Source organism: Parasteatoda tepidariorum, chromosome 8 (assembly GCF_043381705.1).
Source record: "Parasteatoda tepidariorum isolate YZ-2023 chromosome 8, CAS_Ptep_4.0, whole genome shotgun sequence".
Lineage (NCBI taxonomy): Eukaryota > Metazoa > Arthropoda > Arachnida > Araneae > Theridiidae > Parasteatoda > Parasteatoda tepidariorum.
The window spans coordinates 75,786,697-75,930,216 of NC_092211.1; the positions used below are offsets into that span (position 1 = coordinate 75,786,697).

At 27.2% G+C, this 143,520-nt stretch overlaps 6 protein-coding genes across 12 annotated transcripts in view; 3 read left to right on the forward strand and 3 right to left on the reverse strand.

Annotated features, from left to right (window-relative positions):
* Positions 1–2,355: 2,355 nt before the first annotated feature.
* Positions 2,356–16,105, reverse strand: LOC107449894 (protein PFC0760c). 2 transcript variants are annotated; one of them, XM_016065561.3, is made up of 4 exons: positions 16,005–16,105; positions 5,372–8,040; positions 4,110–4,311; positions 2,356–2,488 (listed from the first exon to the last, which is right to left on the reverse strand). In XM_016065561.3, the coding sequence occupies exons 2-4, from the start codon at positions 8,022–8,024 to the stop codon at positions 2,446–2,448; spliced, it is 2,898 nt and encodes a 965-aa protein (XP_015921047.1). In that variant the 5' UTR covers positions 8,025–8,040; positions 16,005–16,105; the 3' UTR covers positions 2,356–2,445. The 2 variants fall into 2 exon arrangements, with proteins under 2 accessions (XP_015921047.1, XP_071040345.1); XM_071184244.1 differs by lacking the exon at positions 16,005–16,105 and having other exon boundaries at positions 5,372–9,683.
* Positions 16,106–16,654: 549 nt separating this feature from the next.
* LOC107449898 (cell division cycle 73 hyrax) lies at positions 16,655–37,897 on the forward strand. The gene is made up of 15 exons (XM_016065568.3): positions 16,655–17,034; positions 19,372–19,477; positions 19,598–19,636; positions 19,825–19,906; positions 21,361–21,419; positions 23,496–23,581; positions 24,862–25,078; positions 26,965–27,060; positions 27,148–27,223; positions 28,316–28,474; positions 29,534–29,621; positions 32,130–32,267; positions 34,617–34,708; positions 35,985–36,126; positions 37,717–37,897. Exons 1-15 carry the CDS (start codon positions 16,904–16,906, stop codon positions 37,751–37,753), a joined length of 1,548 nt encoding a protein of 515 aa, XP_015921054.1. The 5' UTR covers positions 16,655–16,903; the 3' UTR covers positions 37,754–37,897.
* A 2,096-nt stretch (positions 37,898–39,993) lies between these two features.
* On the reverse strand, positions 39,994–89,049 carry LOC107449885 (dynamin). Of its 5 annotated transcripts, XM_071184245.1 has the most exons (20): positions 88,712–89,047; positions 85,051–85,124; positions 82,670–82,819; positions 80,221–80,424; positions 78,658–78,756; positions 78,465–78,573; positions 76,087–76,281; positions 74,488–74,626; positions 70,238–70,305; positions 68,891–69,029; positions 67,868–68,025; positions 62,507–62,558; positions 62,320–62,433; positions 59,484–59,593; positions 57,320–57,599; positions 56,420–56,476; positions 54,734–54,909; positions 53,560–53,724; positions 40,264–40,322; positions 40,148–40,226 (listed from the first exon to the last, which is right to left on the reverse strand). In XM_071184245.1, exons 1-19 carry the CDS (start codon positions 88,873–88,875, stop codon positions 40,265–40,267), a joined length of 2,511 nt encoding a protein of 836 aa, XP_071040346.1. In that variant the 5' UTR covers positions 88,876–89,047; the 3' UTR covers positions 40,148–40,226; position 40,264. The 5 variants fall into 5 exon arrangements, with proteins under 5 accessions (XP_042899603.1, XP_042899601.1, XP_071040346.1 ...); XM_043043669.2 differs by having other exon boundaries at positions 39,994–40,322; positions 57,320–57,596; XM_043043667.2 differs by having other exon boundaries at positions 39,994–40,322.
* Positions 89,050–89,101: 52 nt separating this feature from the next.
* LOC107449886 (exonuclease mut-7 homolog) lies at positions 89,102–99,097 on the forward strand. Its single transcript, XM_043043664.1, has 8 exons — positions 89,102–89,249; positions 89,341–89,827; positions 91,863–91,916; positions 93,073–93,274; positions 94,949–95,019; positions 96,748–96,786; positions 98,591–98,745; positions 98,842–99,097. Exons 1-8 carry the CDS (start codon positions 89,230–89,232, stop codon positions 99,095–99,097), a joined length of 1,284 nt encoding a protein of 427 aa, XP_042899598.1. The 5' UTR covers positions 89,102–89,229.
* A 2,790-nt stretch (positions 99,098–101,887) lies between these two features.
* LOC107449890 (exonuclease mut-7 homolog) lies at positions 101,888–118,045 on the forward strand. Of its 2 annotated transcripts, none has more exons than XM_016065558.4 (8): positions 101,888–102,051; positions 102,579–102,688; positions 104,456–104,621; positions 111,869–112,011; positions 114,468–114,629; positions 115,180–115,233; positions 115,715–115,846; positions 117,785–118,045. In XM_016065558.4, exons 1-8 carry the CDS (start codon positions 101,964–101,966, stop codon positions 118,007–118,009), a joined length of 1,080 nt encoding a protein of 359 aa, XP_015921044.1. In that variant the 5' UTR covers positions 101,888–101,963; the 3' UTR covers positions 118,010–118,045. The 2 variants fall into 2 exon arrangements, with proteins under 2 accessions (XP_015921044.1, XP_042899600.1); XM_043043666.2 differs by lacking the exon at positions 104,456–104,621 and adding an exon at positions 108,176–108,341 and having other exon boundaries at positions 101,891–102,051.
* Positions 118,046–125,600: 7,555 nt separating this feature from the next.
* Positions 125,601–143,520, reverse strand: part of LOC107449901 (uncharacterized) — a 44,972-nt gene continuing 27,052 nt past the window's right edge. The window contains exons 7-11 of the mRNA XM_043043665.2: positions 142,953–143,120; positions 141,653–141,778; positions 131,691–131,813; positions 129,098–129,268; positions 125,601–125,969 (exon numbers count right to left, since the gene is read on the reverse strand). Of these exons, the coding sequence (XP_042899599.2) occupies positions 125,833–125,969; positions 129,098–129,268; positions 131,691–131,813; positions 141,653–141,778; positions 142,953–143,120 (725 nt within the window). The 3' untranslated portion in view covers positions 125,601–125,832. The remainder of the gene's footprint in view (positions 125,970–129,097; positions 129,269–131,690; positions 131,814–141,652; positions 141,779–142,952; positions 143,121–143,520) is intronic.

Below are 143,520 nucleotides of genomic sequence, written 5' to 3' on the forward strand. Positions count from 1 at the left end.
TCTGTGAAAATAGGCTATCTTAGTTCTTAGAACAAACTATATTCTGAGCATGTCTGTCCTTGTGGTACTGTACATCACTAATTTCTGCTGTTTACCTAAGGTTGAATCACTTTTAAATTTTTATAAAATTTTGAATTAACTTTAATCATTTCCGAACCAGTTTAATTTCAATTTTTGTTATGGCTTTGAATTCAATGTCCTGGTAATATTTCTTTTTCCATTGTCCTGGTAATATATATTTTTAATTATATGCATTGCAGATAACAGCGATGAAGGTTTCATAAATTTTTTTTCCTGATATACTTCTATCAAACAAAGTAAAATTATATAAAATTGAATCTTTTCTTTGATTCATTTACAATTTTTTTAATGCATTTTCTTTAGCTTTCTTAAACCATCACAAATTAATTTAATTTTTCTGTAACCAATACTGTTACATAAAAAAATGCTTATCAAAAGTTTATTAAGTTATTATTTTTTTCATGTTATATAGATACAAAATTAAAAGCCATAAAATAAAACTTTTTCTGATTAAATAAATGTTATTTTATTATGTTTTTAAATAATGTTAGGATTTGAAATGCAATTTTTTTTAGTTCATTGTAAGAAATAATAGTTTTTATTTTTTTTCTGGTGACTTTTTTTAAACTGTGATTTTTTATTTAGTTCAATCTTTCACCATGTTGTTTATTTTCATTGTACGTAATATTTTTTTTTCACTTTTGATATTGTTTCATTAATTTAATTACACTCCTTAAAGTATTAAATTTATTTTTACTTAAAAATTAACAGCCTATCAAGGAAATCTGTGCAAAGTAACATAATTCAAAATGTTGAAACCTTCTTGTGAACTCTTCATGAGTTATTAGTTTCAGTTAGTGATATCAATATGATTTATTTTTAGATCATTATAGATCTAGAAGTTAATGTGACATATAAACTGAAAAATAAGCAATGAAATTTTTTTTAACCTACTTGATTTTATATGTATTACTTTAATTATAATTTGATTTTACTAATTTTATCCTTTCAATTCCTTCCTCATTAATTTATTTTAATGCTAATTAAACTTTTCACTCATGAATATATTACTAACAATAACCATACTTTATCTGCTCTGTATTCTATGTTTATAACCATGTACGAAAACTCAAGTGATGCAGCAGTAAATGATCTTTATTTATTTAGGAACAAAAGAGCATATGTTGTGGGATTTATTTTCTGCTTAAAAATAATTATACATACATTTTTGTACTTTTTACATTAAGGAAATTAAAATTCCATTTACATGATAAGTGTGAATTCAAAAGTATTCCATTTATACATTTAATGTACGCTAAATCTACCATTTTACAATAAAAAATAAAGAAATTGTCTTATATGAGAAATTGATTTAAAAAGTTAAAAATGGTAAAATTTGAATTTTTTTTTAAAACTTTACTACCGTTATTAAAATATACTATTTATTTTTCTACTATTATGTATTTTTTCTGGTGACAAAATAAATACTTTTTTGTTAAAAAATTTAAAAAGATATTTTTTTTATTACAGAAAAGTGAATTAAAGTAAATTATGACACAAACTCTTTTTTAGTAATGAATATAAACTTCTGTCAGAGAATAATTTTAAGCTCAAACTTGTTTTTTCCTTGATTAAAAATTTAGTTTATAAGAATTTCATTGTAACTATTTTAATTATGCAAAGTAGGGTAAAACAACGTTAAGGAGCACAAAAAATATATGAAAATGCAGACAGCTGTTTCGGATGCTCAAAGGGCAACCTTCATCAGTGCAACAGTGTGTATTTATTTTAATTATAGTTCTAAAAAATTCATTGTTGATTAAATTTTCATGATTATTGATTGTGATAAGAGAATTTTGTGTAGCAGTTAATGCATGATTATTAAAGATTCTTATTACTCTCATTTAAATAATGTTATGGTATAAGCTATTTCAATTAATTTTTATTTATTTGTTTATTCATTTGGATTAATGCAGAGATGAACAATTAGTACAAAAATAATTTTATAATTTGTGCTAAAGCAAAATAATAATGTCCAACCTATGTTGTATTATATTGAAAAAAGTGTTTTCAAACTAATTCATAATCAATTTGATAGAAGATAAATTAATTGACATAAACAATTAAAATAAAACTATGAGAATTTTCGAATATTATCATTCTCTCCATTTCCCTCCTATTAACTCAAATAGAATGTTCTTCATAAAATGATTGCTGAATTAACTATAGTTTCAGTAGCTATCATGTAACTATAAAAAAAAAAATTTATTATTGTAACATAAAATGTAAATTTTAATTATTACTCAAACTATACTTCTTACACACAAATATTACATCACAGTTTTATTAAATTTTAATTATTAACACATAATAGTTATATAAGCTAATCATAATACAAAAAAGAAATTGAAGAATATTTATCTTCTAAGATGTATTGATTTTCTCTTTTATGAAATCAACTGCTTCTCTAAAAAGTAAATAAATGAATGAATGAAATAATGTTCAGGATAATAAGCTATATGTGTAATATTGTTTATTATTTTTTACTTCTTAAATTAAGACATTTTCTATTTTATGTCAGCATGGAAAAACAAGATAAACTAAAAAGTAATTTGAATAGCCTTATATAATTTTATGAAAAAAGCATATTCTCATTTCTCATCCAATTATCAAATATTTTGTTCTGGTCGAAAGATTGGAATTGAAATTATTTGTAAGTACTAGTAGTTTATAAAATTTGTAAAAGCCATAGGTTGAATGAGTTTAAAATTGAACAGTAATTCTAAAATCGCTATTGTAAACCAAGAAAAGTTTGTTTCCCTTTTTTATTTATGATACATAAAGAAAATTATGCTGTTGCTCACAATATTATGAAGCCTTAACCTTCATGAATTCCTGGCTACTTTTTTATGATATTTTTAAAAATTAGGATTTTTTTTGATTGACAAACATTAAACAGACATAAAATAATAAGACAATGTTATTAATTTAAATTTTTTAACTAGCAGGGTTAAGAAAACACCTTTTCAAATGAAATAATTATATAAAATATGTTTCCTTTGTATTATCTTTGTTTATTACTATTTTGCATACAAGAAACTTATTTATATTTTCAAAAAATATTGAAAAATTATTTTTGTTTAAAGTAATAGGCATAGTAAATAGCTATTCAGTTTTTTTTAAAAAAATTATGAATCTTGTAGTAATGATATTCTTTATTTGAAGTATTAAACCAAGGAAATAAAAAGTTAAAAATGAAACAAGGATTTAAAAAAAGCTCTTTTTTTTTCTTTTTCTTTTTAAAAAATAACATTTCCTTAAATTCAAAACACAAAAATCAAAATTTCTGTGCAAAAAGAATCATATAGAGGTTGTTTGCATTTTTTTAATTTGATTTGCAGGAGGGTTTTAAAGAAAAAGGACATAAAAATGCAGAGATCCCTTTTAGACTTTTAATTGGAAAGCTTCAATTTTGTCTATTTCAGATAATCATGAATAATTTTAATACTCATTCTAACCCAAAACCTGAAGGCGATAATTCCCTTTATAAAGCTTTTGCATATTTATTTCACAGCAATACAGTGGATACAGCAATACATGGCTAATTTGCTCTGGCTTAGTGTAGGATTTTTTAAAATTTTTTTTGAACTAATGCCTTGCTCATTTTTAGAATTTAATCTGTGGGTGTTATTAAAAAAGAACTCGCTGTTTTAAACAATTATTTTTTTTTTAATTCTGAGTTTTAAACATGCTTAAGACAAATCTTGGACAGAATGTTTTAAAGGTAATTATTAAAATAAGTTTGAAATCTGGGATATAAAGTTTTTATATTGTATTATGTTTATCATAACATTTCTTGTATTTATATTTTAATATTATTAGTTCTTAACAAAACTATATGAAACAGCTTCATATGATTTTCTTGGGAATTCTAATATTGAATGACACAAATTCGTCGTAGTGACTCAAAATCGTTCATGATTCTAATATTTAATCGTTTTAAATTATTGAAACTTTTCACTTCAGTTTCTAAGCATAAAATAATACATTTAAATATTAATTTTCTTACGTTAAAATAACAAAAATACCTTAAGTAATGAAGCTGATTAATAACTTCCTTCAGAAGTTTATTGTTTTCGATGTATGATGTACTAGTTACATCTGTTTGTATCCCAATACTTAGTGTAGCATTGAATGAGCAGGTTCTTGATCTTTCATCTGCCTCTAACATGCTTAACTGAGATGCTGTCAAAGAAAAATCATCATCCAAATTCATGCACTCATCAAAATCTGGAAAAAAAAGGAATTATTTTATTTTTTGTCTTATTCTATTTACAGGGTATCCGTTCACCCGGAAAGTCATGAATTTTGGTATTGAACAAAATTTGTCATGAAATGTCATGATTTTAACTATTTTTTTGAAAAAAAAAAATCACGGAAAGTCATGGATTTAGGCCACCAAAGAATTTTATTTTTAAAATGGAATCCTCCCCCCCTCCCCAATTTCACAGTGTTCCCAATATCTGAATTTGTAACAAAATCCCCACTCAGAGTCATACTTTATTACAATATAAAATGTTTTTATCTTGTCCTTCAAAAATTATGATGTTCTTTCAAAAAATGAAAGAAAAAACATCATTTCTAGAGGGAAGTATTTTTTAAACTTCTGTGATTTCAGAATTATTATTATTTATTTTTTATTTTATCAAATTAAAATTCTAGCTGAAGCAAGCAGAAAAATCAGGAGTATTCCTTTTCTTTCTGCTGAACAAGAAAAGTATCTTTAGAATATAATTCTGCAGAAAAAAATTTTTTTTTTGCTCAGCTATTTTATTGCTTCAACGCTTTCTTTACTCTGTTTTTTAAATTTAAAATCAATAAATATAAAGATGCAGAGTATAACAGTTTTGGTTACACCTATCATTCAAATTAGTGTCATTATAATGCTTTTTAAAATGTATTGTCGGAGAAAATAGTAACTTCGTTAAGTCATGAAAAATTTTTGGAATTAGTCATGGGAAAATCTAAAATGTAACAGATTCCCTGTATTTAATTTTTATTTTAGTATTTGTTTCTTTTAAAATTAAAAGTTTTTTCAAAATTATGGTAGGCTGCAAGTATTTAACATTCAATTATTTTTCCAGTCAGATCTTTAAATAAAGCAGATTTCAACTACTGTAATGAAAAAAAAAAATTCTTTAATTATTACCTGATATTTCTATACATTTTAAAGAGAATTTTCTGAAAATAATAAACAACTTCACTTTTGTCTACTGTCAAATTTTGGAATAAAGTCTAAATTAAATTATTAATAAAGATTTAAATTCAATTCAAATAAGTTATTACTTACCTGTTGAACTACCTGTTACTTTAGCATCAGTTCTATCTGTTTCATATAAAAATTCTTCCCTTTTTGCTCCTGCAGATTCTCCAAAATGTTCATTATCAATGTGGTTATCTTTTTCATTTACCTCAATTTTTTCTTGACTTATATCTGTTTTTTCCTGATTTGCATTACTACTTTCAAAACTATTACCATTAGGATTCTCGTTGAAGGAATGCATTTGTGTTTCTCTAAATTCTTTTGCTTCTCTCTGTGAATTAGCAAACAATGAATCGCTGCAAATGTTATTATCAGCTATTATCCTAGTTTTTTTATTTTGATCTAAATCAGAAAACTTTTTGCAAATTTCTTTTTTCTCATATAATTCTTCATCACTGTTTTTATTAAAATAATCGATGGCTGTTACTAAAGTGAAAGAGTTAACATATTTTAAATTTTCTGTAATTTCATTCATCATATTTTCTTCTTTGGAATTTAATTTGGTTATATTCTTTTGCTTATTCAAGTCAATATTCATTTTATTGCATTCAGTGGAAAATTCAGTGGTTTTATTGGGTTTTATTTGTGGCAAAGTATTCAGCGTTTCAATTACCTCTTTGCTTTCAGAATCTCTGATAACGATTATTTCTTGATTATTTTGATAATTTGCAGTACCTTTTTCTCCACCTTCATTAAGATTTTTGTTGTCAGGAATATCTTTATTGATATTTTTTTCATGGTGGTGCTGGCATTTATTGGAAACTTTTATGCTATCTTCATTTATATTATTGTCTACAGAAATGTCTGTGTTAAGGATTTTTTTCTGATCCTTGTGAGAATTGTCTGCAATTTGCTCTCCATCTTCATTAAGATAATTGTCTTCAGAATCATCTTTGTTAATTTTTTTCTTTTGATCATTGTGATATATTGCTGTAACTGTTGCATGTTTTTGAGTTTGGCAATCATACTGTACATCTTTTTCGTTCAAATTCAGGTGATTTATGTACAAGTTCTCTTCGCTGTCAAAACTTTGTTGCTGATTATGAACACATTCTGCAATTTGGTTCTCTGTTGCTCCCAGATCTACGCAACTGGATTCCAGTTCAGGCGTGTTAGATTGACTATTTCCATTAACTTCAATTTTCTTGATAAGTGCATCATCACCAAAATATGCAGCTTTTATATTCGTTTTATTTTCATCAATAATATCTTCAGGAATTATATTTATCTCAGCACCGCAGTTTGAGGACTCAACTTCCTCTACTTTACAAGAGATCTTCCAATCTTCTAAGTCCAACTCAGAAGGACTGGTAGTTGTGAAATTATGTGTGCTTATATGATTTTTATTTGTGTTACTAGTAGAAGTTGCTTCCTTATTTCCACTGATTTCTAGATAATCAAGAGCACTCATATGCAGAATTCTTAAATCTTTTTTCAATGAATTGGTATTGCCTGTAACTGTTTCAGATTTTAAAGGAACTGTCCATCTGTTACTTATATTCTTTTTCTTTTTAAAATTTGGTTTTGCGAGTTGGTTCACGTCTGCTGATATTGATGTATCTAGATTGCTGAAGCTGAAATTTGGAAAATCATTCTCAACAAGACCCAAAATAGAAGCTAGTAATTTATTATTACAGTTTGCTGCTGCATCTGAGACTGAGAGTTTAGTATTTATTTGTGAAGTTTCATTCTGCGGTAAAATATTAGAATCGTTTTGTAAAATTTCGTCATCAGGAACTTCATTTAATACATCGGCATCATTCACAATTTGTTTATTTCCCTCAGAAGCAATATTGTTTTCAATAAGCGAAAAAAATTTCTCTTTAACCTGCATTTTATACTTAGAATTGTTTACAATCCCATTTATTTGTTGGCGAGAGTGCACCTCATCTTTGCAGCTGTTTTGTTCTATGTTTGAATTACATTTATTTAAATTATTTTGATGATTTAAATGTGTGTCTGGTTCAGTAATTGTTTCAATAACTTTTAGTTCTGTTATTTTTGTTAATGATAAATCAGGTGTATCTTTTTTAATCATTTTGCATGTTTCCTTCTCTCTTTCATCAATGTTTTCTTTTTCGTTAACGAGAATGATTTCTGTGATGGATTCTGTATTATGTTCTGCAAGTTTTTCCTTTACATTTCTTGTAATTTGGTCTTTTTCCCCTTTTAAACTTACCAAGTTATTATTTCTAACATTTATTTCATTTAAATTACAGTTATCATCGTATATGGTACAAATTTTATTTAAGACAACTTCCTGTACTTCTTTTACATCATGTATAACTGGTGCCTCAAAAAACGATTTTGTCATTTCAGCCTTATGTTGGACTGACATATCGTTCTCTTCACAAATTTTACGAATTTCTGCATTTTCTGAATGTGGTGAAATAGATTTTTTGTTGTTTTCAAATTCATTAGTTAACTTATCACGGGAAGAAAATTCTATTTTATCTTGTTTCTTGCTATTACTAGTTTTCTTTTTTAGTGATGAGTTTTGTTGTAAGCGGGAAGAACGTCTTTTTTTATTTGACGAATTAGTATTAATTTCTGAATCAGAGAATTCATTTCCAATTTTTCTTTTCGTTGGAGAACTCTTCAATATTTTATGATTATCTTCAAATGTAGAGCATATACTTTTACTTGTTCTGAGCCTAGTTTCTGTATTAATGTCTCCCATGGCCTAGGCTTTGCGTCTAAGAATGGAAAAAATGTAATTAAATACTTTAACATTTATATTTAGTATGTCAGTTCTATAAAGAGAAATAAGGATTTGAATCTCCTCATTCTGACTTGTTTAATGAAACTTCGTAATCAATGCATTTTGAAGTTTAATTTAAAACTTCAATTTTCTGAAAGAATAACAAAATGAGTTTATTGGACTCTTTTGTAACTCTTTTGAAATTACTTATTAATTAAAAAAAATATGTTTGTAAAAAATATATGTTTGAAAAAAATATTTGTTCTGGGACTTAAGATAATTTGTAAAAAAGGAACCCTAGTGTGAAATTTTTTAAAAAAGAAAGTTTTCACCTAACTATCTATTGCAAATTTGATCGCATTGTATTAGTGAAAAAGTGAGAATTAAAACTCGTATGTTAAAAGTAGTTAATTAAAAAAAACTCTTTTTGTATGGTTACGTATGAGAGTGATTGTTTTGTGTAAACCCCAAATGTTGGTTACTCCGAACGGTAATAAGTTTGTGTAATGCCTATGATGGTTACTCCAAAACCTTTTTCTTCTTTTGGTTTTATAAGATCGGATCGAAGGTCCCCCTCCCCCCCACACACACGGAAAGCAAAGAGCACGTATAATATAAATGGACATAACCAAAATTTTTATTATAAGAAAAATATTTGAGTGTTAATTTTTCCAAAGCCTGAATCCAATTTTATTCTATTATTAAAACAGCTCTTCTGTGATAAAGCAATAAATTATATAATTATTCTAGGGCCGGGATAGCCTGGTCGGTAGGGCGCTGGGCCCATGTCCGAGAGTTCGTGGGTTCGAACCCCGGCGGCCGCACGTCACCATTTTACTACACGGGGAGTCTTCGGTCGGTGTGGTTCGAACAAACTTGGTGACTTATGCACGTTAAATCTGTCGAGTCGCAAAGTCCTCCATGTTCCCATAACAAATCAATGCCTCTGGGGGTACTGAATTGGAGATTGATCGTTCTCTGATTCAGGTCAAAATTACGATGAATGAATGGATGTATGAACGGGTTACACCCTATAAACGAGTGTTACGTATGGGTGTGGCAGAATTCGAATTCTTGGCCATAGATGGCGCCACTGGAAAACAAGAACAATCGCACCCCTCTGCCTTAACAGGCATACGCCAACAACAACATAAAACTATTCTATTTAGTACTTCCTAAGTTAACGTTCCATTGTGTAATTTTAAAACTTGAGCTTGCTTTGAACGGAGCTTAAATAAAGCTGTCCGTAACTTAATTTATTTTTTACTGTTTCAGAGACTTGGGCTTTTTATTACAATATATAATTTAGTCGCTATTTGATTAAAACTTCATCCGCTTCAAAAATATACAAATTTGAAATAACAGTCGACGTGTTTCAAGCACTCAAAAACAAACGCCCATTTACAAGACTTTCCAAACGTGAATGAATGAGAAGAAACATTTGAAATGTAAGGAAAGATGGAAAAGTAATGGAAAGAAAAAGAAGAAAAGAAATAGTAGCTGATAGGGGAATAAAAATGAAAAACAGAACAAGCAAAACCACAGTGTCCGTTTCAAATCAATTTTGTTTCCTCTCATTCACATCTGGCAACAGAAAGAAATGGAACAACAAAGAAATGGGCACCTGTTTTTGAACTCTTCAAACATGTCGACTGTTATTTCCAGTCTGTATATTATTGAAGCGAATGAAATTTTAACCAATATCTTATCGATTTAGTTTCTAGGGATTATTTATTTAACATATATTTAGTTACTTATTTTTCTATTCAAGAAACTTTTAACGCGCAATTTAAAGGTTATCGTATAAATTCTTGTTAAGACATATTATTCTATTCGGCAAATTTATTTCAAATTCTGTCTTTTGTCATTCAAAATGACAGCTTAAAATGGGTGAAAAATGACGTAAAAGAATTTTGTTGTCTAAAGCAAAAGTGTTTTTTTCAACCACGCAATTTTAAATATTTACAAGAAATTCAAGAAGTAAAAATATTAGAAAGCTGAACTTTCGAACAGTCTACTCTGCGAAATCTTAAATTTGAAATTACGTTTTCCATATTCTGTCAAATTCTGCATTTCCCATATTTCAGCAGTTCCATAATATCGTTATGAAAACACGGATCCCATCCTTAGATATCCTAATTATTTTTTTATATTTCGTCAGGCTTAGTTTGTAATACTGATTACGCTACCTATAGTACGTTATCTTTTAATAGTTATAATGCCGTCAAATTGGGCATAGAATAGTCTATTCCGACTATTGTGCCGTTACATTTAATCAGTCTGTGCAACAAATATAACTGCGAGTAATAACTAAGTTCAACAAAGGAAAGGTTAATACTTTTGTGCTTTGTAGACTAAAGCAAAAAACAATGTGAATAAAGCATAAATTGATATACTATAGTTTAGTTTTATACTATAGTTTCAGTTTTATAAACAAAAACCATCTTCAGTGTCTAAACATCAAATGAGTGTAGAGAGGTAAAGAGACAAACACATGTAAAGTGGTTTAACCAATAGGATAAAAAAAAAAAAAAAAGTTCGAACAAGGAAATAACAACCCTCTATATTCTTTGGATAAGAAACAAGCGTTGGGATTTTTGGCGTGAACCCCAGAGTGTAACAGATTAAATTAAAATAGACTTCAGACATTGGGAAACTGTGAGATATTTCGAAGATCATTAACCAATTTATTAAAATTTTTAAAATATATGATGACTCCCAAAAATCAAGTTCGTCCGAACTTAATTTTTGGGAATTTCTCGCTACGTTAAGTGCTTACGTAAGACTTTGAATTCCCTTTTATATTAATGAACTTATTATCTAGGAAACACACAATAAAGATGAAAAATTAATTGAAATAGTGCCCTGTAAAAGAGAAGTAAAAATCATTTTAACAATCAATATTGCAAAAATAACTAAATTCGAAGAAATAATCGTAATTTGTTTCTGGTTTTGCGTGTCATTGTGAATCGCCTTTAGGAAAACTGGTTTTAAAATCGTGTCAAAAAATGATTTGACTTTCGCAAATAATTTTGAATAGATCTGGTTAGAAATACAAAAAAAGTGTGATTTCATAACTAAAAATGAATTACGCTCCGTAGCAAAGCATCATTCTGTTATTCTCTTAACACTTTGACACGGTTTAAAATTTTTAAAATCTAACCCTTTGATCATAAGGGATTAAAAAATGTATCTTTTTTTTAAATTATTTTTTCCTTTTTTAACATTAATTGCTATTAATTACGAAAATGTTTTGTAAATACTTTCTCTATTTTTCATCGAATTCTACGAAAGTAGAGAACGTTATTATATTTTCAACACTCTTACTCATTCACAAGAAATCTAAAAACCGTTATATGCAGACATAAAATTGAAAACAATTAAAAGGATATGATTTTTACTCAATATATACTTATAATGGCGATAATTTTTATAGTTAATAGTATGTTATAGTTAAGTGTGGTTTCATAACTAAATAATAAATTACGCTTCGTAGCAACACAGTGTTCTGTTATTTTTTTTTTAAATACTTTAATACGGTTTAAAATTTTTGAATCCCGACATTTTGATCATGAGGGGTTAGAGATTTTTATAAGTTTTTTTTTTTTTTTTTTTTAGATAAAAATCACTTTCTTTTTAACATAAATTGCAATTAGTTACGAAAACGTTTTGTTAATTATTTCTTTCTCTTTCATCGAATTTTGTATAAATGTTACGTAAATAGAGAATATTATTATATTTTCTACACTCTTACTCGAATTTCAACTAAGACTGAAATTCACAAGAATTTAATGATCATTATATGTAGAAATAAAATCGAAAACAATTTAAAGGATAATGCTTTTTACACAATATGTACTTATAATCGCGATAATTTAAAAATTTATTTGTTTTGGTCTCCCTTAAATATAAAATATTTTTCCCTTTAATAAAACTGAAAAGATAATAAAATTCTGTAGAACTTAACCTGTAAATTAGTATAGCCAAAGTAACTTGTTTAGTAAGGTATTTTTATAAGTTGTAAGTCAGTCGGATCAATAAAGGCGCCGATGAATGAAATGTTTTAAAAAAATGAATTCCATGTGAACATAAAAAAAATTATGGAAACAAAACCATTTATATAATTATCGTTGGAAACTATGGTATAATTATATACTAAGAATTTATTCACATAATTTTTCCGATTTTTTAGAAACTGTACCAAATAATGTTAAAAAAAGTCACTTAGAATTGTTTTAATTTATTTTGAATGCATATTTAAACAAATAAATTTGTTAAAAATACTTACTACTTGTAGTCTAACATTCTAAACATACATATTCGCCAATATTGCATAAGTTACATAATATCGTTTTCGTTACTAAGTTTTGTTTTTATCGCTTGCTAGACGTATAAACCATAAGTTTTATATCTTTCTTTTCATGAAACTTTTAATCAAACTATTAAAATGCAATGAAATATTTAATTTTTAATTTTTCCCTTTTTAAAATTAGCTATAAAACTTTCATCCATTTTTAAACTAATGACGTAAAATTATTTTTATCACAGAAAAAAAGTGCAGTTTTTTAAGCAAACGATCTAATAAGTTTTCGAAATCGTTTTCTCATTATTAACATTTTATAAACTTGAGACTAGGGAAATGGATATGACCTGAAATCTCTTGTTGGAGGTTTTCTTTATGTCTTATATAAAGTTTTTTGAGAACTATTTTTATGGAAAAGTTTACATTTTCAATTTAAAAAAAATCTTTATTTAAAAACTAGAAAACGTAAAATGAAGAATGCTTTTAATTTAAAATAAAAATTGACCCTAAGAATCCTCATATTAAAATGACAAGTTTTCATATTAAATTTTTTTTTTTTCCTTTTAATCTTAAAGTTCTTAATCAAGACGTATAAAACCATTCTGCGTGAAACTATCCTCAAATTAGAAGAAAAACTGTTTACAAGTAAATTTTTTATTATGAAATCATAACACTTACCTGATTTATAAGTCCGGAGAATCCCAAAATAAAATGTTTTCCGATTTAAAAATTTTATTCTCCAATAATACATACATAGATCACTTCATAACTTAAATCATGACTTTTTTCATGCCATAACTTACTATAGAATTTTACAATTGTAAGGTCTCGATATGAACTTATGGATGATCAATTTCTAGTTGAAATTGATCATTCAAAATTAAAAAATACTTACCAAGAAGACATAAAAAAATTTATTAATAATAATCAACACAAATGTACTGTTTTAAGTAAATCTGATGATCCTTTACTGTTGTTTTCCGAATTATATATATTCAGAAATATGTATAATTCGGATTGCTGGTCTCTTGTCGACCCAGCAGTCTAGGCCAATCGCTACCCAGGAGTTATGAACTCAGCATGATACCAGAGGCGTTAAGAAGCCCAGAGTAGTGCTACAAGCAGATTGTCATCAAGGAACCAACAATTATGAGCCAACAATCTGTATGCATCTAGCAGCATCCCTTCAGCTTATTGAAGCATTGCATGAAACGATTGCTTTTGGTGTTCTAAAAACTTTAATGTTGAGAGTAGATTATTTTGTGCTACTAAGTTCAAGTATTTTTCGATTTTAATGTGATAAATGAGTAATTTATTATTGTAATTTGTTTGAGAAGCATCATTTGAGATAATATGCCATTTCATTGAGGTAATTTCACAAAATTATATTTGTTAAGAGAAGAGTTATTATTATTAGACACTGAAATCAAAATCAGAGGTAATCTTAATGCTAATAAGTTGATGACGCGAGACTGAATTTGATGAATCAGAAACATATATTGATCATTGGCGTCTCTTAGAACAGAAACTTATAAAATGTGCAAGCTCTGAGCAAGAAGATTCTGTGTTTGGTGCTTTGTCAAGAAATAAGTCGTTACGTTATCTTAAGATTCAACTTCCAACTTTTAATGGAGATATCATAAACTGGTTAAGTTTTTGGGGATAATTTCAATAAAATAATAAAGACCCAAATTTGGATAATCATACTAAAGTTTCTTATCTATCATAAGCCATGGTAAAAGGAATCATTGATGAGGAGTTTATTTAAAGTTTTCCTCCAATTGGGGGGGGGGCGGGTGGACAGCTATGAAAGAGCTATAGCGCAACTTAAAATTAGAAGAGAAGAGCTATTGGTTAAAGTTTATTCGAGAGATCTATTTTCTCTTGTTTTTCAGAGATATTGCAATCGTGCGTTGGAGACCTTCGGCGTAACCAGAGATGAGATAAGTATGTATCCATGTTATTCTCCCTGATAATTGGAAGAAAAAAAATCTGCGAAAGTTCAAATCAATAATGAGTATTTTTTATAAAAATGGATACATCTTCGAAGCAGAGATATGTTCGGTAAAAAGAGGCGTCCGCTTACCACAAAAAAATTTCAGAATTCTAATGCTGAAAACTATTTTAACTAAATTAATATGTTAGTTTAAAAAAGTACAAAATTAAAAATAAAGAATTATATTAATATTTTTTTTTAAAACTGATAAAATAATAATGAATGAAATTCAAAGATACATGTAGAAAAATGAGGCATATGCTTACTACTCCTCATACTAAATTTGTTTTTAGCAAATGAGTAAAAGCAATATATTATGTTTTTATTATTCTGGTTTGCAGCCTTAACACCTTATACGAGTGTAATAGTTGTTAACAGTAACAGATTACTTTTTTAGAAATTACACTTATTATTTTTATGTTAGGACTAATTATTCTAATGTTGGGACAAATTTCTGATTAAATTAAAGCGTGAGTTTAAATCACGACAATACTTTTAATAAAAAATTGATAAATAAATTTTTCGAAAGCAGTTTCATTTTAAAAAGAAAAATTAATTATTTTTATTTTCACTTAATTCAGCAAAAAACTTACTTGGAACGATTATAATTTTAGTATATAATTTCTTTTATGCTTAATATTGAAAGGAAGCAGTATGAATAAAATAGACTATTGATAACTTTAAAATAAATTAGTTGCTAGAAAGCATGTTTCTCGTTATGGGCCCAATAAATTCCAACCACTCCGGTAAAAGTTCTCTTACCGTCGGGTCAACCATGGGAGGGTTTCGAATTTTTTTCTCAGTGTAAGTTTCATTCATAAGGTTTTTTAGAAAGGTTTTTATTGATAAGGTTTTTCACGATTTAAAATTTCCAGGGTACGGAGACTGAATGATAACATGAAGGACTGCAAAACTACTATATTAATAATCTGTTGAACGCTCATAATATTATAAAATTTCGCACCGAATATCGGAAAGCTTAATAGATTATACTAAGGTAGATCATAATACATAAATTACGTTTATAGCTATTGGGTGATTAAAAATAAAACTTTGAGAATTAAAACATTTTTCATATATACCGTCATTGTTGAATTAATTTTAAAATATTCTTCGTTTCACTGAAGCTACACTAATAAAGCTGTTGAAAATTTAAGTAAACTTTAAGTCTAATATCTCTACCTTATTTTTTAAAAGTTTGATGTTAATCATTCTATTTACGAACAGTCAATCCAAATTTCTGTCAGAAATTTTTATTATATTTGATTTAACAAAATCTAAAAACAAGAACACATGTTTTATTTATTTTTTTAATTTCTATAGGTGAACAATAAATTTTCTTAAACCATATCTTGTGAAATATTTGAACAATTTATATAATTTTTATATTGTTATGCATAAATGTTATTATTCATGGTCGGGTAAAAAATTAAATTTTCACCCGATATGCGGATCCGGCAAAATTTTACGTCCTGCTGGTATTTTTGAAAAAAGGGTAAAAAATAGAAGTATATCAAATTCCAAACTTATGCTAATCCGAATCCCAAAAAAATTCTCGAATCTTATTATAAAGAAATATAAATTATATATCAAATATTAAAGAGTTTTTGAATAATATATTTAAGCATTTATGGTAGTATGGCAAGGAATTTTTTATTACCTGATTGAAAATTTCATTCACTGAGAAATAAACAAATAAGAAGTAACAGTTTACTCGCTTCAAGTGCATGAAAAAGGGCGCCCATTTTCAGGACTTGTCAGACGTGAATGCAGAGAAACAGAACCTGTTTTTTGTTTCTTTACATCCACGTTTGGCAAGTCTTCAAAAGGATGCTTAGGGCCGGGATAGCCTGGTTGGTAGGGAGCTGGGCCCATGTCCAAGAGTTCATGGGTTCGATACCAGGCCTGCCGAAGACTCCCATTGTAGCAGATGGTGACTGATGCACGTTAGATCTGTCAAGTTGCAAAGTCCTCCATGTTCCCATAATAAATCATTAACTCTGGGGGTACTCACCCAGGAGTTTCCTTGTCTGCTGGATTGGTTCAAAATTACAAGACTACGGAGTTGAACATTAGTAGTCGTAAATCCAAATTTAGGACGGTTGTTCAACGAGAGATATAAAATAATGCTTATTTTTCATGACCTGACATATTATAAAATAACGAGTCATTTTAGGGGGAAAAGCACAGAAGCCGGTCAAAAAGCCATCTTTTTATGAATTGATCAGCGATTGTGCAGATACTAAAATTTAGAGGACAACGCGAAGATGCAATCAGGGTTATGACGGGATTCGAACTCGTTATCACCACGATACAGATCTTTTGGCGGGTTATACCGCTCGGCCATGTTGGCCTCACATTTATAAAGACTTGTTTTTTTCGCATTTTGGCATTATCCGTGTACTTGTATGTTGTTCATGAACTGAAATGAAGAACTGTTTATTCAGCGTCAATCTGCGAATGCGAAGAAGTTTGTTTATTATTATTCGTATTTTTATTAGGAACGAAGCATAAGGTATAAAATATTGATAGTTTTCTACTTTAAATCTCAGCTTCATTATGGCTGATCCATTGAGTTTTCTTCGGAAGTACAATGTAAATAAAAAGCCAATTAATGAAAGAAATAACCAAATTATTTTTGGGGAATATTCATGGCCTAAAACAGTGAAAACTAACTATCTTGTATGGGGGTAAGTTATCTTTCTTTATAAATTAATTTCATATGGTTTTATATTAAATTCATTTAATTAAAGTACTGTAGAACACGATTATAGTGTTTAACTTTCGATTTCTCTTCTACTGTAAACAGCAACCTTGACACTTCAGTTGTAAAAATTAAAGAATTTAAGTTATAACTATGTAGTTTTTGCTCTTAAATCCGCCTTAAAATTTAATTCTTAAGACTTGGATTGTTAGATTGTTTTTTAATTTTTTATATACTTAGTTGATAAATGTTTATTATTATTTTTAACAAGTAATACGATTTCCTCTAATTGAAGACAATTTAATTACCTATATGTTTGAAGATCCGTTTGATTAGACTCTAAACTTAGTTTCAATTGTGTATAAATTTTTCCCTAATTGATTATTTTGACAATATGGTATAATTACTTAATCTGAGCCATTGGGTGTTTTGAGGTGCTTAAAATATGTTTCATTTAGCATAAGGAATATAAGGATGCAATTAGTGTAACTAATTTATTTAATTTTTGCTTTAATTAGAGTCGAACCTCAATCCATCGTTCCATCATCTTTTGTTTTTCTGTAGGTTTTTTCTTGCTTTAATGGCCTGTCACAGTTACTATCCTTATAATTTTACTCAAACCCGTTTAGATCGTTTTTGAAATTGGCAGATTTCTGCCTCCAGAAACTCTATCGACATTTTCCGAAATATTGAAGTGAATTTGTTTTGTGAAGAAAAACAGTAACTCCTGATGGTTATGAGGATAAAGAAAATGAGGATTTCTTTTGGTACAAGGAAAACACCTCAAACAGCACATTTGACATTCATTTATTAGCTCTAAAAATATTGACAGTTAAGGGTTGTTGGTTTAGAAAACGGTTGCAGAAGATGAAGATAGGCACGGAGGATACCGGTGGAGGCAATGGACTTGGCCTACATCAGGTCTCGACTTGTTTGAAACTACAAGAAACTTTATGTATTCATCGGAACTTACAGGAAATGAACAGCAAATGTTGAAAATTTATTGTTTACGGTTAATAGAAAAGATTGTTTTTAAACCAGAATATCCAAATATATTAATTAAGTAAATATGTTCTATTTGTCCTACTTTTGCATCCTCAAAATTTTTGCATTAAGTTCGTAATTTATTCAATATTATTCAATGTGATTTTTTTAGTTTAATAATTAAATTATTTGTTTTCAAATTCATTACTTCTTTATTATTTTTCACGAATCTTTAAGTCATAGTTTGATATTTTCAATTGTCCCGAATTCGTCGTTTTCCTGCATCTATCGTTAGTAATGTATGGTTCTTTTAGAAACGATTGATCGAGGTTCTACTGTATTTATAATAAAAATTATGAGCAAAAATATAACTATATGTTTGTTAACTGTAGAAAAAAGTTTTTTATTTTTAATAAAAACTAAAAAGCTTACGCACGTTTTCTTTTTCAATATATTTAGATTTCTAACATTTCTCTATAGAAAAATACTGTTTTACACTATAAATTACACATTATTCATTCTTGAAATTACATTTCTTTAATATTTTTTTAAAATAAAATTTGAATAAAAAAGCCTTTAATAGAATATTTTGTTTTAATTCTCAGAATTGTATTGGTATCAATTTTATTTCATGTTAAAAGTGTTTTCACAGAATTTATTGATTTAAATTTTCTATTGCAAAATATGTAGTTTCCAGATTGATTTTGATTAGTGGTCACAAACGGATCATACGAGGGCTACTGTGATTAAATTGTTTTTATTTCTCTTAATTTTTTATTGTTTTTATTTCTTTATTTTTTGTTACATTAAAATTAAATTTTTTTGTTATGGAATTTCTGCATTGTAATTTGTGCCAAAATTATCACCAAGCTTAGGCGACATCCAGGCAATGACCCACAAGAATCTAAAAAAATTATTATAGAATCGAAACTCAAAGGGTATGACTCGTAGCCACTTCAGGCAAACATCTACATATTTTATTTTTGGCACTCTAGTGCCAAATGAAGACATGACTGATCATGATTATGGATTGTAGTTGGCATGACAGATCACAATGTGGAAATATCCCCAATATTTCGAGTCAAGTTATCTTTTTTGATATCAAAGTATAAATAAATTTGAACAGCAACTGTAATTTAGGTTAGGCAGTTATAAATGAGGTAGTAATTTTTCTATATTTTTATCAATATTTAGAAATTTTAAATGAGTAATTCTTATAGTAAAACTGGAAACACCCAAAAATAGGTTCTTTATTTAATTACTTTTATTCATAAATATTTTCAGGTTTTTGCTGTTTATTTTTCCATTGTACCAATTATAGTTATATTTGTATTTTTAGCTCTGGGAAAGAAGGGACTCCAAAGGAATATTACACACTAGAGTGCCTGCTTTTTCTATTAAAGAATGTGACATTGTCTCACCCTGTCTATGTCAGACAAGCTGCTGTAAGTATATAATTTGTACATTAAATAAATGTACTAATTATTTAAATTGATATATTACTTAAAACAACATTATTATGAATATATATATATATATATATAAAATCATTTACTATAATTTAGGCTGAAAACATTCCTGTAGTACGTCGTCCGGATCGTAAAGTAAGTTTTAAATTATTTTACTGATTGTCTTTTTATGCATTGTACAATCTGGATTATTATTTTTAAGTATTTTATAAGGTTTTCATTAACTTAATTTAAATTGTTGTGATTTCCTTGAGTATTTAATAATTTTGATTAGTGTGAAGAAATAAGTTATTACAGTCAGCTAATGGGTAATTTTTCTTCAGGAATTATTGGCATACTTAAATGGAGATACTAGTACTGTTGCTAGCATTGATAAAAGTGCACCCATTGAAATCCCCACAACAGGTAAAGTAATAGCTAAAAATTTGTTTGAAAAATTGAGTAACATAATCTTTATTCTCTTATTCACCTTCAAATTATTATAAATTTTAGTGCGTTTATTTACTTTATTTTCTAGGTTTCACATGTTTAAAGACTTTACAAGACATTTAAAGATTTCACATATTTAAAGACTTAAATTTGTTTTAGAAATTTGTTGCACTAATTTTATTGTTCTGTACGTAGGTTAGATTGTAATTTTAAAATTTTTTAAATTAAAAAAACTGAAATTGTCTGGTACAAAAAGTTTTAAAAATTAAATATTGAAATTTCCAATTTACTTGTTGTGCTTTTTTTGGTGTTTTAGAATTGATTTTATTTATAATTTTATAATTTATCGATAATTAAATTTTAATATAATATTTTGTTAGTTCTTACTTTCTCTATTTTCCTGATTTATTTCATCATCTCAGCATTTAAATCTGTTTGTTGAACTTATTTGCTAATGTAATTTTTTGCTTTTTTTTTTTTAATTTTATTAACTACTAATCTTCAATCATTATGGGGTTGAGGACCTTATTAGTTTTAAGTTCTAATAAATAGCCATAAATAATTTTGATGCATACCATATCATGAATTATGTAATTGTAAAATTCGATTCTTTTCCTTCTTAAGTTTGTCTACCACATTAAAATTTTGGTTCACTAAATGAATACCTAAGTGGTCCTGTTGGACCACTAAGTTTTCATTGCTGGTGTGAACCCTAAATATTAATATAATTTGTAATTTGCATATTTACTTCATTTTTTATGTTTCACCCATGTGTATATTTTCAAATTTAATATATATATTTTTCTAATGTTTTAAAATAGTTTTTCTCTGCAAAATTTCTAACAATATTAATATTTATAGACAGTTTAGGCGATGATTTTCTAGAGTCTCTAATAAATCCTTGAAAGCTGTATTAAGTTTAATAGATAACTATTTGACACTGTTTAGGACACTCTGGCTTAATCACATTTACATAATATGTTAAAATGCTAATATGTGATTTTTTAAATTTTTTTAATTAAGCTTATTTTATTGCTAAATTATTTATGTTGCTTTCCTGAGAACTTGATTTGAAAGTACGATTTTGGCAGTATGCAATAAAATTATTACACAAAGCATCCTTAAAAACATAAAACTTGAGCATCTAACTAGCATAAGTATAAAAGTTACTTTATTCAAGTATATGAAAATATCAACATTCAATATTATTAACAATACAGATAAAATGTGGTTTCATTATAGCTTTGTATCATTTATCGAAAATATATTTTCAGGATTTTTTATTTTATTAAATTTGGCCCAAATGTTACTGAAATATTTGTATAGCTCTGAAAATGCTTTATTTAAAGAATAAAATTGTATCAAAGTTAAAAAACAAGTGAACTTATATTGCATAGTTGAATGTTATTTATATATATTTTTTTTTCTAGTTAAACATGTTTATGAGGAACAGAATCAGCAAGAAGTTGTCAAAAAGCCTAGACTTGAGGTAATGTTAACGAAATTTCACAGAAATGTGTTTTTTCATTTTTAAGTTGATGTTACTCATAATTATTTTCAATAATCAGTTCTTTGACGATTTGTTATTAAAAGAAAATGGTTTGATCATTAAGCAGAGCTACTGAAATTTATTGCTTGTTAATCCTTTATTCAGTTGTATAGATTATCATGATTTATTTTTTGAACATTCACAAATGTCATTTATAGTAGCTAAACCTAGTTAATCCAGAATATTTTTTACAAAGTTTAAAAAATTAAGGGACTTCTAATAATGGTGTGGGTGAAGGTTTCAAATGGCCTAATTTGCTTATTATTTTCCAAATGTGGTTCATATGTTATAACATGGATTTCAAATAACCTCTAATAACAATGGTAATAGGAAGTAAATTATGTGCAGAAATATATCTCATAAAATACTCAACAATCACTTCAGGTTTTAGATAAAGTAGTTGAAATCCATATTTCTTGTGTATAAAGTAAAATGTGTTTTTATAATTAAGATGTTTTAAGCCTATGTATTCTTGAATAGAAGTTTCACTCTTGAAATTAGAGTATTTAATATAATAACAAACTGATTAGTTTTTTGTGTATGAAACATATATATATATATATATATATTGTTTTGGAAGGCCTTTCTATTTTTCATTTCACATTAGATTTTTTTTAAAATTAATATTAATTTGTTATACTTTGGAAACCTGATTTTTATGTTTTCCCTCAGACTGGCATTTAACAACGCATGAAAACGTAAATATTGTGCTAAAAAAATATAATAATTTTTTTAAAAATTGACACGAGTTAAAATTTGTTTTTAGATGCAATTTGAGCAACATCCCTCTTAATATTTACTATTGTGTAAATTTACTTTTCAGTTTGTACTAGAGAAACGTTTTGTCTCAGAGTTTTTATGCTTTGAAACTTTTAATTAGTTGTGGGTATATCCTGTGGGTATAATGTGGGCATTAAAACAGATATTGAATTAATTGAACAGTAATGGGATGTGTGTTGCAGTCGATATACATGTCATCAACTTCGGAAGATCTTCATTCATGCAATATTATTCCAAAGGGTCAATGTTCCCAGTGAATACAGAGGAGCCTGCTTTATTAAACCCATTTCTAAACCCATTCAGGGTTCCCAGAACTTTTCTTTTTGCTTTAGAAGCATCTTTCAGGCTACTGTAATCAAGAAAAAGAAATGATTATCTAGCCAGTTGTTTTGTGTAGCAATTTTTAATTGATTAGAGGATTCCAAGGTTGCAGTTTGCTGGAAAAAATTCCACTCACAACTTTTACTAATCTCCCATACTTCCTTTAACTACCTTTCCCGTACTTTGCCCACCACTCTTTTGATTTTGACTCAGGGGGAAATCCCCTACCTCAGACAGAAGGACAATCAGGTAGAATGCAAAGAGTGTCTGAACAGTTTCAAACGGCTATTAAACAAGTCTCTCTCTCTTTTTTTTTTTTAAAAGGGGAAAGAAAGAACTCGGAAAAAACTTACATCAGATTTGTTGAGGAAAAATGAAATTGATCTGTTAGAAAAACGAGTAATGCAGGATTTTTTTAAAAAGGGTAGTGTAAATTCTGGGATATTTTAATTATCGATGTAGGCAATTTTCACAGATCAGCAAAACATGTCGTAAGAAACGGGATAACGTTCAAAGTGGACAACATATAAGTTTATATCATTCCACTGTATATTGTTTTATGAAAATTATTTAGAACTTCTTCCTACAAAAAAGAAAATATTCTCGATTTTTTTTATTAAAAATACATATTTGTTGTTAAGAATTTAAGTTTTCTTACTTTTTCTAGCTATAAATTTTACATCAATTTTATTTGCCTGATAAGTTTATTTTAAAAGCCCTTTATTAAAGGCGGTTTACAACAATGATTGCTGTATTAAGATTCATAAAATAAAAATGTCTTGTTTTTTAGTGTGAATATTGGAACTCACGCAAGAGGCTCATTACATTTTAAATATCATTCAATATATGTGTGTTAGAGTGTGTATATGCATTTCTATGACGTTTCTAGAAGGTAATGTTTATCAATTTGTGTAGGAAGGTGAAGTACAAAGAGCTAAAGATCAGCTGGCTGCAAGGCTTGCTTCACCCAAAGAAGCATCTGTAACTACCGAACACATACGGTGGGTTATTACAAATGAAATATTTTACCTGTACTTTCAATGGTTATTTTTTCATCTGTACTATTTCTTATTTTAATAGTGTCACTCTACTTATTCCATATTTAAGTGCTACTAGCCTTTGTTTTTATTATTCTACAGCTTTATTCCAAGTTTCTTGCGATATTTTATTCATGTAACAACATTTTTATTTGATTATTTCTTTCACAAGATTTATCTTGTGAATAAAAGAAGCAAAATTTGATATATAGTTAATTTAAAATTAATATTTGGTTTAGTTAGTTTGAACCAAAATTGTTTTTGAAATCATTTTATTATTTAATATATGATTTTAAAATGATTGTATTGATGAGATGAAGTATTTAAAGTAATTAAAATTTAGTATCACACAATTGTTAAGTAAGTAGAAAACTTATGTATATGTATAATGGATCCTTCTTTTCCTTAGTAGGTAACCAATCCTGTTTAGGAAAAAATAAATTCCCAGAAGTAAAGAAAGTTTTTTGGTTTTATTCAGTACAAAGTTTCAAATTAACGATATGAATATTTAAACCAAGTTCAGAACAAAATTTTTTATGCTATCGTGTTCCGGTTGCTTAGGTTATATGTGCTTAGGTCATATTAATAAGTTTTCGGGCAAATCAGTGGTTTCAATTATTTAATATTTAAAATTATTGTTAAATTTAAAAGCTCTCCAGTAATTTTTTAAGCAACATTGCTAGCATTTATGTTTAGTTTTCTGTTAAATTTGAATTGATTGACCCTTTAAAATTTAAAATACTCTGTTATTATTTGCTAAAAATTTACTTTGTTTATTGTTTTAATTTTGTAAAAGTTATTTCTGCAAAGTTACTGAATAATATGCCTGTTAATCTGGTTTTATTTTTAAATTGTTAGATGCTATAGAAAATTGTTGTGGTTATAAAAACTAAGCATTGAAAGTTAATTTGAAATTAGAAAATTTTTCTCTGTTAGTTGCAAACAATTGGTTAATTTTAGTGAAAGTTTATTTTATAGTTGACTTCTTTTGAATTGATCTTATTATTTAAATATTTTATTTTTATAATGTCAGATGTAATTTTTGTTGGATTGGTTGCTGTTATAAAGGCTAGATGTCTTTCGTATGGATACTAAGAGTTAGAATTATGGTTTATAATTTATTTGGAATTATGAAACATTCCTCTTGATTGCAAAGTAATACATCTATTTTTTTTTCATATGTTTCTTCCATAATTGGCAGGTCAAGAGCTGATATTAAAATTTTTTTTAAATTCTTTCTGTAGGTCTTTATCAGATGCTATGTCTGTGGAAATGATTGCTGCTATTAAAGCTAAGCGTCTTGCTAAAAAGCGTTCTACTATTAATATTGATGATGAAGTGCCTGCCAATTATACTGACATTCAAAGAATTTTGGATTATGATGTAGATGTAACTAGAGATATTATTAGTCGAGAAAGACAATGGAGAACAAGAACTACTATTCTTCAAAGCACTGGGAAAGTGAGTAATAATATTTTAATACCAAATTAATTTTTGCTGAATAAGTCTAGTGAATTGTTTAAACTGTTTTTCTTTTTCTATATTATTGTGATGAATTGTTGAAAACTTAAATTTTTCTTACTTCATTTTATGAGTAAAATTGAAAAGATTTTCTTAGTTTTTATTACTTTTTTATGTTTTTAATTTTTATTATTTTTCATTTAAAGAAATATTATTTCTTTTTTGCTGTACTGTGATTTTATACCATTTTGAGTCATTATCATATGGAAATTGCCCTTGAACCATTTTTAAACCTGGGCAATTTTAACCTGGGCAAATTTCTTTGTTTATTAAATTTGAAACAAACTGGAAAATAAATTTATTAGTTACCTGATGTTCAATTATAAATTCCAAAATTATATTTCATTAATTGTTACAAATATTTATGACCAATTTAATAGTGAATGATTTAACATTAAAAATGACATTCAATACTCACCTAAAATAATATTAAGTATGTTTCTATAGAGAATCTCAATTCCCATCTGATATGCATTTCCTCTATTAAGATCCTAAATAAAGGTATCTTTTATAAGGCAAATCCAAACACTATAAAAGAGCTTTAGCACTTTATAGCACTTTATACTTAACTGAAGTCTAATGTTAGTACATAAACTTTTTAATTCTATGTTGTTACTTACATGAATAAATTCTCACAATTGTTTAAAACTTATGTTTGCAAGAAAGGACAGATAAAAATAATTTATTAAAATTTGAAATTTTCATTTTGTAGGGGTTAAAATATTTCTTTAAAATTACTAGCATAGCTGCCAAAAAATGGATTTTTCAGTAAACTTCTAAATATTGCTAATAATTTTTTGTATATATTACAAAAGTCCCAAAAATTACGAAAATTTCAGAAAAAAGCAACCCTTTTTTGTTAAAATCAGTATCACTGCTAAATAAGAGAGTGGTTCTCAATTTATATAATGAAATAGAGCCTGCAGTAATTTATTTAAAACTTTTCCATTTTAGATGTTCTAAGATTTTATGAATTTTAAATTTTTTTTAAAAAATCCGGAAGGTTTTATATTTAAATCAATTAAAAGATTATGTTTAGAACTATCTTTTAACAGGCAGCTGATGAAGTTTTTAAATTACTTTTATTGTTACATATGAATAGGATGCTGAATAGATCTGTTAATTTTCTTGTTTTTTTTTGTATAATCAAGATGCAAAAAGTAAGTTTTAATAGCACCAAAGCACCTGGAATTTTTTTTTGAAGAAAATATATAAGAAAAATGTAGGATTGACTTGAGGTAGAGCAATTTTTTATCAATATAAATAAACCTGTTTTTATTATTTCATATAGTCATTCACATTTTTAAAAAAAAACTATTTTTCTTCTGAAATAATTTTTATAATTTTTCTTTTGTTTTATTGTGTTTAAATAGAAAGAATTCATATTTTCATTGAATGTTCTGAAAGAAACAGTTTTATCAATTTAATTTAATTGTTGTTTGTAAACAGTGTTTCTGAGAAAAAAGTTATATTAAGATATATGGATAAGATATATATTTATTTACCATTACGCTTTTAAAGAACAAAGCAAGAATGAACTTTTTACTCTATTTCATATTAATAATCATCAAGTTTACTGGCTCTTATAACTTTAACTTAATTAATGTTATCAAATTGAATCTTTTAGAAGGTTTATTTTATGAAGTTGATTAACATGAGTTTTTTTAAAGCTTTCAGATGAGTTAAACTTTTTAATTAATCTGTTATGTACCTAAAAGATGGTTTAAGCAACATCTTAAATCAATTTCAGTTTTTTTTTATTGATTGAATTACAGACTATTGTATTTTGTGAATAATTTCTCAAGTTGCACTTTCTTTATTTTTAGAATTTCCAGAAAAGCCTTTTCCCTGTTCTTCAGAGCATTAAAGCTCGAGAAGAAGGTGGTCATAAATTAAAGGTTGAAACTGTCCAAACACCAAGGGTATGGTTATTATGATTGTTTAAAATTAAAAAGTTAATTTATCGATTAATATGTATTAATCTCTAGCTGTTTTTTTTCTTTCTTCAGGCTACTCCTGTTCGACCAACCACACAGCCAGTTGTGTATAACAGATACGATCAGGAAAGATTTAGAAGCAAAGAAGGTAAGACTTTTCACTTTAATCTTTATTTTTAAAGGATAAAATGCTAGTTTTTTTAAAGATGTATTTGTACTACATATAAATATTAATGTACTTTGTGTAATTTCATTACACACCCGAGTAAGAAAAAAAAAAAAAAACTTAGACACATCCCTTTGGCAGACAGAATCTTTTGGTGTGCAGAACTATTCTTTTAATCTAAGCATCATGTTTGTTCATGTGGAAGATTTAACATTTGAGTAACATTGTGAAATTTTGGCTTGTGCCTTTACTTTTTCACTCTTTCTGCGGCATTGTCAAAGGCTAAAGCTCCCTATAAGTCATTAATTTAATTTTAAAATTCTATATAAGTATCTAATTATAGGTTGAATGACTTATGTATGACTCGCAAGTGTATATTGTAATATGTACTCAATGCATTCATATGTATAACTCATATGTATGCATTCTTTGAATCATAGCATGTATGTAGGAATCTTATGCTATGATTCAACGAATGCATTTAGTAATGAAGCAGTGAAGTGTTATGAATAATGAAACTAGTGAGCAATATGCATATTCTTGGATAAAGTTTATGTGTAGAATCATTGATCAAAAAGTTGATTTTATCTTTTTTGTTTGAAAAAATATACTTCATATTCTAATATTTTCTCTAGCTTTTCTGACTGTGAATTATTAAGACTTATGTTGAAACTATATTTACTGAAAGAGCATATTTATATTTCTTTTAAGCAATATTTTATTTTTATTTAAAAGATACCAAAAACATTGTAATTGCTGAGAAACAAAGTTAAGAACTTCCTAGTTGAGTACATTGTTGCCAAACTTCACTATGTGTTTTGCTCTTAGATAAAGTATAAGTGTAAAATCATTATCATGACTTTTTTGTCACGCCTTCTATTTTGTGCCTTATGTAATTCTTACTGAAATTATTTATTCTTAAGATTATTTTTAATTCAAAAAATCATAATATGTTAAACAAATAAGGTTAAAATAATGTGATTTAGAAAAAAACCCCCAAATTTAATGCTATTAAGTTTATCATTTATATTGATGGCGTTTTTATGATAATCTAATTTATAATTTATTTTTAAGAAACTGAGGGTTTCAAGATTGATACTATGGGGACTTATCATGGTATGACACTTAAATCTGTAACGGAGGGAAGTCAACCTAAACGCCCTGTTACTCCAGTGCAACCAGTAGAAAAGCCTCTTCCAGTCACAAGCTCTTCTCGTCAACCAACCAAAAGAGGTAGGTAACTCTTTTCATGTCCATTTGATATATCCCTGTAAAACATATAATCTAATTCAGCATTTATATAACATTCTGTAGAAGAGCCGAAAATAAAGTAAATTTTAAAATATGAGATGAATGCATGAACCTTGTCTAGAATGATTTTGGATTTTACTAAATCTTCAGACTATTATTGTTTGTTTCAATATTTTTGTTTCACCTGGAGGAAAAATGCTTTTTTTCCCCATCCCATTTTAAAATATCACCATGAAAGAAAGTAATGTGACATTATTTTAAAAACTAAGCAATCTTTTTCAAAATTATACTTTCATGCTGCTTTTCATTGCATTATGCCTAAAGTTAAAAAAGATCAGACATTGTCAGGGGTCTGTTTAGAAGAAATTTGGGTCCGTTAATGAACCCTTCACAAAATATCTTTTCATAAAAACGGACACTTCGCAAAATATTTTAACTTAAAAACAGATCCTTCACAAAATAATTCATCTTTATAATCGAACCCTTCACAAATTTGTTTATCTTCATTATTGTTTTGTTAATCGAATTAACCTTTCCCAGAAAGGGGGGGGGAGACAGATGTAAACGAATTAAGTTTTGTCTTTGGCAGACGCTTCTTCCTTTATTCGTCTGAAATGAATATTCTGCTGCAGCAGTATTGGCTAAATACCAAATATTTGTTTGTTGCATTGCTAATTTAGTAGCAGCAATTGCTGCTTATTTTTTAAAATTTAATTTTTTTAAACTATAATTTTACAGTGTTGAGCACAATCTTGTATGTCTTTACAATTTAAAAACTCCTTGAAAAAGTTTTTTGCAATAACAGGACCCTATTTGCACAAATTGACAAAAGCATGACCCTGGTTGAAAGAATTTGATTTAACGTTTATTTTATATTCACAAATTATGAGTACTTTTTTCACAATTTTACAAAACGAACCTTTCGCAAAATGTCTGGACGGACCCTTGATTGTGTAGAGTAATCATGCACAAAATAGCTTGCTGAATGATCATGCATAATCTAGCTCAATGTATGATGAATGAAAATATTTTGTATTTTAGTTTCCAAAACTCCTATTATTATAATTCCTGCTGCCACTACTTCCCTCATCACGATGTACAATGCTAAAGATCTGTTGCAAGATTTAAAGTAAGTTGTTTTATTGTTATAATACTTAAATAATTGTTTTTTAATAATATATTCTACTTTCAGCAACTCATTCTTATACAATGTTGCTTTAGATTATTTGACCGTGACAGGAGTTGCATACACACGCTTATTGATGAGGCCAGTGGGTTTTTTTGCTGTTAAGTCTAAATCAATGAAATCACTGAAATATGAATGCATTCTATAATGTACTCCAAAGTAGATAAACAGTATATATTTTTTATTTAAATACAATATTTACTTAGGTCTTATTTTTGTTTAACCCCTTCCTTCTCGCTCCCGTGAGAATGACAGGGTGAGGTTTCGCCCTCTTCCGGGCGGGAGTGTTCAGTAGTAACGCAGTTATGACCGTTTTCTTAAAAATTAACCGATCCTTAAGGGTTTAAATATACTTTTACAAAATTTCTGCTATTTTGAGTCCAGTTAAACCTTTTCAATGGTAAAACAGATAAAATTGGCACCTACAAGATCTGACTATCATTTGAGAACTAGTCAAGAAATTCAAATATGCAACACTCTAGCAAAAATATCTTACTATAAATTGTCCACTTACTATAAATAAAAACCCCATGCTTGTTTTAAAGCATACAATTTGGTAACATTCCTCTTATGTTTATATGATCAAAATCCACGTGAGTCATCTGTCTCTCATTTCTAGTAGAAGATCAAATCTGCATGTGTCTCAAAGCCTATGGACATACAATGTCATCTTGTGCCAAATATTATTGTTTTTAAAATGTCCCAGAGCACTGTCATTAATGTGTGATGGCCAGAAGAGAACAAGAAATCGATATGACAAGCATATATGTTAACAGGTGGCTAAGAGCGTTTCATGCCAGCATGTATACATGACATTCAGCATTAAAGGTTAAGGGTAATAACAAAGCATAATGTGAGTGCTTTTAACTCAAGGCAATGCTTTTAACTCAAGGCAATGCTTTTATTTAAAACTATATGTATTTCCTTGCTGTAACTTTTCATGTATTAAAAATTAGATTAGAAAAAAAAATGATAATCACTAAATAATGGTTGTATTGATATTGATATTTTGTGACATTGTCATAATCAGGAATTGAAAATTTTACTCTTCAGTTATGAATAGCTGTTAGGTATTAACAACAGTCATGAAATAGCGTATTATTCACTAAAAGTGCTTTTTCTATGAGGACTAAGTCTTCAAAGAAAAGCTTTAATAGCTTGACAAAACCTATCATTTACAATTCATAAAATGCATTTGTGTAATGTGTTTAGATAACTCTCAAATAAAATTATGAAGAATTTTCTTGTGCAGGACAGAACACAGGCTAATTCAAAATTTTCAACTTAATCCTAATTTTTGTAAAAAGTTCTAGTAAAATTTTATTCCTGTAAAAAGATTTTAGCGAAATTTTATTTTGTGAATAATTTTTCTTATTTAACATAGCACTTACTATTTACAATTAAGACAATTACATATTTAAAATTAACTCAAATTTACATTGCTTTACAATACTTATAATTTGATTATTTTTTTTTGCAATTAAGCAAATAAATTTTTTGACAGCATACGATCATAAATGCTGTGTAGGTGGGGAAGGGTTTAAAAAATTTCTAAATGTTTTTCTTGCGATTTGCAAAATTTTTAAATCTTAGTTATTTGGATTTTGAATCTGTGACAGCTTTTCAGGGCCATTAAACGAAAATTTAAAGATTTTGGAGAAAGATTGCTCCTAAATTTAGATCATACCAAATTCATCCAGAGCATTTTTTTTACAGAAATTGTTGATGTGGGCATCATTACATTTAGGGTTAATAACAACAAAAATACGAAATGTGATGCATGATTTTTAAATCTCGCAAATGCGAATCCAGATGCTTGATTTTTGCAAATGCGAATCGAGATGCTTGATTTTTAAGTCAGGTGAATACGATTCGCAATGTGTGATTTTTGATTTTGAAAACCTGTAAATATTGTCAATAGGAAATGCAGTGCATGATTTTTAGAGAGCGTAAATGCACATTGCGATGTGTAGTTGATAAATTGCGAGAAGAACCATAACATGAATTTTAAATCTCGTGATTAGGACTCGCAACGAATGATTTTTAAATCTTGTAAATACGAATCGAGATGTGAAATTTTTAAATCACGTGAATACGAATAAGAACAGGTTGAGGTGCATGTCATTAAACTTGCACATGTTCATTGTACGATTCTGAAATATGCACACATATTGAATAATTTTTCTGCAAAAGGGCCATGTGCTTAATAAATATTTGCAAATGCTTTTATTCTTTTTGAGAATGTGTCAATTTTGTTAGGATTATTACAATTTTTGTGAAAGTACCAATAAATGGTAATAAATTTTTTCTTTATTAGGCTCTGTATTATAACTATTTAAAATGTTATATTATTTATTAGATATTTTAAAATTTAAATGAATTCAAAATGTCTTAGCTATATTTTTTTTAAAAGAAGAATTTATAATAAATTAAGTTTTTAAATTATTTTAGATACGTTGATACAAATGAGAAAAAGATGCAGGGCTGTAAGAGAGAAAATGAAGTTCTAATTCAAAGAAGGAAAGAAGGTGGCTTATCTGTCCCTTATCGAGTGATTGACAACCCATCTAAATTGGTAGATGATGAATGGTATGCTTGCATAAATATTCTATTAGAAGTTCTGCTAAATTGTTTTTAACTTGTGTTGCACTGTTGAGACTTACTATGAGCAACTTAACTTAAAAATGCAAGCAAAATGTCCTTAGTTTTTTATTTGAAAAAACATTTTTTTTCGCCACATGTTGCTCAATTAACACTGTTCAATCTTTGGGGGTAAAAAAAACTTCCAACCAAGGGCGCCGGCAGCGGTGTGCACTTCCCCCTCCCCCTCCTGTTTTTTTTTAAACAATTAAAGTGATACAGAAAAAAATTTTTGTTAGAAATTTTTTTTTTATCAAAAATATTTTTATTCAGAAACAAATAAGTAAGTAATTATTGATACATAACAATTAAAAAATTATTTAATCAAACAAGAATTGTAATCATTTTGTTAGCTGTCCAAATCTATTTATAACTTTTTCAATGAATTCTGAGTCATCTTTGATTCTTTTCTTATGCACAAACTACTCAATCTCTCGTGAGACATTGTAGACCGATTCCATGTTTTGATGAATCGCACATTGTACTAAAAGTGCGTTAAATTGTGCACGCAGTAGCTGGAAGAGTTAGGTCGATTTCGATTGCCTCCGCTGGAGCTGTATAAAACGGTATGGCCTGAATAACTAAATCGATGTATTCGAGGGATTCATAAGAATTTTCTCTATTGAAACAGACGAAAAAAATTAACAGATAAAAGTATATGTAATAACAAAACAAAATGTAATAACAGAATATTTTTTATTTTTTTTTGCGGGGGGAGGAGGGGTTAGTTTGTTAGAGGGTTGCACTCCCTGTTATATTATTCTGACGGTGCAATTGCCTCCAACACATGCTATATTCACTTCATGTTGCCTAATCTGATTTTCATGTTTTCTATCCCAACTGAACAACTTGAATAGTAAAAAAAATTTTTGTAGGAAAAAAATAAAAATTGTCCTTTAATCTTTATTTGAAAATAAAACATTGCATAGAGAAGCAGTTTAGAAAATGGTGTAATATACATTATTTGCTGAATTGATAGTATTTCCTATAAAAATATATTTAATTTAGTTTTAAATGAAATAACATTTGACATTGATTCAAGATGGCCTTGCGAAAGGAGTATGTCCAGTCTGATATTCTAGTTCAAAAGAGTCACAAAATTCTGGACGCTAAATATTTTTGCTACCTGTAAACTTGACTGAAGGTACTTCTCTGGAAAGGAGACACTTATTTCGTTTTTAAATGAAGACCAATCAACCAATGTGTTTAGTACAAAAGTATCTGTAATTCTTGTCGAATTACGAAAATGTTTTAATATCTGTTAATAATATGTTTTTATTTATGTTACTACTTATGGATGAAAAGAAAATACTTTTCTCTTAATATTTTCGTATGCAAGTTTCCTTAAAAATATAATGGGAAGATAATTTGAACGTTACTCATGGCTAGAAATTAGGAAAACTCTCTTGGTCGTCCAAAGGAGCTGTAACTAAAAGATATTGCTAGTCTGATATTCATTGATCCATTTTTATGTCTGTAGTAGATTTTTTTAATAAATAAGTTAAGTGGATTTTAATGAAAAATTACAATCCAACAAATACAAATGTGTTATGTTATAATCACGTTAAAATGTATTGTTTTGTGACAAAAACATTTTACCGTAATTAAAAACAGCATACTATATCTTTACAGTGATTGCTGGTTTGGACAGGGTGTGTAGAGTTTTTAAAAAGTGCTCTTTTTCATAGGGTGTTTTTAAAAAGTGCTTAATTTTCCCTTTTTCAAAATTAGATTTTTTCTTTACAATGTTGATTTTCGTTTCGAATTATGCAAAAAGACACAGTTCACATTGTTCTATTGAACGTTTTCATACTTAATTCAACCCCAATCTATTTCGGCGTATAGTCAGTCCGCAGCGAACGAAAATGCCATTAGTTTTACATGATTCAAAATTTCATGATTTTTGACAAATGTCAAAAACAATGCCAAAAGTTTTTATAACGGTTAAAACAAGATAAAACCGTCAATAGTCAAAAGCTTTCCAACCCTGCCTAATTATATTTTTTTAAAGTGCTTAAAAATATATTTTGAGTGCTTATTTTTTCTTGAATAATATGGCTACGCACCCTGTTTAGAGGACAACTGATAATTATCTATTTTATGAGTAAAATTTTAGTGGTTTCAGACCCATATTATTCCTCTTTACTCTAGGGTGTCTATGATAGCTTTCCATTTCGCTTCATTTGTGTGTTAATAGATCTCCCTTAATTTCAAGCCCTGTTATTTAATGTTGATATTCAAATTATAAATATAATTTATGCTATTTAAATTATAAATAAAATGAAAATATTCTTCTAGGGACCGAGTTGTTGCTGTGTTTGTGCAAGGTCCAGCATGGCAATTCAAAGGATGGCCATGGAATGGCAACCCAGTGGAAATATTTACGAAAAGTATAATTTTCTTAATTATATAGATATATATTTCGTATATTATATATATCCATGTGTATGTGTATATATATATAGGTGTCTTAAAATCTTAATACATTATATATATATGTATATTGAAAAAAACTATGTTACCTTTTGATAATTATTTCTCACTTTTCAGAAAGATTCTGTTATTTAATGTTAACCTACTCAACATATTAAATTTTTGGTACTGAATCATAAATAATGACCTAAAGATAAAATAATGAAATTTTTTTCTCTTTATATGTTTTCTTGAAAATAACAAAGGCTGTTGTCTGGTTAGAAATAATTTTGTTAACAAATATATATTTTTTATAGGAAAAAATAATTTTGTACATTATCACTTGGTTATCTTTCTCGGTAATAAGAGAGAATTCTTGCGTTAGTTTACAGTTTATTTTATGTCTTTTTCTTGCAAATGTTTTTTGTGGTTTCCATTTCATATCTCACTTTTCGTTATATTTTCGTATAAAGTTTTTTGTGTTTTCCATTTGATATCTATAGCTCTGTTAGATGCACAACATACTACTAACATAACATAACTACTAATAAACATAACTACTAACATACTACTGCATAAATTGATCTCAATTTTTGTATAAAGAATTACCATTTTAATCTAAGTGTAGAGTATTGAAAGTCTTGCTGCCTTGCGAAATTTTGTTTGTAATGTAAATTTTCTTGTTTTTGTTTTCTACTTACTTCTGTAAGCCTCATGCTATACTTTGTGGTGCATGAGGAGTTTTCAGTCATTTAAATAACAAATCTAAGTGAAGAAAATAGCACATACTTAGTTTAATTTTATCATAGTTGATATGTTTAATGTTGTAAATTGAGGACATGACCATTGTAAGTTTTTCAAATAAAGAAAAATATTTAATTGGATAATTAATTGTTCAACATATTTTTTTTTTACTATCTCCAAGTTTAAATTTTTTCTTCTTTTTTTGATTCTTCATTCATTTAATGCTAATTAATTTTGAACTTATTTATAAAAATTTGAACAAAAATATATTTTCTCAGAGACAGTTTTAAAATTATTTTTCAATTTTTTTTGCCATTAGAAAATTATGAAAATAAATTTATAACTCAAGTTTAGTACAACAGCTTCTTTTCAGTTATACTAGCTTCTATAAATTTTGTTTATTCTTTCAATGTCCCAACTAAATTAACATTTTAAATTTATTAATATTAACTTTTAATTTTAAATGTAAAGAAGGGTAACTAAAATATGTTAAAAACTGTTATCTTTCAGTTAAAGCATTTCACTTGAAATGGATTGAGATGAAATTGGATGCCAATGTTGGAAAGTGGGCTGTTCATGTGATTGAACTTAACAGAAATAAACGACATTTGGATAGAGCAAATCTATTGAAGTTCTGGGAAATTCTTGACAAGTAAGTACTATTTTGAAATATTGCTCTGTCATTTTACATAATTATAGTTATTGCATAATTATAATTATAGTTCACTACACTACTTATATGATAATAGTAATTATATTTAATTCAGTTCAGTGTACTACTGTTAATTATCACAAAAATTTTTTTTTTAGACTATGTTAAATTGTATAATTTAATACAAAACCTTATGAAATCTTAAATTAATTGATGCACGAACTTGAAAGAAAAAAATATGCTTAAGGATATAACATTTAAAAAATTCAACTTTAAAATATGACATCTATATTTCTATGTGACATCTACACAATCTAAGAACAGTATGACAATTTTAACATCATAGCCAATATTCAAAACTGAAAAAAAGAATTTTCCCTTGCAGCAGATTATTTAGTAAAATTGTCCTATATATTAGATTCTTTGATTGCATTTTTTTCAGAAATTATTTCCTCACAAGTCATTTGTATTTAGAAGTGAGTGATTAACAGAGTTATCCTAGTTAGTATTTAAATTTCGGTAAATAGTTTTTGACAGTCTGAAATTAAATAAAAGTAAACTCCGGTCACATTGGCTGCTAATGCTGCGAGGCATGGTAATTTCTTTTATGTGCATTCTAATTTTACATACAAAACTTTAAGATAGCGGTGCACAACGTTTTTGAGTGAAAGGCCACTTGCGCAGCAGGATGAATAACAGTGCCACACACATATTTAAATACATTAGTGGCAAATATGATAATTTTTATTATAAACATTAGTGTTCTAAACACTAATTTTTTTATCAGTAAAATTGAAAATATACTTATAGAAAAGTAAATTATTTTAATTATTAGAGTTTATTAAAAAATTTTATCAAATTGATATCTTAAATACATAAGTTGAAAGTACAAAGAAAACAAGAAAAAATAATAAATAAAATGCTTTTTAAAAATATATAAAAAATAAAAAGCTAGAAAAGTAAATAAGGAAAGGATATGTCATCAGCTTACACGACTATATCTGAAAAAAAAAAGAGAGTGTTTTCTAACATTGTATTAATATAGCCAAAGCAAAATCTATCAATACAATTGTGTAACTTTTTTTGTCTCTTTATTGAGTTATATATATTGGGGAAAAGAAAATTTGTTTTGTATTTTTTTATTTATTATATCACGTAATACAGAAGTTCATTTTAAAATAAATATATATTTATTAACATTATAGATTTACAGTAGAATCTGCAAATTAAGCATGTTGAAAAGTGATGTCACAACTATATGATTCAAAATGTTAGAAATTTTGTTCAGAAGTTTCCACAGATTGTGCACCCCTTCTTTAAGAGTGATATAAAGCCCACAAAAAAATGAAATAATTACATTAGTTTAAAATATACAAATATTTTATGTATGTCTACTGAATTAGTAAAAACAACTGCAAATATTCTGTTTTGACATAAATATTCAATTATAATATGTTGAGATTTGCCCTATGTTATAAACTAAATTCCTTGTTTTAAATGTATCTGCATCTGTTCTCACTGCTTACTTATTTGGATACTTTGTGATTGGTAAAAATGCTCTAGTATTAATAGGGATTTTTTCTTTTACAGCTACATGATAAAGCACAAGCCGAACCTTCGATTTTAAATTTGTAAATAGTTCTGCTGAATAGTCTACAAAATAGATTTTTAAAGAATTACCAGATACTTCTGCATACTTGCATATTGATGTATTATTATACTGTATATATTTGTTTTCTTGAATTTGAATAAATGTTTTATTGTTTAAAAAGTTTGTAGTATTTTTAAATTTGAAATATTTGGCTTATTTACATCCAAAGGCATTGATCCTCCAGTCTACTAACATAAGAGCCTCCATTTATTAGTTTGAATGTTTAAGTCACCATGTGATCCTGCCTCAATAAGGTCTTAAGGAGTAGACTAGTACTTCACTTAAACATTACTGTAAATCCATAATGATTATTCTGAGATATCTGCCATGATCATGCATCTTTGGCAGACATTAGAACTTTTTAGGAATGACTGGAAGTTAGTACAGACTTAGTGTGATTCTACAGCAGTGGTTCCCCAAACTTTTTTGACCCATGGAGCCCTTTTTATAGTCAAAACTTGCCCACGGACCCCCAAGTGAAAAACTGCTTATATGTACGGTATAAAAAAAAAAACATTTTGTTGAAATTATATCTTTTGTTCTTTGAGATTTTAAGAGTGTATTTATGTCCGGCTCAATGTTTGTGAGTACTAATTTCTAATCATTTATTTATTTTTTTGTGATGAGGTTCATTACGGCACTGAAACTGAGAAAACAATATCCTTTTCCCAAGTTTTGTTCATACAGAAAAAGTTTTGCGACAAACATAGTTTTACGATTTTAGTTTTGATTCAATTTAATTGCTCATCTTATAGTTTCAAATTACTTTCGTCAAGTTTGGCAAATGTACTGAAAATACCTTCGCTGCAGCTTGTTTTAAGTTAGCCAGAAAACCTCAGTATCTTCCTATCATTGCTGGAGCACCATCAGTAGCTACATTCAAAAATGATATTAGTCAAGGGTATAGCTTTTAATTCAGTCAATAGCGTTTCACCTTTCGTATCGCTTTCCAAACATTCAGTAAATAACAATTCTCGGTAAAATTTTTATTCTTTTACATATCTTACATAAGCTAAAAGTAAAAGCTTCATTTCCTGGATAAGTGGACTCGTCAAGCTGTATAGAAAATTCAGATATTTTTAAGTACTCACATAAAGAATTTTCTATGCACTGAGATATTTTGTCAATCCTTCTTTGTACATTAGTATTACTCCGCAGAATTCTTTTTACAATGTTAAAAGCTTGTTTGTGCTAAACGGTGAGTATTATCTCACTTACAGCTAGTAAAATAAGTTCTTCAATAGTGTGAGGCTTTCCGGACTTTGCAATCATGGAATATATAGAAACATACGAAACTATGAGAAACATGCAATCCATCGTCCCCTCATTTAGATGTTGTCCCTATAAGTTGTTGCAGTAACGGTGTTTTCAGATATTTTTCTTTGACTGTTTGAAAAATAGTTAAATCTTTATCTTTCTTGTCACTATGGATTTTTATCAATTGTTCGTTAAGCTCGGAATGTTTAATTTAATCACTTGTTATAGTTTTATTACATAGAAGACACATTGTTAAAGTACTATTTCCTGGTGAAGAAATAAAGACATACTTCAAATATTCAACACTGTATTTTTGGCGTTTTTTCTTCGACTCATTCATACTGTTATCTCTGAAAAGGGACCGAAAGATATAAGAAAATTTGTAAATCAACTGTTTAATTTGTAACAAACCACTGTTAATAATTATAAGCATCCACCTTTATTTATAGTTTACTTGGGACATAAAAATCGCTACTATTTTATTTATCTTAATTTCTGTAATAATAAAAACGAATCACAATTTTATTATTTTACATTAAACCACACGCGATCAGTTTTTATTTTTCACGGACCCCTGGGGGTCCATATGGACCACTTTGGGAAACACTGCTCTACAGTAAGTCACAGTCACTGATTTAACATAAAATGGTTTTTTACCAGTCATATATCTCAGTTACTTAGAAGAATTTACTTGTAAATTGTTAAGGGTATAAAACTCACTACAAAGCACTACTCAGGTTGTTTAATTTTGATAAGTTACTCATTTTTGGCTAAATTAGTGGTCTTCACTCCACATTTTGTGCACATAGGCAAGTCAAAAGTAAACATACTTCATGGTGATCAATTGAAAACTGCAGTTCAAAGGTACTTTTGGCTGACATTACTATGTTACTTAATAATTAAAACTTGAAACACAATTAAAGAAACTTAGAAGTTTTTAAAATAAGCAACATTTGATATACATAATACTATATACAAATTTATTAAAATACATTTAGATCACATCTTTGCTTATTTTTTTTGTACAAAAGTATGAAATAGTACTACCCAGCAGTACTTCCAGCAGTATTACTTATTCCATTTCTTTTCAATCTATAACATGTAAAAATAAATGCAACACATTCCATTCATTTGAAGAATAACACAACTTCATTTTGAAGAGTTAACTTTGTTTCTATGCTTTCTCGTAGTTCTCAGATCATGTTTCGCTGAATGGCGTTTTATTGAAGCTCATATCAAACTTTGTGGTCGATCTGGTATCCGAGGAGGTATCATCGGTTGTACTCGCCTGAAAGACAATCAATACTTTTGTAAAATTTTTTCAAACATTATGTAATGAAATGTAAAATAACAATGAAAACTAAATAGTTTTCTAAATGGGTTTCTTGGTGTATTCCACCTGTAATGTAAATATTTTCACTTTTGTTAAACTAATAAAGCAAATTAAAAAAAATAGTTATGAACGAAAAAAAAAATAAATTCTAAGCGAGTGTTTTCATTTGATTAAAATTGCAAGCTAGCAAAAATCATGGTAATCATTATTTCCTATCATGCAATCATAATTTTTAAACAATTAAAAACGAATAGTCTAAATTTGAATTCTTACTATGGTCTTTAGTATCATAACCTATTGAAAATATTTCTCCCTCATTTGCACTCAAACAGTCAGCTAAAAAGTCAGTTTTCTGTATTTCTCCACATCTTTAGAACTATTTAAGCAAATCAAAAATTTTTGCACATAATTTATAAAACTCGTTTTTCTATAAATAAAATACAATAAGATAACATGTTTGTTTGAAAATAATTAATACATTTTTTTAAAAGGATCTTTATTTATATAATAATATATACGAAGATCCTTTAAAAAAATTCTAAATAATATTTATAAATATTATAATGATTGAAAAATTATTAAATTGCATATCTGCCGATTCTAATTTTTTAAGAAGAAGAAGAAGATTTACTATAAAGTTGCAGAAGAAATGATTTTAAATGCAGAAGACTTCATACGTTTTTAATTTTTTATTCCGTACTCAAATCAACAGTACAGTTATTGTAATATAAGGTGCCTCAAATGGAACATAGTTTTTTAGCTCAAACAGATCCAAAATAAAAGATATATCCCTTTTTTCTACTATCAGATACTCAGCATCTTATAGTTTTCACTAGTTAATGATCTGCAATATCGATCTGGCAAAAACACAGTACAAATTCTATGTCATTTGTATGAGCAAAGTGCGAGTATGAGTATAGAGTTCTTGGAAGGTTCAAATTTTAATGTATATTTTTTAAACGAAGTTTTCAGGCTCAATGCAGAAAATGGGGTATAAATGCAGACTGGTAGACAGTTATGGACTTATAGAGTGCACATATTCTCTACCTATTTTTAAGTTACATAATTTTTGAATTATGTAAGAAACAGGTGGAATAGTTTTTGGGTAATTTCATTTCAAAAAGTAATTTTAAATTTTATTTCTCAATAAAGTGAGAAATGGAAGTAATAAAATTCTGAGTGATAAAATTTTAATAAAGGGACATTTTTAAATGTTCATTTCTCAAGAACTATTCAACCAATTCCATTTAAATTTTGTTACTTAAAATTACTAAATTCAAAATGAAGTCGAAATATTTTAACCATCATTAAATTAAATATAAAATAATTTCAAAAAATAATTTTTTAAAGAAATTATCTTTGGATAAATTTTTATAATTGCGTGCAAAATGTTCTATTCACTGATATAGTTATAGTTCTAAAAAAAACAAAACAAAGGAAAAAAAAAACATTAAGGACTGAAAATTTCTGACTGTTTTCCTGACTAAACTATTGGTACTCTCCCTCACATTTTTTGAGGGTTGTAACTGTGAAGGTTTTTAAGAAGAATGGTATGCTTTTGAGAAAGTAGAGTTTTGTGCTTAATTGATCAGTCATATTCAGCTCCTTTTGATGTCATAAAACAATCTGTCAAAATTTTTTTAAAAAAAAATATTCCGACTTTTTTTTATTTAAATATTTTTTCACCTAAATTAAAAAGAAAAAAAAAATTGACCTTAAGATTCCTGCAAGTGGTTGCTTTCTCAGGGTGGTCACTCAAATCAGATTTCAAATTTCCCTGATTTTTCCAGGTTTTCCAGATAAAAATCTTAAAATTTCCAGGTTTTTGTTTCTTTTTTCTTATAAAGTATAGGATGTGTACAAGAAAAGTGTCTATATTATAAAATATTTTATTCAAAATGTTATTTTTTTAACATATCATCTTGAAAAAAATAATTTATTTTGACAATTTGGCAAGATTTTTTATTTATTTTTTAATGTTTTGGTACAAAATTTTGAATCAAAAATCATATATTGACCAACAAAAGAGAAAAATTAAATATTAATATATAGTGAGTTCTTAAAAAAACCTTCTTCTAAAATTAAAATATGTTATAAAAGGTTAAAATGAAATAGAAAAAATTAGCATTAATGCAACAATTGTAACTATTTGTCGACAAACACTGCTGTTAGCGACTGTAAAATAAAATGCGTGATTGGTTTGCTGAGAAAAGATAATTTCACGAATTTCTTTTAATGGGAATACAAAAGCTTTCAGAAAAAAAGTGCAACATAAAATCTATTATTATTAAATTATAACCAACAAATTTTTGGAGAATTTTATAAAGTTAAAAATACGAAATTTTTTTGTCATAATGGAAAAAAATTACCACGAAAGCATCGGAACAAACTTGAGCCATAAATGGATTCAGCCCAAGGACAGGATTTAAAAACAGAAGCTAATATCCTAATCCCTTCTTCCACCTCCACCACGATCTTTCCTAAATTGCACAGTCCCATAGCGGTCAAAGGTTTCTCTACATTCGTTTAGCAACAGTGGGAGAATTTTACGTGGCATTCTAGTTTAACAGAGCTATAATGGAGCAAATTTTGATGCAAGCAAAGTATTGCTAAGTTGATGATATTTCAACTGCTTGGAGATACATTTCCGTCTAAAAAAAGGGGGTACGGGAATAATGGATGAAATAATTTAAATTAAGAAAATTAGTAAATTATTTAAATTAAAANAAAAAAAAAAAAAAAAAAAAAAAAAAAAAAAAAAAAAAAAAAAAAAAAAAAAATCAGCTTTTCTTTAAAATTCTCTGATTTTTCCAGGTTCATATCCAAATTTCCTTGATTTTTCCAGGTTTTTTTCAGTTTAAAAAAATTCCCTGATAATTCCAGGTTTTCAAGGTGGGTGGCCACCCTGTTTCTGCATGACACATTAGTTGTCTTCCCTGTTATCCATTCTAGTAAGTCTAATGATGTTAAAAGAAAAATTTACGTTCCCGGAGGCTTTATGTTTTCCTGCATAAGCTGAAGGTGCGCCCATAGCAAAACCCATTAGTTGCGCATTATTTAAATTTTTTATATTCACAATTCTACAAAGATAAAATGGTTATTACATTAAATTATTGTAATTATAAAGGTTTATATTGTAAAATCTTTCTTTTTGGGCAAATTCACTTGTTAAACATGCAAAAGATCAACTTTTAATAAATTTATAATCAAAATTAAGGTTGAACAAATACTTCATTACCCAATTTAAAAAAATTATTTGGATATGTATATAGAAACAACATACCAAAAATTCATGTTTTCTGCACATGAACTAAAATTGATTATGTGAAGATGTATCAATGTCATATTAAAACGTATGAAAACTTCATTTTATTTTGAAAATAATTTAGAACTAAAGTATAGCAAAAATCAAATTTCTGAAAAAAATTTAACCTGAAAAATCTCTTATTTTGCTTTCAATTATAATATACTCTAAATTTTGTGAAAAATCATAATTTAAGATAGAGTGCTTTTTTTTCACTGAGTAGGCTCAGATTTAAATTGTGGTTATGAATTAGTATGAGTAACTGATGAATTCATCTTGGTCATAATTACAAACAATTAATCATGACTATAATTACAAACAATTGCTGGAATTAAGTTATGTGATTTGAAATATGTATACAACAGCATAGCTGCCTAAGTAAAAAAGGAAAGAAAATCCAGTATATTTTAAAAAAGAATTTAAATTTCCTGCTAACTGCAAGTATAAATATTTTAAATATTTATTTTTTTTAGTCAGTAAAATTCAAAAATTATATTATACTAATAACTATAAATTTTGAAGCAATATTTTTTTATATTTATGACTGATATTACCAGTGATTCCGCTAGAACTTGGAAACTGCAGGTCCTTTTTTACTGAGAGTAGATCCGTATTTATAATTATGCAAATCTCCCATTTAAAGATATAGTACATAAATATTTCGTGATTACGAAAAAAAAATGTGATTGGTAATTGATTCAGTAAAAACATAACAAAGATTTAAAACCAGAATTTCTCTATCAATCGTCCTTTAGCGATCAAAATCAAGTGATTTTTTTTTCAAAAAATATTTAAACACACTATTTTCTTTTTGATATATAGTTGTTCATTATGCTGTATATATAATTTAGAATAGTACTTTGCTGAAGGTAAGATAAAACAAGCATCACTTTAAAGTAAACAATATGTATGCTTTTAAAATGAGAAAATAACATTATTAAAAGGTTCTAAATTTTTAAAAATTACAAAATTTTATGTTAAATAATTTGAATTTCAAATGATACTTCAAAATTTAAAAAAAAAGTTAAAGTAGAAAAAGGAGGGAGAATGAAAGTCTTCAAGATTAAATATATATATGAGTATAAGTATAAATGATCTGTGATATTAAGAAGACTATATATTTTCTACCCCTTAATCCATTATCATAAATGAGTCATATTTCGTTGAACTAATGATCAATTTTATAAAAATACTTTAAAATATTTTTTAAAGTTATTTTGCTTAAAGAAAAAAAAAGGAAGCTCTGGATGAAAGTGAAATTCTTTTCTATTCTTTGTAGAGAATTATATTTTCTAAGACCTAACTGATTTAGGTAAATTAATATTAAGTCTAGAGTAAGCTAACATTTTTAATAATATATTTTTCTCAAACTTGTTACTGTATTCTTAAAATGTAGTAATCTAATATGTGACTGTCAGTTTAATTTTCTTGTTGTTGTTGATTTTTCTTACATTAATTTATTTTGATTAAATTTCAAAACATACAATATTTAAAGTCTGTAATATTTTTATCTTTCATAAAATATAAATGAATAATCTTAAAATTAATGTTGGACAGTTTTTAGTAAAAATAAAAATGATTATCAAGAAAAAAAAATTGAACAATTGAAACTTACCAATTTTTAAAGATTTATTCAAATATTTTAAAACTACACAGTTAATTTATATGATAAATAGTATACAAGTATAATAAAAAACAGAGCAATTGTAAATTTTTTATGAATCAATTCACTTTTTCACTTATTTATATTAAGTAGAGCAAAATAGACATTATGAGAGAGTAATACAATTTATCGCAAATTATTAGGCACTTGCTTTGGATGGTATAAATTTTAAAGCATAAAATGGACAATGTTCAAGCATTAGATTAAATATTGGATTTATAATAGCCTAGCAAAGTCATAAATAATTTTTATTGTTAATTCAGTAATAAACTGAATTTAACAGCATGATCTTAGGTATAAAAAATGTAATTAAATTGAACGTCATGGTTTTTAAGAACATGATGTATATTGATTATTATACAGAAAATACTGAATTGTAATCATTGCAAAATACTGTTTAGGACCCTAAATACAGAACACGCAGAACAGGTGATATGACATTTTAGAACTTTTCAGGCTTTAGGCATGGAATTAAAATAACAATAACTTAACACAACACACAGAGAAAAAATACGTATTTAAAATATAAAGATGCCAATATATTCTTAATAATAGAATTATTTTTAACGTGACATTTGGTTTTAGTTGCATAAAATGTTCATGTTTTTCTTTGGTTAACAGTGTCTGTAGTTCATAGTTAACAGTTTCATATTCTGAATTAGATTTGGGGTCATATACTGTATTATTTATTGGTAGGTGTAATACAAAAATACCGTTTTATTACATTAATAAGAGATTTGTTATGAAAACATCACACAAAGTTATGATTTTAATAAGATTTTTTATAATAGAGAAGCTGATAATTTAATAGTTTTGAAAACAAGTAAGATACTCCAAGTGCCACTCTCCAATCAAGCTTATTTTTTATGTCTTTCTAAAAATTGGACTTGAGAGTAAAAATCTAATTCTGAACCTCTAAATCTAGTCTAATTTTTAAAAATCGAGTCTTTGTAAAAATCAAACAAGACTTTTAGTGTACAAAATAAAGAAAAGAGTTGAAAAAAATTGAAAACAATCCATGATTTTTCGTCAAAAGATGAATACAAATTCCAATGGTGGAACTATTGAGACCACTATAATTTGACTTGAAACACTGTAAAGTAAATTATCAGCAGTTTCCTGGAATAGCAATTGAATTGCTATGCTGTTCATTATACATTCTCTGTACACATTTTAATTCATTCCCTGTTTAATTATTACCTACTTTATTAACAATTTCTATAAAATCTATAAAATAGAGACACATAAATGAACGGACTGGTGAAAATATGCACTGGTAAAATTTTTTAAGTTACTGATCCCTTGGACCAGTGATTAAATTTTCCTCATTTTCACTCCTGCTAATAATGGGAGAAAGCGCTTCTGTTAGCTCAATTCATTTCTTATTGATCCTTGATTTCACAAAATACTTTTTTTTAAACTTCAAAAATTTCTTAAAGACTTTAGATTCTTAATTAATTCTATAGTTGCTATAATCAGTATTTAACAACGAAGTCAATGATTTACATAATAAGATGTGTGGGAAGTTAATGATGTGGTGGTACTAGATAACTCTATTTTCGCCTTTATAAACAAAATTGTTCTGGAAACTTATTGAATCCATATTGGAATAATATTTAAATATAATTTTAATTAAAGAATTAATATTTTATTTTTAAGAATTATATTATTCCTAGTATCAAAATCAATAAATTTACAGAATTTAGATAACTTTGCAAGTAACACTTGTGGTACCTTTGTTGTAAGTTAATAAGACACTTAAAACAATTTAAATGAGTTGAAATACATCTCACTTAAATCGTGATTCAGACATTCTTTTATAGACACAAATATTGTTAATACTGAAAGGGTAAACAATTTTAATTAAAAATTATTAATTTACGGCTCAAAATTTTTCTTAATTAAATATATATACATTATTTATTTCCATTAAGCTTTAAAAACTTTCTAAAGAAAAAGAAGATATTTTTAACTTTCTTGTATTAACTCTCATTTTTTGCTTAAGCAAAATAAATGACTAACTATTTTATTTGAATTGCAATAATTATCACAGCTTATCATAACTGTAAATGTCTGCATATCAAAAAGTTCAAGGACAGCTGAAATTTTGCAGCATATATATATAGATACCTGAAATTGAGTATTTTATATGCAAATAATTGCTTTACAATATAACAATTGAATTGTTATTTATTTTTTAAATTTTTATCCATTTTAAAATTTTTTCTTCTAATATTAATTCTTTGCTTACAACACCTTGTTAGGAAAAATCACAATCACATGACGCTAATAATGTTCAGAAAATGTTTTAACTTAATTGGGAAGAATTAATCAGTTAAATAATTAATTGAAAGTTAACATTTTTTAAACATACACGAATATGAAAAATAACCATTTCAAAAAGCAATTGTCTCCCATACATATTATTACTCTAATATTGTTATTAAGAGATTAATAATAGTTAAGAGATTAATAACAATATTAGAGTAGAAAGATTCTATAGAATCACTGAGAGTTTAAGACTACAAAAAAATGTAGTAAAAAATCAAAATCGATTAAAAAATAGATAAAAGCAACATTTTTCACAACAAGCTTCAATATGTAAATTATAATACTTGTTATTAAAGCCTCCAAAAAAAAATTAATTGTACACTACATAAAGCTTTACAAATAGTATTTAACAAGAACTAATGCTGTATACATAAAAATTTTGATTAAATTCAAATTAGAATAAAACAGTATGTACAATAATTAATTATTGCTTAGATGGACGTTTAAGTATCACTTTGAATTTTAAAAAAATTTTAAGCTTTTTTATTAATCAAGCTCAACAAACTTTGAGTCAGATAACAACTTTAAGTCTCAACAGTTTTGCAGTAAAAAATAGTTAATTTTTTCATACTAACATTAAGGAGTATTGCACAAAATTTAATTAATAGTTTGATTACACAAAAGAGAGATAGTCTATCATTTTTAAATTTCTTTTTAAGCAGTTAATTCAGCTTAAGAAAGATATAGTGTGAATGTAGCACACAAAAATAAGCATTTATAGACAGCGAGTAAAGGTATATACAAATATATCGACAGATATATTTAAAAACAATCTCTAGATGTGGTTCAGGGAAAACACTTTGTAAAATATGTAACTTGAAAATACAAACAAAATGAAAAAAGTATGAACATAGAACGAAAAATATGAGTAATAAAGAATCACATATTAAAGACATATGAGATTCTTAAATACATTTTTACAAGTTGGTAAAAAAAAAAAAACAATTACTGAAAAAAGATAATTACTACTATTACTAGAAGTAAAAGCTTGAACTACAATTTTTCAGACTAACTCATAATCTCAACTTGCTAATTTGTTATCTAACGACAATTTAATTTCGAATGTTTATAAATAACCACATTCATCATACAAGTATGCATTATCTCAAACCAAAGACATATCGATAAACCAGAGCAGTGCCTGCTCAGTTCATAAAATTACTAATAATAAAAAAAATAAATAATGATTCCTTCCTCTACTCACTGATTTAAGTTTCTGTTACATAAAAATCATATATTTATTAGAAAACATGTATATAGTGTAAATACTGGGGATAAAAAATTGCATTATCAATAAACTAAAAGATAACCAGAGATGGGATTCAAAAGTTATGGAAAACCATAACATTTGAATAATTTTTATAATTTTTTGGGAGATAAATTAATTTAAAAATAGAAGAATAACATCAATTAAAATTTTTTTATCAAGTATCAAGAATTAAGCATATTTAAATTATCTAGATTATATAATTTTGGAATAAATTTTTAAATATTTATACTTAAAGAAAAAGTCTGCAGTGCAAATTTAATCAGCATATATTAACACATTAGCTGCCATAAGACAAGTTAGTTGTGAATCAGTTTTCTGTGTGTTTGGGCCGCAAGACATGGTTGAGGTGTCTCAGACAACCCAGTATATCTGGATCTACCAAAAAGGGATCCGAAAAGATACAAGAGAAAATCCCTTACTGGATTCGGTGCTAAATTGTTCTGGCTTATTGCCCGATAAGAATTCATCCATCAATTTTTTGAGGTAACCTTGTTCTCTTTGTAGTCGGACATGCATAATTTTCACTTCAAACTGATCAAGTTTGCAATGATTGTTGTTAGAAAATTCCAGAACAGTCGCCAGTTGTCCCGGAACAGATACCATTGCAGGAGTGGTGAGGCGTGTTTCTTGATGAGACACGTAAGGCATGACTTATAAAAAAACAAGCCAAAATATAAAAAACACCATTTCCGAGTTATACCGGATTTTATTTCACAATTACAAGTAAAATTAGCAGAAAAAAGGACTCGGCTCAGGGGGACACTATTTTTCCAACATTGTGGCAGCTAACACGTTAAAACAAATTCAAATAAAAGGAAATGTTGTATGAAACATTAATAAATGTGAAATTCATCACAAAAAATATTTTAAATTTGAAAAATTATTAAAAGAAGCTATGTTTTCAAGCATTTCAAAAAAATTTAAGTGCACATGCATACTGGCTGAATCCCATCACTATTCATAGCTAAATAACCTAAAAACGAAAGCCTAAAAGATAAAACCTAAATATTTTAACATATAAATAGCTTTAGTTTCTACTACTTAAAAGGTTACGAAAATTGAGCCATACAAAAACACAAAGAAATCAAGACATTTCATTATAATTAAATCAAGAAAAAGTTTGCAAAAATAAAATAATAAATAGGATTATTCAATAGGAATGTTAATATAGCAGAAATATTCAAATATTTTTTATATAAAATAACACAAACATGGATAAACGCATTATTTTAGAAGATAAAGCAGCTAACAAGCACAACGTAAGATCATTAGACAGAGCAGTTATGAATAACTAACAGAAAACAAAGACAAGATGATATCATGCATGTTATATTCTACATAAAATACATTATTAATGCTGGGGTGGTTGCAAAATGTTTACCTTATTTATCCACAATTTCAATAAAAAACCAATCTATAATATGCATTACAAATATCCCTAAGACTATTTTTTAATCTAGTTCTATCATTTTATATTTGAACATACTAGTTCAAACATTTATTATTTCATTCATAGTTTAAATTTTTTTAAGTGAAACTTTGTATACAACCTTATTAAACTTTAGTAAACTTTGCATAAATGAATCAAATTTTGAATTGATCATATAATTTTGTATAATTTTATAAAATTTTAATATTATTTTATTTTTCAAATCTAGGAATATAACATTATAATCATTACAATTGTTTTAAATTGTTTTCTTATGATCATTAGGGGCATCCATAGGGCACTTCACGGATTTACAGATGTCAAATTTTTTTTTTTTTTTGCTACATATCTTAATTTCATTAAGTAAAATATTGCAAAAAATAGTAGGTAAAACACAAAAACTTTAATAATTTATCTAAAATAATCTTATCTCCATAGATCTTATAATACATAAATATAGAAACAATATATAAAGGCAAGTATGTTTTTCAAATTTTTATCGTTTAACAGCGATATAAATTTAAATCAAAATTATATCACTGTTTCAATAAATTCCCTCCTTCTTAAATAAAAAAAATATTGAAAAAAAAAAAAATTTTTTTTTTTGAAATTCTTTAAAGAAATTAGAAATGTTACTATCATTATTATTATTTTTCCTAAAAAAAGGATATGTTAAAAATTTGTTTAGAATTTTTTTTTTTTAGTACATCTATTTGCTTTAGTATGTATGTAGCTATTAACATGAAATAATGTAACTGTAATTAACTTAGTAAGCCTTACAAATTGCTATATGAAAGAAATATTTTTGAAGACAATTTGATTAAAATAATTTTGTTATTGTTTTTAAAATTCAAAACAATTTAAAATTACTTAATAAGTGTATGTACATAATAATTAAATTGTATGCAAAAACATTGAGGAAAAAAAAAAATCAGTCGTAGGAAGAATCAATTCCTTTCTTATTTCAGAACATATCTTTGAATAACATAATCACCGGTTCAGCATGAATAAAAAAGTAGTTTGCACACACCCCAGAAAATAAAACAAGAACATTGATTAGTTATAAATATTAGTCAGCTGTTTGAGTGAAGCACAAAGTACACATTGTTAGTGGAGCACAGATGGAAGACATCAAGGACGAGGGGGAATGGAGGGAGCATTTCCACCAGAGCCACGTCTAGTACATAAAAAAACAAACAAAAGCTCACTACGAGTTCAAATTACGAAAAAAAAATGCAATATGAATTTTAATAGACTGTATTAGAAAAAGATTGATTATATTAGAAATTTTGAGAAAGCCAAAAATATGTACAGAAATTTTTGTTTACAGTTTTATTTATAAAAATTAATTTTTTTTTAAAAGAAAATTTATTCAAGAGGCGGCAATTAACTGAAGTTTAAATAATTTCTTTTAAAGAAAATTAAAAAAAAAAAAACTTGACTTTTGCAGGTTGATTCCTAAAAACTATTGATATACTATTGTATTTTGTTTCCTGACAACTATTTTTTCTCTCTCATAAAATTGAAAATAAATTTAGTATGAAAATAGTTTTTTATTTAACAAAATTAAGTGACTAAAAAGCAAAAAAACTTATCACCAATTTCCTTGCAAAGAATTTTTCATACCATTGCTTTAATACAATTGATTTGAAAACTGCATTGCCATACAATATATGATAGTAAGATGGAAATATGTTGCGCATGAAGTCTTTAACCAAATTACAACAATTGAAATCGACTCAAAAGAATCCAATAATCACATTCAACATATAGATTAATGACTAAAAATTTTATAAAAAAAATGAATGAAAAAAAAATTGGAATAAGAAATATTTTTAAAAATAAAAATACATTATTTTATGATTATTATGGTTACTAAAAATTATAATACCACATAAATTACATATTAAATTTTAAAGCTTTATTATTAATTTTTATAAAACTATCACATATAAAAATCAACATATTAAAAAAAAAATAACAAAGTGCAATATAAAATAATTAAGAATGGATCTAGAGAGGAAAAACTTCTACATGGTGCGTAGTCAAATTATTCAACAAAAAATAAGCATCTTTTAAGCACTGAAATAATATTTTTTAGCACTTTTCAAGCACTCAAATAATATTTTTAAGCACTTTAAAAATATATCATAAATAGGTAGGGCTGGAAAGTTTTTGACAATTGACGGTTTTATCTGGTTTTAATCGTCATGTCAAAAAAAAACAAAACCTTTTGGCATTGTTTTTGACAATTGTCAAAATTTTTGAATCATGTAAATCGAATGGCGTTTTTATACGCTACGGATTGACGATATGCCGAAATAGATTGGGGTTGAATTAATTGTGAACATGTTGAATTGAACAATGTGAACAGTGTCTTTCCGCATAATTCGTAGCACAAATCAACGTGGTAAAGGAAAAATATAATTTTAGAAAAGGGAAAATTAAGCACTTTTTAAAAACACCAAAAGAATAAAGCACCTTCAAGGGCTTTTAAAAAACGAAAGTAAGCACCTTTAACAGGGTGCATAGCCAAATTATTCAACAAAAAGTAAGCACTTAAAAAATATTTTTAAGCACTTTAAAAAAATATCATAATTAGGCAGGGTTGGAAAGTTTTCGACAATTGACGGTTTTTATCTTGTTTTAACTGTTATGCCAAAAAAAATAAATAAATAAATTTTGTGATAGTTTTTTACAATTGTCAAAAATCATGAAATTTCGAATCATGGATAACAAATGGCGTTTTTATATGCTACAGACTGACAATACGCTGAAATAGATTGGGTTGAATTAATTGTGAAAACGTTGAATAGCACAATGTGAACTGTGTCTTTTTGTATAATTCGGAGCTATAATCAACATAGTAAAGGAAAAATCTCATTTTGAAAAAGGGAAAATTAAGCACTTTTTAAGAACACTCAATGAAAAAAGCACCTTTAAGGGCTTTTACAAAATGAAAATAAGCACCTTTAAGCATTCTTAAAAACGCTACGCACCCTGTTTAAGCACTTTTTAAAAACGCTACCACCCTGTTCTATGGTCTTTAGAGGTTGTCAAATAAACAAAATGCATAGAAGGTACACATCATTTGTTTCATGCAGTGTTCAGGAATGGGCACTGAACATGGTTTTGGATCCATGTACGAGGTAATCTAGATCCATTCCTGATAATGCAAAATAAAATAATACATACGTTGGTATAAGGGGTGGAGGTAGACCACCAGGTACAACTCTGGGGGGAGCAGCAGGTGGAGGTCGATTAGGACCAGCTGGTTCAGGTCTATTTGGCAGAAATGGAGCATTACGATTAACTGGTGGTGGAGGTGGTGCTCGAGACGTGGGATTTCTTCTTTGAGTACTGTTTAAAGAAAGATTTGATAAGTTATAAACAAATTTAATATTAGAATAAATAAAAACAAGTGTTGGTTTTGGCAAATTTTTATGCTGCTTAACGAAAACTGATAAAAAAAAATATGGATCCATGAAATAGAATAATAAAATAATAATTGAGGTTTTTGGTTATAGGTTACAAATTTTTTTATAAATATCTTTACTAACTGAATTGTCTCTCCACTGTTTTACTTTCCTTCTTTACCCATTTCATTTATTCATAAATAATAATTTTCAAGGGTTGTCATAGTAACGTTGAATTGCACAAATGAACTGGAAAATCTATGTGATGATCTAATGATGGAAAATCTATGTTAGATAAAGTCAATATATTCTCGACAGAAACTAAGCCAGATTCATAAACATTAAAAATAATTCTGCCAAGAAACAATAAAGTAACTAGTACCAACAAAATTACTTGTAATAATTCAGTTTTACAAATGATTCTTAAAATATTCTAACATTGCTAATTAATAAAATTAAAAACCATTACTAAACATATTACAGCAAAAATGAAAATTTTTTTTGGTCAAGCAGTTGATTTAGGGTTGCTAGGATTAAAGTTACCTGTTTAGATCAACATAGTCTGTTCAGTTCAAAATTTTCAAAGATTTTAAACTTTAATGAATAAGTGAATTTGCAGATAAAAGTATTTATGAATCAAAAATCAAATTAAGCAAAAAATTTTTATCTCTTCTTTCTTTTTTTCAATCCTCTTTTTATTTTATTTATTATAATTATTACCAACTTTATGAGAAATTTTTTTGGGATTTAATTGCGGTATTAAAAAAGTAAGGTAATAATAAATTTTCAAGTTTATTTATTCAAGTCTGTCAATCATTCAGATTACATAAGTTATGAGGGTACTAAATTTTCTAGAATGAAATAACTCTGGAAGATAAAATAGATATTGCTTAGGAATAGATACATGAAACCAACAGTTTTATTCTATCGTCAACTAAATGCTATGTTCTTACCCAGGTGACTCAGGTGGTGGTACCCAATCATCTTTAACAGGGGGTGGTAAAGGTTGGTAAGTTGTTTTCATTGAAACATCCCCAATAATATATAAAGCCTCTTTACACGCTTGGTAAAGTCTCATAATATCTTCCCTTTTGCGACATTCTTCTGCAGATTCTTCCATTAGCTGGGACTGTAGAATAATAAATAATAACATTTATATCTATAGCCAGCATACTATAATTTCTTTGATTGAAATATATATTTTCAAAATAAGAAAATAAAAATTATCATATTTTAAAAAATGTTAAGATTCCCAACTTTATGGTGTAAAAAAAAATGAGGTATGCTGAAGCAGTCATCTGTACTATTTGAATCTTCTTAATCATAACTTTTTACATTTGAGCAGTTTATTAATAAGCATTGAGTGCTTCTGCAGTATATATTTGTCTTAAAACGTATAACATGTATATATATATTTTTTTAATTACATGAGAGGAGTAGGACATGGAATAGCTTACTCTCTCTAAATATGTATTTAAAGCTATTGGAAATGTATAATTACTTTAAAAAAAATGAAAACTATAAAATATGTTTATGAGCCAGGGAACTAGTTTATTGAGCTCATGCGAGACTGACATAATAACTGAGGACTGTAATGTGGATTTCATTTTAATCCTGATAATACTGTTATTGATAGGGCCTAATTTTATAAAAGCTGTACTTTTAGAACATGTATTAATAATAAATCAGGAAGAAGAAAAACTACAGATTTAGTAAATTGTCTTTTCCAGTTTAGTAAATTATCTAGACAAACTTCAGAAAAAGTTACTGCATCTAATTTTGCAATCAGGCAAAGTGAGAAAATATTGTGAGGAACATAAATTTTTATTTGTAAATCATACACCCCTAAACCTAAGGGTATTTTTTGTAGAGAAGTAATTTATAATGTTGGTCAGAAGCCATTTACAATAATAGCATTTGCAATAATTAATTATCATAGTAAAGGTAGGCTTTTGAGCTATAAATATTACAATTTAATGTGTGAAAATGTGATAATTTGGTTAAAAGCTAATAATTCTTATTTTGTAGAATTTGCACCATTTTTTTATAACTGGTAAAAACCAAAATGCTTCTGAATTATAAAATTTTTGCTGTACTTATAGATAATGCAATCAGTTTTAATCGGGGGGGGGTTAATGTTCAATAGTGAAAATAAACTTAGCAATAAGCAAACGGACAAAAACAAGTTAAAATATATTTTAAACAGTATTAAAACATTATATAAGATTTAAAACATAGATTCAAATCATTTAGTTGCTGTCCATGCAGATTTGAAAAAAATAAAATATGAGGTTGAGACTTAGGACACTTGATTACCAGGAACTTTCGAAATGATATCATTTATAATTTTTCACTCAAACTATTTCTTTAGCTATGCATATTTCTCCAATTTTATTTTAAAAATTAATTAAACTCGAATGCTTTTAAAAAAGTATTAATATTACATTAAAAGAAATACATTTTATTAAGAAATAAACATCAGTAATTGAGTTTTTATTTTTAAGTATATATCAAAGTAAAAATAAGTTTATCAGAAAACTAAATTCTGTAAATTGTTTCCACATTTTCTCATAGTAAAAATATGATTTGAATTAGGAACAATAACACAAATAAAATTAATTTTAAACACACAAACTTACCTGATCACAAGATGCATATAAATTAGCTAACAGGTCTGTATATATAAAATTTTTGGTCTGTAAGAAAGTAAAAAAATTAATACATCAAAATAGATAAGATTTCTATACAGACATATAGTACTTATTTTAATGGACAGATGGAAAAATCATTGAATATGATCCTAGATATATTTAGCTTATGTTCTAATTATTACATTGACAACAAGTTTTTTTTTCTTCTTTTAAATTTAGTTGCTCAGGTGCCATTAGAAATTTTTTTTCACAAAGCCCTTCAATTAAGAAATAAGTTTTTGTGTAAGACTAAACAACAATTTGAATGTCGCAATTTTCACAATTATTTGATTAATATAGTGGATCCAATTAAGTTGCAAACATTTTCTTTTGATTTTTTTTGTTATTACTATATGTTAGACATGGAAACTCATGGTTTAAGATATCTCACCATTGTACATTTTTCTTGCATTTGAACACAATTAGATAACAAATCTTAGTTTTATACATTTAAAATATTTAATTACTATTATTCAATTGCTATATATTTATCTTTGAATAGACTATTACTAAAAAATTTCTTTATTAATTCAATTCTTCTTCTTCAAAAAAAAGAACTACTTTCATTAAATACTGAGTATTATTTATAGCTAAATGCATAATAAATTTGGACAAATGATTCCGAATTTCTTTTTTGTAATCACCCAACTAAATTTTATTTACTAACTCAACTCTTTATAAAAATAAAACATTCATTAAATATACCATACCACATTATTAAATATGATTTACACCATTTATATTAAAAAAAAAAATGTGGCTCAATATTTCTTTAATATGATCTTTATGTAAGACTGAACTAATAACTTTCCTTAACTCTTCAATAAACTTTCATTAAATAAGACTTACATCATTTATAGTTAAATGCATAATAAATTTGGGCACAAGATCTCTAAAAGTTTTTGTTATGATCCTCATGTATGACTCCACTAAGTTTCTAATAGTTTCAACTTGACGTTCCAGTTGAGGGTCCATTGATGACATGTTTTCAGTGTCTTCAACATCCCCATTTTGTTGAGATCGTTCAGGATAGACGCCTGCCCTTAAGAAAGAAGCTTTCCAGCTGTCAAGTTCTTCCTGGCTTTCACAAGATAGCCCTAACTGCTTGTTATCTTTGTAAACATTCCTGCTTAAAAGAAAATTTTTCAATAAATAACACAAAACAGAAAGTTAAGCATTAGCAGCTTGAACATCACATTTTTTTAAAAAACAAGACAATAAAAAATAAATTATAGTTGAATGAATCATAGTCAACACAGCAGTTTGAGCAACAGAGTTTTTTTAGAAATGTTTAACTTTTCTCGAACCTTATGTTCATTCATACCACAGGGATGAGATTTGAAAAAAACCCCAAAAAGCTGAAGATAGAAAAGTGAAAAGACACCTTTATGTTCAAAAACATTTTTAAAATAACTGAAAAAATATCTAAAATTTGAGCAAAAAAAAAAAAGTATGAAGGAAACAGTTATTAACGTCTTAGTAAAAATATTGAATGCGAGATTTTATTTACTTATTTAAATTGTGTGAATATGAATTCAGTGTGCAAAATTTAAATCAGGCGAATACTAATCTCGATATTTAATTTTAAAATCATGGGAATATGATTCAAGGATGACTGACTTTAAAATCACGTGACTATGAATATCAATGTTTGATTTTAAAATAGGGCAAATAAGAATTCCAATGTATAATTTCTAGGTCACTTAAAAATAAATAATAATAATGGCTTTTAAATCGGGTGAATACGAAGCGCAATATCTGATAAGAAAATTGTGAAAATACGAAACACGATCTTAATTCGTGTAAACAGGAACAAAGTTGTGTGATTTCAAATTGCGTTTGAATTAGTAGGAAAAAGCATGAAAATTAATCTTTTCCCCCCCTTGGGAATTCGAAAAAGAAAAACTTTTTTTGAAAAAGCAGATTTTCATCTTCGATTTTAGTAATAAAAGAATTAAACTTTCAGACATCTGATAGTATAATCTCTTCTCTATGTAGTGTAAATGTTAGTATGTCTGACTTTACAATTATAATACAACTAGCTTTCTCTGGTGAACAGAGATAGTCACCTTTTTAATAGGCAGAATTTTAAATATCAAGAATTTATGAAATAATTTATTAAAAATCAATACAATAAGAATATATTACACCAGTAATGGTAGATTATTTTCATCTCTTGTATGTTGCCACTTTTGGTAGATTTAACAAAAATTATAAGAGAGTAGAGAATAAAAGGGTATTGTTTCGTAGTTTGGCATATTCATTGGTGTCAACTTGTAGGCCCATGAAGTAAAACTTTTCTTAGTGGTAGCCACATTTATGTTTCAGCTTATAAATATTAATCTTATAAGTTAAACCTTAAGTTGTTTTACCAACCATAACAAAAAAGTTATTTAAATACGAGAACATAAGATAAATCAAAGGCACAATAATGCATTCAAGTTTGGGTGAACGAGATTAATTTTTAGAAAAGCAGTGCTCTATTAGCAGAGCACGAAATTCACACGGTAGTCTGTAAATCGTAAAATCTTTCCTAACAACTGAACATACTGACAGAGCAACATATTCTAGCATTTTATATACACATATATATATGAAATGCTCAAATACTATCTTTTGGAAAAAGACTTTTGCATGCTATACATTTCCTAGTCAGAATTTTAAAGTAAATTTTGTCCCAGACAAAAAGATACTTTACTACTATAAATGTAGTTTTATACCCTAAGAAATAATAGTCATAAGATTTTATTTTTTGTGTGAGTGCATTTGCTTGACAATTGAACTTATAATTTATGTAAGTTTGATGCATTATTTATAAATTCAATGCATTATCTTGCGTAGCATTACAGAGTTCATTTCAAAAATAGTTTCTTTGTCAAAATTAGTTTTTAAATATCTGATTAAAAAGGTTTCATAAAATAATTCAATAGCCACTACATCATACTAATAAATTTAATTAAAAATGTAAAATTCAGTAAAGAATAAACATGGTAAGCAAATAAAAGAATACTACCTCTGATCAGGACTGAAGAGAGCAAATGTATGGCGTCTTGACATAAATCCAGCTTCAACATCTTTGATTTTAAGACCATCTAATGGCAGCATATACTTCCGTTCTTTTTCCTACAAAAATCAAATATAATGCCATAAATTTATCATAAGAAATTATTGATATTAATGAAAGCATTAAATACCATAATTAAAAAAAGTAATAAAAATTAATTTTATAGTGATAATATACATACATTATTTCTTGCGTAAGAAATTTTAAATAGCAATTGCAAAATTATTTGAAATGATGTCCAACAACAATAACAAATATTAATAAATTTTTTTTAATGATCTTGCTCGTTAATAAAGTTGCTCATTTTTCTAAAACTATTTTATTTGTAGAAAATTAAAATAATAAATTTAAACTTTCTTGAAATTGCATATTGTACAAAGGATTTTTTAAAAACACTGCTTTTTAACAAATAAGCTTGAATTTAAGTATGGAAATATAAATATAAAATAATATAAAAATATAAGCATCCCTTCATTTGGGATAAGAATCATAAATATTTTAGATGATTTTAACATTTTCAATTTCACAGCTTTTACTAATATAGAGACTATCCCACCTTGGGTCGATGTCTCGATGTGTGTCTTAGATATTTATAATAATTTCAAGTAATCTGACACCAGCTCTAGTGCTTCTATCCAAAAATTTTATGAACATTGTAATAATTATAATGATTTTAAACCAATTTTTACTGATGGTTCAAAACATGATAGCTATGTTGGCTGTGGTGTGGTTATTGAATATTGTACTATATCTGAACAATTGCACCAAGACTCATCAATTTTTACTGCAGAATGCTACGCTATTTTTCTAGCTCTTAGTTTTATCTCTGATCAAACTCATCGCAAGTGGATAATTTATACTGACTCTCGCAGTTTCATATCAAGTATTCCTCACATAGGGCGAAACCCCATGATTTATAAAATTCAAAATTGCTTTACAGAATTGTGTGATGAAGGGTTCCACATCTACTTTTGTTGGATACCATCACATGTTGGCATACACGGAAACGGCCTTGCAGATATTAAGGCTAAAACCACTCAAAATGTAAGCAATAACCTTATAACATCTCTTAATTTTAAATGTATATGTAAATCCACAGTACAACAGGCTTGAAAAGAACATTGGAATAAACAAGCTAATAACAAACTGCACGAAATTTGTCCTAATCTCGACAACTTCAAAACAATACATATTGATCATAAAACTCACGTTATAATCAATAGACTGCGCATTGGTCATTCCCGTTTTACCCACATGCACTTACTAAAATCTGAACCCGTACCTAGCTGCTCTCTATGTCGTGTTCACATTACAATTAAACATATTTTAACAGACTGCGAACGATTCAAACATTTGAGGAACAAACTTTTTGGCAGCTTTTAAATCTTCAATCTTTACTTGGTGACCCGATACATCACAACCTTTTAAAGTTTATCAAAACTATAGGACTATATTCTCTGATTTAAAATAATACAGTAGTTTGACCTAGAGACCGACTTTTAACCCAGTGCCTGGTGCAGTATAACCATTTCTGGCTCTTGTGCCAATAAAATTCAACTAACCAACCAGCCATAAAAATATAAGTATAAAAATATGAAATAATATAAAAAAATAACTAATGGAAAGATCCCAGCTACAATGTTTCAGATGTGAAAAACATGCTTTTCTGCTGTTGAAGGAATAGTTAATTCTTCCATATGTATTGATATCAATAATGAAAACCTACTCATTATGAAAACATTTTACCATGAGAGTTTGTTACATCAAGACAATGCCAGTTCTCACACTTCAAGACAAACCTCGGTTGAATGAGAATGGAATTAACATTTTAAAGTGTCTTGCTTCATTCCCTGATACCCAATAAAGAATTTGCGGAGACAATAAAAAATAGAGTTGAAAAAGCAAAAAAGAAGACAGTTAAAAAATATAAGGAAGATTTGGAAAAAAATATGGCACGAAACAACTAGCAACATTCTAGTCTTTTTTAAAATCTGTACCAAGACAACTACAGATGGCTACTGATGCAGAAGGAAAAAGAATAAACTAATTTAAATGTAATATGTTACATAAAGATAAGATACCCTTAAACATATTTTAATATCTATTTTTATTTACTTAAATAAAGCATTTTCTAAAAGTTTTCAATTTTTTTGCTCTGTACTGTATAGTTTATGGTCTATGAAATAGAATTAAATAATTAAAGAAAAAAAGTAGTAACTTTTTTTTAATGTTTGGAAAAAAAATGAAACATTGCTTTTTCGAATTCTTGTTGATGAAATTTTTACTATAACATTTAATACATTGGCTTAAAATTCTCAAACAGAAAATAGTTTGGCGTTCCTTCTTAAAATGTCTAAGAGAGGTATATTAAGTGAAGGGCAATAAAATTAAATATTTCCTTCATAGTTTATCCAAAGCAAAAATTCAAAATTGCAATAATTTAATTATTTAATCTTTTTAGAAATGAAAGGATTGGGAGCAATATAAAAAGCCATTACATTATCATATTGTTCAGGTGAGCGTTTTAGCGAAAAAACCCCATATATTTCCGTGAAGGCAATAAGATGTTTCTGTGCATTATGCTTTCAATCTAGTGTGAACTCTCGAAACATGCAACATACCTAATTGAGAACAATAATACTTTTAGATATAAAAATGTCTAAAAATATTATAGACATTTTTGAAAGTATTGGTAAAATAATTTTTTTTTTTAAAAAATATTGATCAATGTACTGAAATATAGTGTATATAAGATACATAAAAGCTGTATATAATTTTCACTTACTTCTTCATCTTTATACCATGTAAGTAGTTCTGAGGTTAAGACAAACCAGTAATCTCTAGAGCCTCCTTTCATAATGCCTAAGCTATGAATACACATCCAACCTTTACGTATTACCTGAAAAAAGAATGAGTCATGAGATATATAAATTAAACAAGCAAAAGTTAGCCATACGTTATGAGCTACTGACCTGATTGCCTAATTTTCTGTTGCCTGTATTCGCTTCTGCATGTACTTGAGCACTACAAGGGAAAAAAACTAATAAATATGCAAAACGTAGAGGGATTATCCTTTTTATTGAGGAGCAAACTGTAGAACATTTGAATGCTTGGAGTGGCAATCCTACAAGTAAGAGTTAGAGTGGAAAGAATTTTCTGGTTCAATGTGCCACCAGAAATGAAATGAAGAATGCTAGAAAAGCCAGTTTTAAAATGCACGGAAGATGATAGCCCATATAAACCCTGCTTTTGTTATTACTATTGACTACTAAATAAGAATCAAGATTAACAATTTTTAGTAATATAAAAACTACAAACAAAATAAAGATTATTAGGTAATTAAACAGGAAACAAAAAGAAGTTAGGTATTTTACATCCTAATGTGTAATAGCCCCAAAGGAGTGAAATTAAATTTTTTATTTTAGTTTCTTTAAAATAAATTTCTCTTCTGAACTATCACAATTTTTCATTTATAGATCTTAACTGGCTTTAGAAAAGACTCAAAAATGCAAAATCCCTATCAAGAACATTTGAACTAATGAAAAAATTTTTCAGGCAAATTTCCCAATAATAAACGTAAGGATGTATGTAGTACTATTGTTCACATTTTAAATATAAATATTTAAATCTTACACAATTTCTGCATTTATGGAGAGTTGTTAAACATAGAGAAAAACTTTTTTGAAAAACAATTTTATTATAAACTGAGCATTGACTCAAACTGAGTTTAGTAGTTTAAATGAATAATCTTACAAACTATTCATTTATATAGAATTTAAAATTAAAGTGAATTTGAAAATAATTTTAATATTGAACTTCATTTATTTCTAATTTAGGAAAGGAATATTTTTCTTAAATAACAGTGTTAAATGGTGAGTTGTACTGCATTTAAAATTAAAACTTTCTTGAAATTAAAGGTAATTAAATAACTCTTTAGCAATTAAATGCATTTTCCCCTGCCGTTCAAGATATACACATACTTCAGTATGCCATTTTCTTCCAAAATTTTCATGACAGAGAGGGGAAAAAATCTTAGTTGATAGAACATAAAAAAATCTTATTTAATATAGGGTATGAAAAATAGTTCTGAATCTCTATAACAGCATACTGTAACTGTTTTTGGAGACTCCCAAATCAGAATATTTTATAATCCAAAGCAGAAAAAAAGACACTTATTTTTTATTACAATGTTGGAGTTTAGTTTTTTGTTCAATTTGTTATGATTTAGAGCATCCATGTAAATTGTTTTAATACAGAAAAGCAATATTGCAGAAGCAAATGTAAGTCCTTGCAATTATGAATTGATTTCACACTGGGGTTGAGTTATGAAGAAAAAATTTAAAGTGTGAAGTATGCAGTAATTTTCTGATTGTAGAAAATTCTTTCTTGAAAGTAGCAATAAGTTTTTCAACTCTGTTTAAGTTAAAAATAGTTTGAAAAGCATGAAAAATAAACCATACATCACATAATATATGTAAGTGCCAACAATATACACTTGCATCTTGGTAATGCATCATTAGTAAAATGTTTGTTAAAAATTGATTATTCTGTACCATAATATATAAAACGGAACATTATTTAACACATGTTACATAGTTAAAAATAGTTCGCATAGTTAAAAAGCATTGTAGAAATCTTAAAACATTATATTTCTTAGCAATTATTTTATTGTTAGATGACATTAAAATTAAAATAAAGTCATGTAAATTCATAAAGTATTTTTTCCATTTCATAACATGTTATCTCCTAAAAAATTGGTCTGGCTTCTAAAAGTTTTGAGCTTTTATAGACTTCTGGTTCTAACCATTTTGGTATAAAGTTGATAGTCCCGATAATGCATGTAAAATAGTTGTGCCAATTTCTTATTTTAAACTTTTTCCATTTTCATTTTTTAGAACAAGAATTAGTAGAAATTATAGCTAATCATTGACTATGAACTTTGAAATTTTCTTTAATTATAAAGCATTCAGTTTTGTATACTTCAAAACAAATAAAAAAATGCTTTGTTGGCTCTAGAAGATCTAACTCTTGGTATGCTGTATTATTGTCATTGGTGCATAGAAGTAAATACATTTTAATTGAATGATGATTTAGAAATGAGAGTTCTGTTGTTTATCATTTTGTTAGAAGTGGGTTTTATTTAATAACTAAGTAAGAAGAAATTTTTTTTATCACCAACATACATTTTAGCCTCTTAATAACGTGGAAATTAGCTTGTTTTTAGCACTGCGTACAATAACAAACACTTGAAATAAACCAAAATTTTCATTAATGTATAATAAAGTAATATTAGTAAAAATATTAAAAAAAAAAAAAAGAAATAGCAGAATTTCAAACTACAACAAGTTAGAAATAATGACAATTCCAAGTAAAAAGTTGAGCACATTAAAAATCAAATCAATGAGGTAATAAAATTGAGGCTTTATAGTTACAGTCGGACCACGATTTGAAGAATTTATAAAGACCAAAAATTTTGATTTGTTTAATCAACATAATTTTAAACATGAGGGATAAAAAAAAGAATTTTCATAGCTGCCAACTTGTTATAAATAAAAATAATAACACAGAGCATGATAAGCCAATCAGATCAGGGGTAATTGTGACACAAAGTGAAAAACCTTGAAAATTTTATAGGCAAAAATTCGATATCAACATACCAATTTATAAACATTTATATATTTTTTATACATGTTTCAAATTTAACATATTTTTTGAACTAACATTTTTAATTAAATTGCCTACAAATGAAGAATGTCACAACTTTATAGAATGTCACAAGAATCATGATAGTGGATTATAAGATCAATTGAATATAAATCACGATATTGGATTATAAAATCATGTGAATATGAATTGCAATATTGGATTTTAAAAACGCGAAAATACAAATTGCGACATTGAGTTTCTAAATCACAAAAATACGAATTCCAATATGTAGTTTTTAAATCCGTTAAATACGAAAATCGTTGTTGATATTACAACGGTGTGAATACAAATCGCGATATTCATTAATACAAATGACGATATTGGATTTTTAAATTGCGCAAATAGGAATCACGTACGATTTTTAAATTGTGTGAACAACAATCGGAATGTGTAACTTTTAAATCAGGTAAATATGAAAATAGATATTAAAGTTGCATGAAAAAGAATCACAATGTTAGCATATTCCACGGCAGTTCCAAATATTCAAAATGGGGAAAATTTGCCAAAGCAAAGGAATGAAATTGGCTGAAGAGTCATATGTATGAAAACACCTCGTTAATGGGATTTAGCAAAAGTTTCCAAAATTTCGTAGGATAATAAGTTTTTGATTTGTGGAAATCCGAGAACCAATGGTCTTAAAATAGATAGAATTCTGCAAAATTAGTGGAAAAATTACAGGCTCTGCTTTTAGTTTTTTATACCCACTTTGGGTTGAAAGAAAATCAGTATAAGTTGTGAAATGGTGCTAGAATATTGAAAATATTTTGATTTAAAATCATATATTCGGAACAAACAAGATTTAATAGGAACAGTTGGCAGCTATGAATTCCTGTACATCTTTAAGTGCAATTACAAGAAAATGTCAAGTACACTACAAAAGTACTTAGTGTAGAAATAGTGTTCTCTTTCTTATTCAGAAGTAGAAAAAGCAGTGAATAATAAATAATACACTAGTAATTCGAAATTTTAAAGTGAGTACTAATTAATGTTGACAAAAAAGTTCATTTGCCATTTTACGAAGGAGAGAAGAAAACACTGCATTATGTATTTTTTCATAGATTTCAAATAATAAAGGCCAGACTGTATATTAAAAGAAATATCATTTCTCCTTAAATTAATGTTATGAAAATGTGTGATGTAAAAAATTAAATCAAACATTTTAGTTTTGGAACTAGCATGTGAAAAACATGCAACATTCAACAATGTAACTGCTTTGATAAATGTGATGTTAAGGGGAAAAGTTAATAAAATGCTCAAAGAGGGAAAAATCTATGATTTAATATCAAAGGGAAGCATTCATTATAGGTGGCAGTAACTCACCCGCCCATAAAGTGCTCTAGACTGAAACAAATAAGAACAAAAGTGATAAAAGAATAGAACTAATAGCAAATTACTACAACAATTTGAAAAAAAAGGGGCAAAAATTGGAACCAAAAAATGTATTACATACATATTAAAAATAAATAGAGCTGCAAACTGTATGCTTTTAAAAATAAATAAATTAGAATACACTTTTAAGTTTTTAAAAGAACAAAATGCTAAAATTATTACAAATAACAAGATATTTCAAAGTTCAAATGTATCTCTTTGGAAACAGAATTTTCATATTGCTTTGTGCAAAAAATAATGTTTTTAACAGAATTTTTGCTTATTCTAGCATATTGATTCTTTTTCATTATTTAATTCTTTTTTTTCATAGCCATGGCGTGATTTGAAAATTAACTCATATTGTTACATTGGAAATTTACTTAAAATTTCATTCAATATTTTTTTTTAACATAACAAACATAAATATGAATTTGTTTAGACAAATATTAGTATTCACTAAACTAAGTCAGCAGATTTAAGTGCGGAAAATGCAATAACCAAAATAATGGTAATAATCTAAAGAGCAATAAGTTAAAAAAAAAATTGAGTCCTCCTAAACAACTAACAAAAGAATTTAGAAAGTGAAGGCCTAAAAAGTAGTGTTTCAATAATAGAAAAAATTGTAAAAACCAACAAAATGTAAAAAAAAATTTTACAAATGCATGCACCACAACATTACTTTGTATTTTAGCACAAAAACAAATTACTTACAAAATCAAATGATAATCAAATTAATTATGTGCTGGTCATTCAGTTAAAAGATATCCACAATAATGAAAAAAATTGCGATTTTAGAATTAGAAATGCTGAATATAAATACACTTGAGATATCCTGTGATGTAACAAATTAATGTCTTAAAATGCATAGTTTTCAGGCTGCAAATTATTTCTGTTTAAAAAATAGTCAAATTAATAAATGTCTATTTATTTAAATTCAAACAACAGGAAAAAGATTAACAATAAATTTAAAAACTCATTTTAAAAAAGTTAGAAAAAAATAACTAGGCCTAGTAAAATCATATTTATGAATTATTCATGAATAAAGCAATAAACATAATTCTTTATCAAACAGTTTTGCAACAATTAAAAAGTTTGTCCAAAACAGTTAGAAAACATTTCCCCCTCAAAACACTTGCCAAAAAAAAAAAAAAAAAAAANAAAAAAAAAAAAAAAAAAAAAAAAAAAAAAAAAAAAAAAAAAAAAAAAATCAATATATAAAACGTATAACAAAATGAAATAATAGTGTTAGAGTAACTTACTTTGTAAAGCCAATAAAGTCTTCATGGTTAGTATTCATGTATGCTAATTCAACATCAACTAAAAGAGACAACTGTTGTTTTGTTTTAAGCTCACATTGTCGTATATGGGTTGTTATAATTCTTTCTGTTTCATCTCGCAAATTTGGGTAACGGTTCATCTGAGAGGTAAAAGATCGAAAATTAATACAAAAACTTAACAAGATAAAATATTATTATTCAGCACATTAATTAATAACATACAATTGATAATTCACAAATTATTAGGCTAAAAAATTGGCTGACCAAGTTGTTATCCTGTACTAAAATATCAACTCAGATATGCCAAAAATATAAACCATGAAACATTATGTAGTTAAAATACAAAACGAAAAGAATTTTTTTTTCCATGCACCATTTTTGATTATTTTGATATTAATAAAACATATATTACATTTATGGCCAATTAATTGCATATTTCCATAATGCTTTAATAAAAGCATCTAAGAATAAAGGTAGGGAGATGTAACTTTTATTTATTGGTACCACTTAGAAAATTATAATAACAAAATTGGTATTTTCACAACAGTAACAAGCATTTATTTTCACTTTCCCAAAAATTTGAATTTTATGAGATTTTTTTCTGAAAGGAAAAAAAAAAACTAAATGAATTAATTAAAAAATTTCTCAAAAAAAAAATGCTTTTCTTGCATAAATATGTACCCCTCCTCATGTTATGGTTTTTGAAACTTAAAATCATCGCAATAAAAATATATTTTAGATGATATACTTCTTCTCAAAATTTTAAATTTCACTGAAATCCATAACTATTTTACAAAAATAGGAGTTAAGACAGAAATGCTGGATTGGACTCTTAAGCTCTAATAAGTATTTTACGATATTCATTAGTTAGAAATGATTTTGTTCTGTTTCTTTAAAAATTAGGCTTTGATTATTTCTAGTTGTTAATCACAAAATATTTTTATGACACCGTAAAATGGACTGTTCTTGCATTAAGTCTCAGAAATATAAAAATAAATATCTTACTTTAGCAGAGCAAGCTCTTACAACATTAGCTAGTTCACTAACAACTAAATCTACACATTTCAGTGAAGGTTCTTTAAGCTTGGAGATTTGCTTCTTAACAATAGCCTCAAAAGCCATGTCAGGAGTAAATAAGCCAACCCTAATAATAATAAAAAAAGCAATTTATTTAAAAGTTTTCAAACATATTAAAAGCAACTAATAAATAAAATGTTCCGATTCAAAATTTAGAGTATACAATTATATGTTTTGTTTTTATACTAATGTTTTTGTTAAAAAGATATATATATATATTTTTTTGCTGCAAAAGTTTATACATGGTTACAAGTTTTTATTGGCAAAGGCAAATTTAAAAGAGATGACCACTGACATCCTAGAGGTTGAGTACTCTTGTACTGAAAATGTAAACACTTGTAATGAAATGCAAATGTACTGTACAGGTACTTGAGTTTCAGTACAGAGTATTTAGGATATAGGACATGAAATCCATTTCCAAACAATGCAATATTAAGTTTCTTTGACTGAAACTAGAATTTTTGAATTATGAAAGAAAAATGGATGCTCAGTTAGGTTTTAAACTTTTTCATTTTTATATATTTCTTTGTGGCTTTTGATTGCTTTAGTGTAATATTCGTAGCATACATTAAATGTAAAATTTCGAGTATATTACACTGAAGTCTTCTTATGAATTTATAAAATAATTTTTGCATAAAGCTAATTTAAAAAAAAACAAACAAACAATAACTCATTATTATAGCTAAAAATATAAAGGGCTTTCTTTAGGAGAAAATCTTTTAGAAAGAGATTTTTCCATAGTAGACTTGCCTCCCAATGAGATGACCAGGTTTCAAATCTCCGCGATGGTTGGTAGATACAAATATCCTCAGTAGTAGACTACTAATCATGGGTTAGAGTCACTTTCCTGTCAGGCTAACAATGGGAGGTTTTCTTCTCCATGCAACGCAAATGCGGGTTAGTTCCATCAAAACGCCCTCTGTGAAGGCAAATTTCTCCCAATACTTGATCCAGGAGTTCCCGTGGTTTATGGATTGGGTTCAAATTTCGAGGTCCCAGAGTTGGACATTTGTAATCGTAAACTCAAAATTAGGCCAGCTTTCGAAGATGGTTATTAAATAGTAGTATGGTTAAACTAAATATTATTTTCCTTCAACAATAGCCTAGTAAATGATCTTATTAAGTGATACAATATAAATTTCTTAAAAATAATTTCATTAATTTAGAATTACTAATATCAAATTTTAAAACATGTACAAATGAAAAGCCATTTTAGATGCACATCAATAATTCAAAAATTAATAAAATATTACAGTTATTAAAACTGCATCATACCTGATTCCATGGATGTTTCGAATCGCATACGAAATTTCACGTCGTAATTCCTTTTCATCAAACTCCATCTATAAACAAAGAAAGGGAAAATAATGAATATGAATGTGTTTATGAATATTTTATGTTTTATAAAAATTGATATTGTTCATTAGAAAAGATTTAAATTTTAATACTGATTGAAAGAGATATTTGATATAATATTCTTTTTATTGTTCTGTTAAATAATTCTTAAATATTATATTGTTTTCCTCAAACTCCATCTATAAACAAAGAAAGGGAAAATAATGAATATGAATGTGTTTATGAATATTTTATGTTTTATAAAAATTGATATTGTTCATTAGAGAAGATTTAAATTTTAATACTGATTGTAAGAGGTATTTGATATTATACTCTTTTTATTGTTCTGTTAAAAAATTCTTAGATATTATATTGTCTTCAACAATAGTTAGTATTCATATTTCTACTTAAAACTTTATATATAATTTTTTATGAGACATTTTATCATAAAGAATTTTTAAACTGTTTTATAATTAATATAAAATGGTCAAATACAGGATTTTATTATTAAGTACAATAAATAAATCACTTACATTTAGCTTTTAATTAAGTTTTAAAAAAATTTGTTCATTAAACATTTGCAATTTAAAAAATATCGATTGCAGAATAAGTTTATGAAATTTGCAAAGCAATATAAGAGATCAACTTTTTATATTATATTTAAATAATTCATTTGGTGATAAGACAATAAACAAAACATTCATCTGAATTAGATATTACAGGAGTATATATAATACAAAATTTTATAAAATTCGCAAAGCAATATTAGTAATCAACTTCTGGCACAATATATAAATAATCTATTTGTGGATACAACATCAAATTTACATAGTAACAAAAAAACTATCTAAGATTTTGCAAACATGAATGAAGCCATGGAAACTTGGCTCTCATGGTAAGGTTACTTATTAAAAAAAAATTATTAACCTGAATTCATCCCAAAAAAGGTAGTACCCAAAGTCAAGAAATCCCCCCCCCCTTATCCGCAAATGAAGAGCTGAAATCAAACTGAGCCACAAGTTGGGAGAAATAAAAAATTAAAAGCAAACTGTTCCTATAAAGAAAGGCAACTAGAAATTAAGAAAATTTAATCATTTTCTCAAACGGCATATAAGTATATTATTTATCCAAGCACATTTTCCTGAACACGTTTAAAAGTTTTTTTAAAATTTTTTTTAAAAGTTAAAGCAAATTTAAACGAAAAACTGCAGTACAAAGAATGCGTAATGCCCATAATCATAAGGGAAAAGCTATTTCAGGAGAAAACTCCAACAAACAACACTTAACATTGATTGCTACTCAGGGGACCACTGATATTTTGTTTCATGTTATGGTCCAAGTTAAATTTATGTGATTCCCGATCGACAGACCATCATTAATTTTGCAAACTGTATATGATTTAATTATGCTCATTAATTTATGCAGGCTTCATAAAGTAAAGCTTATTACAGTTGTAATAATGTTTTAATTAATTTTTTTTTTGAAGAAAATTTATGCATTGAGATTGTTTCTTAGCATGACTTTAAATTTTTAAGCGGTAAAGTTCGCTCAAAACTCAAAGTGTCCCTTTCCGAGGGCAAGCACCCTACCCATTTTTATTCCTAGGGAGAACTCTGCTACTTCCATCTTTTACTTAAAAACTTTTTCTTCCTTCTGCTTTTAAGAGTTTATGTCAGAATAAAAGACTTGAAACTTAGTGACACCAAACAATGAAACTTAGAACCGTGATGTTTCATATTTTAAGAATTTTATTTTAAAAAAAATTGACAAAACTAAACTAATTTGTACAGCATTGGACTAAGATAATCCCTACAAAACTGGACTAAGATAGAGAATTCTGCACTGAACCTGCAAAGCGAGCAGCAATTATGAAGTAATCAAAAAAAAAAANAAAAAAAAAAAAAAATAGTTCTGGGAAATGGGTAGTGTAGCAAGCAGTGTGCTATAGTTTTTTTTTTTTTAAAAAATGGTAATCTAGCAAACTGATTTACATTAGCACTTTCTAACAACAGAATCGAACAGCAAATGTTTAGAAAAAAAGAGTGTGGTAGTATTTCCTTTAAAAATGAGAAACAGTTTTCTAAGTACAATTCAAATCAAAAGAATATGAAAGTGAAGTGTAGTATAGCTATATATGGTTTTGGCTCGAGTAATGAAACTAATAATTTAACACTAACAATGACAGCAGTTTATAGTATAGCTGCTGTTTTTGAAAATAAACGGTCATAACAATAACGAAAAATATTAAATGATTCTCTGCTTTATTTAAAATTTGAAACAGATAGGACACAAAGGGCTCAGCTACTTCAAGAAATAACAAAATTTAAATTTAATAGATAAAAATTAACAGTTGAAGAAAAAGATGTCGGAGCAAAATTTTCTAAACTGATATTGCAACTTAAAAATTTGCCACTTAGATAGTTTGGCGAATTTCTTAAAAACACGACGTATTTTCACAGTAGTAGTGAATGCAATAGAAAATATAATAGTTGATAGTAGCTACAAAATTCTGATATATATTTAAGATTAAAAGGGTGAAACAAATATCAGTTACATGCCATATCCAGACTGCGAGTTTCATCTATCATGCATGCTGCCCAGACCTAGAAGCAAGATAAAACGTTTCTTCTTAGAGATGCTTAACTGCAGACAAGCCATTATAGCCCCTACTAGAATTCTTCTTCTTGGATATTTTGTTATTGGTAAAAATAGATTTGTTTTTAGATGTTTAGCAAAGGAGAAAAATTAAAATTAATCACTGATATTCTAGTATGGGCTATAGCAAATATGTTTCACTTAAGATAAGCTGAGAATTAACTGCTTGACTTATGATGTGCGCATTCAATTAAAAAATCTTCTAATCTGTTCTCTCCCCACTACAAAGTAACATGGGATAAACTGGTTTGTTTTGCTGCATGAAAGGGCCCGATTTCAAGCATGTTTCAAAATTAAGAGTTATGTTCTTGAAAATTATTTTAAGTTTAAACTTTTCCTAATAAGTTAATTCAAAGAGTAAAATTAGTGTTAAACTGGCTCATGAATATAACGAATTGGTCTGTTTGCAGCATGTATGCAGCTGATCTTGTGTCAGTATATGATAATCACTATCATGTAGTAGCATCCCATTACGGCTTGAGAACGGCAGCGAATGCTTAAGTTAATTAAAGGTATTTTTAGGTTTATGGGGAAACACGAAATAAAATAATCTTTCTGCAATCCGAAATTTTTTCTTAATATTAAAACATATAAAATTCTTTTTTTGTAAATGAAAAATGATTTATTGGTATTTTAATATGCGTAAAAATTGCCTGTATTTAGGGAACAGAAAACAGATTTTTATATCAGTCATATTCTCTTGCCTGCTCTGAATTTTGCCTTCATTGCCTATTCTAATTCAATGAGATGCCAAGTTTAATGAAGAGATTTATAAAAAAATAGTTTAAAAAACATTTTACAAAATCTCATTATGAACAGAGATTATATAGCGAGTTTATTAGTTGGATTCGCTTCTTTTCCTTCTTTATTTTATTTCATGGAAATAGTACTTAATTTGAGAAAAAAATACACTTAAATTGGAAATTAAATATTATTTAAAAAAATAAAAATAAAGGAAAGATTACGAAGATAAAAAATATGTCAACACATGATGTCTATATATCAATAATTTAGAAATTATTGAATCACACTTTTAAAAGTATATACTGTGATTGATTAACTTATTAAATCAACAATTGCAATTCAAATGGATTACTAAACAAATCTTTTTAATAATTAGGAAGAAAGTACAGAGAGTTTACCATCTATCTTGCAAGATATAAAGTAAATAAAAAAGAAGGTATTGACAATGATAAATTTGATATCGTGAGTAATGTGTCTTGAACAACTTTTAAAGAGAACAAAATAAAACCTAAAAGGGAGTTTCAAATTACACTTTGATAAATTTATATTAAAAATTGAAAATAACCACATGGAATTGTGGGAATAATCAAATAAAACAATACAGGGATAACCACAATAGTAATATTTATTAAAAAAGCACCAGCTGAACGTAACGTGGAATAAATATTAATAAAGAAAACCTGGTACAAAAGCATGTGAAATGAAATATTTAAATAATTAATTGTAGTAGTTACATCTAAGAAATTTAAGCACAAAGTTGGTATACGATTTAAAAAGCCTTTGGCACCAACCTTTACAATCTCAAAGGGAAATCTTTCGTGAAAAAGGCGATTTATTTTGGCACCTCCTGTGAGTTGATGCGTATCAATAGAAGCCGAACCAGAACCCTCAATGTCACGATCAAAGTCAGTCTGCATTTGTTGAATCATCCTTTGGAAAAAAATTAAATATATCACCTAACACAACAAAAAACGACTTTTAAAAGCCACCACTACAGTAACATGACAGCAAATTGTTAAATAATGACAAGAGATTTAAAAAAAAGAGAGAGAGAGAGAGGAAGGGGGAGGACAAAATTGCAGAAAAAATGCCACAAAAATAAATTAACAAGACTATTTTATGTGCAGCTATTTTATTAACTAGCAATATCCTTATTTAAATGCAAATTCACAGATTAAAAAGAATCATATCGATTTAACATAATAATAATGATTTAGAACAAGTTTTTCAAACTTTTACAAAGATAAATTTACTTTATAACCAATAGATGAACAGAAATATAGCATTTAAAAATGTTGCAATTATCTCAGAATAATGGAATTATGACAAAATAACTATGAAACAAATGAGATTAAATAACAATTTAAAGATAAAACTTGTAAAGCAAGGATATGCATAAAAACATTCCAACATTTAGAGTTATTATTTCATTAAGTTATTATTTTATTTAGTCCTTTTATCAATAAATAAATGTAATTAGCATAATTTGTTATCTTTTTATAACACAACCTTGGAATGGGTGCAGAATAAAATCTATTTTTAGAGATTTCTTCAACATCTGCAAAACACATTAGCATAGAACTTGAAAACCGTTACAAGGTTCTAGATATTTCGATTTTATTAAAATTTGTTATTATTTCACACACTTTCTTTTTCGCCAACACATTTGAACATGTAAGGCTAAGAAAAGGAGTAAATTAAAGTAATTAATAGCCAATGCGATAAATTAAAGCAATTATTAGCCAATACAATGATTATATAACTTTCCTTGAAAAAAATTATTCTAACATATTTTTGATGAACAGAGATGTCCTGTGGGGCTGGCCCCTGCAGCCACACTATCTGAATCATTTTCAAAATGTATTATTTTAGTAATTATATGTACATTAAAAATAAAGGAAGAATCTTTTTTAGTTTGATGGAGTTCCATATTAACAAATATAAGAGGTATTTATTTTTTAGCACATTTGATTCTTTATTTAAACTGTTTATGATTTTCTTCTCCAAATTGCTTAACTTTATCAATCTGTACGATAGAATAATTGAACAAATGTAATATAATTTTCAACAAAGACTCATCAATATACCAGGATCCCCTTTTTCAGAGACACAGGTCTTCATGCAAGGCGGACACGTGGTTGGTGTCCTCCCATCAGTGTCCGACACAACAGAGTAGCAGAACACAGAGGAAAAGCCCTCACTAGTAAATTTGCGACCACGACAAGGGAGAAGAGGAAAATGAGGGGAGGACAAGATCACTGGGGGTATTACTTTCAGTGTGAGGGTGAACCCCCCCAGGGAATTTGAGATAAAATCTCATGCCTCAAGTTACACATAAATGGCAGCACTAAAATCTCTTAAGATTGTTTGAGTTGAAAATTCATACTTACATTAGCATTGCCTTTGTTTTAACTGAGGGATCATCAGCAGAAAAATGTTTATACTGCTCAACATCCTTTTCTAGTTGATTCTTTTGCTTCTCTAGTTTTTCTCTCAGAGTAGGTAGAGAATCACGGATGTGGTTCGTCAACTGTTGATTTAAAACTCTTTGAAGATAAGGCGTGCCCATTTTATCTGCCATATGCCTATACAAATATATATATTGTTATACATTTACATTGGGGATACATATATTTTTTTTGACCATAAAAGATGAAAGTCTATACAATATAGAAAAAATAAATAAAAAGCAGTTGGAAAATGCAGAAGAAAATTATACTTTAATGTATTGTATTAATGATAACCAAGTAAAAATGCGAACTTAAGAGAAAAATATGCATGTGGGTGAACACTCAGAATAATTTTATAAAATCAAAGAGGTAAAATTTTTAATAATTAATAATATTCATTGTTTGCAGGTAATAGGTTATTACTCTTTGGTTTATTGAAAAAAACACAAATCAGGACCATGATATAAAAATATACAGCAATGGCTGAACAAAATATATTTTCTTCTGCATGGCCTCAAATTGATTTAGTAGCAGTCACTCTCTGCCCGTTACATTTAAACTTAAGAAAGATAGCTTATTAATAAAAAAAATATCATTTACATTATCCTAAATATTAAATATACACAGTAAAATTAAATAATAAACGCATAAATAAGGTTACTATGTTTTTGAAGAAAATGGAGTCATATCTTTAAAATCCGTATACATGAAAGTGTATAAAGTCTAAGAAGCAAAATGAACTGAATAAGAAGAAATATTCACAGTATAAATAAATTTTCTCATGAATACTTTGTGAAAAATAATTGTATTAAAAACCTTTAGAACAATATTCAAGCCAGTAACTATTGGTTTCTGAACAACTCGCCTTGAAGAAAAAGCCCCAAGTAAATTTTAGCTTAATTACCGTGCATATTTTATTTTATCTAATGCTTTTTAAATTTATCACTATTAATGTTCAAATCTGCAGCCTTGTAATTCTGAACTCAATCTAGAAGAAAAGGAAACTCCTAATTTAAAAATTGGGGCAAAATAACTTTGGTTGAACAAACCACATTTGTGTTGAGAGGGAGAGGAAAATCACGTAAACCTCCCATGGTTAGCTAAATAGCAAATCGATTTAAACCTATGATATGCCAATCACCTGAGATGTTTTATATCAGTACTGTGATCTGTCCCAACTGTTCTCAAACCAATCAGTCATTCCAAGGATTAGAACCTAGCCATCTCTTGCAGTCAATTGGATTCAATGTAATAGCATAGTAACAGCTAGTAGTTAAATCACTCACATAAAGTTATAATTATTTTAGACAACAGATTTTTTGAAAAAGCTCTTTCTCCCCTTTTATTTAAATTTAAAATGTGAAAAATAGTGGATACTTACTACAATTAAAAAAACAAGCCTCTCAATTACATAATAAAACATGAAATATTATTTTTAAACATAGAAAATTTTTATAAAAATGGTTTAGATTAAAAGCAATTTGAACTAAAAAGCTCATTTTTATTAACATGATAATGAAAGCTATTTTAAAATAATAAAGAACATTTAATAAACCCAAAAAATATATACAAATTCAAATGTTTAGATGAGATGTTAGTTTCTTGTAAGATTTCTGAAAAAGTAATACTTTTCATGAATTACTAATAATATTCTTTTCAAAAACCTTTATTTTGAAAGATTAGTCATATGTGTATACAATAAATAAATGAAGAAAAAAACAAAGTTTATTTAAATGTAACTTTAAAAATAAATGATAATTAACAATGAAATGGGAAGAATCTCAAGTAAGCATGTCCCAATCCTCATTTTGCAACAAGATTTACTGAGTAGAATGTAAGAGATCTGCAGATACAACACACTAATTACCTGAGATGCAACCACTTTGATTATCAATACTTCTGAAATTATACAACATTTCATTATACTTTTTTTTGTTAAAAGAGCCTAAATGTATAATTCACCCTTGGTTGTAAATAGGTTTTTAAATTTAAAAAGTTTATTTGCTGACTTTATTGAAACTTATATATTTTTTTTCTCCGCTTTGTGTGACATTTTTTTCGGTCACTTTCATATGCTTTATGTTACTTTTAAAACTTTAGGCAGTAATCTAAAATTATTTCTTTTCCTTTCTACTATTGTTCATAATTTTTTTAAAAACACTTCACATAATGCAATGCATGAACATGATAAATGTAAATATTATGTAATATTATAAATATAAAAACATGGCATGAATAAATTTTTAAAGGTAATTTAATTTTTTAAAATATATTTCATATAAATTTTTAAAGAATTTTTATAGAATATTAAAAGTTACCTATATGAAGGATGGCTTAAAAAGAAGCGCCTCTCAGCTGCAAGGGCAGCTTTTATATCTTTTTTGCCTTCAATATCTTTTTGACTACGATTTACAACTCCAATATAACCTAGACAAAGGAATTAGATACAGAAATAAGGTAATTAGTATAGAATACTACACTGCTTTAATTGTATTCACCTAAATTACTAACCTCTTCGAAGGGGTAAGAGTTTATTTTCTAATATTTCACGAGCATCTGTACCTTCATCCATCAAATCTAATTTTGTAATTACACCTATAGTTCGAAGACCTAAAAAATATTTTCAGTAATATACCATTTGTAATAAATAATGTTGTTGATAGATCAGATTTAATACTCAGAAATGATTGAGGATGCACACATTATTTTGTAAATTATACATTTATAATGCAAGTGATTAAATTTGTTATTGACAATACTTTGAAAACATGAATTAAAAGAGAAAAAAAAATGATGACCATCAGAGATTTAGTTAGGTAGAACGAAATCTGCAAAATATTTGCTGGCCTTCAGAATAAGCTCATATGGATTAATAATGCAGTCATTGGTAAATATTTTTTCCAATAAAATATGACTACATTCAACAAAAGATATATATTATATATCATAATAAATATGACAGAACCTTAGAAGTGCAAGTGATTCTATTTCAGAGAGCATAACTAAATATCGTAACTGATAATGAAAAGCATTGCAAAAGATGGCCAAGGATATTGGTAAAACACCAAATCAAAGGGCTTTTATAAATTACAAACAAGGAAATATTATTTTACAGTTGAATCAAACTGTGATGAGACAAATTTTTTTTAAGCAATGTTGCATTATAAAAACTCTTTTCTTTATATTGCTAAACAAGACAAAAAGTAAAAAGAGAATATTTATCGAAAAGAAAACTATAAATAGACAAAATATGATTATGCAGTGCAATGTTACTGATTTTCTCCAGTTCTTAAGTTATTAGAATAATTTTTTTCTTCAAATATCATTAACAAATGGAAAAAAATAAATGAATGCAAAATGATTATCTAGTGAAATCTTACTGATTCTTGCAAGTTCTTAATTATTTCAAATATAATTAAAATACGAAAAAAAAACTATAAATAAATATAATATGATTATCCAGTGAAGTGTTACTGATTCTCTTCAATGATTAAGTTTTAATCTCTCTAAATTATAGCATAATGGAAAAAACAAACAAACCTGGTTTTATTGCAGAGTAGCAGCCAGTTGAGTTGGAAATTTTTTATGGTTAATATGGATGAGATTACAAAAGGAATTAAAAAGGGAACAATGAATTCATTTTTTGGTATCATCAAATAAAAAACATTTATATCTAGATTAACTATACAAAAATGACAATTGGTTATAATATAGAAAATTAGGGTGGTCAAATTTTAGTTGTTCACACATTCCAAGAATGTTACCCGGGGAACAAATTTAATTCGTTTAAGCACTCCATGCACATGCTTTCTGACCTGCTGGGTCAACCTCTTTGGCAAGTTTCAAAGCATCTGAAGTGGAAATATCCGCATTAGCAGGATGAACCGCCAAAATAAGGCAACTCATTGAGGTTATGTATTCAACTATTAAATCATGAACTTTTCTCTCAATATCCAGAGGCTGATCTCCCACAGGTACTCTAGTGAGACCAGGTAGATCAATCAAAGTCAAATTCAGAACTGAAAAGATAAGAAAGTAATAGAATTAGATTTTGACAATCATAAGCAACTTTACCTTCAGGATCAACTTCTTTTGAAAGTTTCAAAGCATCTGATGTTGCAATATCCTGATTTGCAGAAGTTACAGCTAAAATTAAGCAAGTATCTTTTTTTACATATGTAAGTAGCATATCTCTTATTTGATGTTCTATGTCTGGTGGTTGGTCACCGACAGCAACTCTAGTCATTCCGGGAAGGTCAATTAAAGTGAGGTTCAAAACTATTGAGGGAAAGATACATACAGTTTAGCTATTACAAAACAAATCAATAATTATTCAGAAATCACAAACACTAGAATAGAAAAAAAAATTATAAACTTTAAATGTTGCAAATTTTTTTATAAGATTTAAACAATGTTAATCACTGCCTAGTTTGCCATGAAATATCAATTAATAGAAATTGAACATTATAATAAAAGTACATAATTGCTTTAAAGTAAGAAAAAACTAATACTTTCTTAAGGCAAAGAGTATTGACCTCAATTATTTGCGTTAAAGATTGTGAAATTATTTATGTATTTAAGTAAGGGAAATCATAAAATACTTTTAACATGCTTTTTTTTAATTAATTAATTATTTTTTTTAAAGTCATCAAGTGGCAATATGACACAACTGCAGAATCATTTTACTAAAAGTGGGAAGTTATTTTTCCGAAAGATTTTTTTGTACAAAACTTTGAACAAAATATTTTAATGGTTTATACTGAGAAAATATTCTGTGAGTATTTAGCGTACAATAACACATACAGCAGCACATTATACTAGTCAAGGACATGCAAGATGAATGAATTGGTGGGTAAAAAACAATAAAATACTTCAATAATCAGTTTAATTTATAATAAGTATAATTCAATAATAATTTAAATATTAATAAGTTTTTACAAAAAACAATAAAATATTAAAAGCATTAAAATTTAAAGTTAATATGCATCAATATCATTACAAAATTACTACCATACCTAAAAATAGCTGGTTACATCCCACAATACAATAATATACCCACATATTGAAAAATCAATAGATTGAATTCTTTATTTTAAATACTTTCCAACATCTCAATGAATTTCACACAAGACAGTATTGTTAACCACAAAAAAAAGGTAGAGAAAAAAAAAAGAAAATTGGAAAGTATCTATCAAAACCAAGATTAAAGTAATATTTACGTATTAAAAAAATAATCAAACATAACATTAAATAAACTTTTAAAAATTCTTCTCAACATAAAATAGCTGCATCAATGGAAATTTTTTTTGCATACAAAAACTAGGAAATTTTGCAAGAAAGGATTGGAATAAGAAAATTGACTTACTTAAAAAAAAGCCTGAAATTTCAACTTTCAAAAGATTTTGATTTTTTCTGGGTATATCCTGAATTTTCAAGCTAAATTTAAATTGTCTGAGTTTTATAAGTTTTCCCTGAGGCATTTGAATCCTGATTTTCAATTGATTAATTAATATTTAATTCTATTTTACAATTAGATTAATGAGCTTAAATTTATTTAATTGCCTATACAAAAATTAACAATCAAAGCGTACAAAAATATCTCAATAATTGTATAGAACTGAGTACTTAACAAATAAATTTATTCATACATGAAAAAAAGAAAGGATTTGTCAGAAAGAATATTAAAAAATATGTGGTTGTTAACAGAATTAAAAAAAAACTAAAAAATAAAGAGGCCTTTACACAAAATCAAAAAAGTTGTCTATCCTATAATTTATAAAAAGCTTTTATATTTATGTAACCAGAACTACAATTTGAAGCTGTTAGCTTTTCTGTAATAACATTTTTTTAAAAAAACATTTTCCTTTTATTCTTACAAACATTTTTCAGAAATAAATTTTTTCTAATGAAATTCAAATAATTATCAAATTTCATATAAAACTCTGCTTCCTCTATTAATAAATAAGGTATAGGGGCAGGAGACCACCTCAAGTATGTACTAACTCAGACTACTTATTTCAGTAATTCAATTTGATAAATTATAAATCAAAATTTTGACTACACAATATTTGACTATTTCTAACAATGGAATGGGAAAATGAGTTAAAATAATTTTCTAATGAAAAATAGTAAAAATAAAATAAAATCTGTGACTAACAGCTTCTACTCTAAAGGTCAAGGGGTCACTTCAAGTACTTTTTGTTTTTTATAACTCCATTTTAAAATACACAAATTAAAGTTTTTACCATACAAAATACAGTTGCTTTTGTTAATAAACAAGAGATAAGAATTTAAAAATTTTTAACTGAAAAACTGTCAAAAATTGTGTGTCAGTAATAGTTTCTGGTTTTCATGTCAAGCAGCCATCTTAAATATGTAATAATCCAACAATTATTACTTTAATTGGTCCATTTGATAAATTACAAATCAAGGTTTTGATAAATTTTATTATAGCTATTTTTTGTTGGATATAAATAAGTCTAAGAAAATGCTCAACCATTATTATGTTAATATTTTGAATTACCATGTGGTGAATAAACTCTCAAGTTAATTGGATGAGGTGAAATTCCTTTATTAGTACCAGTGGTACGATCTGTCTCATCTTCAATTTCTTTTCTAATAGCATCAAAATCTGTAAAGGTTCTTCCTTTAACGTGCAAAAATTCACCATATTCTGAAAGAAAAATATTTTAATAAGTCAAAGATCTAGTAAATGACAAAGAGAACAGCTGTCAGATTAGAAAGTGACAGTGATATTGAATGGATATATAAGTGAAGGACACATGCTAGCAATAAAGAGAAAAAAATAAGTATATAAAGGGGAATAGGGCTCATTTCTTTTAAGGTAAATAATATATTACACAAAAATTCCAGAAAGTAGGAACAAGTTTATGTCTGATGCATCCACCAGCAATTTAACATTATTATTTATTGATTGTTACATTATTATTTATTATTGTACATAAGGAAAATTTGATTTATTATTTTGCATGAAGAAAAATCTTTTTGTTTTACAAAATAAATTACTTCTTAATATAAAAACTAATTTTAACTGATGTAATTTTTTTAATCAATCATATTACCTAAACAGAGGTAACTAAAAAGTATGATAAATAATAAACATAAAAAAATTGATTGACGTTATTACTTACAAATAAAACATTAAGTTTTAAAATTACACTTAATTCTTAAAAGTGTTTAAAAAATGATAAAAAGAATATGCAACAACAGGAAATAAGGAGAACATTTCACAAAAAGGCTCATTAACAAAATAATTAAAACAGAATGCTCAGCTGGAATAAAAAATTAAGTTGAAATTGCCAAAAAACAAAGGATATTATAGATATAGAGAAGCACTTTTTTAAACTTAAATTATAATTGTAATGAAAAATATTGCTGTTATCACAACTATGCATTTTAATTACTAAAGCATAAATCCTTAAAATTACATTTATGATATTTTTGATATCTTTAATTAAGATAGTGTATAAGATAAAACCTTTATTAACATGGTAAATTGAACAATTGTTTTTATTTTATTTAGCAAAAAAATTTAAAATTGAGAGAATGAAAATTAAATATATTTTTTTAGAACAGTATATTTTTATTATAAGGAAAAAAATTAAGGCTGTTTTTTTTTAAAAAACCTTTCTGATATGTAGTGAATAAGATTTTATTTTTTTAACTGTTGTGAGTTTGTAATTGCTATTTATGACTACAGGCTTTGAAGTGGGCTAAAAATAAAGTTAGGACATTTTTAGAACAGTAGACATATACTAGACTGCTTCTAATGAAGACAAATGATACTTTAAAAAAAAATTGCTCTATTTAAAGGCAAATTTTTTTGCAAAAGAATAATAAATTTATATTATTTCTAATTTCAGAATTAATTTGCTTAGAATAAAAAGTTAAAGGAGTATTTTTCTTCTCTCTAACGAAAATACAGTATATATAAAACTTAACTTTTTTTGTACAAGAGTAATTTTGTGGATGATCCCACAATGCTCCATTTAAAAATTCTAGGGTATTATTACTGTATAGCTGATTGGAATCTATCATTTCTAAACTCAGATGAAAGAAATGAATAAATAATTGCGAAACTACAAAACTCTATTCTATAAGATTTGTTACTGCATTTGCTGAAAATAATAAATAAGTGTATAACCCATGAAATCATTACCACAAAGATTTGATGATGTAAAATAGTTACATGCGGAATCACATATAAAAAAAGTTTATTCTAAGCATTTACATTCTGTTGCAGTCATGCAATTTTCCTAATTTCATTAAAATTGATGGATGAAGGAATCTTTCGTGTGTATTGCTTATATCTACCCCCTGCTGATATTTAAAAATATGAAGATAAAAAGTACCAAAGTTTGATATTCATATTTACAGAGCAAATAATTTACACAATAATCAGCTAAATTAATTCCAGCTATTTATGTGAAGCTAAGGACACTGAACATTGTTTTCAAAGTAACATTCTGAGCAGGAGATAATATGGAAGAAAACAAACAGTTTGTAGTACAAGCTTATTGCACACATTTTTAACATAACAGAACATATTACAAGCATCATTCCTGTTAAACTGAAAGTGTACTACAACGATTCTATTAAAAAACAATCTGTTGTAATTTAACACTGCCATATAGGTAGTAAATTTTGTCAGCAAGTATACTGGATAAAAAGAGAAAAAAAAAAATTATTCTACCTTTTTTTTTGACAAAAAGGAAAAACATACATATTTTACAAATGACATATAGGTCACAAAATTTATAACTCTAAAAAATTAAGACTCATATATACTTCTAAAATCAATTTTATTAAAATCCCTATTAATTAAAAATTAATAAATAATTTCAAAATTGTTTTACATTCAAAATTAAACATGAAAGTATTTACCATGTGGAGAATTTATGAGCTGTAAAATTAAAGGCCGACGGGTCACAATGCCAGATCCTCTGGGTAGAAAATCTCTAAAAATAAGTAAAACTTATATTAAATATTTTGAAGATTAACAAGAGAAACATTTAACATTTTTATTATTCTCTTAGTTTATTAATATATAAGATCATTAATTAATAAACAAAGATAATAAGACAGAAAATTTTTGTAAATTTTTACGACTGAAAGAAAAAAACTTAACAAGCAAGGTTTCAGTTAAAAAAAAAAAAAATTCACACTAGAAATAAAGAGCATTTAATTAGTGTAACAAATACTTGATCAGTTTGCAAAATATTATACTACATATATATGTTATTGAGTAGATGATGTGGCATTTTTTCTAGCATATTTTTTTGAAATCTCAGTGACAAGAAGTAGCACACAGCAAGTAGTGAAAATACTGTAGGTGCTATTTTTTTTTTATAGTTTGTAGTTTGAAATAAGTAGTGCAATACAAAAAAACAGTAGTTTCTAGCAATTCTTGGCTAGCAACTACTTTTAACGGTTAATTAGATAAGAAACAAGGTTTTAATGCAACTAATTTTTTGAATTTGATGAGTACATATCCTCTTAGGTCCATCAATAAACGCAATAGAATGCCCCCAAACCCACGTCTGAACGTTACAAGAATTCGATATTCAGAATCACGTATTACTAATATTTAAATTAGCTGTTATGGATAAAAGATAATTTATCACTTTGGCCAACCTTTCACATGCAAATATTAAGGATGTAATGAATAGTGATTTGAATCAATAATAAATATTATTTTTAATATAGAAATAAGTTTAGTCATTATTGAAAAATAATCAAAACTTAGCTGTTATTATTGGCATCGCATAAAGAGAAAAAAACTAGATATTAAGATAGATATATAGATAACTAGATAATTAAAAATATTTCGGGGAAAAAAAACAGAAATAGAAAAAAACATCCTCTTAATTTTTAAAACAAAACTTTAATGCTAAAAATAATATATTTACAAGAAAAAAATTATCCATTAAACATTAAAAAGATGTCTACCAGAAACACTTTTAAAAATGCAGCGCTACCCTAAAAACGCATATAAAAAATAACAGATTATACACAAAAGTAAAACAGAAAAAATAAAAATTGATCTTAATTTTTAAAAACATTTCAGCTTCCAATCACAGTATTTCTAAGAAAAAGTGAAGACTAAAGTCTTATAGAAACTCTTCCGCATCATAATAAAAATGTCCATAAAAACATAAGTTTTTTTGAAAAAGAAAAAGCTAAATAGAAACCAAAACCATTCTTAACTTTTAAATGAAAGATTTAAAGCAAAAAATATTAATTTAACCTTTTCAAATTGCTGTATTTTTAGAAAAAAAGTGATCATAAAAGAATAAAGTTCACAGGAAACACTCTTTAAGTAACTCAGTTATTGTAAAAACGTTGCTAAAATTATATATTAAGTGACCAATATGACAAATATTCGGCTAAAAGGGCAAAATACCGAATAGTGACTGAATATTAGTAATACCCTATTGAATAAACATTTTTTAAACATCAATGTAATTTCAAAGGAAGGGAACATATTTTTGATGTACTTCATTTCTTAGAGAAAAAAGAGCATTAACCACTTATTAATTATGATAATTTCTTAATTTAAATATTAAAGGCATAAGTTTAATAAAGACAAAAAATTTAAGGTAAAATGAACAAATTCGAAAAAAAAAAAAATGTTTTAGAATAACAAACTGAATGATGTAAACAAGAATAAACATTTCTTAATTCCTTATGATTAATAAAGCAATTTTTTATTCAATACCATTTTGAACATAGGTGTAAATTAAGTTCTACAGCTAATTTCATCTCCTTAAAGTAGTTTGTATTTACTACATTTAAATATAGGGAGTTCCAGATAAATTTGTAACAAAGTAGTTGTAATAAACTGAAAAAATAATGTAGATTTTCTGACCACTGGATAATCTATCAAAATTCTGTCACTACAACTCTAAAGTGTCACTATCAGGCTCTTGAAATTTGAATTAAATAAAGAGACCCGTTAAAAGAAAAAAAAATTATGATAGGTGGCTAATTTATGGTTGGCAATGGCTACAAAAAAGTGGCAATTAAAAATTTGTTTCTTAATGACAATTTTTAGGCAAAAATTAAAACACGAGGATGCCACTTCTTGTACTGTTTTTATTACACAGGAAAGCAGTTATCATCTCCAGAACTTTCAAGCTATTTTGTGTTGGTTCTTAATTTCAGAAGGTCTGAATTCGGATATTAAAGGTTTCATTCAAGTTAAAGTTAATTTCATATAACTTTTTTTAAAAAAATTCATGGACGATATTTAAAAATGATTTAACTAATATATTTTATCATTATGATTACAATAATTTACGATCTAGTTTCAAACAATAAATTTTACGTTTGTTAATGAACATAAATTTTATGTCACATCATTGGTTCAAAGACTCAAACCCTAAATTCCATTAGTTGAAAATGCAATATACAATACTTAAATCAACTCTGAGAGGCTAGAATATTTTTTTTTCATCTTAGAGATGGACCCTGAAGTGCTTATTTTGAGAAATGCTTTAAGCTAACAATATAAATTTTTTTTCTCTCAATAGTTTAGAATTTTTAATTTTTGAAAAAGTGACCATGTTAAAAATTTTACTCGCCGGTAACAAAATCTTCTAAATCTTGCCCCATTTGATTATGCAATATATTTTAAGTTTGATTACGCAATATATCTAAAGTTTGCTCATTAAGTTTCTTGTGTACTATTGCCAAATCTGTCTTGACCATTTTGCATGGTATTGATATGGAACACTTCAGCAAAAGATAGATTGTATCATAGAAAATTTTCATTACAATTTAATATGTAATGAAAATATTGTAATACAAATAAATGACATGATTGCCAGCAGTATAAAGAAGATGGTCGATGCAATATTTTTAAAAAGTGCATATTTTTGACAGAATTTAATAAGTTAAAGCCAAATATTAGTATCACAGCAATAAAATGAACTACTTTGCTGTTAACGTCTTTTCTCGAGAGTACCTATTATTTACGGCTGTGTTTCAACAAGGAAGAATTCTGTATCAGTAACTGCGCCAAGAAAGCCACAAACGGAAGGTGACAAACTTGAAGGGTATGACTCATTACACATTTTTAAAAACGTTGTGCAACCCTTTGGTGTCCATGCAATGTTAGCATGCATACATTATCCATACAGCAATACCTATCAAAATTTTTTGGGGTTTCAAAACAATATTATTATTCCTGATCACGCTCATAATTTTGAGAAACTTTTCCTCTCCATTGGCACCAAAACAATTTGTTAAAGATTGAAACTATTTTTTTAAAAGTTCAATTATAATTTATGTATCAGAAAAAAATAAGTTTATAATTATAAAAAAACTTTATACGATTTTCGGAGTTCTTTAAAACATTTAAAAATTATATTTGCATAAAATGACAAGGGAAATTGTTTTCAAACAAAAGAAATATCTGTGATACACATAGATATTTTCTTTTGAATAAAACACAATAAAATTGCGATGCTATGGTCGATATAGAGAAAGTTATTATTTTAGCCATAACCTGACAAAGTAAGATTCTGCTTGACAGATGACTCACTTTCCAACGAAGTTTTCCAAAACACTGCTTTTCCCAGCACTTTGTCCGCCTATTACAGCTATTTGTGGTAGGTCAATAGATAAATTGACACCTAATTTTGTAAATGCGTCGTGCAATTTATTAACAATTGGAATTAAACTATCCATTCCCTCATTTCCAGACATTGTTAAGCTATCATAAATTATGTCTACAACAAAACGAACTTATTTTACAAAAATTAATCGAATATCATATTGACATACAAAAACAAATAGAAGTTAAAGTAGCTCTTCTGTAAAATATAAATTAAAAATATTTATTATAACATATGACAAAAAAGGCTAATTTTTTGATTTATTACTTGAAAAAAGCTTAGTTAATCTTTATTTCATCTTTTTTTGTGAAGTAGTCAAAGTGAGAGATTTTTGTAAATTTATGAGCTATATTTAAGCCATTTGAGTAGTTACTGTTATTTTCATATAAGCAGAATTTCTTCATCTAAACTAAGCTCGAATAATTTTGTTTTGTCGGCTGCTAAAATGTTTTTAAATCGGTTGCGGTAAGATCCAAATGATATTTTATTATTTATAATAATTTTATTGACGTTAATTCTTATGTATTTGATGAATTGATTTTTCTTTTTATTTCAGGCAAGGATTCTTATCAATTAATAGAATTGCGTTGATCAGCGTTGCGGAGAATCGTTTTTCACACTTGCCTTCTCCGGAAAATAACAAAGCCTTTAGCATACTAAAAGACATGCGAAAATGTGAAAATTTATGGAAGAAAACAAAAGCGTCTGATATGTTTTACAGGCATTTATGTGATTGTTTTTCAAGAAATGAAAGATCATCTTCTTACATTATTAATATAATGCGGCTTGCTTGCGATAATTGTAACTTTTCTACTGAATTAATGTTTAACTTTATTTCTGCTTTTAAAAGATATGTTGAAAACAATTCTGTTCGGTTTGATTTTAATAGAGAACAAAAATTAGAAATTTTAGGTTATCTGTTGAATTATAAAAACTACCAAATTCTCAAGTTAGCTTGTGATGCATTTAATATTTCGAGTGAAGAAAAAACTTCTTTTCAAGACTTTGTAAGGGATCTTCTACACCAAGAAAAAATTTCTGAGGTAAAAAATGCTGTGTGATAAGATTGAGAGGCTCAACATAAACTTCATTGTCTGTCAGGGTTGTCATAATCTAAACCAATTTACTTTATTTATTTACATATTTTAAATCAAGTTATTCAAACAATTTCTTTAAATATTTTTTTAAAATATTTTTCCAAAAATGGTTTATCAATTGTCTTTAATAGAATCACTCATTAATATTGCTTTATTTGTAAAAATTATTATTAATTGTTGAAAATTGTTTCATGGTATTAAATATATATTTATATATTCTTAATAAGAGTGTAGTATTTTTAAATCTAATTTTGTTCAGAGAATAAGGAGTTCAAGAAAAATAGACTATAAATACAGATTACAGATAAGAATGGGGTGCAAGTTTTAAATTATAAGATAGGGGTAGATTTCCGTATTGTAATCTGCCGCGCCAACTGCAATCGCCAAGGTGCCAAATGGATTTTAAACATGTAATTTTTTATACACAAAACATGTAGATGTTTACCCGGGGGGGGNAGATGTTTGCACGGGGGGGGGTATGAGTTATACCTTTCGAGTTGGTCCCTTTCTGTGATATTTTTCTTAAAATTTCTCACTTTCCGCTGCTCAGAAGTTGCCTAGACTGCAAGAAGTTGATTATTCTGCCACAGACCACAATTTGGAAATCTCCCCTAAACTAGCACTCCCTAACTCCCCTAAACTCTCCCCTAGTGTGTAAAATATTTTCTATCAATTAATAAATTGGAATTATATCCTTCTAATTTTATATTTATTTAAATACTAATGCTTTTAAAACCAGAGCCTGTCTTACCATCTCAGGCATCTGGAAAAAGTGGAAAAAAACTCTTTCTGCATATATATTGCAAATGTAGAATAGCATAAAAAATGAAATATCTATAAAAAAGTACTTAACTAATTTGGATAAAACTATGCTATGCTTTAATAAAAATATTAAACTAATAGGATAATTGATGAAAATGGTATTTGTTTTGAATCTTAAATGTATGTAAAAGGGCTATTTAAATAGTACATTAAAGGGAAAAAATTTACTAACGATGTATGAAAAATATGATTGATGTAATTATTGTATTCTTGGAATAGAAATTTATACAAAAACATTAAAAAAAGATATTTATTTATTTTCTTTAATAATTTTAAGCACTTGAATTTTCTTAATTTACTTCCCCTTTGTTCTGGCAATCCTAGGTGGTTGTTAGGTTCGTGTAATGGAAGATTTGATTCGGTTTAAAACTTAATAAATATATAGTTAATGTATTTAGATAATGACAAAAGACTTATTCTACGAAGAATAATATGAAATAAAAGATTTTTTAATGTTTTTGTTTTTAATTAATTTAATCCTTAATTGATGTTAAGCTAGCAAATCATGATTGTGTTGAGCTTAAATTCATTAATTGGTTGTCATGATTAATAAAGTTTTTTAAATATCAGTTGCAACTTTTAGTTCATTAATTTTTGAGGGGAAATTTGATTAATGAATGCAAAAGAAAAAAGAAAATCTGATTTAAATAGCAAAAAAAAAAAAAGAAAATTTTTTTTTGATGTTGGTAAAAATAATCATCCTTCCCTCATTAGTTTTCTCTGTCTCTTTATTTTTTAATTTTTAAACCTGTGATACACCCACATAATAAGATATTAAGTGTTTCTTCAGAGTTATATTTATTATCACAGCTCATTTTAGTAGTGCAGTCTGTATAGACATTTGCAGTAGATGTGAAGTTTAATTTGTTATTAATATTCTAATTGTTATGAATATACTGTAAAAAAATTTGCCTTGTTCTATTTTAAGTTTGAAATAATTGACAACATCATTTGAAGTCTAGCTTATTCATACTTCATTTTAAATATAATTTTTTCTTTCATTGTGTTTAAGTATAAAACAGTTGTTTGAATGTATAATTTGCATTCTGAATATATGTCTTTACAATGAATATGCAATTATGCATGTTTAAATAATAATTTTATATGTTCAATAATGTATGTTTAAATAACAATGATTATTTTTTGAATATATTTTCAGGCTGCATATTGTATTAGTGTTTTGAACTTACAGAAGGAATATCCCATTGAAAAGGTAATATTAATTAAAACAAATCCTAACAAATTTATATTAAATTTTTGTTTAAATACTTTCGTTTAATAACTAATAATAAGTTTGCTGTTATCTGAGAAAATGTTTTTTTTAAAATTGCTTTTGTTTCTTAATTTTTGATAATTCTATTAATCTTATCATCTAAATTTACATTACATTCTAAAATCTGAGAGTTATATTTGCATCAGTACCTATTTATGACATACGAAACTGTTACGTTTTTGTGCTAGTCATAACTTTAAGAACACTGTTTTGTACTTGTAATAAATCTAGAAAAACACACATATAGTGGTTATATCATATAGTGGCTTGTCTAGGGGGGGAGGTATGTATTTTACCCTTCTCCTTTTTATAACTCTTCACTCTGAAAGGCTCTGTATGTATAGCTCTTCACTCTGCATGTATAACTCTCATAGCGCTTTTGTCGTGACTGTCAATCCCAGCCTGTTGGAGATCAAGCACTTTATTTCGCTCCATGTTTTATTTATTGTCTTTAATTTATTCATAATAGTTCTGTACCATGTAATTTTAGGTGTATCTTGGGGTGTTCTGTCCAGCATTTGTTTTACTTACAGTTATTTCGGGTTTCTGATAGTGTGTCCGATAAATCACCATTTGTGTTATCTGATTATTTCTAATTCCATTGGTTTTTGCTTACTGATTTTGAATAGTTCATTGTTAGATATTTTGTGAAACCATTTTATCTTGAGAACTTTTCTGATATATTTGTAGATAAAAGTTTTTAGATTTGTAGATTAACTTATTGTTTTTGTTTTCAAGTTATATCAGGTTTCTGATCCGTATAATATGACCCTTCAAGTTGACTTTATTCTATGATTTTTTTTAAAAAGTTCCTTGTGTATCAAAAAAATTGACTAACTAGTTTAGGGCTGGTACTGTTATGTAAATATACTCCCAAATTCTGTTGTTTTTATGCTTGAAACTTTATAATTGGGTATAGTAATATTTAAAATAATTATTCTGTTTCTTCTAGTGTATGAAAATTATTGATTAACTAATTTTAAATCATAAAACTTTTATGATAAGCTTAGTGAATATTTGATATAAATTTTTATATCGTAAAGTAAATGTAATTTTATGTTCTAAAATAAATATAGGCTTTTTTTTTCTTTTTTAGATAATCCTTCAACTTTTACATGATAATAAGTGGGGTCCTGCTATGTCATTCCTTAAAGAAAGTCCAGAGTTACGGTTACAGACAGCAAAGCTCCTAGATAGTTTGATTGTTAGAGAAATTAATTCTGGAGGCATTTCATTGAGTTCTAGACAAGCTTATCGAGTTCTAGCTGCTATTGTAAAAACATTTAAAATTCCAACTGGTAATTTTTCTTGTATAAGTAGAATTACTTACAATTATTTGTTGTTTGTTTTCTATTGATAAACAGTAGTTAAACAAGTATAGGCGTAAACAAGATTTTTTCCATTTTTTTTCCTTATTCAAAACTGGTAGTTCTATAACTTAACTTCTATGCAGTGAATTAAGTGTATTCAATTTTGAAAATAAATAAATGGAAATTAGTTTAGTAAAATGTTTTGATTTAGTTCAATACAATTAATAATTTGATTTATATTATATTTATGAAAACAAAAATAAAATAGGAATTGCTTAAAAAATAGATTTCTACTCATGCACACCTAAAATTAATTGCGCATTACAAGTTTATTTATTTTGGAACTGCTTCAACATAAAAGCCATTTTCAACATAAAAACCATTTCCTTATATTGATCAGATTTATTAGTTCATCGATCGATCTGAAAATTTAAATTTTCAGTAAATAGCCAATGGATGATAATCTCTAATAACTCAGTAACCACTTTTTCCTAAAACCTAATGAGTAGGTGACTGATAGCGATAGGTCATTTTCATTTAATAGCCACTTTTTGCAAACTGTTTTTTTGTTTAGACTAAATTATATTTTCCTAAAACATTCTTATTAGCAAAAATCTGTGGCTATAAAAAGTTAATTCAACTGTAAAAATAATGTAAATATGTGACAAAATTTAGTTAAACATACTGACTTTAAAGAACTTTATTTAAAAATATTAGGGGAGGCAAAATACATTTAATGTATTATAACTTTGAAAAATGTGAATCGTTAAAGAAAGTTCTTCCATATGAATCTTTTCATCTGAAATTGGTGGATTCTGAAGGATCAAAATTTTGAACATTGGACATTTTAATGAAAATTCTGTTTTCCTGAATCTTTTTGCACTGATGTAATTTTATGGTTGAATGATTTTTTTTTAAAAAAAAGATGGAAAAAAATGTCTAGTTGCTTATTTAATTAAAATTGCCCTTTTTTTTGTTGACTGGTCATGTGGTGAGTGGTCATTTTCAGGTCTATTCGTTGATATTAAAATCCTCCAAGACAAGAAAGAATTTAATAGTGGAATTTATCAAATATTACAGTCAAGTTGCATTTTGAAAAAAATTACTGGCTTTTGTGAACTTATATGCAAATGGTTTATGAATAAAGAAAATGTTATTTTAAACTACTAAAAGTTTAAAAGTAATAAAAAATAGAATTGTTTTTCTAAGCTGTTTTTTAATTTTTCTTTTATTAATTTATTATTTTTTAATAGTGCCTATTCTGTATCATTGTTAGAAAAGCAATATTGGAATAATTTTGTTGGTTTAACAATAGTTATAAGACATTTTCATAGATTCAAAAAACAGAAAGAAAAACTATTTTCCTGCTTTTAATTTAATTGCTTACATTTCTCTTTTCAATTCTTTAAAAAGGAACTATTCTTTAAATATAAAACTCAAATGATTCAGCCAGCTGGATATCTGATTATATGGCCTGGTTCACACTCCTAATATTTTGATGTTTATCCTAACCAAATATTCAATTGAAGAATAGGCTAAATATGAAATAGTCATTAGTTCCTGTCTAGTTATCAATTATTAGCTTTATTAGTTTTATTTATATTTTATAATAGTTGATAGTCATAAGATATTCTGAATTTATGTATTTTCTTTTTTATATAGTGGAATGTAAAAATCTTCATTTTGCTCGCAGCAAGGGAGCTATAAATCTTTTAATTCGTAGAAGCTATCAGGTTAGTTTCTTATTGATTTGAAATGTTATTTAGTTTAAGAAAAATTTAAGACCTTTTATATATTAGAGTATTTTTAGTTTCGCTATTCGTATCTTTGATTGAACATGCCTTTGCTTGTTGACTCAAATTGAGCAATATTGTTTTCTCACATTTTATTGGAATAAAAATGCAGTGTAATATTTGCTTAAAAATTTAATTGAATACCGTCCATGTGAATGGTGAGATTTTAATCAAAGATTATATACATCTCTTAGTTGTGTAATTATTAATTTATTGATTGTGATTAATTTCTGGAGTTTGTTATGTTTATATCACTAAAATTATAAATAATTTTTAAGATTTTCTGAAAAATTTAAAGTTTTTATATTAATGGATATGACATGAGTATTATTGCATTAAAAAAATCCTCCCCCATTTGTACATGAATTATTGTGCCCTAATTTTAATTAATTCAATAATGCTGATTTTAAGTACTCCAGAAATGCTATGAGTTATTGAATCTCTATGTATGCTGAACTTTATCCAACTCAGCATTAATAGCCCAGTAAAATAAGACTTTTTCTTTAGAAAAATTAATATTCTAGTTTTTTTCCCCATCGAAAGCTTTGATATGTTAATGTAAATAATCCCTAATAACTCCCTAACTTTCTTCTGCTCGCTTTCATCAATTTTTAGGAAGAATATTGAATTTCTTTTAAACAGGCATTGTTTCCAATGTATTTTTTCACTCTGAATTAAATGCAACCAATCTCTACAATGCATGTACCAATAGTACAATTTTGTACTTGTACCTGCTTATACATCTTAAAATGCTATCTAACCAAACAAAACATTGTTTCTTAATATATTTTTTTTGGTGCCAAATTGAATGAGACTGTGCAAAAGCCAATATAACAAATAATTTAAAGGTTGCAGGACTTTTTATGTTTTATTTCATGTGATATGTACTTATGTACACACTTTATATTGCTATCTTAGGATTATATGAATGCGTTGATATGATTTTCAAGGTAACTTTTCATGTTGAATTAAATTACATAAAATAGAAATCAATAAGATAAATATTAAAGAATTTATAAATATTTTCAATACATAAAATTATAATTATAAATATAACACTTATTTACATATCTTACATTTTTCCTCGAATGAAACCAAGCACACAACTAAAATTCCACTATTTTAAAAGTTGAATTTTATTTTTTGTATAAAAACTCATTATGAAGAAAACCCTTATAACTTTAAAACTATTAATCTTATCAACTCGAAATTTATTTCATTCAATTCACTGTAAAATTTTTATCGGAAAATGTACCTTACATGCTCAGGGAGTCCCTAGATAGTCAAGTAGAAAGTGTGCATAAGACATGCCAAAAGCAATACTTTTTATACATAATAATGCCTGCAGCTTTTGAATTAGTTGTTCTATACTCTATTGTTCTTTCATTAAGTTTGACATGAAAAAATTTATTGAAAACAATGTTGCACTTGCTTGCATTACAATGTTAGATACATAACTAAGTACAAGTATAAATTGTACTTTTTGTTCATTAAACTTTTGTAATTTCTAAACTTGGTCCCATCATCTTGGAATGGTCTAATTTATATCAGTGTGAAAAATACATTGAAAACAATGCCTCATTTGCTTGTTTGGAAGGTTTTTTTTTTGAGATTCTAATTTTAGTGTATTAATTACCAATTTTAAATCATCATGATTTTTATTTCCAGAAATCAATCTCTGAAGCAACATGGGAAGATATGGTGATGGTATGTTAGCCTTTTTAGAACATATTTTTTTGGCCATTTATCAGTTAGTTTGAACACTGTTCCCATATTATATTTTTATTTAATATTTATATTTATGTTTTTTTTAACGAATATTTATATTTTTTTGTAATTACATTTGTTTTTTGAACCATTTATTCATGCATTGTTTTTTTCACTGCAATATCTTTTATATAGAATTTTTTAAATGTTTATTCTTATTAAGTATTTGCTGCTTAAATAATTTGTATTACATACTTAAGTGATTCATTTGAAGGTCATCTTTAATAATAAGATCAAAAATCTACTTCCATTTTTACTAATTGAAAATTGTATGTATGCAATTTCCTTATATATTAAGCAACTTAATGATATTTATAGATATTTTTATTTCACTTTATTCATTGAATTGCGTTCTAATTTATACCATATCCAATTTATATTTTTGAATATTTTTGTTTCATTTTATTTCATAAAATATGCTCTTGTTTCCAAATTCTAAAATTCATGTTTGTATTTTATTGCTTTTTTCTGACTAAGCTTTAAAAATGTGTACAAAATTAAAATGTAAGCTTTAAAAATTTATTATAACCTTACATTTAAAATTATCAATACATCACATTTTGCTGAATTTAGTAATTACAGATTGAATAAGTCAGAATATTATTTAGTCATTGTGTGAATAAAGAAATTGTGTCCTCGTCTAATTGTCTTGTTAACATAAAGGAAGTTGAATTCATTTTCTGCTTTATGAGAATGCTTAAGTTCTTCTATTGAATAACATAGTATAAGTATTAGTAGTAAAATTAGTATATAGTAGTAATAAAAAAGAGAGGTTAAATTTGTGTAAATAAATTTGCAAAACAATGTTAATTAACACAAGTGATTTTATTTGTGCTTATGAATATTGCTTTTAATTTTAGCTGACATTAAAATTTCCTACTGTGTCTTTTGGACAATTATAGAGTCTGGTTTCAGAAATATTCACAGTGAATTTTCAACCGATTAAAATTTATATTATTGTTACTTCTAATTATATCTTTTATTAAGATGTAACCCTTTTTTAATGTCTCCAAAAATAATTTTTTTAATAATAATTAAATGTATTATTTTCAGTAGAAACCAGTATTTTCTGAGTATTTTAAGTTTTCATTAAACTTTATATGCTACATTAATTGAATTACATTTTTATTAGAATTAAACTGAAACTGTAATTTCCCTTTGTAAAGTTATAAGTTTTTTATTTTTTTGTTGTCTGCAATTAGTAATTATCAATCTGCAGTAAAGTGACCAAATGATGATAAAAATGCAGTGAAGTGAGTTTACCAACTATTTCCGTCTTATAGGGAGTTTTTTGCTATTTGCTTGAAGGGGAAAATTTAGCTTTATTTTATTTAAAATAAATAAGTACCACTAAATTTTATTTCTATGAGAAGAATATTTCCTTATAGTTGAATATTTCCTTATGTTTGTGTACAGAATATTCCATTGCCAGACATTTTTCATGCCATCAAGTAAGGTCGACTGAATTTTTTTGTATAAATTATTTAAAAATGTTGTAGTGAATTTTTTATTTAAAACCAGTTATAACCAATTGTTATTTAATATTTTGGAATTTTTTAGTAACAAAATTTCTCATACCCTCAATTAAAGTCAACTGTATTTTTTTCATAAATTATTTAAAAACGTTGTTGTAAAATGTTTATTTAAAACCAGTTTTAACCCATTGTTATTAAATATTTTATTTATAACCCATTGTTATTAAATATTTTAGTTGATTCTTTATGAGTTTTTTTGTATGTTATAGAAAATAGTTGGAGATGATCAAGGTCTGAAAGAGCATTTATTAATCAAACTTATGCATTACGGGAATAAAGAAACTGCAGTTGAAATGAAAGAGAAATTAAGAGTGCATGATTTTGATCTTGATGCTGTTGCTGTTCTGTCATCTCTTAATAAGAGGTAATTTAATTTTTACCTGCTGTGATATTCAATTTAAATATATTCTTCCATGACTTTATTTGCTGCATAGTATGTTTCTCATATTCTTATTTTCAGTTCGGATGCTGAGCTGGATGAACTTGAAACAGAAGATGAAACTGAAAAATCTGATGCTAATTTGACTTTCAGCTTGTCTTCCTCTGACATAAAATTTATTCAATCAAGAAGCTGTTATCTTGAATGTATTGCAGATATATCAAAGGTCTTGATTTTTCTTAATGTCTCTTATTTTTGTGTATTTATTATGTGTATCGGGGAGGAAGCTGGCACTCGTATTCTTATTATCTGTGCTCTTATTATTTATATATTTTAAGTTTAAAGTGTGATAGTATCTATTTAATTTCAGTTATAAAATTTTTAAGGCAATATTACATAAGCTACGACCGTGTCAAAAGATTTTCAACTTTGTTATGAACAATCTTAAATATAAATATAAATTTTAAAAAATAAAATTATTTAAAATTTTTTTTGAAAAAAGATAAAAAGTAGCTGAAATTTTTTTTTGACTCTTGAAAAAAAAACTTCCTCTAATTTAAGGAAGTGTATTAGTTTTTTTTACTTGATCAAGTAAATGAAATTCGGAGGAAATGAAAGAATTTTTTTATACTATTTTTTTCAAAAAGAAGCCATCTTAAAACTAATATCCAAAACAGAAAAATGAAGGCAAGGACTTGAGAAAAAGAAACTATACAATTTGGTATTGATATAGTAGTGCAGAACAGTGCAGCCAGGAAAAAACTTTTAAATATAAAATTAGTAGTAAAATTTAAATAAAATATCAGATTGTGGCTAGTGGGTTTGTAGTAAAACTTCAGTATTTATGATGATTTATTATTTTATTTCACTGATATAAATTTTTTTATTTTGTGATTCTCATGTCATTTTAATTANAAGAAATTTGAACGTCTTACATGAAGAAACCTTACCTACGGTAAACACGTGGTTGCAGAGAAATGCGTTCTGAAAGAGGTTCCGTGGTTCGGAAGGATAGTGTTCTGTTGTTCTTAAAGGTTCTGAACAATACTGGTAAATAGGGAAGAAGATCCAGGAAGAAAAGTGAAACGGATTTTATTCTAAATGGCGCAAATGAGAAATTTTTTTCAAAATGCGAGAAATTCGCGAATTATGAAATTGGTTTATAAAATGCACGAATTTCTCGCGGTAATAATTTTTTAATGCGAGAATATAAAAAAATATGCGAGATTCTCGCGTTCTCGCGCTGTAGTGAAAACACTGCATACACTCACACATAAAATGACCATATCTATCTATCTATCTATTCATTTTCAATGAAAGGCAAATTTGATTTAGCTTGTATATTAATTAATGCTTTTATATACCGTTTTATAATTAATCATGTCACATCATTAAATATGGGGCCATTTAAAACTGAAATGACCAAATACTGCTGAAAATGTATGTATGATTAAATAAATTATTCTAAGAAACTGAAACAGTAAGACATTACCTGATTAAAAACTTTATGCGCTTCAAAAATACATAAAAAGTAAATAACAGCTAACATGTTCCAAGCTTTACAAAAATAGGCACCCATTTTCAAGACTTGCCAGGCAGGAATGAGAAGAAACAAGACTGAATAGAAATATAAAACATAAAGTTGCCAATGTAAAAGAGAAAAATAAACATCCGAAGAAAAACTTTCATATGAATAAAAGAAGATTCCAGGGCATCAAAGTGAGCTGATGTGACTGGGGTGGGATTAATTATAGCATTGTCGAAATTGAATTTACGCTCATAATTCCAACAATGTTCAACAATTGATAATTTTTCAAATTCTTGATAACGGACATATCTATCATGTTATCAAATTATCAATTGTTGCACATTGTTGGAATTATGAGCGTAAATTCAATTTCGACAATGCTATAATTATTCCCACCTTAGTCACATCAGCTCATCTTGATTTTCTGTAATCTTGTTTTATTCATATATATAACAACATTAGTTCCTCGCCACCTCTCCATAGCACATGAAAATGCAATTTACCCTGAATTGCCCCTCTCGACCACTGTGGTTTTTCTTGTTCTGTTTTTCTCTTCGAACTTCTTTGGTTTGTTAGTTTTGTTTCTCATCTTTACTTTTCCATTTTCCATTGGCAGCTTTACATCTTACATTTTAAATCATTTTTGTTTCCTTTCATCTCATTGTCTGGCAAGTCTTGAAAATGGGCATCTGTTTTTGAAACGCTTGAAATATGTCAACTGTTTTTTACTTTTTATGTATTTTTAAAGTCAATGAATTTTTTAATAAGGTAATAATATATGTATGAATATTTTATTTCTTTTCAATGATTTCAGTTATTGAGGATTGCTTTGGAATGGACTTGCTTGACATATTTTTGAGATCTTTTTTATATTGAGTTCTTATAAATATTTCTGTTTCATTTCTATGCATTAATTGTTCTATGCATCTATATTGAGTTCTTTTCTATGCAGAATTAAAATATGCAATTCTGTTGTTGTTGGTAGCTTTGGACTGTCTGTATGTCAAATAATCAAGAAACTTTTGGAACAATCCGTGGAATTAGGGATCAATATTCAAGCAACTACACTTTGTATTCTTATCTTCATATGGGGAAATCGGAAATTCATTTATGTTTAGTTATTAAATTCTTTTTTTAACAAAATATTTTTATTTTATTATGTGCTCTTTATGCTATTGAGTGATGAAAGACACCAGAAAATTATTTTTAAATAGAGATCTTTAACATTGTTTTTATTTAAAATATTTTGCTTCCACCAAACTTTGTTTCTATAAGTTGATTATTTCATTAGTCTTTTTAAGAATCAAATACAAAATTGCAATTTTTAAATTTTTTTTTTTACATTATATAACTGAGTACAAAACCCATTTTGACTTAGTACTAAAGAGATTTCCCAAAAAATGTTTTGAAAGTAGCTTCTTAATGTTCCAGGGAAATGATAATGACATAGTTCTAAATAGTACTAATGACATAGTACTAAAGAAATTCCCCTGTTACTCAGAGAAATGTTCCATAGTCTTAGCTAAAGAACCATGACTTCTAATAGGCTTATTGTTTCTTAACACTGTTGGGTTTAACCCCCCTTTTTAGAAATATAAAGTTCTTAAGTTGTTATTTTAATTTCAGACTTGCTCTAATACAGTTGGCTGTTCATGATAAAGTGTACATATTAGACATGTTATCTTTGAATAAATGCTTGGAGGCTAAAGATTGGGATAAGTTGATGGATGATGTCTTCAGTAATCAAAAGATTATTAAATTAGGTAAGGGATTTATTTATAATACCTATTTCCCTTATATTTAATTTTGTATAAGATTCGTTTAAAATTACTAAATGTATTCAAAATATTGAAGTCTAAAGGATAAATTTTAAAATTTTAAATTTACATATTAATAAAAAAAATTCTATTATAGTTAATTGATGGTTTGATTAATTATAGTTTCATATTAATAATAAAAATTTGATCTTAATTTTTTTTTCCATGTGTATCCTAAGATATAAAAAAAAACTAGAAAAAACATTTTAATTCATGAAAAGCTGTATTTCGAATGTATAGTACTTTATACTAATGCATTTAAAGTGTATATTAATTTAAAGTATGTGATTATAAGAGAAAAAAAGTAGATAGAAAACATTTTGTAAGCATTTCTTTTCCATCTTAAATATATTTTATTGAAAGATTGGACATTACAATATACATTTTCAGAGCCTAAATTGATTTGTTTATAATACATTTTTGAATATTTGTACAATTGTGTTATTGTTAAATGTTTTTAAAACATTTTTTAGGTTGTAATTTGTTGACAGATATTCAGATGATTGTTAATAATAACAGAGGAAGTAAAGACAGGCTTTTAAGGTTTACTCATATACTTGACATGGCTATATTTTTTGAAAAAGTATGTAAACACTTTTAAAATTACATAACATCTTGGTCTATTATAATACTCATGTTTTAATTCTTGTACTATTCTTATTAGCACATTAAGTATATTTTAATGTTATTATACTTGAACAAAAAAAAAAGCTTTTTTTTTGCCTTAACTATGAGTAATTAAAATTGTGGTTGATACTGGCTAAGTAAATTAACAAATCTGGGCTGTCATTTCTCAAAGCAGTATCAATTTTATGCATTTAGTACAACTGCTTTAATCTTGCTTGAAAAAAAGAAGGTATTCATACAAACATTTTCTAATTCACCCTTGGTTTGATTGACATTTAGCTTATCATAGATGATGCAATTGCGACAAATTTGTTAATTCTTTGTTAGAGTTATTTATTACTTTATTTTAAACAACTTTGAACAGCTGCTTCACATCAAATTTGTTTTCTATTAATAATTAAATCTGTTGCTTGTAAATAAGCCCAAAATACTGGGAAACTCCTGGATCAAGCATCAGTGCAAATTTATCTTCATGAAAGATTTTTTTAATGGAACTTACCTGCGTTTGATTTGAGTTACATTGTGAGGAGAACCATGAAAACCTTCTCTAATTAGACCAAAGTCGAAGGGTTTCTAGCCTATGATTTATCTACCATTGGTGATATTTTAGTAGTCTAGAAGTAGCATACAAATAGACTGGCTGCCCTTGGGATTTGAATATTGGTCGCCCTATTTGTAAGTGAACGCTGAACTCTTTAAGCCCTCTTGGCTCGCAAAATAACCTAATGTTATTTGCATTTAAGTACCTTTAGCAATTTTAGTCTGAATGCATTGCATCAATTTTAATGTTTCTCGTTTTCTGCAGTTTTAAACTTAAATTGTTCAAAAAAGAAAGAAAAAAGGAGAGATTTTTGTAAAAAATCTCTATATTCTTTACATTTTAAATCTTACTTCATTTTACTATTCTATTTTACTTTTTTTTACCCTTGTACTTTATTTAACCCTACTTTATTTATAAATCTATAATTTGTTGATTAGTTCATTTGTTTCAATGCATACATGTTTTTCAAATACCCACAGACAAGTGCACCTGGAAAGGATTCAAGAAAGTGCATTTGCAATTTTGAATCCCATAGAAATCAAATAAATTAAAAATTATGTATAATTTTTTAAATGTTAATAGTTTTTTGTTTGAGATAGTAATTTTTTTTAATTTGTTTTAATTCTGAGGTGTATTGAATCAATTCACAATTAGAAACTGAGCACAATGACTATGTTTTTAAATTTAATAATGATTCACCAATTGCAATTGCAGAGCGAATGCAAATTGAGGAATCAATTTGCATTTGCCCTCTAAAAAAATTAATACACAGTTAAAAAAATAATTAAGCTCAGAGAATTCTGCTTTTTAGTGTGTTTATAGCTAAATTAAATTTATAAAAAAGCATTATTCTATGTTTTTCTTAATTTTTAAATCTTAAAAATGTAAATTTTAGGCTAGGAATATTGGATTGGAGGCATTAAATGAATTATTGAGTTATGTATTTTTTTATAATAATATACTTAAAAAATATTTCAAATTATAAGTTTTTAGATGCACCCCTGGCAAAAATTTTGTAGACTCTCTTACACACGGCAAAGCAAATTTGCTTATCTGTAGTTTTCCTAATGTAAACATTTAGCCTCAAAAGGTTTATTAGTTGCTTTATACAGTCTGTCATAATAGTAATTATAATGGTGATCTTTTAAAACATTGTTTGTTTAAAAACTTTATTTTTCCCAGCTACAAGAGGTATATCCTGTTGAAATGAGTACAGAGGAAAACATCAAACATCCAATAGGGTTGAGTCAACTTTGCAAAGTCATTTTAGGTAAACCACTCAGCAAAGAAGAGCGTCTTTGTGATTGGGAGAAACGTCCTCTTTCAGATTCTCAGCTTGAATATGCAGGTGCATAATTTACAATTTTATAAAATCAATATGAATTTCATAATCCATGTATGTATTTTTTTGTTTATGTGGCACCATATACTTGATTATTTCTCAATCTATTGGCAACGCTATAGTTATTATTCATTTTGCTGAGTTGCCTTAAGTAAAAAAATTAGTTGTACATTAAATATTTATTTAGAATAATTGCGTTTGTATGTCTCAAGTAGTAATTTAAGTTAGTGTTCCTAGTTATAAATTAAGTATTTATTTAGAATAATTTTATGCTTTTTGAAAAATTAAATCTTAGTTATAATGTAATTAGATTTATTTTTGATCCTTTCTAAAATGGCTATAGGAATTTTAAACATAAACAATACTATGGTGCCCCATGCTGGCATACCCATTATTGGTGACGGAATTTGCTTTTTCAATGCTAAAATTTAATATAAGAAGACATAGACATGGCTTTAAGATAAATAACATTGTAATCAAGGTGCTTCCATGCTGGCAAAGTCGTGGGCAAGAGCTAGATGGTGAAAAAATTTNTATTTTAACTAACTTTGAACAGCTAACTCACATTGGATTTATTTCTATTAATAATTAACTTCATATCTTGTAAACAACCCCAAAATATATGGAAACTCCTAGATCAAGCATCTGTGCAAACTTATCTCTATGAAAGATTTTTTTAATGGAGCTTACTTACATTTGATATAAATTAAGACAACTTTGTTAACTCAGAATTATTTTATATTTTATTTTAACTAACTTTGAACAGCTAACTCACATTGGATTTATTTCTATTAATAATTAACTTCATATCTTGTAAACAACCCCAAAATATATGGAAACTCCTAGATCAAGCATCTGTGCAAACTTATCTCTATGAAAGATTTTTTTAATGGAGCTTACTTACATTTGATATAAATTAAGACAACTTTGTTAACTCAGAATTATTTTATATTTTATTTTAACTAACTTTGAACAGCTAACTCACATTGGATTTATTTCTATTAATAATTAACTTCATATCTTGTAAACAACCCCAAAATATATGGAAACTCCTAGATCAAGCATCTGTGCAAACTTATCTCTATGAAAGATTTTTTTAATGGAGCTTACTTACATTTGATATAAATTAAGACAACTTTGTTAACTCAGAATTATTTTATATTTTATTTTAACTAACTTTGAACAGCTAACTCACATTGGATTTATTTCTATTAATAATTAACTTCATATCTTGTAAACAACCCCAAAATATATGGAAACTCCTAGATCAAGCATCTGTGCAAACTTATCTCTATGAAAGATTTTTTTAATGGAGCTTACTTACATTTGATATAAATTAAGACAACTTTGTTAACTCAGAATTATTTTATATTTTATTTTAACTAACTTTGAACAGCTAACTCACATTGGATTTATTTCTATTAATAATTAACTTCATATCTTGTAAACAACCCCAAAATATATGGAAACTCCTAGATCAAGCATCTGTGCAAACTTATCTCTATGAAAGATTTTTTTAATGGAGCTTACTTACATTTGATATAAATTAAGACAACTTTGTTAACTCAGAATTATTTTATATTTTATTTTAACTAACTTTGAACAGCTAACTCACATTGGATTTATTTCTATTAATAATTAACTTCATATCTTGTAAACAACCCCAAAATATATGGAAACTCCTAGATCAAGCATCTGTGCAAACTTATCTCTATGAAAGATTTTTTTAATGGAGCTTACTTACATTTGATATAAATTAAGACAACTTTGTTAACTCAGAATTATTTTATATTTTATTTTAACTAACTTTGAACAGCTAACTCACATTGGATTTATTTCTATTAATAATTAACTTCATATCTTGTAAACAACCCCAAAATATATGGAAACTCCTAGATCAAGCATCTGTGCAAACTTATCTCTATGAAAGATTTTTTTAATGGAGCTTACTTACATTTGATATAAATTAAGACAACTTTGTTAACTCAGAATTATTTTATATTTTATTTTAACTAACTTTGAACAGCTAACTCACATTGGATTTATTTCTATTAATAATTAACTTCATATCTTGTAAACAACCCCAAAATATATGGAAACTCCTAGATCAAGCATCTGTGCAAACTTATCTCTATGAAAGATTTTTTTAATGGAGCTTACTTACATTTGATATAAATTAAGACAACTTTGTTAACTCAGAATTATTTTATATTTTATTTTAACTAACTTTGAACAGCTAACTCACATTGGATTTGTTTCTATTAATAATTAACTTCATATCTTGTAAACAACCCCAAAATATATGGAAACTCCTAGATCAAGCATCTGTGCAAACTTATCTCAATGAAAGATTTTTTTAATGGAACTTACTTGCATTTGATTTGCGTTACATTGTGAGGAAAACCTTCTCTGATTAGACCAAAGACAAAGGGTTTCTAGCCTATGATTTATCTACTATTGGTAATATAACAGTAATTTGATCAACCTGGAAGTAGCATACAAATTGACCAGATGTCCTTTGGATTTGAACATGCTCGCTTTATTTGGAAGTGAACTCTTAAGCCCTCTTGGCTCATAAAATACCTAATATAATTAGCATTTCAATACTGTTAGAAATTTAAGCATGGAAGCAGTTCTTCTCATTTTCTATAGTTTTAAACTCAAATCTTGCAAAAAAGAAAAAAAAGATTTTTGTTAAAATCTTTACATTTTAAATCCTATTTTTTATTTTTACATTTTAAATCCTATTTTATTTTACTATTTTGTTTCACTTTTTTTGCCCTACTTTATTTATAAATCTATTATTTGCTGATTAGTTTGTTTCAATGCATGAAGGCTTGTCAAATGCACACAGACAGGTGTGTTTGGATTGGAGTCACAAAAGTGCGTTTAAAATTTTGTACCCCCTAGAAAGTTAATAAATTAAAAATTATACATGATTTTTAAATTTTAATAGTTTTTTGTTTGAGATTAAAATTTTTTTTTATTTTGTTTTAATTCTGAGGTGCAGTGAACATATTCACAATTGTAAACTAAGTACAATTACTGTGTTTTTTTAATAATGATTCACCAATTGGAATTGCGGAGGAAATGTAAATTGAGGAACCAATTTGCATAGTGCGATCCCTCAAAAAAAATTAATACAGTGTTAAATAAAAGTTAAACTCTGAGAATTCTGCTCTTTAGTGTGTTTGTAGCTCAATTAAATTTATTAAAAATATTTTTTTATGTTTTTTTTAATTTTCAAAATTTAAATGTTAAAAATGTAAATTTTTGGCTTGGAATATTGGATTGAAAGCATTAAATGAATTATTGAGCTTTTTTTGTATAAAAATATACTTAAAAAATATTCCAAATTATAAGTTTTTAGATGCACCCCTGGCGAAAAATTTTGTAGACCCTATTACACATAGCAAAGCAAATTTCCTTATCTGTATTGTTTCTTATGAAAATATTTAGCCTCAAAAGGTTTATTAGTTGCTTTATATAGTCTGTCATAATGGTGATTCTAACTTATATCTTTTAAAATTTTGTTTGTTTAAAAACTTTATTTTTCGCAGCTACAAGAGGTATATCCTGTTGAAATGAGTACAGAGGAAGGCATCAAGCATCCAATAGGGTTAAGTCAACTTTGTAAAGTCATTTTGGGTAAACCACTCAGCAAAGAAGAGCGTCTTTGTGATTGGGAGAAACGCCCTCTTACAGATTCTCAACTTGAATATGCAGGTCCATAATTTGCTGTTTTATAAAATTAGCATGAGTCTCATAATCTATGTATGTATTTATTTCTTTTATGTTTCACCATAAACACGATTATTTCTCTATCTATTGGCAACACCATAGTTATTATTCATTTTGTTGAGTTGCCTTTAGTAATTTAATTAAAGTTTTGAAATAATTTGGATGTTAAATATTTTTTTTTAGAATAGTTGTCTTTGTTTGTCTCGAGTAATAATTAAAGTAGTGTCATTAGTTAGTTATACATTAAGTATTTATTTGGAATAATTTTGTGATTTTTTAAAAATAGAATTTTAGTTATAATGTAATTAGTTAGATTTATTTTTGTTCTTTTCTAAAATGGCTATAGGAATTTTAAACATAAACAATTCTATGGTGGCCCATACTGGCATACCCTTTATTGGTAAAGGAATTTGCTTTTTAAATGCTAAAATGGCCCAAACTCTTACTTATGGTGGTTTGTGTGATTCAAATGCTGTCAAACTGATTTTAAATTAAAACTAAAATTCAACATAAGACGACATCGCAGACATCTCTTTAAAACAGGGTTTGTGATTTTTTTGATTTAAATCAGATTTTTTTGATTTTTATTCAAATACACTGTAAGAACTTTAATATATGATTAACAAAACTTTATAAGTGCTTAATCGAAATTAAATTAATATTAAAACTATATTATAACAATATTTAGAACAATATTTTAACTTACTAAAATAATTTTTCATTATAATACATAGCTTTGAATGCATAGCAACCATTTTGAAACAAATGCATGATTGAAATTTAAGGACTAGTTCAAATAGAAAATTTAAAGAATACTTTATGGGTTAGGTTTTTCTGAGAGATAATTATTTTGTGAAAATGTAGACATAATTTTTGAAAATTAAAAATTTGGATTTGGAAAATTTGGACACAAAAATAAAATTTTGAGAAAAAAGTATTTTGTGGAATTGTTCTACCGTTTTTCCTAAAGTTAAATTTGTGTAGGTACCGGTAAACGGTAGTAAATTTCACTTGGACAGACCCCTGACTTTAACTATTAAATCGAAGTTTCAATTAGCAAACCATAATTTTAATTTAAAATTTCTTTTTTTTTCCGCTTGATTTTTAAAATGACAAAATAAATGTAACAGATTGTGTTTATAAATGTAGTTATTCATCAAAAAATAAATATTTAATCCATATATTTTTATATTAAAATATTCACTTTTAATTCTATATCAAAATCGATAAGTTAAGCTAAAAATAACTTTTTTTTAAAATCTATGTACTCATAGGAATTTTTTTTCACAAAATTTCTTTATAGAAAATCAGATGTCAAAGATACTGTAAACATATTATGAGAAAAAATACCAGTTAATAACCCTACTGTTTCAAATAGACTTTGAAGGAGTTTGCAAGGGAAGAATGACACTATATCAGGAAAAAAATATCTAAATTTATTGGCCTTTTTTTTTCTTTCTATTTTTGGCAAATTAGGTATTTTCTTTTTAATATGCTTTTAAAAAAGCTTCAGAAATATACATTTTCTACCAATAAAATATAATGTAGATTCTAATTCCATGCTTTTTCTTTCAAAGGGTAGAATTTTAATTAACAATATTTAAATTATTTTTTGAAAAAATTCATGTTTAATAATTACTTTCTACAGCTATGCAAGTCTATATTAATTAATGCAACAATTAAAATTAATTAATGCAAAAATTTATTTAAAATAAATTTTGAAACTAAGAAAAGAAAATAATAAAAGTATCAATAATTTAAAACACTGTTTTTTAACTTTTATAATCAATATATATATATAAAAAAATTAGTTGATTTAAATCATGATTTAAATCGTGATTTAAATCAAGCTGATTTAAATCAACAAACCCTGCTTTAAAATAGTTAAAATTGTAATCAAGGTGCTTCCATGCTGGCAAAGTCGTGGGCAAGAGCTAGATGGTGAAAAAATTTGGTTAATATATTGTTTAAAATTGATTAAAGTGTTAGGATTTAATCAGGGGTTGATGAATTAGAATATTTAAATACAGTTGTGTTGTGTAAAAGGCTTAATTACTATTGAAGTGTATCTGTTGTACAGTATAATTTTGAAAGGTGACCAAGCTGGTCACGAAATGGCAGCTAGATTATATATAGTTTACAAAGTTTTCATATTTAAAAAAAAAATTTACTGCAATATTTTTTAAATTTTTTATCTCATTTCATTTTTATATTTTCATTAACAGAAAACAAACTTTTTATTATTACTGTCTCAAATCGGAAACGTTTCTGAAAAATATATCTATATTTCGAAAGAGATTTTTTTCAGAAACGTTTCCAATTTGAGATAGTAAGAATAAAAAGTTTGTTTTCTGTTAATGAAACTATCTCAAATTGGAAACGTTTCTGAAAAAAATCTCTTTCAAAATATAGATATATTTTTTTTACTCAGCTCATTGCTTGCTTGAGAATTAATTGAACAAGCAAAACTTGAAAACTTTGTGTCTTCATTGTTATACGAGTCTTCATTATGTATTGATCGCATATTATTGTAGCTTTTTCCATAAGACTCATTGGGATCATGTAGCATAAGACAGAGAGATAAAACAGACAAAACTTCTACATGTCTCCATAATTGTAGGAATCTTTATTATGCATCAAATTCGTACTGCTATTATTTCTTCCATGTGACTTCTTCAAAGTTCAATGTGTCTCCATAATTATATGAATTTTCATTGTGTATCAAGTACATCATATTCAATAATAATTTAATTTGCAACTATATAATTAATTGATTTTAAGAAATTTATTGACAGATAAGATTTATAGTCTGCTCCAATTCTTAAACTTTTATTTTATTAATTATATTGTTTAGTAGTTATGCTTTATCAGACTAATAATGTGCTATAGTCACATTCCTAATTATTTCTACATTGGGAAATCTTTATCCAAATAAAGTAAAATGATTATTTATTTATTTATTATTTGTTTATTATTGAATTGTTTATTTTAATGATCTGTTGGAACACAAAGATTCCTGATGCTCTAGTGTTCTGTCTTGATAAAATTATGATGTCAAGAGTTTTAAAACTTTTCAAACAGTGTTTTTTTTTTCTATGATGTTCATTGAAATAAAATGTTGTTTCTTATTGTTTTTGCTCAAATTAAATGAAATTTGCATAAACTAGTAATTTATTATTTCTTGACTTTATTTTCTTTAAAAGTTTTATAATTTAATAATATAATTTTTTTTTTAAAAAATTATTAATTTTAATAAAAAGGTTTAATTAAAGTTTGATTAAAAAAATAAATAAAAATTTGAAATGTACGGTATGTTAATCCATTTGATTTTGAATCTCTTTCTACAGTTGCTTATGTTACTTTTATAATTTGTTAATTATAAAAAGGAACTGCATTTAATATCATTTTTAAAATATTTAATGTACTATTAAAAATATCAGAAATAAAAATTAATGTATTTATGCTTTTATTTGATCATTAGATTTAATTTAAAATACTTTTTTTTTGAACAGCTTTAGATGCACACTGTTTGTTACAGATATTTGACGAAATTAAAAATGTTTCATCAGAAAAAAATATGAATTTTAATCACTTGGTTAAAGTTGCAATGGTTATGACATCTGGTCACAGCAAAGTAAAGAGAAAGTTGAAAGAAGTATGTTATTTCCTTTAAATATTTCAGATTTATATCTGTTTACTAAGTAGTTAATTTGTGATTGCTTTTGTTGTTGTTTTCAAACTTTGTATAGTTTTTAAACTTTGCTTTGAATTTAAAGTTAATGTATTTGTTAATTAAATATTTCTTCTCCTAAAATATGGCAAATGCAGCAGAAATAGACCATGTTTTTGATAAGTTATACTTTCCACAGTGAACAGTCTTTCTGAAAAAAAGCTTTTTACAGCGGAAGTTGCTAGTATGGGAATCAAATAGTAATTATTTTACTTCAAGACAATAAAAAATTTAACGTTTTTAATTTACTTTTACATAATCGTGAACCCCCCCTTTTTGTTGTATTTTGATTTTTATTGAAATTCAACCTTAAAATTGCTTATAAATATTAATTAAAGATTTTCAATTGCTTATTCAACTTGAAATTTTGTATAATTTAAAAATGCAAATTTTACTGATAACACTGGGGAACATATTTTTTTTTTGCCTTCTGTCGCATGAGACTTTTTAACAGATCTTAGATACTTTTGCATCATCAATTTCAAATTTGCTATCGGTTTCGCTCTCCAAGAAATTTTTTTTTTACAATTACAACTTTGTCGAAATGTGAGAGTTTAAAGACGTTATATATATAGCATATGTCTCACGTCATGGAAAACTTCTAAAGTAGTTAAGTTACATAATCAGGATTAAATCTATATAGAAACCCTTGCCTGGAATTATTTTGATACTGGGCTAGAAGAGCCTACTCATTATGAAGTAATAGATGAACAGGTCATTATTGAGAAGTGCCATAGTGGTGTATGATGACATTTTCAAGCGTGAGTTCCTATGCAATTTTATTCTTGATGAAGTGCCTTAACTAAGCAAGAAGTTTGCCAGAACGTTTGTATGACCTATTGTTATATATAGCGTTTTTCAACTTGTACATATCGACAAATAATCTACTAAAATGCCATTTAAAAACTGTAGCTTAAAAATCCCCATATCTGAATTAGGTAAGAATTAGTACTTGTATAAGTGCTACAAAACATTTCTTCCTCAGTGTAATCTTCAGCTTCTTTTTTTAAAAAAAATATTGCTTTGGCAGTATAATATTTTATTTGCTTATACTGGAAGTTAGGCCAAAATAGACTATGGGATATTCGCAGTCATCTTTACTTTAGATTAGGAAAATTAGTTAATTATGCAGACTATAAGCAAATCTTTTTAAAATATTTCATGCAAAATTCAAGAGTTTTATGAATAATTAGTAAGACCTCCTTTTTCATGCATGGTTTAAGAAGCAATTAAGGTGATTTGGTGAAACCTCTAGGAAAGACTACCGCTATGTAGCAATTTCCTCTATTTACGACCACTTTTAGAAGGCACAGTATTTTTTTCATACACTTTGTGTTGAAGAAACTTTTAGGACCATCAAAACCTCTCCCAGCTACCAAGCAGATCTGTGCACGAAATGTGGAAATGATCAAATTCGATGAAATTCAAAAAATATCAGAATAAAATATTAACAAAACAAATAAGTAGATTAAAATGTATTCAAAATATTTGTGTGAAGTTCTTAGTTTGAGAAATCTTTTTGATGACCTCTAAAAGACATCTACAACCTCATGTTGCAGTCAGAACTCACCAAAGGCGATGTTATAAATCAGGTCTCGAAAAACAGCCCGTCCTCCGTGGTCAAAAATTCCCTGTGGACAACAAATTTCTCGAATCCGACGCCCACGTGGACGGCCATTTTCCCGTTAATGTTCGTGATACATTTTCAATTTGTGTTTTCTTACAAGAGTCTAGCTCCTCACTTCTAAAATGACCCTGAAATGGAATTGATATTTTCTCTGTCTGGGAGTACTGCAGCGATTGAAAGGGGCTTTTCAGCAATGAACTTACAAAAAAACACATTAAGTACTGGTCTTAAACAAGAAGCGTTAAACGCAATTATGAACATTTATCTAAATGAACTGTGCGGAAACCTCAGTAAATCATTGACTTGATTGTGGAACTGGGAAACGTAATATTTGATTCATTTAAAAAAAGCAGTACCCCCAAATAAATTGACATTCCAGAAAACTTGACTTTTGTCATTTAAATTATTTCATAAAAGAAATAAATTATTTCCTAAAGGAAATACTAGGTTACTATTAGTACCCTAGTATTTCTTTTATTACTGTATAATGTAGTCGTAGTAATTAGTAATTCACGATCCAATTTATATAAATGTTTGTAATAAATAAGAGAAAATTATATTTTTATTTATTTAGAAGCTACGGGTTAGTTTCAAAGGAGGATGGGTACATTGTTGGACAAGCAGTCCCAGGGACGGGTAAAATTTCTGAGTTTTTTCGAGCCCTGTTATCAATGATTTATTTTTTGAGTTGAAAGTAAAAATAGAGTATTAAAGATGAAGTATTAAGTTTTATTTATTTATAATTTTTTTCTAGGAAAAAAAATCTACAAAAAGTATGAATGAAAAACCTATACCTATTGATGAATTCCATGTAGTTGTACAACCACAGTTAAAATTCATTAGTAAAAGTTTGAAAGAAATGGGAGCTAATGTTCTAGTTCTCCAGTTTGCAGATAAAGCTAGTGATGCTGCCTTAGTAAGTTTTTTTTGCATTTTTATTTTTCAGTTATAATATTGCTTGCATTTAAACATAAAAATAAATCTCACATTCTAAAGTAATTTGTATTTCAAATTATCATTTCAATAAATAATTATTTGGGGATAAATTTAGTAATATTTTATAGCAAAACGTTTTAATGATAAATTATGAAATTTATAAATAACAATGATTAGTGAACTATTAGTGTTATTACATTATCATCATAATATTTTGAATTTTAACTTCGATAGCTTTGTCACATTTTGAGTGAGAAAATATTTTTGTTTATTTTTATGTTAGCATTGTAAAGTTTTTCTTGGACAATTTTTTTATTATCAATTGTAAATGGTGCTGTTGTTTTGTAAGTCTTTGGTAGTTTCATGAATTATGTATTTTAAAGCTATTTCTTGTAAACTTCCACTTTTTATTTGATTATTTGATTTATTATATTATGATGATAATTCAAATTTTAGTAAGCCTTTTAAGTTTGAAATTTAAAAAGCTTACATCCACACATTTTAATTAATTATAATTTTTGTATTTCTAGATTGCTAAAACTCAAGGGAGATTCCTAATTTGTTTTGAGGATTTTAAGAGAAAAGTAAGTAAATGAAAATTGTTAGTCAATTCATCTCTGTAATAAAACTTCTCTTTTACTTCAAATGTTCTTTATCATGTGACATTGCTTGTTGTTTAATATTGTTGTTAAGGTGACTGTTTCTTTTAGTCAGTTTCAAAATACTATTTTAAAATTATAATAATTAAATATAACACAGAAAAACACAGGGTGGTCCCTGGTCTTCTCTAGAACATTATATTACCAGAACTGCATTTATTGCTTATGTCTTAAAGCAGAAATGTTCAATAAATCTGGTATTGATGCATGAGTCAAAATAAGATTGGAGTTATGGATTGGAATATAATTCTGATAATTTTAAAATTTTAGATGCACAATTTAATTGAAAATTTTGAAAGAAATACATCCTTTTTTTAAACTAAAAAGTATTTTAAAAATGACACATTGTTTCAATTCTTTATATTTTTATTCATATAAATAATTATTCCTTTCACTATCCTTTCAGGTGAAAAATATCTCTTCTGAGGTTGTATGTTATAGCGTGAACTGTGATTCTGGTAATTCTTTAGAGCTACAGAAGATCTTGCAAAAAGCCAATGTTTTTATAGATGATAGCAAATTACTGCAAACATGTCAGGTAAAAGTATTTTATGATAAAAATCCTAATGTAAATGTTCTTATTTACAAGTAGTACTTTTTATTAATATTTTTCGAGAATCTACCGAGCAAATGTTTTGTCATTTTTTCTTTTTTTTTTTCTTTAGTTAATTTAATATTTATTTATTAATTTTTTTTATTAAAGAATGCACATCTTGTCTATACAAAATAATTTTTTTTTCATGAAAGTTATAAAATTCTAATCATACCTGGTGCGAAAGCTTAATATATTTGATGGAAGCACTGAGCATCTCTTGCACACGTTTGCTCTTTTTGTTCATTTTAATAATAGAAATGTGTCAAATTGCTCTAAAAATTTAATAACTTCAATTATAAGTGAAAATATCAACCAAATGCCCAGCTGTTTTGTTAATCATACTACATCAAGCATATCTTTTTGAATTTTATTTCTGATAATAGATCTAATAATATTTGTAAATAACTTCTTTGTCTTATACTTTTAAATTTCTAGTTTAACCTGTTTTATGTTGGTTGGTTGGTATCCTGTCCATGGGGAGAACTATGGATATCCATGAGTGTGCAAAACACAGCCGGCTAACTCCTTGATGTTGCCGGAGTACAGACTCTCGATGGAAAATTGGTTGCCATTGCCTCCGAGGAGGTTGGACTAATAAACTGTTTTATGTTAGATGGAATTATTAGTTTTGAATGCTTACATGCATTCAAATATATATATATATATCAAGCGTGTTGATAATTTTTGAGGTATCCTGCAAATGATATTTTGGTCCCTTTATGATTGCTTATTGGATCATGGAAGGGCGGAAGGAAATTGTATGGAGCTACAATTCATATTGTTTTAAGAGTGTGATAGTATTATTATACTTGGTACTATTTATGGGTTTTTATTTCAAAATTTAGTTTAAAGTTTAAAATTAGAAAACCATATTCTTTCAGGGTTATATAAGTTGTTATGAAATAATGTTATGCTTCACTTTCTAAAATTATTGGGTATTTAAGAAGGAGGTAAGTAGGTTAATCATTAAAATTATCAAATGTTAAGAAATTGTATCATTTTAAAACTTATGAGAGCAATTCTGAAAGTAAGTTTTTATATTCTATAAGAAATGAAATTTGTTAATTTTCTGAAGTATTTATTTTGTTTTATGATCAATGTTTTTCACTTTCTAAAATTATTGGTATTTAAAAATGAGTGAAGTTGATTAATCATTAAAATAATAATTAAATGTTAAGAAAATGTATCATTTTAAGACTTATGAGAGAAATTCTGAAAGTAAGTTTTCCTATTTTATTGGAAATGATAACATTTGTTTATTTTTTAAAATATTTATATTGTAGAGATTGAACACTGCCTATTATCCACTCATATTATTAAAAAATGTAAAGTTTGATAAAGTTTTTCTTTATCAGTTTTTTAAAATTCCTTAAAAGAAGAGAGGAAGGACCATCAAAGCATTTCATGAAATTTTGAAGATGCTTTATTGAAAAAAAATTTTTTTTGAACCANTTTATTTTTAAGATATTTATATTGTAGAGATTGAACACTGCCTATTATCCACTCATATTATTAAAAAATGTAAAGTTTGGTAAAGTTTTTCTTTATCAGTTTTTTAAAATTCCTTAAAAGAAGAGAATGAATCTTGTACTCACCAGGAAGGACCATCAAAGCATTTAATGAAATTTTGAAGATGCTTTATTGAAAAAAAATTTTTTTTGAACCAAAAATGTGTTTTTATAGTGTTTTTCCTTAATAATGCATCTTCTACAATAATTAATTTCCATTAACAATAACCAACTTTACATCATGCTTTTATATATTATTAAAAGTTTACTATAAATGTAAGAGCTATATATTTTAGAGTTCATTTTTTGTAAGTTACAAATGCTTTTATATATTATCTGTTTTACTTATAACAATAAACTTTGTGTATTTCAGAACTGTAGTAGTGCAGATATAACACAGTTATCAATGCAAGAATTTAGTTATTTTAAAGAACTGGAATCACTTGAAGATGTTCCCAGTGAAAATGGATTAAGCAATAGTTTGCTAAGGACAATTTATGAAATGAAGAAAGCTGGGGTCAAGCTGAAACTCAAAAACCAAAAATCTATATCAAATGAGAGTGTATTTTTATGTAAGAAATGTGGCCTTGTACAGTAAATTATGAAGAATAAAATGTATTTTATTATTTTCTAACCGTATCTATTTAATTCTTAAGTATATTTTAGTTTCACGAAAGATTTTTTTTCATTTCATTTTGCTATTTATTTCCTGTTATTGATTCTAAAAATTGACTCTTTCTTTAAGATAAATTCCAAGATATGAGAAAAATTTTTAATTACCAATATGCATAATTTGAACATTCTTTTTAATGAAATAATTTTTTTTTTAAAGTAAAGTTTATTCATTATGTGCATAATTTATAGATATTAAAAACAGTAATTGTTTAGTCAGAAATTTTTTTAGTTTAGTTTATACCTGGTGTCTAAAAGAATTACCCTTTATTTAAAGAATAATTTTAGAGGGAAACAGAAAGAGATGGAAGTATAGAGTTTGCTTAATTTTACGGAGAAAACTATCACATTTATTCTTATCACATTTCAAAATTAATTACAAATTTTGTCAACAGTTAGCGTCCTTGACTGGAAGGCTATAGAACAATGTTTTTTTTATGCATCTTAGGCTTTTCCAACTTAAATATTTTCAAGGGCATCTTGTTATTTTGTCTTCTTTTAGCTTCACATTGTTATTTTAAATTGTCCTATAGATTTTAACTGTGCTATCCATTGGCAAACTTAATTACTAATTTCGAAAGTTGGTATTAATAAAATAATTTCCTCAGCAGAATTATTAATTTTTATTTCTCTCCTAAGTTTTTTTAAATTTGTTTTTTAACTTGTTGATATTATTCGTTACAACCCATAATTATATTCATGAGCTTGATTATTTTTTTCTCAGTTTTTCATTTTAGTGCTTCCTTTTTTTTTTCACTATTTTTTTGTTTTAATTATTTGAAGTGCAATTTTCTTTAATTTCATGTAAAACTTTCTAATCTCTAAACATTTAAAATGTTTTTATTTATTTATTATGCAGATTCCCAATTCTTTTATTCAGGTACTTAAATATTCTTGTTTTATTTCAAATAGATTTAAAATTTGATAACAGTTGAACTAAAACTATCAAGATTCTCAATACTACTGCAATTCAGATATTTCTTGTTTTATTTCAATGAGATTTAAAACTTAAAAACAGTAGGGCTCAATTTATCTTGATTCTCTATTATGGAACAATTTATGCAAAACAATTCACTAAAAAATATTTTTTTTCTCTATAAGATCTAGAAACAGATAAGAGTTGGAGGTAATTTATCTAGATTCTCAATTCTGCAACGGTTCATGTTCTTGTTCCTAATACCACTTACTATTATACCAGCAAGACTACTTGGTGAAACCAAAGCGATTCATGTAGTTAAATATTCTTGTCTTATTTCAAAGAGGGTTAAGATTTAATATCAGAAGGATGAACAAACTATATAGATTATAAATTCTGCAAAAATTCAGATATTTGAATACTTTTGTTTTATTTCAAAGAGATTTAAAATTTAATATGAGTAAGACGTAAATTATCTAGATTCTCAGTAGTTCGCTGAATCAGCTCACTGATTATCTTTCCGACGTATCCGAGGGAATTAACTTTAATTTAAATCATTATCCTTCACAAAATGAAGGAGAATTTTTCTCAGTTAAGTTTTACAGATTACAAAGTAACCAACCACGCTTGAAATTGCTCATGCTTACAATAGGCTTTATTTTGAGTTTTAAAAGAGCGAGGAAATGTTAATGTTTAATTTAGTTATTGATTGACCTTGTTATGTTTCCGTTTAGTTGCGAGACTGGGGAAGATTCCATGGGGGAAGAATAACATTACCATAAAATGCTTGCCTTTAAATAATTTTTAAAATATTTAAAATCTTTCGTTTCATACAAGTTTATATTTCATATAGTTTTGTTAATTTAATGAAGATTAGATAGAGCTAATTTAGATAGGATAAACTAATCAATTTTTTTATTTGTTGATTTTGGTTGAGGGTAAAAAATCGAAACTAACCTTTTTCTTTTTAGTTGAGATGTATTTTTAAAAAGATAAAAATGGATTTGATTTTTACTGTCGCGGTAGATCTTTACTAAATGGGCTATAAGCAAATATGGGAAAAGAAGCATAATTTTTTTTTTATGACATTCGAATTTCATTGAAATACAATTGGAAGCGTTATTTATGTAAAAATAAAAATGAAATAAAAATTCCAATAAAAATCTATAAGACAAGAAAATTAATAAAAAATTTAAAAAATAAAAATTAATGTTAGATAGTAAATCAACGAAATCAGATCACATGATTGTATCAGCAGAAATAACCTTTTTTAATATTGTATCAATAAAAAGAAAGCAAAATTTTTCAATACAATGCTGATACTACATTATATCATACCATAAAATATTGTCATATCATTGACACAATATCTATACTTTATTGATGTAATATGAAAAAACTATATATATATATATATCNCCTGCAAATTTTTTCATAAAATTAACAAAACGAATAGTTGTTTGAAAGAATTAATGCAAATATATTGTTAAAAATATGTTAGTTTTATATATGAAATATTTTTTCAATGAAGCCATTAAATTGATTCCAATGTGCATGAAAATATGCGTTTTCAGTAAATAAACAAGCAAAAAAAGGAATAAATAAATCTATAACGGCAAAAAAGGAAATCAAAAATGTGACTACATGTCCTCTAAGAAATTTTAGGTTACCTCAACACCAAAAATGATCCCCTCTAAATTCTCGTTCCAGGTGTTCTAAACAAGGCGCTCGAAAATTACAAATCGGAAAATTTTTGTTAATTCATAAAGTAAGCAAAATAAAATTATATATAAATACAAAGTATATAGTATAGGTTTATATTAAGTATATTAGGGTAATTGACCTTCATAGTTTTGCTAGCATATGCGCTACCTTTTATTCAATAATCAATGACCATTTTACATAATTGTGGCTAATTTTGTTGATAAAGCTCTCCGTTTGTAAGCTTGTTGGTATTAAAACTGAGACAGTTTTAGGCTTTTAATTTTTTTTCTCCTGATAGTATTAAATTGTGTCTGATCAAATCTGCAAATTCCGATCACCAAAATGGGAAATTACACGACTAGACGATAAGAATTTGAAGAATTCTAAAATGCTTTGTAAATTTTTGAATTGATGATGATATATTTCAGAAAAGGACTCAGTTGATTTAAATTGAGCTGATTTAAACCAACGCGCCTTGCGTAGAATTTAGAAAATGAATATAAATATTCTAAACCAATAATGTAACTTAGGAGAAACTTTGCCAAATTAATGTCCTTCATTTCTCTAGAATTTAATCTTAAAACAATTATAACTTACGACAAACCCTTTTCAAAAGCGTATCGAAGAGCGTAACTTGGCGGACGAAATTTCTTCCTCTATCAATATTGATTTATTGATAAAGTATATTTCAACGATGCTGAAAGAGTAATAAGGATTTTTTGACAATTTTCATAATATGAATAAACATTTCTTCTTGTTTAATGAGATTATAATTGTGGCGTTTTGTTTCATAACTAGCTCAATCTCTACTTCGTTCATGAAATTAAAATTTTAAAATGTTGTATCAATTTCATGATTTTTTTGAGCTATTTCTATAAAAAATACTTCTTGCCATTTTATTTGCTTACAATTTCCTTTATAAACGATTTTTTTCAAATCAATTTTAAAATAACTGAAAATCTACAGGGTGGTCCTAAAATATGTGTCAAAAATTTAAAGCTAGGTAGAGGGGACATAAATAAGCATATTAGGAATGTGTGTGCGGTAATGGCACGTTAAAGCACTAGCTTGTAAAGCAGTATGAATCAAAGGAAACTGAAAAGACAAGTAAAGACAAAAGAAAATAAAAATGTATCAACAGTTTACAACGGGTGCTCGAAGGAGCAGCCACCAACAGCGATACAAGACTTATATCGACGGAGCATGGATCAGCGTACATTAGAAAAGACGTCAGGCATGTCGAGCACATGTAAAACAGCAACAGACAATCGGGCAACAAGATCTTCTTGACGGGAATCTCGTACACGAGGCTTTTAATATGATCCCAAAAGAAAAAAATCCAAGCAGGTTAAATCAGGAGAACGTAATGGCCAGGGAACTGGATCGCCACGTCCTGCGGGAAATGATGAATCCATCTAGCAAGCGCTTTTATACGCCGCAGTCATCAGCGCTCCCTACCGGCTCAAGGCGCCATTACCGCACACACAATCCTAGACAAAATATGCTTATTTAGGTCCCCTCTACCTACCTTTACATTTTTGACATATATTTTAGGACCACCCTGAATATAAACATTAAAAAGTAATTTTTTTGTTCATAATTTTTAACACATTGTTTTTGGAAATGATAATTTTGAAATTAATTTGTACAAAACTGTAGTTTCGCTACAAAACAATTGTGGAAACTTTTATTGTCAAAAATTACTTGAAAATAAGTAATAAAAGTTTCTGTTATGTAATTAGTCCAGTAATTATAGAAAAAAGGGGTGTTTTCTTTAGAAAAATTAATAACCAAGATTTGTTTTTACCGAAAGCTATAGAAAATTGCTCTATTTTGCTATTTATAAAACTGCTCTATTTTTCCCTGTACGCTCCAGCCTTCTTTCAAGAGAGATGGAGCTAATTCGGTTGGGGGGGGGGGACTGAACATCATTTATACAGTAATGCTACTGGAGTATTTTTTTTACATTGATTTGAATGGTATCAATTAGCGTATTAAATGCCAATCTTTCATTCTAATTCATAATAAATTATTTCAAGAATAGAACAGGGTTTTAACCTAACACCCAGCTATATCTGTTTTTCTTACTTATATCGGATTTTTGTGATGTTTTTAAAGATACTTTGAGAATTTTAGTTTATTATTATTTAAATGTCATAACTATAACTAGAGCTGAAATATTATTAAAAAATCAAACAATTCATTTAAAACTAGATTACACCATAAAAATTGCCTTATACAAATGCACGCAAATGTTTGGATAATATTTCTTGAAAATGAAATAGGGACTTATCCTAACTATCTACTGAAAACCAGGTTTAATTAAACGCACCAAATTAATTTCACCGATATTTATTTCCCCCCTTTCTATTTTATAACTTTAAAAACGACAAAATTAATTCTGTTGTCCTATTCTGAGCATACACTTCTTATATTTAAATGCAGGTTGACAAATATTTCTANAATAAAAAAAAAAAAAAAAAAAAAAAAAAAATGTTACTGTAGAAGCAATATGAATATGACTTTCAAAACCTCTTCTTAATGCCATTTTAAGATCGTGTTCTTTTGATGTTGCCTACACTCTAAGACACGGAAATTGCGTTTGCAAGATTAAAATAAAAAATGGTTTTAAAGGTTAAGGTTGAAAATAAGGCATTGGCAGGATTTCCATCACGGTTTTTGCGGGAAAATTCATATTCAATAACTACTTTTTACAAATGTATAAATATAAAATAAAACTGCATTAAATTTTTTCTTTATTTTTTTTATTTAAAAAAATTTTGCAAAATAATTAGATTACTTTCAGATTATTTCTAAAGATATAGGATTTACTACACACCAAGAATTTCGCTAACTGAAACCTGTTAATCTATTCTTGATTTTTTTTAAAAAAAATCCTAGCTTTAAGTGGATATTTTTTTTAAAATCATTAATTTGAATGCAGATTTTGATGGTTATTTAAATAAAGCTGATTGAAATTATCTCAGATATTTTTCATGTGGAAAGAAAATTGTTGCATTGGTTAGCCTGACGAAAATTGATTTAAACAAATTATTCCTCCATGATTTTGTGAAATGTAGTCAGCTTTTAATACTAAATGGGTTTAAAGTCTGACTTATAATATAACTTTTGTCTTTTTTTTTTTAAATCGGAAAGAATTTTCTAAGTTATACTTCTTATGCGACTTCCAACAAGGTTGCNATACCATCCCCTAATCCAATTTATTAATTAAGGAAAAGCAGCAGCAACCTTCACATTAAAAATTTAAATATTAAAAATTTTGTAGACTAAATAATAAAATTAAATGCTTTCTGATACTTGATGTTTTTTGCAATAATTTTTTTCACAGGGGGTGGTCCGTGACTTCTTAAAAATTTTTAAGAGGTCCATTATACCAAAAAGGTTAAGATACACTGCTTTAAGAGAATGATTTTTTTTAAAAATCTTTCAATTTAGATGCAGATTTTGATCGTTATTTGAATAAAACTGATTGAAACTATCTCAGATTTTTTTCACGTGAAATTTTTTTTTTTTTGCGTTGGCAAGCTTGGCGAAAATCGACTTAAACAAATTATTCTTCCATGATTTTGTAAAATGTAGTCGGCGTTTAATACTAAATGTGTTTAAAGTCTGACTTTTAAGATAACTTTTGTCCTTTTTTTTAAAATCGGAAAGAATTTTTATATTCTTTTTGCCGCATATTTCAGGATTAAATGCTACATCACAAACGATAGTATGACAGTTTCATGCTACTTTATTTGTGCCATTTTCATGTTCTTTTAACTTAATTTAAATGCAGCTTAAGGTTAACCCATTTAATTAGTTTATTATGTTTTGAATAAGTCAGATGTCAATTATTGAATCAAAATAAAAATTTATGTTGTAACCATATTTACTCTAATAACGGATAATACGCAGAATGAAAATAGTTGAGTTATATTAGCAATAATATAAAATTGATACATTTTAAGCGTATGAAACGTCTGTGATAATGCAATTACTTCTGGAATTGAAATGTGCCTAGAATAAAAAATAGATAGAAGCTTTTCTGCTAATATATTTTTCTTCACGCATTTTATTTGGATAATAAAGACTACTTAAACACCTCTCATCCAGCTCACTACGCTTATTGGATGTTAATAAATTTAAGTTTGTGAGTTTGGAAAAATTGTTTATAACTGCATTTCTGATCAAACTAAATTGATTCTCTTCTGCGGATTCATTATTAATGCCTCTCTTTCTGCTGTTTAATTTATTTAGCATCAATAAAACTAAAATAGACCTTCAAATTATTATGTATCCTGTGTTAATTAGCATAATTGAAACAAAACTAAAGCACAATTTGTTTATTTACATAAACATTTCGCTTTTATTTTTTCCTTTTGCCCAGATTATAGCTTAGTTTGTTTCAGAAATGTATTTTCCATTAATTAATTTTAAGTTCTTTCTTTTAGTAAAGTAGCTGTTTCCTCATATACTGTAGTAATAGACATTCTAGCCCTTCAAGATTAAAGAGCCTACCAAGTGCAGCATTTGAATAAAAAATAATACATCAACTTAAATTTTAGAAATTTTCCATGATGTTACAGATTATTGCGAAGATTACTGTCTTACATATGCTTAAAAGCTATCGTGTTGTTGCTTAAAAATATATTCCAAACCAAGTTTAATGCAGCAGCAGAAATTAAAATGCTTATGAAAAATTTGAAACTTCAATAATGATAGTTTTTAATAATATTGTAGTAACATTGGAAAAAATATCGTTTTCTTAAAAACTCGGATTGGTTCTGTATTCTTGACTTTAAATGAAAATGTTGTTTTATTTGACTCATTTTTTTGGCATGATGTTCTATCTTCATTTTTTCATATAATACACAAACAAAAGCATTCCACACAATTTTTTTTAAATTTATATTTATTTAAACTTCATTTATAAATACAAATGCTTAATATGAAGATCAACAGTATGTGGTACACATCAAAAGAAAATAAAAATGAAATATTGCAAATATTTGTTGCCGAAATGAAATATTTGTTGCTGCAAAATGATTTAAAACTTTAAAAAGACATGCCCTATTTCTTTTCATGAAATGTGTCTTTAATTCTTTATAATTTTGTTCTAAAGCATGTTAATGGTGAATGAAATCTAAACAATAAATGTTGACTAACAGAATGAGTAAGGTAGTCAGCAGTACAGATGTACTCGATCTATGTGAGCTGTTCGGATCATTCTCATCCACTGGTGATTTCATCACAACAGTATGATCTGAAATACAAATTTTTAAATTTTTGTCTTCAATGCATAAAATCACAGTACTGATTATAAATTTATAAAAGGTATGTAGAAACAAAATAACATAGTGAAATTGAAAAAATCTCTTTTAGCAGGTTCAAACACTATATACAAGCGTTTTATTTTATTTTATAACCATCGTTGAAATGTGGACCCAATTTTGGGTTTATGACTACCAACGTTCAATTCCCCAGCCTTGTAATTTTGAACCCAATTCAGAAGACAAGGGAACTCCTGGATCAAGTATCGGGAGAAATTTGCTTTTCTGGAGGACTTTTTGATGAAACTAATCCGCATTTGCGTTACATGGAGAAGGAAACAAAGAAAACCTCCCACTGTTGGCCTGACGCCAAGGGGACTCTAGTCCAGGATGCGTTTACCACTGAGGATATTTTACGTCAGCTCTGTGGTCAGTGAAAGCGGGGTGCGGAATTCGAATGAACTAGTCATCGCTAGAATTCGAACCCATTTCATCCCATTGGATGGTGAGTGTTCTATCCTCTGAGCCACCACGACTCATGTACAAGTGTTCTTTATTTTATTTTATAACCGTCGTTGAACAGCCGACCCAATTTCATGGGTTTGCGACTACTTATGTTCAACTCCGTAGCCTTGTAATTTTGAACCAATCCAGAAGACAAGGAAACTCCTGGATCAGTACCCCCAGAGGTTTGATTTGTTGTGGGAACATGGAGGACTTTGAGACTCGACAGATTTAACGTGCATCAGTCACCATTTACTACACGGGGAGTCTTCGGCCGGCGAGGATCGAACCCACGACCTCTTGGATATGGGCTCAGCGCCCTACCGACCAGGCTATCCCGGAATGTACAAGTGTTAACATTTTTCGTTTTGTTGCTGATGCATTGATATGTCTGCATATCTCTTATCTTTTCATCCTATGTTTTTTATTATGTTTTCTTCGCCTGATATTTCAGCCCTTTGAACTTGAAACAATCAAAAATATAGTTTTGAAACCTTTTTTCATCTTGGCTTCACTAACCAGTTTTTAATTTAAAGTACATTATTCTCTGCTCCATGTGATTGCGGTTAATATTATCAATCACTTATTGTAATCAAAATTAGTAAGCTCGGATTTTCTTTCTTTATTTGTATGCTAAAACAAATAATTTAAATTTAGTATAATTTTGTATGTTTTTATTCTGAATAAAATTAAATGAGAAAAAATTGCCAAACTAACAAATAGTTAAGCAAATTGTAGACAATCGAAAAAAATGAGAATTACGTAAATTTTATTTCATATTTTATAATCGGCGGTGAACACCTGCCCTATTTCTGAGTTTCTGACTATCAATGTTCTGCTCCGTTGTCTTGGACCCAACCCAAAAGACAAGGGAAATGCGAGATCAATCATTGGGACAAACTAGCTTCTTCGAGGGCTTTTTTGATGGAATTAATGTACAATTTTAGATTTAAAGGCCCTCACTTTAACAATTTTATAAAAATGTGAAAATATATCTTATTTTCTACTCTTATGATTTCTATAAATAATGTTGCGTTGCTTTCAAGAGCCCTTGCATCTATGTATATGAGTGTCTTTTATAGTTGAATTTTCGATTTTCAAAACAAAAAAAGCAAAGATAAAAAAATAATGAAATAAATTCACAGAAGATTTACATAAAAAATAGATCCCTTAAGAAGACGCTATACCGAGAAAAAAACTGTTCTGTTTTACCCACATTAATAATTTGAAATTTAAAGCATAGAAAAAATAATTTCAAATAAATTCTGAATAAAACATTAAGTTTCAAATGTCAAAATCGAAACAAATAATGGTAGAATTTTTCTGGGATTCTGGAAGTAAAGCAGCAGTAACCATAAAATTTCAAGTGTCTTAAAGCAGTAACCCATAAATTTAAAATTTCTTTTCATCACTTAAAGCTCAAACAAAAATATTTTTCTCAAAATATCAAAATACAAATTAATTATGACAAATTTATTCAGGATCACGGAGACTGGAATTTATCTTGCCACAATTTGTTTGCATTTAGATATTTTGAGAACAACTTTGACCGGCATTTGAGACTTCATTATTTACTCTGAGTTAACCTGAACTCACTTTTTTCTGTACTTTAAATTACTAATGTAGGTAAAACCGAATTTGCTAAGAACCGTTTCTCCCGCGTTTTAACGTGTACTTAGACAAAGCCACATAATGAGGAAGCAAACTTTAGGAAAGAGGCATACTGGTTACGAAATACTATACTTTTGCGTTAGAATGGTGTGAAACTATGTAATCTAATGCAAAAGTATGGGAACCTGCTTCTTGTGCGCCATTTGCTTATCACGTGCTCACTCAGCGTATGTCCTCTCTTAAGCTTGCCTTATAGTGTGCCCGGGAAAACCATTCATAGCGAATTCTCCTTTCATTCACATTAATAATTTGGTTGGTTCGAATGCCACTTGCCACGCGGGCAAGCCTACTTGGTGAAACCGAGCAAATTTAAGGCAGAGTGTGCGATTCTTGTTTTTTAGTGGCGCCATCTATGGCCAAGAATTCGACTTCTGCCACATCATAGGTCATACCTGCTTATAAGGCGGACCCAGTCATGCATCCATTCATTCACCCACAGATCGTAATTTTGACCTAGATCAGAGAACGATCGATCTCCAATCCAGTACCCCCAGAGGTGCTGATTTGTTATGGGAACATGAAGGGACTTTGCGACTTGACAGAAAATTTGAAACTCAAAATGAAAAGAAAAAAAAAGAGTTTAGATAAACCAAGATAATTGAAATTGTGAATTGTGGAGTTCACGCATTGTGGAGTTTCACGCATTAAATTGCAAACAAATCACGAAAGGATTAGCTGCTGTTTCGAAGGAAATAATCTTGTCATAATTTGTTTGCAAATCGGTATTTTTTCAATTTTTTCTTCTATTTTCTAAATTTCATAGTTAACTCTTAGTTTATTTCAACTCTTTTTTTTTATTTAAAATTTTAAATTACTAATGTCATTGAAAGAGAGTTTGTTATAAAGGGCATTGCCTACCGTATAGCGTCCTCTTAATATAAATAAATAAAAAGTAACCTTAATTTCACATTTAAATGAAACAGAAAAAGACTTCAAATGTTTTTACCTCTTTCAGGTTTTAAACATTTTTCTCTACATTCTTGTAAAGTTTGAAAGTTATTATTATTTCCTCCACATCCACGATATGTGAATTGCTCGCATTTTTGATAAACAGCATCGAAGTAATATCTTTCGATTCCGTCATTGCATGTCCCTGGATCTTTCACTTCGTTACAAACTGTAAAATAAAAAAAAATGGCGCTATGCATTACCGATGCGCCGACATAGAATCGTGCATTTTTAATGCTTGGAGGTATACTTTTAACGCTATACTGTTAAACTCCAGGAAAATATATTTTTATTTTTGAATGTTTAACAGAGTCTTAAAGTTACAGTCTCACATGAATAAAAGTTCAAAAGAAGAAGAATTGATAAACAACATTCCATAAATTTTAAATTATTTTTAGTATAGAAGAGAGACATACGTTTCGAATAAATTTTTATATTACACGTTTTTGAAAAGAATAAAAATTCGCAAAATGAATAAGAAGTGATAATTTTGGATGTTGTGGCAAAAAAATTCCCTTTTTTTATATGAATAGATTTCAAAGTGATAGCTTTGAAATGTTGTAGGTACATTATGAGCAGGACGTGGAACAATAAAAGGAATACGTTAGACGTGAACTTTTGATCTAATAATCGGATTTTCGCATACTAATATCTTTGTGGCTCGATGGATTGATCCGGAATTAGTGAAGATGATATTACTTAACTAAAAACTTCATTCCTTTCAAAAATATGCAAATTAGAAATAACAGTTGATTTGTTTCGAGTGCTGAGAAACAGGCGCTTATTTTCAAGACTTGCCAGACGTGAATGAGAAGAAACAAAAGTGATTTCGAAATATAAAACGTAAAGTTGCTAGCAAAAATGGAGAAGTAAAGATGATAAACGGAACAAGAAAAACCACAGTAGCCAAGAGATAAAAAATATGGAAAACAAAGCAAGAAATATCGTACTGACAGAAAAGGGCAAGCAAGGGTAAAATGCATTTCCGAGCTCTATGGAGAGGTCGTGAGGAACTATTGTAGATAACAAGGGAATTAGCATTTATATGGATAAAACATGATTTCTAGACATGAAAATTATGATTGGGTGCCTATTTTTGAGTTCTTGAAACATGCCGACTGTTATTTCCAATTCACATATTTTTGACGTGAAGGAAATTTTTGATTAAATAATATCTTACCGCTTAATTTCTAAGGATTATTTATTTAACAGTGAAGATGATGTTTTAAATTACAAAATTCACTTTTTTCTTATTAAATAAAGATACATTCTTTTTCGACAAATACAGATTCTAGACTTTCAAAGTAAAGGAGTAAAACCGCAATCTGGAAAAAATGGTTCCAATAAATTCGACAGAAGGGTGGACCAAAATTTGATATATTTCTTCTTGAATATTTAGTCTTATCTCTAGAGTAAGTGAAACAAATAGTTTTTGTAGAGATTTGCTTTTATAAGGTCAATTTAACGTGAAAATTAATTTTTAATAATTATTTATTATTTCTTAATTTAATAATTATCGAAATATTTTTAAATGATTCGATACATTTTAAACTGTAGGAAACATTTTCAAAAGTATTTTAATGGATATAGCAAAATATGTAAAGAGTAAAATTCTAAATCTAAATCTTTTGACTGCACTTCTAATTAAACAATCAAAAACGTATTTTTTACAGATTGCAGCAACTCTATATGTTCTATGGGCGAAGAATGCAAATCCGTTAAAAAATAAGTATTTTTATTCAGAGAAATCAAAATTTCTTGACTGATTTGTAATTTAACACACCATCAGCATAAAATAATTTGCATACTTAAGGGTAACCCCTTAAACTATTGATTTTGTAGGTTAGTACGTGAAAATTCGATCGTGATGTTCATAAGTTATTCAAATGTTTCGTTTTCTCTTGTGCGTAATTCCATTTATGTGAACAGAGACGCTAAACAAGTGAATTTGGCAATAGAAATGATATGGAAATAGTTGAAAAATACAGAAGAAAACGACGTTATTTAGTTTGGGAAAACAGTACTTAGTTTTTTTTCCTACAAGCGTTTTTCATCTTTTTCAGAAGTATCTTCCTTTTTAAAAAAATAAATAATAATGAAATGGTATAGCTTTCTGAATGTTCTATTTTTTATGCGCATTTACTATCTGTATTTTTTAAAAATGTTTTTAGAAACAACGTGAAAAAATTTCCTTTTCTTGCTTTTCTTTTTTTGTTTATTGAAGAGTGTTTGTTACCAAGCGTTGCCGAATCATACATTTGTGTGAAGATTAATTGATTATTGCGCAATTGGGGGGAATGTGTGCAAGTGACGTCATCGTAGGTAAATCTCGTCATTTGTCGATTCAGAAGCCAATTAGGTTCGACACACGCTCGTGACGTCTTTTGCAAGTATCCAATTAAATCATTTAAATCACATGGTTAGGCATACTCACTTCACTTTTTCTAGCGTAAGAAACAACCAATTAACAAATTAAATATTCTAAGTGGTTTTTTAATTATAAAGTTTTATAAAAATTATATTATAACACCGTTTTCTTGTTAGTAATATTAAAACCTAAAAGTCTATTATAAATATTTCCTCTAACTTACTCCCAAAATCATCGTTTCTATTTACTTCACCGCATCTGCACACGTGACATCCTTGATAAATATTTTCCAAATCGCATTCCTCTGGACATTTAGAAGGCGAACTGACACAATTTAGAGGGTTATCTGGAAATAAATAAGTAAATTAATCATTAAGTAAAAATTTAATTAATGAAAAAAGAATAAATAAACAAAATTATATTTCCTAGTACTACTTATACAATAAATATTTTGCTTACTGGAACAATTTTTGTCAGTGCATGGAGATTTGTAAACCACATTTACATTGTATTCGTTATATGAACTAGTCGTTATATCGTTATGTTTACATTTATATCGTTATACAAATGTAATACCGATAGTCTAGCAGATTTGTTAGTAACTATTAGACTGTTTTCCAAATTTAAAAAAAATATCAAAATATATTTTTGCTTGTAATTAGAGTGTCAGAAAAAAAAAACATAATAGAGACACTGGTGTTCTATCTGCTGGTGGTAAGCTTGAAAATCATTGAGTTTCTTATAAAGGTCACGAAAAATTTCGTGTTCTACTCATTTTAGTTAATTAAAAAAAGAAGCATCATTTGTATGAAGTGTACTAATACATTTATTTGTTAACTATTTAGTAATACATCGAAAAAAAACATGTAACATTCCAGATAATATGTCAATTTTTTTTGTTGTTTGTCTGGGAAGAGAAAAAAAAAATTGCGGTGATGAGCTAATGACGGTTACAGTCGTCGAGAGTTTTCATAAAAAAACTGTGACAAAATGATATTTTCCTTTCAAAAACATGTGACTGATGCTTTATTTCATATGGCAGCACCAATAAACAATTGAAAAAAATGTGCTTCTAAGCATGATCATGAAATTAAAAGTATGCTGCTAATAGTTAATAAAAAATATAACTGGTTTAATCGTTTCAGAACTAAAGAAATAAATGAATTAATTTACGATAGCCAATTAAAAAAGTAAGATCTTCCATTGTTTCTTTTTTCTATTATCTTAAAAGTAGGATCTCTATTACTTTTCTATGGTTTTGAAATATAGGTTTTCTCACATGAAAGCACTCATTCTTTATTTTATCACCCACCAAACCGTCTTTCTTCATGCAATGGTTTCAATATAATATCATCGCACAGCCACCTTAGAGTCCGGATCCGCATCTAATAACTAACTCACGTTAAAAAACATATTTGGCTGAAAGAACATAATTGGCTGACATATTTGGCTATATTTGGCTGACAAATTGAAAGATGGAATTCAATGGGAGAACATAGCGGGGAACTGGTATGTCACAGGCATATGAAACACTCTGACGGTGTCGACAATAATTCATCATTTAAAATAACGATTATTTAGAAAAAAAAAATGAATGATCAACTTTTGAAATTATATAATGGTTCAAAAAATAAATGGAGTTTAAAAAAAAAATGGCGACATTAAGATTATAAGCTTCATTAGTTTCAGGATTACCTTTGATTAGTAAACACCTAATTTTTTGTAGCATACGTCCATATTTAAAGGAAAAACTATTTTTTTAGAAACTTGCATTTAATAAGGAATTAAAAATAAAATAAAAATTTAAAACTTCACATTTTTCTAAAACTAATTAAAACTAAATTGAATTTCAGAAACAAAGAGTTATTCCACTTTACTTTTGTATGAAACTCTCGAGAAAGCTTATGAATGTGAAAATGAAATGTTCCACGATTATAAGCTTCATTAATTCAGAAATTCAATTATTTTATTTTAATATAAATAGAATTAAAACATAGCCGCGATGGAACGTAATCTAGCTATCTTGTCATTTGCCATACCAGATGTTTATTGGACCGGCCCAATGATTCCTTTATCCTCGAACACAGGGCAGATTAACTTTAATTTAAATTGTTCACCGTTTCGAAATAAATGAGAAATTATCTCAATTAAGTTTGCCAAGATACAAAGCAACCAACCACATTTGAAATTGTTCATGCTTAAAATAGGCTTCCTCCTCTTCAATTCTGAAAGGGCGAGGAAATGTTAATATTTCATTTGGGTATCGATTAGCCTTTTGACGATGACATTTCAGTTCTATAGCTGGAACAGAGCGAAAAGCTTTTCTGACGAAATGGTGAATTTCAGCACAATATTCTGGAAGTTGTGTTCTCTTCTATTTTAAAACCGTTCGAAATTTCATTTGGAATATTCGAATAAAGCTACATCTCACTCCTGGGCTTATACCGCTAGCTAATTCAGTTAACAAGAACAATGGATTTGTATTCCAATAGACAATGTGTGATGAGTGGAGTCTCTTAACTGTTTCGTTTCCTGTGTAAATAATAGCATCAACTATTGGTGATCTTCGAAGGTAGAAAAGAGGTTCAACCGCTTTTGCTTTGTAACGAGCTCAGTTTGTGAATGTGGGAGGAACAAGTGAGTTTCAAAACCGGTGTTTTGTTTAGATTTGGATAAAGGTTAAGTTAAATATTTACATTTTGGTTATAAGCTTCGTTTAACAGTTAACTTTATTGCGTCACACTATGAAAAGATCGCTTGTTGTCAATTGCAGAGATTAGTGGTATTTAGGAAATTTCTTCTCACCAAGCTTTAAAATCGGTTGTAAAACTCACCAATTGGCAATCGAAATGGGCTACAGGTGGTGTAGAGCAGAACTCTCTACCTATGGATTAAAATATTAAGAAAAATATCGTAGTACATTCTTATACAACTGAGTGGATGGGTGGCGCAGTTGGTTCGTCGTCGGCCTTCTGAGCCCAAGTCTGGGGGTTTGATCCCCGGTCCAGACACCGGATTTTCGGGATGCAGAAAATCCTCAGCAGCCATGTCGTGTGATTATGCGGCATGTAAAAGATCCCTGGAGTGCCTTATTGGCTCTTGGCATTTCCGGCAAAATTAAATTCCTAGTGCACTTTAGCATCCAAATAGAGTCTCGGTGCTGCCATCTAGTGTGGCAGAAACTAGACGTCCAAATTAACATGGCCAACGGTATCTCACCCACTGTGGTGGTCCTGAAAGAGTGGATACCACTTCTGGAGAACGCACTAGGTCTGTTCATTGGAAAGATTGTGCAGCTCATTGGAAATAAAAAAAAGGAAATCTTATACAACTGAAGGGGGAGGGGGAACGGGGAAGGGTCAAAGGCATGGAACAGGTCTTCTCCCCAGATAGCGTATTCGAGTGTTGCGATAGCCTATAGATTCTCTGCCATCTGAGCAAAACTTTAAAACTATGTTTTTAAATAAGCACTAGTAAATAACTATGAATTGGTAGAGGTCATTCAATTTTTAATTTTCATTGCAAAAATTTGTATCAATCTTCGTATCTAAGAAAGAGGCTACACCCATAATATTTCTGTTTTGGTGTTTTATTACAACGAGATTTAAAATTTGATAAGTATAGGACGTCAAGATTTTCAATTCTACACCAATTCAGATATTTAGGTTTTTATCTTTCTTCAAAGAGATTTAAATTTAAAAACAGTAGGGCGCAACTTATCTAGTTTCTCTATTACGCAACAATTTATATCATAATTTTTTTTTCTCTATAAGATATAAAAATTGATAACTGAAAGTAAACTATCTAGATTTCCAATTCTGTGATTCAGATACTTAAGTATTCTTGTTTTATTGCAAAGATATTTAAAACTTGATAACAGTTGAACGAAAGCTATCAAGATTCTCAATTCTACAACAATTTAGATATTTCTTGTTTTACTTCAATGAGATTTAAAACTTAAAAACAGTAGGGCTCAATTTATGTAGATTCTCTATTATGGAACAATTTATACAAAAAAATTCACTAAAAATTATTATTTTTTACCTATAAGATCTAGAAACGGATAACAGTTGGACGTAAGTTATCTAGATTCTCATTTCAGCAACGATTCACGTTGCTGTTCCTATTACTACTTACTATTATACCAGCAAGCCTGCTTGGTGAAACCAAAACGATTCATGTAGATTAAATATTCTTGCCTTATTTCAAAGAGGGTTAAAATTTAATATCAGAAGGATGAGCAAACTATCTAGATTCTAAATTCTGCAAAAATTCAGATATTTTAATATTTTTGTTTTATTTCAAAGAGATTTAAAATTTAATAAGAGTAAGACGTAAATTATCTAGATTCTCAATAGTTCGCTGAACCAGCTCACTGATTATCTTTCCGACGTACCCGAGGGAATTAACTTTAATTTAAATCATTATCCTTTACAAAATGAAGGAGAATTTTTCTCAGTTAAGTTATACAGATTACAAAGTAACCAACCACGCTTCAAATTGCTCATGCTTACAATAGGCTTTATTTTGAATTTTAAAAGAGCAAGGAAATGTTAATGTTTAATTTAGTTATTGATTGACCTTGTTATGTTTCTGTTTAGTTGCTAGACTGGCGAAGATTTCATGGGGAAGAATTGTTGAATATTACCATATTACCATGGGGAGAATATTACCATAAAATGTGATTCAAAACTTGCCTTTAAATAATTTTTAAAATATTGAAAATTTTTTGTTTCATACAAGTTTATATTTCATATAATTTTATTAAATTAAAGAAGATTAGATAGAGTTAATTTAGATAGGATAAACTAATCAGTTTTTTTATTTGTTGATTTCAGTTGGAGATAAATTTGCTTATTGTATTAATTATATTGGGGGTTAATTTATATAAAAATTAAATATAAATAAAAATTTAAAAGACAAAATAAAAATATCAAAAATTTAAAAAAAAAAATAAAAAATTAAAGTTGGATAATAAATCAACAAAATCAGATCACATGATTGTATCAGCAGAAATAGCATTTTCTGATAATGTATCAATAAAAGCAGAGCAAAATATATCAATGCAATGCTGATACTATATTATATCATAACATAAAATATTATCATACAATTGACACTATATCTATATTTTATTGATGTAATATGAGAAAGCAATATTTTTACGAACATAATAGTGCGAGTTGATGACGAGATTATATTATTTTGTTTTTTTTATTATCCAACTTTAATTAATTTTTAATTATTTAATAATTTTGATTTTCCTTCTTCTTTTTTAACTTATATTATGGATACTATATATACACTCATGGACAAAAAAATTAGCTCACCAAGAAGGAGGTGTCAGAATGAAACGAAATTTTACATACGTAATGACTACTTTGATATAAGTAAATGATTAGAAAATCAAGGAAAAGGGATAATTTATTTCATAGAAAAACGCAAAAGAACGGAGGATTTAATACTCTGTTGGACCCCCTCTAGCGCGAATGCACGATGCGATACGATCGGGCATTGAGGCATACAAGTTCTGTATGATGTTTTGAGACATTTCGTTCCATATTGGCTGTAACCTTGCCTCTAGTTCGTTCAAACTCGTGGGATGCCCAACTCGCAGTCCCAAATGATCCCAGACATAAATGTGACTAATTTCGTTGTTAAAGCTCTACGTATATAAGCCTGTTGACATTTAAACATAGACTGTTTTGAACTATTTTAAAAAAAATTCTGATAGTATTAAATTGCCGGATCAAATCTGCAAATTCCGATCACCAAAATGAGAAATTACACAACCAGACGATAAGAATTTAAGGAATTCTAAAGTGCTTTGTAAATTTTTGAATTGATGATATATTTCAAAAAAGGAATTATTTGATTTAAATTAAGCTGATTTAAACCAACGCGCTTTCTGCGTAGAATTTAGAAAATAAATATAAATATTCCAAATCAATAATGTAACTTAGGAGAAACTTCGCCAAAATTATGTCCTTCATTTCTCAAGAATTTAATCTTAAAACAATTAAAACCTACGACAAACCCTTTTCAATAGCGTATCGAAAAGTGTAACTTGGCGGGCGAAATTTCTTCCCCTATCAATATTGATTTATTGATAAAGTATATTTCAACGATGCTGAAAGAGTAATAAGGATTTCAACAATTTTCATTATATGAATAAACATTTCTTCGTGTTTAATGAGTTTATAATTGAGGCGTTTTGTTTCATAACTAGCTCAATCTCTATTTTGTTTACGAAATAAAAACTTAAAACTTTTAAAACTTTTTTTTAAATGCTGTGTCAATTCCATGATTTTCTTGAGCTATTTCATTAAAAAATACTTCTTGCTATTTTATTTGCTTACAATTTCCTTTAATAACTATTTTTATCAATTTGAAAATAATTGAATATCAATATAAGTATTAAAAAGTAATTTTTTCTTACAATTTTTAATACATTGTTTCTGGAAATGATAATTTTCAAATTAATTCGTACAAAACTGTAATTTTGCTGCAAAGAAAATTGTGGAAATTTTTATCGTCAAAAACTACTTGAAAATAAATAATAAAAGTTTCTGTTACGTAATTAGAATAGTAATTAGAGCAAAAACGGGGTGTTTTCCTCAGAAAAATTAATACTTAAGATTTGTTTTTACAGAAAGCCATATAAAGTTATGACAGACTATGGGAGGAAACCGTTTTTTTCCCTGTACGCTCCAGCCTTGTTTCAAGAGAGATGGAGGTAATTTGAAGGGGGGGGGGTTGAATATCATTTATACAGTAATATTACTGGTGTATATTTTGTTTTACATTGATCTGAATAGTATCAATTACAGTATTAAATGCCAATATTTCATTCAAATTCATAATAAATTACTTCATGAATAGATCAGGGCTTAAACCTGATACCCAACTATATCAGTTTTTCTTATTTGTATCGGATTTTGTGATGCTTTTAACACTAGATTGCCCAAGGAAGTCATTTTGACTGCTTTTTAATTTCAATTGGAAAAACACATTTATGTATATAATGACACAATTTCTTAGAATTTTGTGTCTTTTTGTACAACGTATAATTTTTTTTATTGTTAATATTTACTAATAACTTGTTATATAACTATAAATAATATAAAAAATATTAAAAATTAATTTTAAACGAATTTCTTTACACATTAGTTATTCTTTCACAATTCATTCATTTTGACTGCTTTCGGGCAATATATACTAAGTTTCAGTCTTTCTAGTGTTAAGGATACTTTGATAATTTTAGTTTATTATTATTTAAAATTTATAACTATAACTAGAAATCAAATATTTTTATACAATCAAAATACACGTTTAAAATTAGATTACACCATAGAAATCGCCTTATACAAATGCACGCAAATGCTTGAATAATATTTATTGAAAATGAAATACGGATTTATCATTACTAACTTCTGAAAATCAGGTTTAATTAAATGCACCAAATTAATATCGCCGATATTTATTTTTCTCCATTTCTATTTTATAACTTTAAAAACGACAAAATTAATTCTGTTGTCCTATTACGAGCATACACTTCTTATATTTAAATGCAGGTTGACAAATATTTCTACATAGAATTACTTATCTTACATTTCCTACCAAAAAAAAAGTTACTGTAGAAGCAATATGAATATGACTTTCAAAACCTTTTCTTAATGCCATGTTAGGACCATATTCTTTTAATATTGCTTACACTCTAAGACACGGAAATTGCGTTGCAAGATTAAAATAAAAAATGGTTTTAAAGGTTAAGGTTGAAAATGAGGCATTGGCAGAATTTCCATCACATCATGTGTTTTTGCGGGAAAATCCATATTCAATAACTACTTTTTACAAATGTATAAATATAAAATAAAACCGCATTAAATTTTTACTTTATTTTTTCATTTAAAAAAGTTAGCAAAATAATTAGATTATTTTCAGATTATGTATTTCTAAAGATATAGGATTTACCTGGGATTTAGAACACACCAAGAATTTTGCTAACTGAAACCTATTAATCAATTATTGATTTTTTCAAAGAAATCATAGCTTTAAGAGAATTATTTTTTTTAAATCAATTAATTTGAACGCAGATTTCGATCGTTATTTAAATCGAGCTGATTGAAACTATCTCAGATTTTTTTCACGTGGAAAGAAATTGTTGCATTGGTTAGCCTGGCGAAAATCGATTTAAACAAATGATTCTTTCACCATTTTGTAAAATGTAGTCAGATTTTAATACTAAATGTGTTTAAAGTCTGACTTATAAGATAACTTTGGTCTTTTTTTTGAAATCGAAAGGAATTTTTATATTCTTTTTGCCACATATTTCAGGATTAAATGCTACATCACAAATGATAGTATGACAGTTTCATGTAACTTTATTTGTGGCATTTTAACGCTCTTTTAACTTAATTTAGATGCAGCTTAAGGTTAATCCATTTAATTAGCTTATTATGGTTTGAATAAGTCAGATGTCAATTACGGAATCGAAATAAAAATTTATGTTGTAACCATATTTATTCTAATTACGGATTATAGGCAAAATGCAAATAGTTGAGTTATAATAGCATTGATATAAAATTTAAAGTTTTTAAGTGTGCATTATTAAAATTTTCATTCTGAAATTAAGGAAAAATAACTGGCAGCTATATATCCATCCGATTAACCGTAAAGTTTACGGTAAAGAACATTTTTTTCCTTTATGGTTTTGAAACCATTTACAAAAAGTATGGTTATAGAACCATGAATCTAAAACTATACGATTTTTTACGGTTTTGTAACTAGCATTTTTCAAATACGTAAAAAAAGATTAATTATTTAACTAGAGATAGGAGCTCTGCTTTTCATAAGGTAATGGGCATTGGAGAGTGCCGGACACTGGAAATTCTTCATGTGTTGAAGGGAATGGAGGAAATATTTTGGTGTCAACACTTGAACTCGAACTCCAGTTCTGCCGGTCAGGAGATTGACAGATAAAGCCTCCCGGTTATGCAGTTGCGAAAAACTAAGTAGTGTTATTAGGTGGTTCTAGTTGGTGCGATAGAGTTCTGACTGTTTGGCAGTATTAGATGAAAGCTGTTAATAAGCAGTTTTTCACAAAAAAAAAAAACAGTTTGATTACCATTTTATTTATGGTTATTTGACTGCTTTGATTAAATATGGTAAAATAGCCATTCAATAAAATGCTATTTAACCATTTTTTCAGAAAATTTTTTAACAGTGATTGAAACGTCTGTGACAACGTAATTACTTTTGGAATTACATTTACTTAGAATAACAAATAAATAGAAGCGCTTCTGTTAATATATTTTTATCCACGCATTTTATTTGGATAATAAAGACTACTTAAAGACCTCTCGTCCAGCTCACTACGCTTATTGAATGTTAATAAATTTAAGTCTAGTTGTATATAAATGTTGGTTCATATTTTGAACTACATTTCTAAAAATATGCAATACATAATTCACTAAATTTCATGTTTTTGAGAATAGTAATTTTAAGTCCTTTATTCTATCTCAAACTTTTAAAAATTTCAGAAACCAAAGAAAAGAGTTAAAAAAAGGCGAAAAAATCATCGTAACAAACTTTGTAAAAAATGAATATTAAACAAAAAGGAGTTTAAACCAGGAGTGAAATAAAAATGTGTGTTGCATCGATATATTATATATTAGATCAACATATTAGTAAAAAGTGGGTAATATTTAAAATGTTTTTTGGAAAGTTTTATACGAGATAGGAAAAACTGCGTATAGCTGTATCTCTAACTAAACTAAATACAATGATTCTCTTCTGCAGTTTCATCAAAATGCCTCTCCCTGCTGTTTAATTTATTTGGTATCAATAAAACTAAAATAGACCTTAAAATTATTATGCATTCTGTGTTAATTAGCATAACTGAAACAAAACTAGAGCACAATTTGTTTATTTATATAAGTATTTCTCTTTGATTTTTTCCTTTTGCCCAGCTTAGCTTAGTTTGTTTCAGCTCTTCGTTGCCAACGCAAGAAAATAAATTTCATCGTTTTTTGAACCCCGTTCTTATACGCGTTTTATCAACTATAGATAATATCTGAATCCGTAAATGCACCACCGGAAAGTAATTACCGTAAGCCACTTCTGTGTATTCTCACAGTGTCTTACCCACATACAAAAAAATTAAATTTAAATACGTTGCCTTACCTTCACTTTCAACAATGAGTTCACAGTTGCAGTGTACGCACCCATTTGCATCTTCTGTACAACATGGGGAACAGAAAAGCCCACATTTTGCTGTTGTCATGCATACTGGATCTTTGTTAGATGCAACTGTACATATGAAAAAGTTTTATTATTATGAGTATACTAAAAAGAAAAAATAAGATACTTATATTATTTAACACGGAGGTATCAATCTTATTTTTTCTCATTAATTTAAAATTACTAAAGGAAGCTGAAATGATTTACTTAAGTATTTCAGGTTTAAATATTGTATTGTTCGATTTCCTGAAATAAATGCAAATCAGTTCTGTAATTTTATTTCAATTTAAATTAAGTGGTAATTGTGTCGATGATTTTTTTTGCATATAGGGATGAGTTTTGATTTCTTTGAAGTGAGATTTTGAGAGTACAAAATACAATTAAAAAAGATAACATAGGTTTCGTTTCTTTATTTCCGTTGAATATTATTTATATTATTATACCAATTATATTTTAAAAGACATTTGCTTATAGTTTCCACTAAATAATTTGGAAAGTTGGAAACACAAATCAAGCAAAAAAAGAAAAAAAAGAAGAATTTCTAAAGATATGTATCTTAGCAAAAACAGATTTTCATCACGGAATACTCTGTCTGTAAACATTATGGAGCCTTTCTGTCGTCAGTGGTAATACTAAAAACTAGGGGCATAGTCAGTTTTTGGAATTACCACTAAATGCTGCTTTTGCTAACATACATATCTTTAGAAATTCTTCTTTTGCTTGATTTGTGTTTCTAACTTTCTAAATTTTTTTAAATAAGACGAATTTGGCTATAGCTGCTTATAGCGCTTTTAAATTTTGACACATTATTATTTTAAATGCTATTTCCTTATTTTGCCCTTTTCTTAGCTGGCTTAAATCAGTTTCATTCTTTGATTGATTTTCACTATAGTATCAGCAAAAGAAAAAAAAAAAACTAAAATGTAAAACACAAAGACTATAGAATTTTGCAGATTTTTTTTCCTCAAGTTTCTGAAACACAAATCCTTCCATTTTTCCGTTCTTCGTTAGTTTCCGTTAGAGATAAATTTAGCAAACGTAGTTTTTTAAACTGTTATAGTTCTAAGAGTTTTTATGTCCAGACAGACATTTCTTTGACACTTTTTTTGCGTAATTTTTTTAATCACAGGATGAACTTTGTATTGATCATATGATTGAGTAAATAAGTTAACTCTTTGATAGATTTATGTAATTGAGTAGTACAAAAATTATCACCAATCCTTAACGAAAAGAAATTACTTACTAGCACATTTCTTCTGGCATTCTGAATTGGACATGAAATTGTTATTGTTTCCATTGCAACCACCGAAGGTAAACTGTTTGCAAGTCTTTTCTCTGGCATCGTAATAAAACCTCTGAAGATTAGCATTACAAGAGCCTAAATCCAACATCTGGTAACAGTAGTCTGGTGCTTTTGTTAAAAGTAATTAAAATGAATTAATAACAGTTCGTTACATTTATGATTACACAATTATTATGATTACGTTACACAAATCAAAAATCAAAACTCAGAATAACAAATCACTTCAGCAGTGCAGTAAGAACGACACTTTAGAACCCTTTTGTTACACTCAATTTGCGCTTTTGTTTTCATCTTTTGTTTTCATATTTTGTAATCTGGCAATCTTTCTGCGAAAACATTTTTAAATCATTCTTGAAAAATAACTGTCCAAGTAAGTTGTTATGATTTTGCTACTCGCTTTATAGTCCCCCCTTTTTAATGTTTTTTATTTTTATTTTATTTTTTCTTTTTATTTTATTTTATTATCTGTTTTTACATGTTATATTTACTTTTTATGATCTATTTTTAT

Coding starts and splice junctions, on each gene's coding strand:
- LOC107449894 (XM_016065561.3), bottom strand. CDS start 8,024: ATGGGAGACATTAATACAGAAACTAGGCTCAGAACAAGTAAAAGTATA. Junction 4,312..5,371: donor AGTAACAGGTAGTTCAACAG/GTAAGTAATAAC, acceptor TTTTTTTTCCAG/ATTTTGATGAGTGCATGAAT. Junction 2,489..4,109: donor AATCAGCTTCATTACTTAAG/GTATTTTTGTTA, acceptor TTTACTTTTTAG/AGAAGCAGTTGATTTCATAA.
- LOC107449898 (XM_016065568.3), top strand. CDS start 16,904: ATGGCTGATCCATTGAGTTTTCTTCGGAAGTACAATGTAAATAAAAAG. Junction 25,079..26,964: donor TTCTTCAAAGCACTGGGAAA/GTGAGTAATAAT, acceptor CTTTATTTTTAG/AATTTCCAGAAAAGCCTTTT. Junction 36,127..37,716: donor TTCTGGGAAATTCTTGACAA/GTAAGTACTATT, acceptor TTTCTTTTACAG/CTACATGATAAAGCACAAGC.
- LOC107449885 (XM_043043667.2), bottom strand. CDS start 88,875: ATGTCTGGAAATGAGGGAATGGATAGTTTAATTCCAATTGTTAATAAA. Junction 68,026..68,890: donor TAAGAGCTTGCTCTGCTAAA/GTAAGATATTTA, acceptor TTTACCTCTCAG/ATGAACCGTTACCCAAATTT. Junction 53,725..54,733: donor CCACCACCTGAGTCACCTGG/GTAAGAACATAG, acceptor TTCTTTAAACAG/TACTCAAAGAAGAAATCCCA.
- LOC107449886 (XM_043043664.1), top strand. CDS start 89,230: ATGTTTTTAAATCGGTTGCG. Junction 89,250..89,340: donor ATGTTTTTAAATCGGTTGCG/GTAAGATCCAAA, acceptor TTTTTATTTCAG/GCAAGGATTCTTATCAATTA. Junction 91,917..93,072: donor AGGAATATCCCATTGAAAAG/GTAATATTAATT, acceptor TTTCTTTTTTAG/ATAATCCTTCAACTTTTACA.
- LOC107449890 (XM_016065558.4), top strand. CDS start 101,964: ATGTTATCTTTGAATAAATGCTTGGAGGCTAAAGATTGGGATAAGTTG. Junction 102,689..104,455: donor TGGCTATATTTTTTGAAAAA/GTATGTAAACAC, acceptor TATTTTTCCCAG/CTACAAGAGGTATATCCTGT. Junction 115,234..115,714: donor TTGAGGATTTTAAGAGAAAA/GTAAGTAAATGA, acceptor CTATCCTTTCAG/GTGAAAAATATCTCTTCTGA.